Raw genomic sequence first — 121,896 nt, forward strand, 5'->3', positions numbered from 1 at the left:
ATTGCTCCCCCCTCCCGGAAGGCGCGTCTCATGCCGTAGCATATCCACCTGGGAGGGGGGGTGGGCACAGGGCAGACACAGGACGGGGAGAAGGAAGGCCTCCAGGGTGGATCAGTGAGCTCAGGGAGCCATGGCAGAGCAGACAGTTCAAAGAGCCATGGCGGATCAGGGAGCTCGGGGGGGCCATGGCAGAGCACACAGTCTGGGAAGCCATGGCGGATCAGGGAGCTCAGGGAGCCATGGCAGAGCAGACAGTTCAAAGAGCCATGGCAGAGCAGGGAGTTCGGGAAGCCAGGACGGATTAGGGAGCTCGGGGAGCCATGGCAGAGCAGACAGTTCAAAGAGCCATGGCGGACCAGGGAGTTCGGGAAGCCATGGCGGAGCACACAGTCCGGGAAGCCATGGCAGATCAGGGAGTTCGGGGAGCCATGGCAGAGCAGACAGTCCGGGAAGCCATGGCGGATCAGGGAGCTCGGGGAGCCATGGCGGAGCAGACAGTTCAAAGAGCCATGGTGGATCAGGGAGCTCGGGGAGCCATGGCGGAGCAGACAGTTCGGGAAGCCATGGCGGATCAGGGAGCTTGGGGAGCCACTACGGAGCACACAGTCCAGGAAACCATGGCGGATCAGGGAGCTCGGGGAGCCATGGCGGAGCAGACAGTTCAAAGAGCCATGGCAGTGCACACAGTCCGGAAAAGCCATTACGGATAGGCATTACGGAGGAGCGGGCACTGGAGGGCGGCGCCGGCGGGCTGGAGCGAACTGCAGCCGGAGGTTCCAGGCTGAGGAAGCCGACTGAGCTTTGGAGGAGGCGGGGTTCTTTAGGGCTGGGCCGGCGGTCCGAACCGTTGGTGCAGTATGTGGGGTTCCCCCGCGAGGAGCTGGCATGCTGTGGCGTGTTCTAGAGGGGGCTGGACGACAAAACTTATAATCTTCCTTTATTTCTTCGACTTCGAAATTAGAACCATTTAAATAAAGGACAAGGTTAATCAGTTCGATCAGGGGACACTCACACACAGGAAGATCCCAACGGATAGTCTTGTGGTCCAGCCCCAGCTGAAAACACGCACCTAGGCCAGCGTTGTGCCAGCTCAGCTGGTTGGTAAGCTTGAGGAATTCCTCCACATACTGCTCCAACCTCCATGGCGGATTAGGCAGCTCAGGGAGCCATGGCAGAGCAGACAGTTCAAAGAGCCATGGCGGACCAGGGAGTTTGGGAAGCCATGGCGGAGCACACAGTCCGGGAAGCCATGGCGGATCAGGGAGGTCAGGGAGCCATGGCGGAGCAGACAGTCCAGGAAGCCATGGCGGATCAGGGAGCTCGGGGAGCCATAGAGGGGGCTGGACGACAGTTCAAAGAGCCATGGTGGATCAGGGAGCTCGGGGAGCCATGGCAAAGCAAACAGTTCAAAGAGCTATGGCGGATCAGAGAGCTCGGGAAGCCATGGCAGAGCAGACAGTTCAAAGAGCCAGGGCAGAGCACATAGTCCGGAAAAGCCATGACGGATAGGCATTCTGGAGGAGCTGGCACTGGAGGGCAGCGCAGTCAGGCTGGAGCGAGCTGCGGCCGGAGTTCTTGAGCGGGCCGCGGCCGGAGGTTCCAGGCTAAGGAAACCGACGGAGCTTTGGAGGACGTGGGGTTGTTTGGGGCTGGGCAGGCGGTCCGAACCATTGGTGCAGTATGTGGGGGTCCCCGGCGAGGAGTGAGCTGACATGCTGCGGCGTATTCTAGAGGGGGCTGGACGACGAGTCTTATAATCTTCCTTTATTTCTTCGACTTCGAAATTAGAACCGTTTAAATAAAGGACAAGGTTAATCAGTTCGATCAGGGGATACTCACACACAGGAAGATCGCAACGGATAGTCTTGTTGTCCAGGCCCAGCTGAAAACACGCACCTAGGCCAGCGTCGTGCCAGCTCAGCTGGTTGACAAGCTCAAGGAATTCCTCCACATACTGCTCCAACCTCCGACCACCTTGCCGCAAACCCCAAAGCGATTCCTCAGCCGTCATTTTTAACCCTTTCACTGGTGAGTTTAAAATATTCTATCTGACCCCCCAGAGTGAGTTTTTTTTTAGGCGACCGTTATTTTAGAACGTTCTTTATTGTTTTCATGGCGACGCATCATTGTCATGATTGACACCGCAGCCACTATAGCGCTGTATGACAGACGTATCGCTTTTATTTCGTTTTTCCTTTTTTATTCAAAATATTCACACACTTGCTTACCATGTCTTCAACTATCTGATATTCCGATTCACGAATACGTGTAAGTGAGTGTATTTTGCCGTTTTAAAACCTTTATAAATGATCTGGATCGTGATCTATAATGTGAGATGGGCGCCGCCATGTTTGTTCGTGCTGCCGTTCAGAGACTCCTGTCAGCCGAATTTACAGCACGTAAATTCACCAGTTTCTCCCGAAATACATGCAAGTAAGTAGCTGGTGAAGTGGGAAAGGAATGGAGTAAATTATTTCATTACTTACATTATGTGTATCTGATATAAATCAAACACGTCGGCAAATTATACTAGAATGGATTGTTATTGCTGCTTCCATAGACATCCGTGTGTATTTTACAAACTGTAAATGTATTGTTTTACTAGTAATTATGTGTATTTAAATTCCTGAAACCTAAAATAAACGTTAAGTCGTTGAAAACACTGCTCAATTGTGATTATATGACAAGCGCAGCAATTATCTCTCTCTGGCTCAGCGCCAGCCAACGCACGAAAACGCAGTTTGAATTTGGCAGTTGCGTGATGTCACCGAACGTTCTAAATCCCATATGTGGGACCGTACTCCCAGGGGCACAGAAAATAGAATCCCATATGTGGGACCGTACCGCTCAAAGGGTTAATGGTCTGCTCTTCTGTCACGTATCGTGTGAGGAAGGGGCAAATGAAGACAAAGGTCAAAGATAAAGTCTTCATTATATTCCACAGGTAAATCCCAAACAGGTAAATCCACAGCAGGAGGGTAAAACCACACATACATAGACGTTAAAGTTGACAAGACCGGACGACAAACACTGAACTCAATGCAACTTATAAAGACAGGTGATAACAATGAAGGAACAACAGGAAACAGGAACAACCAAATATGGGCACAAGAGGGAGAAACCAACATAAACAATCCACAGGGGTGTGACAGTCGGTGAACATGTCAAACCAGCGATCAAAGACCACAGATTTTAGCCCAGGATTACAGGAATCCTTTAGGATTTTTAAGATTTGTCTCAGACGGCCAAATCGTGGCCAAAATCGTAGTGTGCGCTGGGCTTAAGGTTTGATAACTTCACCAGGGAAACATTTTCAGTGAATAATGACTTAAAGGGACATTTTACCAAAAACTGACAATTCTCTCATCATTTACTTACTCATCATCATGTGGAAGCATATCCGCCACATGAAAACAAAAAATGCTTTAGGTAAATAATTTAGACTTTTTGTCTCTACTTCATCATAACTTTTAAACGTAATCTCATAACTGTAACATTATATCTTAATCTCATATGTTTATCATAACTTTGACTTTTTTGTGAACTATACTTTTGATTAATGTATTTTTTTTTCTCATAGGTTTGACTTTAAATCATAAATTTTACTTTTTATTTCACATTTTATATAATATTTTCATGTTTTAATTCATATTTATCTCATATTTTACATTTGTATGTTATAATTTCATGTTTGTAGTCTAAATAAGTATGACTGTTGACTGTATGACTGAAAAAAAATGATACTTCCCTAAAGGCACAGCAACCCCTCCATCTCTTTCTTTTACACGCCCCGTCAGGTTGGGAGAGGTAGGGATCCTGGTCTTCTCATCTCCAAAAGCTAGAAATTCCTTGCATCCTCTTTTAACTTTAATAATACTTCTTTTTTAATTTTATGCTGTTATAGTCACACTGTAAAACTCCACATTGTAAGTTATTTATCACCCTCCAGGTCAGATGGGAAACTTTCTAGAAAAATTGGATATGCTGCTGTTTCCTCATTCCCTGAGGATGGCAGCTCTGTGGTACTTTTCATGGACTTCAACATCCACCCTGAGAAGCCACATGCTGCTGACTTCCACTGACTTTCTCTTTCGATAGCTCAACACCACAGGTACTCTTAAATTAGGTAACCAGCTTGACCTCATCTTTGTACACAATTGTATCACAGATAACATCTGGGTTCAATATTTGTACATTTCACGTCATTTCATTATCACTTTTAATCTGTATGTACCTTACTTCACACCACCACACCCTTTGCGAGATCTTTATCCTTCTCGACTTTCCTCTGGTATCATCTTCTTTTCCCACACCCACTCATTTCTCATCATTAGATGTTAACTGTGCCACAGATATGTTATTTTCTACCCTAACTATCTGTCTAGACAATATTTGTCCTCTTTCCTCCAAACCAGCGTGTGCTACTCCCCCAACCCCTGGTTATCCGATTTCCTCCGCAAGCACTGGACTAAACTCAGGGCAGTGGAGAGAAAATGATTTAGCTGATCTCAGTAGGTATCAGTAACTGCTATCGTCATTTTCCACCAAGGTTCACGCTTCCCAATCTGCCTTTTTCATAATAAGATCAACAGTGCATCAGTTACACGCAAACTCTTTAAAGCATTCAATTCTCTCCTCTGTCCACCACCTCTTTAACAGCTGATGATTTTGCTAATTACTTCACAAACAAAACCACTTCCATCAGCAGTCAGTTCTCAGCTCCACACACCCAGGAACTCACATCAAACACTCACACAGCTAACCATTTTCTCTCCTCCTTCTCCCCTCTTGCAAAGGAAGTATCTAAACTTGTCCTTTCCAACCACCTGCCCTCTAAACCTCATCCCCTCACATCTCCTTCAAGCTATTTCTCCTGCACTTCTGCCATTACTCACACACATTAACACATCTCTTCTCACAGGCGTTTTTTCCCTACTGCATTCGATTAGGTCAGGTAGCCAGCGCAATAGCCTTGTGGGCGCATATGGCAACGTATGGCGCAGATGCACTTCGGGTGTCCCGAGTTTGAATCCCACCTCGTGGACCTTTCCTGATCCTGTCCCCCTCTCTCTCCCACTCCCTTCCTGACATATCTCCACTCTCCTATAAAGAAAAATACAAAACTGGCAAAAAAAAAAATGCATGCTTTACGTAACCCAACTGCTCAAAAAACATACACTAGACACCTCACTTGTTGAAAACTACAAGTCTGTCTCTCTAATCCCTTTCATAGCAAAATCACTCAAACCCCTTGTCTACAAGTTTCTTTCTTCTTTTCACACAACAACCAGCTGGACAATAACCAAACTGGATTTAAAAGTGGCCATTCAACTGAATTCAGCCTTGCTGTCAGTCACTGAATTGCTATGGAGAGCATGAGCTGAGTCCAAATCATCAGTGCTCATTTTACTAGATTTATCTACTGGCTTTGACACAATTAAGATACTAAAAAAAAGCACAAATGTCAGGGCATGTCAAAACTTCTTCAGGGCCCCAAAACACCCTCAGACCCCAGAGGGTTAATCATCAAATCCTTCTGTCCACCCTCTCATCACTAGGCATCAACCAGTGTTCACTCCACTGGTTTGAGCCTTACTTCATAGGAAGGTCTTTCAAGGTTGGTTGGGGAGGAGAGGTATCCAAATCACATCAACTGGTCACTGGTGTTCCACAGGGTTCAGTTCTTGGACGCCTCCTCTTCTCTATATACACTACGTCACTGGGACCCATCATTCAGGCAAGTGGTTTTTCCCTGTCATTGCTATGCTGATGGCACTCAGCTCTACCTCTCATTTTAACCAGATGATCCAACTGAGCTGCATGGATCTCAGACTGCCTAACGGACATCTTACCATGAATGAAAGAACCTCACCTGGAGCTCAACCTGGCAAAGACTGAGCTACTCGTCTTCTTAGCCACTCTATCGGTTTACTATCCAGCTAGGTTCATCAATGATAATCCCATCAAGTTCGACTAGGAATCTTGGGGTGATCCTTGATGATCAGCTGACCTTGTCACACGCACCGGATCATGTGAGGTCACGAGGTCCCGGAAGTAATCTCCGTGGCTATATAAACAGGAAGTAAAGGTTGGTTTGGCACCAGACATTGAGTTCATGTGGGACTCTTTTGAAGGTCGTCTTCTCACCCATCGTCTCTACTCACGTGAGTACCGCTCTCCGGAGCTTTTGTGTGTTTGTCTGTGTGCGTGTGAGAACGCGGATTTCCTGGTGGGAATCTCAACTCCTTTGTCGGAGCGTTCTCAGATAAACTGCGTGGTTAACCTGCTTGTTCGTGTACATCCGCGTTCGAGCTCTCCGCCACGCTACACAGGGACCTTTCCTCGATCTTTCATTTCCTGTCTTGCCTCCGTGACAGACCTTTAAAGATCATATTGCTAAAACAGCACAATCTTGCTTTGCACTACACAACATTTGAAAGATCAGGCCCTTCCTAATAGAACATGCAACACAGCTTCTCGTCCAGGCCCTTGTCATTTCTAGAGTGAATTATTGCAATGATCTTCTGGCTAGACATCCAACATCTGCAATCAGACCTCTGCAAATGATTTATAATGCAGTAGCACTTCTTGTTTTCAGTGAGCCCAAGAGAGCCCATGTCACACAGCTTCTCATCTCTCTACACTGGCTTTCAGTCATGGCCTGCATCAAGTTCAAGACATTTTGTGCTGGCCTACAGAACAGCCATGGGCTCTGCACCCTCCTACCTTTGCACACTCTTACAAGTCTACATCCCTTTCAGAAGCCTGCGGTCGATAAATGAGCAACACTTCGTGGTCCAATCGCAGACAGGCTCAAAATCTCTCTGAAGGACATTATCTTTCACCATTCATTGCTAGTGGAATGACCTACCTAACTCCACTGGGACAGCCAAATCCCTCTCAATTTTCAAGAAACAACTGAAAACTCATTTCTTCTGTAATAACCTAACTGCATCCTCATTGAAAAGAAAAGTCCATGCTTTTACTCTATGCTTTTATTCCAGGGGTGTTCAAACTCTGTCCTGGACGGCCGGTGTCCTGCAGAGTTTAGCTCCAACCCTAATTAAACACACCTGAACAGCTAAACAAGGTCTTATTAGGCATGCTGGAAACTTTCAGACAGGTCTGTTGAGGCAAGTTGGAGCTATGCAGGACACTGGCCATCCAGGACCGAGTTTGGACACCCCTGCCTTATTCCCTTCCTGTCCTAGCTTTTACTACTGAGTGATGACGGAAACCTTGTGTAACTGAAATTTCTCTTGTTTGTTGCCATCCTCTGCTGAATCGCTTGTTGTATTCTTCAACTGTAAGTCACTTTGGATAAAAGCATCTGCCATGTGAATTAATGTAAACATACTTTTTTTCTATTGTTTTGTCTATATAATTGACCTTGATCATTAAAACGATTTGGTTACCAGTGTTTTACATTCTTCAAAATATCCTTTTTTGTGTTTCACAGAAGAGTGTAAGTAAATACAATTGTCATTGATTTCCTCATTCATTTTTACAGTGCAAATAAATAACCATATAGATTCAGAACAAAATGAGAAGAAGTAAATGACAGAATCTTCGTTTTTCGGTGAACTAAACATTTAAGGTCATTCTTAACAGCCTTCCCATTTATATTATAAATACTCATTTTAATCCCTGATTCAGTCCATCCGGAATAAAACATGACAGCAGCCAGTGAATTATCTCATTACTGGTGTGTCCTTAGTGGGATGGAGGTCTTTCTTTGAGAGTGTGTAACATAATGGCCGGACTCAATCAAGTGCCTATAGACTCAGGTGCACTGAGTCAGCACTTCACAAGGAGAGCTCTTCATGATGAAGCCAACCATTCGCCTTTGATACAACTGCACTCTCGGAGTGTGATAACCGCTCAGACGGAGAGTTTAAAGGATGCTCCTTTAAGTACGTGCGAAATAAATATCCAATAGAGTAAGGGGAGTGAGGTGGGGAGTGAGGTGGAACATGAGAGGGGACCAGAAAAGCTGCATGTTTGCTGCCTAAGGACAGGCAGGTGCCAGAATGCATAGATCGATTTCATTAACATGATATATCTTCATGAAGTTTCGCCGTTTCGCATTAAATGACAGCTCTGATTATATGCGAAAGGGATTACGCAAGATAAAGGCTCTCAAAATCAAATAGCACCTGAAAGAAGGGCACTGACCCTAATCTCATCTGTTATAACATCCACTTACCGCTCAGTATGCACAGTCACACTACGCGGATTCTGTCACACAGTGAACAAGCATAAGAGATTTTCAAAAGAAAAGGTTAGAACTGTTACGCCAATCTGCATAATGATAAAATTACCGTTATTCTTGGCTTGACACATTAGTGTGGCTGCTGAAGGACTGATTTCAAATGTGACCATAATAGTGTAACAATAAGGGTAGCCATAGCCTGTGCATTAGCAGTAGGGGTTTTTCAGTAAATCTTTTTGCAGTTTAAACCGTTATGCCTGTAGGTGGCAACAGAGAAGTTCCTGCACCCGAAATCACCCCCTATACCCTCATTCACTATTCCCTACATTAGGCCACTAATACAGTTCACTTGAAGGAGTAAATTCGGACACTGAGTGCACCAGAAGGACTGCAGCTTTTGCGTAGTTTGTGCTTGCTGTATAATAATCATTTGGAACTTGCAAACTGGCAGCTCCAGTAGTAATGTTAAAGGATTTATCTTGAACTCTGTCATGGAAATTATGTATAAACCATAGTTAAATCAATTAATAATCGATTTACAATTAATTTGTACCTGTATTGTATTACACTGTATTACGCCGTGGACGAGCACAAGCACTACTATAAAAAGTATTAATGGATGGATGGAGGAATGATTCAGCTACAGGCGCCATCTTCTGGCGAAATTCATTTGGCATGCAACTCTCACAGTGCATTATGGGTACAACTAGCCCGGTTGTACATTAATTTTTGTGGTGCATTGTAGGATTGAATGAGCGCACTCAAGGACGTCCACTATGGTTTCGGACACCACTAAAAATGGCTGTCTGGTATAGTGGGCATTTTCAGATACAGCCAGTGTTTCAATTATGATTCAGTGATTCATCTTAACATGTACGACAGTTAGCGGAATCTAGAGACTATAGTTTATAGAATTTTTAAACATTTAATTTTTTTTTTTTTTTGGCCTATGGCCTTATATGATGGATGGATGCAATTTATTTTGCTTAAAAATGTTGACCACCATTCACTGCCATTATAAAGTTTGGAACAGCAGGACATTTTTTAATATAACTCCAATTGTATTCATCTGAAAGAAGAAAGTCATTTAGACCTAGGATGGCTTGAGGGTGAGTAAATCATGAGGTAATTTTCTTTTGTAGTTGAACTATCCCTTTAATGAGTGAGTCATTGAATTATTCATTCTACTGATTTGTTCAAAGCAGGATATGTGAATGACAGTGAAGCGGCACAACTGACACTGGTAGATCATGTGACAATGACAAAATGGCAGATGTAGGCCATAGTCTGTTCGTATTACATGCATACTAGATACATTCTTACCATATCAGCCTAGGCTTATTGGAAATACGTGCCTATATCCAGCTTTTTGAACTTGCAAATATTTATATTTAGTTAAACTTCAAAACAATTTTAACATCCTGCGTGGTTTGTAAACTGATACATGCATGTACCTGAATACATGCATGTACCAACGTAATGAAGATGTGCCACGGCCATGTATTAAACGTGTGTTTGAGCACCACCCGCTGGTCATTTCACTTTAAACTTGCCGCAAAAGGTGCAGTAAGGTACGTAATTACATGTTGCAGAAATGTATAGAAGCATGTATTCTCATATAGTACACTATACTATATAGTACATACTTTTTACTGGTTGCAAGGGGTGTAAGAAAATATCAATATACGTGTGTATCGCGATATTTTGTTTGGCGATACTGTATCGATTCTCAAAAATGGAATATTGATATTTAAAAAAAAATAAATAAATCACACAAGATTCATGACAGTTGCTTCGTTTTGAGCGTATATCCAGCGGAACCGCCGTGCGGCCGCCAGCCGTCTGTGCAGCAGAAGCGCCCCATGCAGCCAAGGCGGCGCCCATGCCGCTGTTCTGCTGCATGCCGCATCCCACAAAAGGGCGGTAGCCGTGTAGCTGCCATCCGCTTTCTTTCGTGGTGGGGCTGTTTTGTGCAGTTGTGAGGTGGTGCTCGCGTCACGGTCTCGGCTGTTCCACGCGGAGCATAATTACAAACTGAAAAACTTGCGAAATTCTCAGAACAGAAAGGTTCTCAGAATGTCCAATATCTGTATTTAACAGATAAAACTTTTGTTTTCTTTAGGAATCCTGCAAGCACTTTATTTTTTATTGATAGTACATGTAATTTTTAAGTTCAGATCAAAATGATCTGACATGGTTACAATTATAAACTTAAATTGTAAAGCAGGGTCTAAAAATATATATGGTCTGTTTATAAAAGCTTACATTTTGTACATTTAATAACTAAAGAATCTTGCAATCTTTATTTTCCCCCTTTACTCGTACTGCACAAAAAGTGATTCAATAACATTGAATGGTTTGCATATGGTTGTGTGTTCTTAATTACAGCTTTCCTAAAATTATGTCCTATTCATAAAATAAGAAATATCGCCTTGTTTACAGTATCGCAATGTATCGCAACATATCATATCGCAACCCCTGTATTATATCAGATTCTTGGCAATACACAGCCCTATTGTTCAAACTTTTTTCAGTGAATCAGTTCAGTGAATTATTCATTAAATCATCTTAATGAGTGAATCATTGAATCATTCATTCTACTGATTTGTTCAAAAACAAAATGACTGCATCTGAAATTGCATACTTCCATCATGGGATGGACAATTTACTATCCCATGAGGCCACAGGAGAAAAGTTGTGAATAGCAGTGAAGTGATGCTACTGACCCTGGCAGGTCACATGACAATAACAATATGGCAAATGTAGTACTCAGAGAGTACTCCATACTCCATAGTACTCCATAGTTTGGTCACACCCTCATTCATTCAGGGACAAAACAAGTGACTGCTTTGAGTGAATCGTTGAATCATTCACTAAAATTATTTAAGAAACATCATATGTTATGCTATCAGTGTAGCTGTGATTTTGAACAAATTAGTTGAAATGACTGATTCGGTGACTCACTCATAAAGGCGAGACATTCATTCAATTGCATTCACTGAAAACACTCATTAACACTCATACATTCATTCACAAACTCCTCTACTGTGTGTTTCTCGAAGATAAAACACTTCCTGCTTTGGCTTTGTTTGGAAACATATTCATTGGCAAATCAAAAGCACACTTAAAAACAGGAAACATTGTGTCTGATGCACATTAATCAATATTAAGTGCTTTTTTTTTTACTAAAATTTTGTTATACCGTATTGTCTGTTTAAGTGTCATCATTGTGACTGTTGACCAGCGCTGACAATAATTGGAACAATTCTGAATATCAGCATCTGCGAATACATAATTGCCAGTACATGACGTTAAGTGATGTGTTGAGTGAGTGATGATTTTTTTTCTTTGATGACATGCCTGAATGTTTCATGAAACACACAAAAGACTTTTGTTTTCATATGTGGAGTGCTAGAAATAACCTTCTATGTATTACAAGCACATAAAGCCTTCTCTCTGCCTTTTCCCCAAGACAGTGCACAATCACAATCCCTTTAGATTGTTTTCACACGGTATCACCACCTTTATCCATACTGTTATGTCTGTGCATCTACCATGACTGTGCAACGTCTGTGCATCTGCCGTGACTTGTAACTTTTAAGATACCACAGAGATCTCCTTACAGGCACTCCACGCTCCATCAGCAGAGCAAATATGCCATGATATTCATTGAATATTCATCTAACCCCACCGCTGTCACTGAAGATTCACTAACAAAAGCGCACTTGTGAAATGCAGGTTTTCACCTTGCGTATATATTTATGTGAATACACCATGAGGGGTGGGGTGTGCAAGCAATTTTTAAGTGGAAAAGGTCAACAGGCCACAGACAAAAGGAAGAATTTGCGTGCGTGAAGTGACTCAACATAATGACATGCAGAGGAGAATAGTAAAGTAAACTAGGTTCTTTTTTCCTATCTTCAATTTTTCATTCTGGTTCTCTCAGTTCTGTCATGCTTGCACAAACACAGGTGCTGCTTAAATAATATGCAGAGAGCAAATGCCAAGGTGCACGTGGCATTCACCGGAGCTCAGCCGTTAGCGAACAAAATGATGCAGGGTGTTTCTGTTAATGAGGCAATAAATAAACAGGGAAATAATCACAATTTTTGATGTTTTGCAAAATGGTATTTTTATAGGCGGGAGGGAGAACCAACTCCAGGGTAAGGCTAAAAGTAGCCTAATGTTGCGTTCAAGTCCTCTTGGGAAGTTCAAAAGTACATTTACGATGCAGGTGCATTCAAGTCATTTTTCGTCAGAGCAAGATAGCAGTGTACTTTCTATTAAATAACTACACAAAAATACAGGTTTTTAAACTCTTCTTCTAGAAGATTAAGAACAAAGAATGTGCACAAGGTGTGTTTTGCTTTTGTTATTTATAATTCAAATATACTTTATTGTTACATATTTTATTGTTGTAGTGCAGTGCTATTATATGTTGTTGGGGAAAAAAACCCTGACAAGGTCACGGCTAGAAACCTGTAAGTATTGTGATAATCCGCCAGGTTTTTCACTGACACGCCTCAACTGGTTAAGATCAGGGCTTAAAGAAAATCCAGAGCTACCTACTGCTATTGAGAACTTTGTGGTGGCCTTTATGTGCGTTGAGCTCGTAAATACGATGTTTCCAAAGTGACTTGAATGCACTATTAATGTAATCTATTAACAACGCACATCATAAAGCATCATAAATGTCATAAGACATTTTTAATATGACTGGATTTGTATTTACCTTGATCATAATGTAATAAAAACATTGTGGGTTAGTAATTGCAATGCTTTGTTAGTAATTATAACACTTTCACTTTCACAGTAAGAGAACACAAGCAAAGAACATTTATATTATGAACAGTATGAAGAGTTTAATCAAAAAACAAGCTTCCAATATAATCAGTGAAGCTCTCTATTTGGGTCATTCTACAGAATGGGTCCAAAGTCAGAGTTGGGAAATGTCTTGAATAAAATGTGTGCTAATATCCAAGGTACACATTTCTATATTGTGCAGTTAAATCTCATATAGTATTTTCAGAAAGTTTTGGAATATTTGTCCTTCCCCCAAATTTGTGACTACTAAAACAGTAATAATGTAATTAGAAGGGTTATATTGACCTATTAAGATTTTGCTTACATCTAGATTGCAAATATATATATATATATATATATTTAATTGTATTTTATTATTATTATTATTATTATTATTTATTTATTTTTTTATTTGTTTGCTATTTTATTACATTTTTCTCAGAGGTAAATCCTTAACAATTACATTTTTAACAATATTTCAAGTGTAATTTATTAGATTTGTTGTATTTTTAATCCAGTTTTTCTTTGTAAAAGGCTAAAGTTGATTATACTGCTTTCAAAGTTAAGGATTCATTAGTTTGAATTTATATTGAACCAAAAACATAATCATAACATTTTAGTTGATAATTCAGTGTAATTTATTTTTGACAAAACATCCTGTTTCAGTAGTGACAGCACATTTAGTAAAAGCAATGTTTTGGTAGTGACCACATACAGAATTTTAACTCAAAACACCACTAAAACATACTAAAATTCAAAAACAAAAAATTGCATAGCTGTACTAAAATTTTGTTTATTTGCCCAAATATGAGGATTATGTGTTCCCTTTTGTCACTACCGAAACAGTGATGACATGTTTCGGTCGTGATTGTTACGGTAGTGTCAATTTTTTGGGAATAACACCCAAAAAAGTTGTCACTACTGAAACTCCACCAAATGTTTGGGTAGTGACAATTTTAGATACTTTTGAAGCTAGCTCAGAGATGCTAATCAGCACATAGTTAGCCAGCACAGTTCTGAACAGTTGCACATATAAAAACTAAATGTTATAACTAAAACTAAATTACTTCTAAATATATTGTAAAAACTTTAATTTGGTGTAAAGTTGGTTTGCAACAATATGTATCGTGAAAAGCACTAAAAAAAAAAAAAAAACGTTGATGTTCGGTAGTGAAGTTTCACACTGATTTTTCAGACTTTTGAACACATTCACCTCAAAATGATAGGACATATCTACTCACTATGTAGCTATGAGTGAGAGGGACACAGGAATATTTCCTGATTATAAATATAGAGATGTCTCAACCAATGGACTAAAATTTGCACCGTTTCAGCGGTGACGTGATAATGAGGGACACTTTTTATTTTTTTTATTTTAAATAAAGTTTCATAATTTTCAAAGAGAATATAAAATAAATATATATATTATTTTTAACTCTGATTTAAAAGAATCAAAAATATACTTTTAAAAACAACAGTGGAAAAAATACAAAAATTATTTCAATGTCATTTTCATAAATTGAAATTTAGAGCTTAGATGTTTGGGACAGCCACCTCCCAATTAAAAGTACCCAGTAAATGATGATTTTAAATATATATATTAAGCTTACTGATGAAAACATTGGCGTTTCAGCCATGACTCATCTGAACACTTCTGATTGGTCGTTGCATTCATAAACTCAACAGAGTAGTGTGTGATTGGTTACAGTGTGCAACGCTGTGAAAATAAAAACATGTAAATTAGATTTATTTAGAATAATGGTGCAACATGAACAGATTTTAAATTTAATGCTGTAATTAAAACTTTTAATTTCATTTTCTTTTATAATTGCAACAGCCGTAATGTATTTAGTTGAACTGACTGAGCAATGGCATTATGTTCAAAGGGTAAGCCATCACCAGGCTTACATAAACTCAGGCTGTGGGCATTTTTATCTGCCTGGGAGGATATATTTATTTATATAATAAAAAATATATATATATTAAAAATTACATTTTACAGTTAAATTATATTACTGTTAATTACATTACATGTATTATAATTTCTTGTTAATTATGTATTACAAAAACATAACCAAAAAAAGAATAATTTCAGTATTTTTATGACAAGGTGAGATTGTGTCATGTCATATGATGCAACTTCCCTGAAACTCACCAAATATTTGTTGATTAATAATTCAGGACTTTTGTTTTGTTTTTTTGTTTTTTTGTTTTTTAAAAAGGGTACCTTGAAAAATATATGTAAATGTTCTATGAAACTCGGAATGAAAAAGTGTGAATATTCATTAAATATCTCCTTTAGTGGTCCAGTCTGAAACAGCATGGGGAGTAAAATTCTATTTTCAGGTGAACTGAATTGTCCTTTTAAGGACAAGTAGAAGACAGTCTCAAAGTGGTCCTGTTAGAGTGACTGAAATGTGTGTTTTATGAATCTTGGATCTAATTCATTTATTAAGTCCATTAGAGTTTATGGGGCTGTGGACTGTAACTTACAGTTTATTACTTTCCAATCCCGTATAATAAAAATGCCATATTCAGTTACAGTGCATTTCGGATAACTTAATGGCAGAAAACTGGAACATAAATCTAGAAAAAAAGAAGTCTGAACTGTTTTATTCTATATTTAATGCTTTATCAGAGCCTATATATTATTTAATAGCGGACACCTGCTGTCAATCATACTCTCAAATACTGGAGAACTAAAAAGAGCAGAACTCCGACCTGTAAGAAATGCTTCCAAATGCCTCTATAACAAGACTATTGTGAGAAGAAAAAAAAGTGAAGCAGATCCTTTACAGTCTCGCCCTAGAGTGAAAGCAGACGTCCTTGGTTTAACTGTCCATTCAGCCTTAAACGCTTCTCCAGATGCCCATTTATAGCGTTATGCTTTTCACAACCTTGTTCTAGATGTGTCTTAAGCCCATTTAGAAGTGTATAATCATATTCCAGTGCTTTCAAATGAAAATTCACCACCATTACATGCTGCTTGGCGTTCATTTTCACTGGCTTTTACATTCCCGTGGCTCGGCCTGCTGCTGGTTTTCCCACCCCAGTTGCACTGAGAGAGTGATTCGAGAGAATAGGGAGTCTAATACTAATGTGTTAAATCCTTCGCTTCAGCCGAGCCTGGACTCACGACGACCACGGCGTCCTGACACAAGTCGGATTAGGCCCGGGGATTAAGACAATATAAGTCTTGAAGAAAAAGCATCCCCTCTGTGGCAGACCGCTCTTGAGGAGATGAAAAGACGCTCTGCTGTAGCGTTAACCATTAAGCACTCACAGTCTCTTTGAATAAGGGATAATGTACGTGTTCACACAAGGTCACACAGCCCTGCAGGCAGGGCCAGATGTGCTCTGCTGAGCTTTTTTTCACCATTTCCAACATTAAATTAGATAATATATTTCATATTTAAATGTACATGGAAGTGGCAGGTGATATTTAGAACTCAAGAGTTCAGATCTCATCCTAGTGTCTGTGCAGACAAGTCAATAATATTGCCAAATATTAAGCATCCCCAACTATGCATCCCTAAAGGCGTTATACACATTTTCAAAAAAAAAAAAAACTAAATGCACACAAATACGAACAATGCACTATTTAAATCCATCTAAACCATAATCAAAAACAGACTGTCACATTTAAGCAATGATATGAGTAAGAGTTCTGAATGGCATGCTGATATTTACAGGTGTGAAACTGTTTTTACACCTTTACACTTCTGTTCGAAAGTCAGTAGGATCATTTCATTTAACAAAGATGTATTAATTTGATCAAAAGTGACTGTAAAGACATTTATAATGTTACAAAAGATTTCTATTTCAAATAAATGCTCTTATTTTAAACTTTTTGTTCAAAAATGCATCTCTGTTTCCCCAAAAATGTTAAGCATATAAGAATAAATGTTTCGTGAGCAGCAAATCAGCATATTAGGATGATTTCTGAAAGATCATGTGACATTGGAGCATTTTCAAATATATTCAGTTATTTTAAATTGTAAAAATATTTCCTAATATTACTGTTTTGACTGTATTTTGAACAAATATATATAGTTTTGGTCTTTACAGAAGGTTCAAACGCTCATTTATGCTCCAGAAGGAAACACAATGCATTAAGAGGCAGGGGTGAAAACTTTTGAACAGAATGAAGATGTGTACATTTTTCATATTTTGCCTAGATATCATATTTTTTTTCATTTATTACAGCCCTTTAGAAGCTACAGAAGATACTTACATGTTTCCCAGGAGACAAAATAAGTTAAAATTAACCTGATCTTCAAATTCCAAAAGTTTTCACCTCCTGGCTCTTAATGCATTGTGTTTCCTTCTGGAGCATCAGTGAGTGTTTGAACCTACTGTAATAGTTGCATATGAGTCCCTCAGTTGTCCTCAGTGTGAAAAGTTGGATCTCAAAATCATACAGTCATTGTTAGAAAGGGTTTAAATACACAAAAATGCTGAAAAACCAAAGAATTTGTGGGAACTGGTTAAAGCAGTTTAACTTTTCAGGACAAACAAGGGACTCATGAACAACTATCACTAAACAAACAAACAAAAAAAAAAAAAAAACACTGTGGATCATTCAGGTAACAACACAGTATTAAGAATCAAGGGTCGTTTTTATAAATTCAACTATTATTTTATATTTTAGACTATATGTAAGCATCTTTTATGTGAAATATCTTATTCAGGTCAGTACTAAATAAAAAATAACATTCATTTTGTATGATCCCTCTTAATTTGGTGAAATAATTAACATTTTGCACATTCTGCAAGGTGTATGTAAACTTTTGACTTCAACTGTATACGGTCTAAAACGCCACAAACACTGACAAGCGAAGGGATACAACCAGTAAAATATCCCTGCGCTCTTGAACTGTATGTTAGCGTGCTTGGAACGCCTTGCAGTCAAACAAGTTTGAAAGCAAAAATAACCTTTGAATAATTCATATCAAAGTAAACATGGAATGATGGATTACAGCCTATTTTGTATCTGTAATATGACACATATCCAGGTGAAACAGCTTATGCAACAAATAAAAAAAAACTATTCAAAAAAACAATCAAAACAATTTGATTGGATGGAGCAACTGGTTGGAAGGGAGAGGTTAAAAACAAAACAGGCTTGGTGATGTTAGCTGAGAATAGGACTCGTATTGAAAGGTATTGTATTGAACAACAAAAAAAAAGCTTGGAACTATAGGTGTATTCAAATAATGTAAATTTTGATTCCAATTAATGAACGAGGAAGGATGGATAAGGGTGTCATTAAGAGCTCTGCTTAAAACATGTTACTGCATCACCTAGATGAGCAGCCATCTCTAAATCTGCTTTGGACAAGTGAGAACAAGCAAGGGAAATTAGGCCTCTCTGTGACTCACTCTTCCCTCGAGCTCCTCTCACCACCCTACCTAAACACTCACAAGGCGCCGCCACATCCAGCTCGCTGCTGATGGAGGGAGAGACAGAACAGAGGTGCTTATAACACATCCAGTGATGAGAGACAGACAAAGGGGGGAGGCCTAGAGAGAGAACGAGCTGAGAAAGAGAGAGAGAGGCTCATTAAAAACACGTGTTGCTGGGGTGTGCAGCGGGGCCCAGAACAGAATCCAATTATCACCTGCCTTTTTCTCAGCACCACTGCATCAATACTTCATTACAAAAGAAGCATCCACAGAGATTCACACTCTAACAGAACCGAGTCTCCAGCCCTGCAGCACACCTACCTGTTCAACTCCAGTGCCTGGATGCGACCCTCCGATCAGCCCATGTGAAAGAGCCACTCACAACTGCCATTCTCTTTTTAATGGTTGAAGGACTCTGATTATTGACATTTTCTTTTTTTAAAAAAAAGCTAGCTAATAAGGACAGTCAGAGTTGAGGAAACTGCCTTTACAGTGCAATAGGGCTAAAACTGCCTCTCCTATATGCTAAAACTATAATCTGTGCTGCTTAATTACACAGATTTTCTCCTGACATGTACAAACAGTATATACTTAAAAAATACTTTTAAATAAACCTTATTTTTTCCCATTCCACTTCTCTGTCTCACGTTTTTAAATTATGTGAATCTCTAAAGGACTATTTTGACAGTGCTACAGATATGACCCTGTAGACCTACTTGACAAACAGCATGAAGTATTGCTTTCTCAAGAGGTAAATTAAAACCTGACAAGATTATTGTGTCATATTTCTGGTACTGACAAGTATTATCATTGACAAGTGATAATTACCATGTGGTGCAAATATTTTCCTGGCCATATTTTTTCAAATTACTATGCTTGACTTGCTCAAATTGGAGTCTATATGTGACCCTGGACCACAAAACCAGTCATAAGTAGCACATGTATATTTGTAGCAATAGCGTACAATACATTGTATGGGTCAAAATTATCTACTTTTCTTTTATGCCAAAAATCATTAGGATATTAAGTAAAGATCATGTTCCATGAAGATATTTTGTAAATTTCCTACCGTAAATATATAGAAACTTAATTTTTGATTAGTAATGTGCATTGCTAATAACTTCATTTTATAAAGGCGATTTTCTCAATATTTAGATTTTTTTTGATTTTCAGATAGTTGTATCTCGGCCGTACCATACATTAATGGAAAGCTTATTTATTCAGCTTTCAGATGATGTATAAATCTCAGTTTTGAAAAATTGACCGTTATGACTGGTTTTGTGGTCCAGGGTCACATATATTATATACACGGCTCTCAGGAACACTTGAACCTGACTGGCCAGTCACATCATACTGCAGTCTTGAGTGCTAAACTACATATCCAAGTGAAGAAAACATATTCAGAATTCAGAAAGAAAAAAAAAACTGCACCATTAAAAAGGTTGGAAGTTTTTTTTACTGTTTTTGAAAAAAGTTTCTTATGTTTACCAAGACTGCATTTATTTGATCAAAAATACAGTAAAACAGTAACATTGTGAATATGTACACAAATGTACCTGTATTCTATTTGAATATATTTTAAAATGTAATTTATTCCTGTGATGAAAAGCTGACAGAAATTTTGTCAGTGTCGCATGACCCTTCATAAATTATTCTAATATGCTGATTTGCTGCTCAAAAAACATTTCTTATTATTATCAATGTTGAAAACAGTTGTGCTGCCTAATATTTTTGTGGAAACTGTAAAACAAAACTGTTCCTTGATAAAAAAAAAAAAAAATAATGCATTACAATTTTGCATTATTCCCTGAAAAAGTAACTAATTACATTACTTTTTATGGAAAGTAATGCATTACGTTATTTTTGCGTTACTTTTTAAATATGGGCAGGGCTTGCTTCTTTGTTGTTAATATATAACAATTCTAATAAGTGAAATGAATTCACCTCAGGCTGAAAGAAAAGAATATTTATGCAGGAGATCACTCTTCAGCTATAAAAAAGCACAAATGTTAGTTTATCTAAAGTAATTTTTGCTTCTTAGTACGGTTGAATTGCATCATCGAAGGTCAGCAGCAAAGACACTAGTTAATAAAATGGGATTAAATACATAAAGGATATTTGTTTTATTTAACATATTTAATTATTGCAGAGTTGCATCATATTCTGAGTTTGCAATTCACTGTTTTTATTGATTTTGAGGAATACTGAATCTGTTTTTTTGTGAGTGAGATGAATTAATGCATGTTCACATTTAGTCTAGAATACAGTAACATCATGTTTACTCCCAATTTCCCCACAGGAGACTTGTCAATCAATAAATGGGGAAAAAAGTAACTGGCGTTACTTATTTGAAAAAGTAACTCAGATATTTTCTTAGAAATTCTAAAGTAATGTGTTACTTTACTAGTTACTTGAAAAAAGTAATATTATTACGTAATTTGCGTTACTTGTAATGCGTTACGCCCAACACTGATGATAATACTAATGTGAACTAATGTAAGGGCTGAAATTGACTCAACTGAATTTGAAATTGGCTGAAATATGCTAAAACTGTAGTCTGTGCTGTTTTTTTGCACAGTTTTTCTGCTGACATGTATTCCAATTTCTCTGGCTCACGTATTTAAATTCAAAAATGCACTCTGTTGCCCTTATAAAGCCAGTTTACAAAAAGACAACTGTATTAGCATTCAAAGCAATGCACAATAATCTTCTGTTTATTATAAATGTGCTGCCATTTTGTGATTTGCCACTTTAAATGCTTAAGCTCTTTAATGTTGGTTTAAAAAAAAAAAAAAAACTGTCATTAATTACTCAGCCTCATGTCATTCCAAAGCTGACCTGTAAAGGCGGGCGTACACGGTGCGATTTTTGAGGTCGTACAAGCTCGCATGCGATTTTTTTGGTTATCGGAGGAAATCGTCTCTTCTCGTATGGTCGGGGCTCGTATGGTGTGTGAGAAATTACGAGACGAGCAGAGTGCCTTACGAGCACTTCACGACCTTACGATCATTTTTAAACATGTCAAAAAACTTCGGGTGCTGTCGGATTGAAAGCGTGACGTGTGCTGTTGAACGAGCCGATTTGTTGAGCAAACTGGAAATGACCAATCAGAAGCTAAGAAAAGAAAACCATATAGCAAAAGTCCTGAAGGCAGTTTTATGATTCTGCAGTACTGTTCTTCCACAACAATACAACATGTAAGTTACAGTATGTATACAATAATACCTGAACTATCCAGCATTTTAACATGTATAAAAACAACGTCACAAAGTGCAGAAACTTGCATGACACGCAATGATTGTGTAATTTACATCTTCCACGACGACGATTAAGAAAAGAAAGTCCATGTTGTTCTCTGCCCTTCAGCCAAACTCTTTGCCATGCCCTTCGTTTTCTTTTCTTTTTTGTTTTTTCGCAAGCCATTGCTGCCACAAAGGAAAGGATCTCTTCCTCGGAGTCCATGTTTTTGGCGTGGAACTTCGTGAATGTGATTGCCTCCGAAATCGCCAGGTTTTAAAATCGTGCCGTCTACCACTGCGTCCGTAAACAAAGACACTCGTGACATGTGCGTGGCCATACGGTCTTCCGACTGTCCGAATTCGCACCGTGTGCGGCCGCCCTAAGACCTTTGTTCATCTTTGGAACACAAATTAAGATATTTTTGATGAGCTTACACTGCATAGACAACAATGCAACTAACACGTTCAAGGCTCAGAAAGGTAGGAAGGACATCGCTAAAATAGTCCATGTGACATCAGCGGTTCAACTGTAATATTATGAAGCTATTATGAAAATACTTTTTGTGTGCAAAGAAAACACAATTAACAGCTTTACTCAACAATTTCTTCTCTTCTGTGTCAGTCTTTAATGTGCATTCGCATGCATGTGGTGCTGCTGTTTATGCAGGGTCAGAAAGCTCTCCAATTTCATCAAAAATATCTTAATTTGTGTTCTGAAGATGAACAAAGGTCTTACGCGTTTGGAACGACACAAGGGTGAGTAATTGATGACACATTTTTCATTTTTGGGTGAACTATTCCTTTAAAGTATATATAGACCAGCATCACCAAGAAGCAAGATGGCTTATACGCAGTGCTAAGTCAAAGTGAGAAAGCCCACATTGTTGTTAGCTGTGCTAATTGGCTGCAAAATAATACATTTCATTTAATACTAAAATATCTATTCTTATATTACAGCAGACTGCCTGTGAAACACTAGATTCAGAAGAGCAGCTGTGCTTGTAACAGAATTGCATCACCTGGCATCTCAATATTTAAGCTACACACAGATGAATTCAAGCTTTCAGTGCTTCTTAAAAATAACCTAAAGCATCCAATAAAAAGCAATAGAAAATGTCAGAGTTCAAAGGTCAAAAGCGAATGCATCAACCGTGAGGTCAAGCAGAACCGCTCACAAATTGGATGTTTGCTTTTCAAAACATACACGCTGCATAATTGAGGGGTAGCAATTTCAAACTGATCAATTGTGCAAGCAGCTGCTAAAAGGTGGAGGGAGAGAGAGCGAGAAAAATCTAGCTTTTTTCTTTCCCAAGCCTATATTCAAGAGTTTATATCATTTTCTATATAAAATGTGCACTGCGCTTGAAATGATGAAAACAGTGTGATAGCATTGATTTCTTACAAAGTAAGCTGGTGCGTTCATAAAATGACAAGCTGTGAATCTCTAAAGGACTATTTTGACAGTGCTTTAGACTTGACCCTGTAGACCTACTCGACAAACACCACGGAGCATTGCTTTCTCCAGAGGTAAATTGAAACCTGACAAGATTATTGTGTCATATTTCTGGTACTGACAAGTACTGTCATTGACAAGTGATAATTATCATGAGGTGCAAACATTTTCTTGGCAATATTTGTCAAATTAGTAGGGTCTATAATGGAGAGTAAACAATGCTTGACTTGCTCAAAGTGGAATCTATATAATATCATATACACGGCTTTCAGGAATGCTTGAACCTGATTGGTCAGTCACAGCATAGTGCAGTCATGAGTGCTAAACCAACTTTACACTTAGAAATCAAACTATAAAAACAAGTCTATAATATCTAGAATATATACATTTACATTTACAGTCAAAAGTTTACATACACCTTGCAGAATTTGCGAAATGTTAATCACTTTACCAAAATAAGAGGGATCATACAAAATACATGTTATTGTTTGTTTAGTACTGACTTGAATAAGATTTCACATAAAAGACATTTACATATAGTCCACAAGAGAAAATAATAGTTGAATTTATAAAAATTACCCTATTCAAAAGTTTACATACACTTGGTTCTTAATACTGTGTTGTTACCTGAAGGTTTTTATATATATATATATATATATTTTTTTTTTTTTTTTTTTTTTTTTTTTCATTTGTACTGCCATTCAGAAGCTACAGAAGATACTTACATGTTTCCCAGTAGCCAAAATAAGTAAAATTTAACCTGATCTTCGAATTCAAAAAGTTTTCACACCCCACCTCTAAATGCATCGTGTTTCCTTCTAGAGCATCAGTGAGTGTTTGAACCTTCTGTAATAGTTGCATATGAGTCAGTCCTCAGTTGCCCTCAGTGTGAAAAGATGAATCTCAGAATTATACAGTCACTGTTGGAAAGGGTTCAAATACACAAAAATACCAAAAGACCAAAGAATTTGTGGGGTCTGAAGGATTTTTCTAAAGAACAGCGGGCAGCTTAACTATTCAGGACAAACGGGATTCATGAACAACTATCACTAAAAAAAGAAAAAAAAGAATCAAGTGTATGTAAACTTTTGAACAGGGTACTTTTTTTTAAATTCAACTATTATTTTCTCTTGTGGACTATATGTAAATGTCTTTTATGTGAAATATCCTATTCAGGTCAGTACCAAATAAAAAATAACATGCATTTTGTATGGTCCCTCTTATTTTGGTAAAATAATTAACATTTTGCAGATTATGCAAGTTGTATGTAAACTTTTGACTTCAACTGTATTTAACCATCTCATTTTAAGGTAATCGTTTTGTTCACTTATGTCCAATAAACAATACTGGCACTGTGTTCAAGATTTTTACAAATTTGAAAATTGAAATGAAGCCAGTAGAAGCTAATTAGTTAACCAACGAAATGGGAGTGTATTCTGTTTGTGACAGTGAAATATTTTGCACACCCAATTCCAGAAACTCCACAAACAGCCCAGTGGAGTACATAACAGAGGTAAAACTGATGCCAAGATTCCTATACAAAAGATTAAAACCAAGCCTGCAGCACTTAAAAGGGAGGGACACAAGAGAGACAGGAAGAACCATCTCATTAGTAGGCAAGTACGCCAAGACCTCCACCCTTAGTGTGGCGCATCATCTTGTCATCCTGTCAGGCAGTCTGAAAGAGAAAAAAAAACAAGAAGAAACAAAACACACAGACATCTAGAGAACAATGTATGTGTTTATTTCCATGGTTGGTCTTGTCAGGAGTATGAGTGTAAAGTGCCAGCTGTGCTAGTGCTGGTGCAGAGTGTGTGTTCAGCGCAGCGGGAGTGTTAATGCCACTATGGGCCACAGAACAGACTCAGCCTGAGGCCCACACAGACAGTGACGCTGGAAGACATAGCACGACAGCATGCTGCTGCACTATTTATGGAGGACAGGGAAAGTAGGGGAAACGAGCAAAGAGACATAGAAAAAGTGAAAGGAGAGAGATAAGTCAAGTACTCGAGAGTGAATCTCATAAACACTATCAAAGTAATAAAAAACAATAGGAACCATAACTGAATTTGTAATGGATTTACTGGTTATAATGGGAGTTGAACTGGTTTTAATGTAATCTGTAATGGTGCCTATTGGCCCTTACTGATAATTGTTCGCCTTCTATTGGTAGCTTGTTAAAACCACTAAATCCCAATGTCCCACACTTCAGAAAACCATTTTTTAATGGTTAAGAGTTGATAGTTTGTAATGGTATTTTTACTGGAAATTCTATTTCTAAAGAACTAGAAAAATAAATTATATTTAGATTTTTTTTTTTAAGTTTCTGAAATCAGCTGTCAATTGTGTGCTATATATTCAAATTCTTTGGAAGCTAATGTTAAGTCATTATTCATAGGGCTGTTCAATTCCAAAATTTTTGGAATCGATTACGATTCCTGGTTCTGACATAGCGTGACATAGCACAAAAACAAGAATTGAAAAAGAATCAAAAACAGCAGCGAGGAATCATTGTTTTCAATTCTTTTTCGAGTCTTGTTTTTTAGATTGGAGGAACCTAATTTCGCAAAGACTGCAGGATATAAAGGTCATTAAAAAGTAGCCTTCTCATAATATGAAGCTTCATTTGTAAAAATTACAATACATTTCTGTAGCTCTGACTGATTTTAAATTGTAATTTTGTCTGCTTTGCCTTTGAAATTAGTCATAGCCCACAGCTCAGCAGTGGACATGCGTTCATTGCATGAATAAAACAAGACATGAAGTGTCTAAAATGCATGTGCACAGTTCAGCTGAATGATGTTTACTTTAACAGTATGCTTTGCACGAAATTAGCAAACTATACAATGAAACTAAATAACCAGAACATTAACAACAACACTGATATAAAAGCTTGTGGTTTATCTGCCAATCAGATGCGCTCTCGGCATTGCTCATTGGCTGATAGAAAGGTTAAAAAATAGCATTTATTTAAGATGGAAATAGAATCCAATAGAAGACCATTGATCATATCATGATCTGTTATGTTGTGCAGCACTCAAAACTGTGGACAACATGAGCCAGTTCCACTGTACAAAATAACTTCTGAATCGTTTTTTGAACTGGTTCATTAAAACGATCTATCCGAACTAAACTTTTTGTGGAAACGAATCAGACTTCTAATCACTATTAACAAGCAAGAGGAGAATTAATGGGTGCTTCTCAAATAGAATGCTACATCCTCAAACTCAGACAAGCTCAGTACCAACTGGTTTTCATTCAGTTTATTTTCATGAATCATCATTCAGTGACATTTGATAATTAGCAGCCGAGATAGGCAGCTTTCGTAGGATGCAGCCTTCCGTTAGACAAGACAAGCTTTGGCTCCATAGACAAGCTTTGTTGAACTGAAAACAGCTCTAAATGAGAAGATGATTCCTCTTGATGGGATCAATTCCAAACTTTGGAAGAAAGAATCGATTCCTTGATTCCAAGGCATTGGGAATCTCAGCCCTAATTATTCACTAAAAGTCTTGACATCTGTCCTAACTCTTATGTAGTTCATGAGGGAAGTAATGCTATTTCAATGAATTCGGATGATTCGGTTCATAAAACCAGTCTGAATGATTCATTCATGAATCAGACTGATCCAGTTCAATTCACTGACTCAGTGAGTCACCCAGATAGCACACATACGTGTGCAAGATGTCTGTTAAAGATTGCTTGATCTGGAAAGCATCTGCTGTGTACAAACATCTGACAGACGTCTGTAAGATGTCAGTTTTACATCCATTCTAAATCATAAACATCTTAAAGACATCTTACAGACGTCTATTTGATGTCTGATAGGAAACGTCCTATAGAGGTATTGCAGATGAGCAAACGCTCTAAAAAATAAGTCTTCCAGATGTAAATGCAGACCTCAAATAGATGTATGTGTGCTATCAGGGGGTGAATGCGCATCAAAGACGTAAGCAAAGAAACTGTTGAGTAGAGTCGTTATTTTTGTCTTCTTTGCACACAAAAAGTATTCTCGTAGCTTCATAACATTATGGTTTAATCACTGATGTCACATGGGCTATTTTAACAATATCCTTACTACCTTTCTTAACCTTGAACTTTTCACTTGCATTGTTGTCTATGCAGGGTCAGAAAGCTCTCAGATTTAATCAAAAATATCTTAATTTGTGTTCCGAAGATGAATAAAGGTCTTACGGATTTGGAACAACATGAGGGTGAGTATTAATGCCAGAATTTTTATTTTTGGGTGAACTATCCCTTTAATCCATTATGCATTTATTATATTGTCATGAAAATGTCGATGCAAATAAAAAATGGCTTAATTTTGTACGTGCTAAGGGTTTTTCATTTACATTCTGGAGTGTAATATGACACTCGTTGTGAGCTTCACCCTTCTAATACTTTTATTCAGACAGGGAATAAGAGTGAATTCAAAGTCCAGCTCTGCGCAAAATAGCGATGCTCTTCCCCTTTTGAATCGCACCCTCCATTCAGGTCACTGCACAATCGTGGCGGACCTCCCTCCGGTCAAGCCCGTTTCAGACACATGACCCGTGGAACGTGTGGCAGACTCCCTACAGAGGCAAAAGCCTGGCCTTCTGCTCACAAGCCCGGCAGCCATTTTATCATCAAAGGAGCTTTATCTTCCACAATAGCCCACTTTATCTGACAAACCGGCTGTTACGCAAGCAAGAGAAACAGCGAACGGTTTTAATTCTACAACGTCTCTGCACCGGAATCTTGAATGGAACCCTTGGGCAGGGGTACCAACTCATTGAACGCCGACAGAAGCGCTGAGATCATCAATCACGACTCGGACTGGATTCTCAACCAGTCAACAGCAAAAGAGAAGCCTGCAGTACTACAGCATCGAGCCCCCGACCGGCTCTCTCTCACTAACGAGGACAGAAAAGACTTGAGAGAGATCAATAAAATGAGCGGGCCCACAGGAGCGTGAGCCTGGCCATGCTGCGACTCAGAAATAGGCAGCCTGTCAGACAGAGCGCAGCACAAAGAGAGATAGAGAGGGCTAAATGGAGACAAAACAGATAGAGACAGCAGAGCCAGCAAAAGAGCTTAAAACCAAGAGCGGGACGCCGAGAATGATGGGTCAGGTATCCACGCTGAGCTAGATGGGTGAGGGACGCTACGAATGGAGGCTGAGATGCAGACAGGATTGTCTAGTCTGTGGCTAATGACATCCCTCGTGACAGGTGCTGGCTTTCCCTGCAGGCAGCTGGCTGATTTGCCAAACTCATCTCTTCGTCTTCAAAGGAATGAAGAGAGCAGATGTGACTCAATTCAGTTTGACAGCTCGAGAGGGTGGGAGAAAGCCAGGCAGCAACAGTCGACACATTCTATTACCTAAAGTAGGAATATTTCCAAGAGTACATTCTTCAACCCTCTTTCTCGCTGGCCTTGGCGGTGGAGGAGGACGACATTTTGAGGTGTCTTAGCACGCTCCAAGCATTGATTAAAAGGGTCGCCGCAGCCAAGTCATGTGAAAGCAGGGCACTGTTTCCATGCGCAGTCTTCATGGGGAATGTTATTTTGTTAAATGAAGGTGAAAAAACCCATTAGTCTTGTTTCAAAGTACTGTAGTCCATATAGGTTCTTATCGTGAATGGTAAAGCATATGTAATTAAACTGAAGGCTTTCAGTTTTCATCCTGGCTTCAAAGGGAGAGTTCACTCAAAAACAATTTGTACAAATTATATCCTTCTGTGGAATAAAAAAAGTGATTTTGCAGAAACTTCATACAGATCTTGTACATATAATGACATTCCAAATAAGTCGCTGCTGCTGTTGGGGAGTAAGGGAGCGTGGGGCACAACCTAACACTTTTTGACTTTCGCAGTTTGTGTAAATCCATGTGGAGTATAATTTTTTTTTATCTACATTAATTTCACACGTCTATTACACATTGTATCATAATTAGAGTGTATGCGTATTACATTATTTACCTCAAAAGAATGGAAGTGAAATGTGACAACATGCCCCGTAGGTGGGGTACATTGTAATATCCATGTTGTAACATAACCATATGACAGCTTAAAATGTTATCTGATCTAATTAAAAAAATATACAAGACAAACTAAAATATTTTGTCAATAAAACAAAATTATTAACTTTTTCAAATAAAATAATGGCCATTTTTGGGAATTAAAAATAATCTAATTTTGGAGTTTGACAGTGATCACATTGCAACCATGCTTGGGACAGCCCTGATTGCAAAACACAGATGTACAGTATAGTTCAAATCAGTGCGCGCGAATAAAGAAACACATTCAGAAAAACACAAAGATGCAATCCACATATAAATGAGCCAAAATGCTTTACATTTCTTGAAATAATCATTTCTGAGCATTAAACATCGATTGTTAGTCTTCATTCACCTTTTTCGTGAGGTTTCTCATTAATTCTCAATGGTTGTGTAAAACAACACCCTTTTTACCTTGCCAAAATCATCTCTGCAAAAATCATCTCATTCTAGTCGAGGCTGCTTTAAATGCAAATGAGCTCTGCTCGCCCCACCCCTCTCTTCTCTCTGTGGAGTGACGAGCCTGTTTACATTAGCCGCATTTAGCCGCGTTTAGCCGCTAAACTTGCTAACTAGCACTTTATTAGGAAAGGCAATCGCAAAGATTAATACAAAAAAAACCTTATACTCACTTCTGCTGTAAGTGAAGCTGGATCATGAATGATTCGCGCGAACATAGACGGATATATGTAGATCGGGAGGCGCATTCCCTTCACAAACAAATGTAATCCACTGCATCTTCAGCAGCTCAGATGTCAGGAGTAAATGACAACCACTACATTCATTATTACATCCAGCAACACAATACCTCAATCGCTCAATTCTTGCTCCAGCATCAAAACATGGAGGTCAGACTGTAACAACTGATCTGATGTAAGACGCTCATGTCAATCAACTATCGTGGGAGCGGCCTCTGTGGGTGATGCAACAACGACAGGCATCTGAGAACGGCTCGATTTGAAAAAGGGGATATTATTTTTACAGATTAATTAAAAACCACTGCATGGATTTTTACCATTCCAGGGTAGATTTGTACATACACTGCCAACGCACATTAATGTTCAAACAACACGTAAAAGTGAACTTAGCATCTGATGATCCCTTTAAATGAATACTAAAAACGGAGATGAAAAATGTACTTCAGCCAGAAATTTACTTTTACCATGGTAAAACATTCAGCTATATCTTCAAAAAACATTTTAATTTTGGCACACTTTTTTCCGATATAGTGTTAATATGACAACTAGCAAATACCATGGTTATGCTAGCATGTGTGGAAATATTTAAACCACGTGTTACAACTTACCTCTGCTATAGTTTGTGCCCCACATTCCCCCACCTAACCAACCACAAGTACTTAACAACATGTTTCACTAGGGTAACAGCGGTTCAGCTATTCTCATATTAGTCTAGCATTTTCAGTACTAATGGTCCATTCTTATGGTGCGTATAGATGCGAATTTGCGGTGGACGATGCGAATGACGCGAATCGGGTGAACGCTCCATATTCGCCTCAATCGAGTCTACTGTCCAAGTTGAAAAATTTCAACTCAAGCAGGAAATTCATATGATGTGTTGTTGTGCAGGCCAATCAGCAAAGAGCTTATTGACATGTCCGATAGTATAAGAAAATGGAGAAGAGCATTATTATGGTTTTATTCGCACGAGTGATGAGAAAAACATCTGCCTTGCTCTACTTGTCTGACGTGACTCATCAGTTTGCGTCCTTAGGTGCGTCCAGAATTGCATGCTGAGTAAGTACACCAGCAGTATGAATTACATCTGGTATGTTGGTTTGTAATGTTACCTACTTCATGGGATAGTAATGCTGTGTTCCAGACAGATTTAGGATATTTCCCACTTCAACCCGGAAATAATTTATGGAACAGCACTCTTTTAATGTTAACAGATACATGTAATGTTTTAAAGCTAATAAATCATTAGTAACATTAATGTTTAATGTTTCCAAATACTTTTAATGTTACATAATCCAAAATTACTTCCGGATTTGCGGTGGGAAATATCCTACGTCCGAGTTGTCGGGAACATAGCATAAGTGTCCATCAGATGCACACTTCAGAATCTCGCCAGAAGTAGTAGATCATCTGGATACTTTTCAAATACTATGAATTTCCATATAATATTCATTTCACATACTGTTTTTCACCTGTTACAGAGGGAAAGTAGACACTCAACCCATGTAAATTGTTATTGCTGTATTTAGTATAAATGTATCAAACACTAGATTTAACTACTTGGCTAACTACTTTTCTAAAACCATTCCGGTCAAAATATTTTACACTACAAACCTGAATATAGGTCTAGATAATGCAGACACACCAGCACTTTACTCAGATCACGTTCTTCTCAAACATAGCGATCACTGATGTGAAAGAGCACAAATTTGTTCATTTCTCTATTAATCTGGTCTGCAAGTGGAAAATTGGGGATAAAATAGTGTGAGTGTTTGAGCCTCGCCAAGTCTCAAGGTTGCGGATAAAAGTGAAAAACTTCTTTGTAATACTTTTTGGCTCAAACCCCAAACTCTAAGTATGAGCAACACTGATGCATGTCTTAGAAGGCAACATTAAAAAGCAGACTGCGGATGATTCCAGAATGAAATGAATCTCAGTTGCAGCTACTTACCGTATAAATGCAAATGACTCAAATTAGCAGCTCTCTTATCAGTTTTGAACTCAAAGCCCGCAGACATAAACCGTTTAACCACTAGTTCTGCTCATCTAGATTAGCGGGAATGATAAATTCTGTATTCCAAAAGCTTATTGCAATATCCTGATACTCCTTGGGCGAGAGGAAAAATAAGACTCAAATTGCTAGGTCAATACTCTCCCTGATGACTGAATATAATGTGGGATAAGGTTTAGTGACTGACTGATATACTGACCATTGCTTGCTTAATCAGCTGTTTAAATCTAATGTTAATTTTTTTTTTTTTTTTTTTTATCTACTACTGCATTCAAGCTATACATATATTTAAATCTAACCCATTACCTTGGTTTTCCTGGCACCATTCTGTACTGTTTGAGCCACAGCTATGTAACTTTGCTGCATCAGCCATAGGTCACTATTACATGTCGCCTCAAATTGGCAACTCTTATTGGAATGTATTATCAGTCACTACAAATTTCCGTCATTGTGATGCCAATTATGCATATGGATCACTGTTCTCTTAAATGCATCTAAAATATCTATTCATTTTATTCCTTTCTATTAGTCTCCTTTTAAATTTTTAATGGGTGTGCAATAAAATATCCATCATACCTCCAATTTACCCGAATTATGTTCTCAACTGACATTCCAATACCAAAATGGCAATTGCACTGGGATCAGACCCTTACTCTCAGTGAAAAGCTCTGATCTATGGAGAGGTGACTGAGTCACCGCTGCGTCCTCCGGCTGGGTTTGCTGCAGGGAGGCTGATACTGAGGTAACAGGATGGGTAATTAGGTTGGAAGTCTGAGTCTCGCAGAAAGACCCCTCGCCCTTCCCCTGCTAGACTTTCTTCAATCCTACTAAAATTAGAGCTGAGCCAAAGGCAAGGCACAACAACCGCAGAGGGTCAAACTTGAGACCAGAGAGAGGAAGAGGAAGAAAACTGCAGGTTGGCAGGAGAGAATGAGCAAGCGAGGTGAATTACTAAGACCTGTAGAGAGCTAGAGAGAGGAAGGCAGAGACAGCCTGCGGTGGTCAGCGTTGTGACTAAAGCACAAGGGACGTGTGGGAAGCCTACGGCTCGGTAAAGCGCACACTTCCCCACCCCCACACCTCCTTTCGAGGCAACTATTTAACATAAAATTGATTTATATCAAGCCCTAAATTGCTTCCGAGGGATTCGCTCCCGTGGAAGCGCAGACAGGGGTCTGGAGTCAAGTGCGTGAGCTAATGAGGCCCAGGGTTTCCATGTGAACAGGAAAGAAGAGAAGCAGCGTGCGCGGACATGTCAACGTGGACCGCAGCGGTGACCTGTGACAGACCGTTGGGTTTAAACTACATTCTCAACAAGAAACGATCTTTAAAAGGTGATTCCGGGGTTAGCTTGAGGAGGCGGATTCGCTTGGAAACACTAATGATAAAAAACACAAACTGCATCAACTGCAGCTACTTTCCACATGAAACGCTCCTGAGGCTTTGCTGCCATTTCAGTCTCACTCAGAGCGAACATATTGGCAGCAGACCAGTGAAGAGGAAGGATGAGAGCGGGCGGATTTTTGTACCGTTGGCGTGGGTTGTAGGTCAAAATGAGAACAGTTTCCTTTTTAGTCATTTAACTTTGCCAAACTATGCTCTGAAAACACAAGGATGGAAGCAATTACTCATCTATAAATACATGAAGACTCAATGCAAAGGTTCTTCTCCAACACCATGATTTTATAACCAAATTTACATTGCAAATGTGGCAGAAGTGCTTCTGAAGTGGCATTTTGGTGTCTTTACACAGATTTAATGCTGCTCAGAGGTGGCATGAATGCATTTACAGAGCAATTACGACTTTGCCAGGGGTGGCAAACGTCGGCCCTGGTGAGCCGCAGCCCTGCAGAGTTTTGCTTCAACCCTAATCAAACACACCTGAACAAGCTAATCAAGTTCTAAAGGGTTACTACACTCATGCTGGGTTATTCTGACTCAGCTGGTTGGGTTAAATGGATTGTTTTAAGTCAACTACTGTTTAAAAATCTTTATATTGCTAGCTTAAAATGGGCTGGAAATTAAAAATCACACAGAATTATAGAGGCAATAGCAATAATCAAAAGATGAACATTTATAATTAAGCAAGAACATCCATGGACAAAAATACAAGACACATAGAATTTATTTTAGGAATACCCTGTTGAAAAAAAACAGCATATGCTGGTTAGGTAGGTTTTGATGCTGGGATGCTGGTTTATGCTGGTCCAGGGCCAGCTAAGGACCAGCAAAGAGCCAGCATAAACCAGCAAAGGACCAGCATAAACCAGCTAAGGACCAGCTAAAACCAGCATCCCAGCTTTAAAACCTACTTAATCAGCATACGCTGGTTTTGTCAATAGGGTACAGATTAGTTACAATATTATATACATTTAAACTTGTTTAACAAACATTTTAGAAGAAAAAAAAAACTTGTAACTTTTAAAAGTAGCATTTTAGTTTAAGTGTATTCAACCGTTCTCTGTAATCACTGTAATTTACCGAAATAGTGCCAATTCTCTGCAAAATCTAAGCCGTTAATGGGCTGCTGTTCACTTTTACTGTTGCTTTAGAGAAAGCAAAAAGCCTGCCCTCTGACTGTAACTCAGCAGCTGGGAAACAGGCCCAACCCAGCGGTCAGGCAAAAAAAAAAAAAAGTATCTAATAACCCAATAAAAATGACCCAGCAGCCTGGTTACAGAAAAACCACCCAACACCTGGGTAAAAAAATATTAAAAATAACCCAAAAAAAATGACCCAACAAGCTGATTCCCACATTTGGGTTAAAAAAATAATAACATAGGATTTGTTAGAGTGTAGAAAAACTCCAAAAGAACGTGGGTAAAAAAAAATATTAAAAAATAACCCAATAAAATGACCCAACAAGCTGAACCCAGCATTTGGGTTAAAAAAAAAATAATAATAAAAATAAAAAAACAGCATTTTATTGAGCTACAGACAGGTGAATTTTTATTAGCCAGGCTTTGCATCTTTATACTGAATTTTGAGCAGACATAGAGCAGCCTTAAATTGGCTGTGTGAAGTCACCTTAAGACATTATACTTTCTGTAAAACTTAATGCTTGTTGAGCACAGCCAAAGGGCAGACCGGCGCCCACTTCCCTTCAAGCTGTGTAGCGCCCTGCATGTCTCATTGATTATCGTCTGTTGCACCAGATACCTGAGCACACTCGCATTAAACACACATTCCATTAAAAACACCACAAGCGCTCAACAGACCCCGCTTACATCAAGGTTTGATCTAAACATAGTTTTCTAAGTGCCCGGCTCGTGAAAGCACATCCTTGTTGCGCATTAAAAGTATTCAAGGCTAAATGGGAGTATTCAATTATTCATGAGGGCCGCATGATGCACGTCTTACTCATCCTCATTGGTTTCAAAACATGTGCAGCACAGTAGCCAGCAGGACAAGTAGTTATTACACAGACTGTCTGAATGTTGCTTGCACTTACAATGGAAGTCTATGGGGAATCCATACAACAGCTGCCTCATGGACTTCCACTGCAAATGCATTTCTGCTGATTTTACAATCTGAGGTATAAGCCAGGATGATTTTTTTGTGGTAATCGACGTGCAACAGATGCTAAGAGTTTAACCATAAATGTTCCTTTAAATCAGAAGTCTTCAACCCTGCTGGAGACACAGGCTGTGTCTGAAATCACCACCATAAGCTTATATAGTGAATTATTTAATGGAAGAGTCATTTTGAGTCATAGTTTTGCCCAAATCCATTGTGGACATTATCGAGTGCACTCGTTAAGTCGCATAATGCACCTCATTTCTAAGAGTACAACCAGTGTACACTCTATGGCTGGACGACAGAGAACACTCATGAACTCTTATCGTATTACCAGAAAGCTCAATTGCCCAACACAATCGTTTTCATTCAAGAGGCTATATTAGTGGAGTAATCAAGGGCAGGGCTGGGAAACTTCAGCCCTAGAGGGGCACTGTCCTGTAGAGTTTAGCTCCAACCCTATCCAACATACCTTCCTGTAGCTTTCTTGTATCTTGAAGACATTGATTAGCTTGTTCAGGTGTGTTTGGTTAGGGTTGGAGTTAAACTCTGCAGGACAGTGGCCCTCCAGCACTTAAGTTGCCCAGCCCTGATCTAGGGGATTCTGAATGAGGGTATAGGACAGGGATCTCCAACCCTGATCCAACACATCTGTCCATAATTATCAAGCAGCACTGAATACCTTTATAAGCTGCTTCAGATGTGTTTGATTGGGTTAAAGCTGAACTCTCCAGGATCAGGGTTGGAGATCCTTGGTATAGGGTAGGGGTGTGCAAACTCAGTCCTGGGCTCCAGCTTGCCTCAACACACCTGCCTGGAAGTTTCCAGTTACAGTGGTCAACATTTGAAGTGGATCAAAAAAAGTTAATCAAAGTTGTACTAAGACAAGAACAGGTATTGTTTTGGTTTTAGGACAACTTTGATGAAAGGTTTTGATCCACTTCAAATGTTGACTAATGTAGATCAGGGGTGCCCAAACTCAGTCCTGCAGAGTTTAGCTCCAACCCTAATTAGACACACCTAAACCTAAAGCTAATCAAGCTCTTACTAGGCATACTAGAAGCTTCCCAGCAGGTGTGTTGAGGCAAGTTGGAGCGAAACTCTGCAGGACACCGGCCCTCCATAACTGAGTTTGGGCACCCCTGGCCTAGATACTAGGTACTATTAAGACCTTGGAGATGCCTTGGAACTGGAGCTAAACTTTGCAGGACAGTGGCCCTCCAGGAGCAAGACTGGATATCGCAAAGATCCTGCAAAGTTTATTTGTGACCTGCTTTAACGCACCTGCCTGAGATACTCAAGTGATCTTGACAACCTTGGTTAGCTGGTTCAGGTGTTTAATTGGGGTTGCCTTTCAGGAGCAAAACTGGGCACCCCTTGTATAAGCATGTGGTTTTGGATACAGCCCCACCAACCTGCAAAGCCTACGTCTACATTAATCCAGATACATTTGAAAACAGAGTTTTCATTTTAAAACGCTTTCAGTCCACACTAGCGTTTTCCAAAAGTTTTTCATCCACACTAAAACTTAGGAAAACGTAAAATTCACCATACTGCGCATGCGAAACAACTCACTGAGACAATACAGACGGAAGAGACATAATACGTTTCCACGCAACTCTTGGCAGGATCATTTTATTTACGGAAATTTCTCATCATTCACTAACGCGTCCATATCGCGCACTCTCATGTTTGATCTAAAAAGCAGCTGCCCTCACGTTTAGCTGCAGGAGTCTGTGAGTACATTTTCGGTCATCTTTTTAGGACTGTAATATGAAGAGTGTACAAATATATCAGCAGCATTGTTTTAAAAAAATAAATAAATAAATAAATAAAAAAAAAGAATAGCACATAACAGCCACAATTACCGGTATAAACATGGATATCTATAGGTACAGTATGAGTCACATGACTAAACATGCGTCATCGTTTTCAAAAGCCTCCATTTTCAGTCCACACTGCAACGCGAAAACAGCGTTTTCAAAATGCGTTTTCCTTTACCAAAAACACCATCTCAGTGTGGACAGAAGGCCAAAATGGAGAGAAAAAGATGCATTTTCAAATGAAAACGTATTAGTGTGGACATGGCCAGTCTACTTGCAACCTGCTTCAACACACCTCCCTGTGATTTGAGTGATCCTGAAGACCATGATTAGTCATTTCAGATGTATTTGAATAGGATTGAAGCTAAATTCTGCAGGCCAGTGGGTCTCCAGAAACAGGACTGGAGACCTTTGTTTGAAAGCACAAAAGTTTTATGGCTAAAAACAAAAGACAAGGGAGCCACCAACACCTAAAATGAAACATTTGTCAAATTACAGTACTCTTCAATAAAGACAGTGGCTGATTAAGTGCATTCATTCTTTAAACATTCAACAAGTTACTGCACTGTACATTATATACCAATTTATTTTACTGTGGAACATTGTATTTGAGTCCATTGTAGTCACATTCTGAAACCCTGAGGAGAACAAGCAATCAAGAGACATGAAGACATAAGCTTCGAAAGAGACACGTAGGAGCCACTTCTTGAATTTTTTTATTTTTATTTTTGACGTTACAAAAGTTAAAACATCTGTGAAGTTACGTATTCTCTTTGTAGTCATACGTAATATGCAGGCTTTGTGCGAGTGCTCTTGGATGCACAGACTTCCAAACAAGTTTGAATGACTTTCAAATGTAAAGAAAAATTCTGTCCGCTCTCCTAAGTCACAGAACGGTTTCTCTGACCCCAAAGGCTTTAGTTTGCTTCTACCAAGATAAGGCCAACAGCTATGCTGAAAGACAGGCACTTCAATAAGCTCAAATCAATCTCCTTAGGAAAACAAAATAATACAGACTCCTGGCGCTTGAATTTCATCACTAATCCCAAGCAATTCCCATGGTTTTCCGATATTGTGTCTGCTTATGTGGATGTTGGAAAACATGCAATGGAATGTTACTTCAACCACGGCCAAGGTGAAGGTGTCCAACTCTTAGTCCTGGAGGGCTACGGATTACTCAAGCCAGATTCCACATGGATGGATTCAATTCATTTTCATCACAGCACACTGAGAAAGACCTTTAGGAGGCTTAGTTATTACCAGCATTTCACACTGAAGGAGGTGGCCAGCGGCCACTGTTCTCCAGGATGTGAGCCAGAAACCGTTACAACTCCTCCCTGTGCACTCAAAACCCTGACTCCCTGGAGTGTGTGTACTGGTTAGGTGTGAAACTAGCAAAATAGCCATGCAGGAAGACAGACAGTCAGTGGTGCGAGTGTTTCATTTGCATTCGCAAAGCCATGCTTCCTGTTTTCAGCATGCACAATGAGCGTTAAAGGAGGAAAGAGCTGCCAAGCCACAATCCCCCGGTTTCAGACCGCCACGCATCCCTTGCACATTACCCCAGAGGCATTTCCCCAGCAGCTGTAGGCCACGCATGTCCGACGCAAACAGATATGACCGTGTAAACAAAGACCCATTAAGTGTACACAGTGGGTTTGAACAGTTCTTCCTCCTTGAGACTGGTTTTCTTTACCCCCCTAAGCATCTGTCTGGGAAATGAATTAAATATTTCCATTATCTGCTTTTGCAATTTCTCATTACATTGACGCCTGCACACGCATCGGTCAACCTCCTACCCACGCACACCCATTTCCAATTGTTCGATGGCACTTGAGTGGTGGCTGATGCTTATTAAAAATCTGTGCCGAAGACTGATTTGTCTCTAATGCAATAAGGCATTAGTCCTGTTAGAGAGTCGGCAACCAGTGGTGGCTCCGCGGGGGGACGAACACACTGTCAGCGGCGGTAATTGGTCAGAATGACGGGCTCAAGTCCTATGCGTGCTGGAGGGCGGGGGGAAATGAGCAAGAGATGGAAGATACTGACAGCTACACCTACACATGCACTGTGCCAAACACGGCAAGGATTAGAAAACAAAGCAGAATTATGGAAAGCTCTCAATTAGGGCAAGAAAGACCTTTATCCGGATGGTAAAAATGTTAGTATGATTTAGATCAACCGTTATGCTATGCTGCGAACCCCCGGAGCTTTTTGCGCTTGGTTCAACAGACGCATTTGTGATTCATACAAACTGCGAGAGCGCTCCGGCAGCATAAGCCCATTCAAACATATCTACTCAAGAGCACGATGGAAATTACCATGGCAATTAAAGGACAAAGTCTGTGCTAAGAGATAGGGGCCGGACAGCTCCAAATTAGCATGTACGTTCCTCCGAGCGAGGAACTGGGGAAGACATGCTTGTCTTGCAGAATAAAGCACTGGAGTATTGTCTGAGGTAGACGTCTGGAGAGCCTGGACAGAATTTTTCGAGCTTGTTAAAATGATTTCTTGGCCAACATGAGCAGAAGTAGTCAATTTAAGGATGAACATTTAAAGTAAAGTGTGCTTAGAAAGCACTTGATGAGGTGAACTGTAAAGGGAAACTTTCAGTACAGAGAAAATGACCTTGCATTACGACTAGAGAGCCAATATACACAGCACCAAGAACTTTCCGCTTTAACCCATTAAGAGGTTGCTGGTTCAAACTTTAACCGACAGGACCATCGATTTCCGCCATTCCACACAGTTCAGAAGCTGTTCAGTCAGACTGTCGACGGTTCCTTAAAGGCAGCTGGTGTTCAAAGGTAAGATTGCTCTTACGCTGCGAACACACACTTGTCTTTTCCTGTAGAAGAATTGCAAGTTGGTCAGCAAAGCAAGCAAGAGAGAGGAGCACACAAACACACACACGTCTGGTTTATTATCTTTGTGGGGACTCTCCATAGGTGCAATGGTTTTTATACTGTCCACACTGTATTTTCTATCCCCTTACCCTAACCCTACCCCTAAACCTAACCCTTACAGAAAACTTTCTGCATTTTTACTTTCTCAAAAAAACTCATTCTGTATGATTTATAAGCTTTTGTACCCATGGGGACCTCAAGCCAGTCCCCACAATGTCAAAAATTTCAGGTTTTACTATTCTTGTGGGGACATTTGGTCATTGTAGCAAAAACAAGTACACACACACACACACACACACACACACACTTTGAGACATCTGAATCATCTTCTGTGATAAATCCATTCATCACATTAAGCCAAAGGAGTTACCAGTAATTACAGAGCCGAGTATATAGTGGAAACCGGAAGCAAGCCCATTAGGGCAGTGCAACTTTATGCCATTTAGTGCTTCTTGCAGAACATGCACATTTGGAAAGCTTTGACTCATCAGAATTAAGATGGACTAAAACTACAGCGAACAAACCATTAAAAGTAACGTAACTTTTTCTTAATGGACGAGCATTGATGCATGTTTGCAGTTTCAGTGGAAAAGATAACTGACCTGTGGAGAGGTCTGACAATCTCGATTAAACGTTCCATTTCCAGGAATTGCTAGGCATCACAACCTAGGGAAGAGAGAACGCTATGAGCGGACAACCAAACATTGCTATGATAAACTATATTGTATTGAGGAAGCTCATGCAATCTGCCAAGTTTGAGTCATGCAACTCAAGCTTTTCCAGGTAACTTTGTCAGGTAGGACATTTGAGTTTTCCAATACATTAAACAATCAAATCGCAAAAAAAAAAAAAAAAAAACAGGAGCAGCATTACAAACATAGATGGATCTAGATTTGACACTGAGCACTTTTAGCATGAGTTGCATTATAATTCTGCTCTACAATGTTAGTACAGAAATATTATTATAAGCAAAATCTATTACTGCGTGTTTGTACATTTTTTTCTTCCACTTTTATATTTTTAAACGATTGAATCTTTTAAATCATTGCACGCTGTTACCAAACAGTTTTAAGTATATAAATGTAACACTAGTCACTTACAAATTTAGGGTTAGGGTTACCTTTACAATGCTGCACTTAAAGTTTAACAGTCCTCTCCTGTCCTCTTTACTAAAAGCAGCCAACTTGTCTTTGCATCAGTCTTGACAAATGTGGCCCCTGCATAACGTAACTTTTAAATTCAAATTATTTCAGGCTGTAATACATTTCCCATTCTGAGTGAGACCAAAAATAAAATGTCATTCAAGAAAAGTTTAATACATACCCAAGCATCGAATGCTTTAGTTCTCTCTATAGACATTAGGAAGCTATCCAGGTTATTTTAAAGAGCACAGGTCTTACCTCTAGGGTCCTTTTTAAGTATAAAAAGAGAGAGAAACATTAAAGGTGTGCTTTTAATTGTCAAATCAAACACTTTAAACAGACTCCTTTAGTGTAGTTTACGTCTTCAGACTACATGCATTGTTTTAAATTTAAAATCTGTTTTTGAAGAGGAAGAAAGGTTGGAACCGAAGGTTAGGAGTTATTTAAAAGGCCATTTCAGATTTTATGAAGACAAAGAAAAATAAACCAGGTTAAAGTTTCATAAAAAACAAACTAGGCTTTATTGACATCTGCTGCAAAACATGTTTTGGACAGATTTAGTTACCTATTTAGGCAAGCTTACACATGTCATTCTGCATTTTATGGAGAGGATACAAATACTAAATGGCAGTAAAGTACAGTTTGGATGAGGGCTGTTTTTTTCCTCTTTTTCCTTTTTTAAAATTATGTACAATAGAGTCGGTTTTAGCTGCAGTATCCCTTTACATAAGAAAGAGATGACCCTTGTGGAGATTGTTGTCCAAATCCTTTAAAGCAGTTTGTGCATGCAGTTTATATAGCATGGTGTCATCCATGATAATCTGACTTTTTTTTTTTCTTTTAAACATAAGTAGCCAAACATGGGTTATTCTACAGAACAGTTTTGAAGAGTAACATCTTATTTTAACAAATTAAGGATTTGAGGACATTCCATCTCAACAGCGTCTAATTGGGCTATATTTCAAAACTCTAAAGGTACAAGGAAAAATATTGAGGCCTAAATCTACATTTACAGCTTTTAAGACTATTTAAATCAAATGAGGAATAACCAATAGCTGTTGGAAATACCATTAAAGACATTTTGCATTTCAGTAATTTATACTCCTTATTACAAAACAAACATTACGTTTAGGGTCCTTTTGATATGCTAGTATTAAACAGAATTTTGAAATGTAGCCTACATGGGAATCTGCAACTGCACCTCAGCAGAGTTTTTAAGGTAACACAAATTAAAGTGGCGTCCTGAGACACATAAAAAGTGGCTGTACAGTTGTTAGGCTTTACCTTTCAGCTAAATACTTTTTCCAATCATTGGAACAAAACGTTTACCATCGACAAATGCAAAAAAGCAAGGGTAGGTATGAGCAGAGGAAGAGATATTGGCAAAAACAAAAAACAGAAATAAATCAAACCAAAAAAACACAGCCATGTTTAAACTCTAATCCTCCTAAAGGTTATGTGGATTCTTGAGGCATTCAAATGCCGTTCTGTCGAGTTTCTTTAAAAAAGTCCGGAGTAAAAAACACGAAACCAAAAACAAAAACAAAAACAAACGGACAATTACTTTTGTCGGGTAGCTTAAAGCGTGAGCTGCCATGGGAGACAGTTGTCATGGCGACGCGTTGGGTGACGTTCCACTAATCAGACTTAGTATCGTCCATAGGGGTGTTCCCTTAACCCAGGCTTAGTCTGTCTCTGAGCGGGAGCTTTTCCACCGCCAGCAGGGCGCTGTGTCCCGTTCCAGTCATCTTGCGCTGTGGGAGCAAACACAGTGCAAGTCGGTAAAACAACAGCAAGCACCAAGAGCTACAGTATTAATAAATGAGCTTCACTAAGCCCCACCTTAAAAACCCTACTGACCAAATCTACCTTGGCAAGCGCTCAAGGAAAGCCTGTATTAGAATGGTTATAAACAATGTACAAGAACGATCCAAAAATTACTGGAGTTTCAAAACTACGTGCTGCATCCAAGTACATACATTTCATACTACCCATATTCACACTAAATAAAATGCACTTCTTTAACAGTAACAAAGTCTGAAAACAATGCAATTTTGGACACAGCTTTTGTGTCAGGCCTTATTTCCAAATATACAAGTATAACATTAGTCAAGACCGACAGGTAGCAATACTTCCATAACCATCTTGAAAAACAGGAACTGTTCTGTTCAGTTACACCAGCGTTATCAAATGGACCAAGTCCACACTCAAAGTAACTACAGTAAATGTTCAAAACCATCAGTAAAAGCAGATGAAAGATTGGGGATTAAATAACCCTGCGTCAGACCAGAAAGCTAAACTTACCGTAGTTTTCATAGCCCTCCTGTGTCTCTCCATGTCCATAGTCATAGTACTCTGGTTCCCTGAAAAAAATAAAAAATAAAATACAAGTACAAACACTGTTCAAACGAGCAACTCTTACACAAGAGAACCTGGCCTGAATTTCCTAATATGACATACTAGGCCAAGAACATTGCGCTTTTAGGACACGGGGTGTTTCCAAAAAGCCTCCATAAACCACAGTAATTATAAGCAAAGTTGATCTTTTTAAGGAAACTTGGACTTAAGTTCCAAACCAACAGTAACAATATGTACTATCAACTTACGCTTGTGGTTGACTGTAGTAGCTGTCATAGGATTCATAGCCTGGCTCTGTGTAGCTCTCATCGTAAGACTGAAAAAATAAAGAAATGAATCAATCCACAAAAGCAGAAACTTTGAAGATACTAGTGCATTAGTAATATCGGTCCCACTTTATATTAAGTGGCCTTAACTACTAAATACTTACATTGAAATTAATCATTTGATACAGTGCACTTAATGTGTACATACATGTATTCACATTGTACATAGATTTTTAAAATACCTGCATGTAATTAAATCTGTAATTACATTTTTAAAATACCAGCATGTAATTACATCTGTAATTACATTTAATTACACTGTTGACCCATCCCTTACACCTTAACCCACCCTTAAACCTACCCATACCACCAAACCTCTCCCTAATTTTACCCATATCCCACCTCAAGAGCATCAAAAGTGTTTTGCAATACACTATGACCACATTAAGTACATTGTACTTATTTTTTTGAAGCAAGTACATAGTAGTTAAGGCCACTTAATATAATGTGGGACCATAGTATCTAATAAAGAAACATACATATTCTTCATATGATTCTTGGGTCGGAGCGTGCGGGGGTGGTGGAGGAGGCATCCGCTGAGATGCAGGGGCTGGTGGACGTGCGCGGTTGGAGGCTGCTCCTCTGGGCGGCTGGGCAGCTGGTCCACCTCTGCCTGCAGGAGCTCCCCTTGTGGCACCACCTCGAGGAGGTCCACCACGACCACCACGTGGGGGCATACCACGACCCCTGCAAAGATAAAAAGTCTGCATTAATACCAGTTTTAAAAGCACATTCTAAGAAAAAGTCACAATTAATCGATTAAAAAGGTGCATGCATTAGTGTGGGTACCTGGGTACTCCAGGAGGAGGAAGACCTCCACGGCCTCTGATGGGTGGCCCTCCTCGGCCTCTGCCTGCATGTTCCTGACCACCGTTTAGGAACTTCATCTCCATGAACTGCTCCTGGCAAATTTCATCCATCATGTCCTGTGAGACAAGCACATAGCTGTGAGAAACCTAGATTTGCATAGCTCACATATGAGGCACAGTACATAAAGGTTAAAGTCATTTAGAGAGGAAACACACTGTGTTGTGAAACCTTTCAGTCACAGAGTTTAGACACAGGAGTGAGCTTGAAAACAACCGATTTATCAGATTAAATATTAATCTGCTGCCACAGGCAGAGCAAGTGGAGTTACAATCCAACAACGCAGGCGGTTTGGACTTAAACAATAGCCCATTTGGAATTCATAAATCACAGCACTATAAACAGAAAAGGCTTAGACAAAACACAATATCAGCATTTGACTGCAATGAACATGATCTCTGGGCTGCCCTTTTTGAATCTACAGCAGATTTCTGAATACTTACAGGGAACAAGAACTTTTTGATCTCCTCCATGGCATGAGCCATGCGCACATACGCCTCAGGAACGGGAGCAAACACCTCGATAAACACATGAAGCTCCATGGACAAGTGTGCATACTTTGGCTCTCCACTTTTCCTCAAGCCTTCCTCCTGAAAAACACAAAGCAGTTTAGCAGATCTAGCTTAGCCTTAGTTTGTCATTTAACCTTCATTCACACAGCAAGACATCCTAGAGTCATCTTTTTATTCCTTTTGAGCAATCTTAGAAATCCAGCAACAGAAGTGAGGTGCCCCTGGTATTAGTCATTCTTATAACAATCACTCAAACTTTTTATAAAAGAACCTCAATAACACTTTACCTTGGTTTTGTCCCTCATGGATCCTTTCCCCAGCACGGAGATCTTAGCGCCAGTCTCCTCCTGCAGTCTCTTGATGGTGTTCCCCTGCGGTCCAAGGATCTTCCCAACAAAGTTAAACTGCACAAAGCAACAGAAAAATTAAATATTAAACTCACAGCGTTTGAAGAAATCTACAGCACCTCACTTAGCCTGAGTGAACTTGATTTCAAGGACTAAAAACTCAATAGTTTTGATCTTCCTGAACAGGACCAGATTAAATGGAATGCAAAAAGATCAAAGGCCAGAGTTGTGCACCGCTCGACACCAAAGCGAGGGGTAACATTAGGCAGTCTGGGAACACACGCATGAGGACACTCGGCTAAAATGGGAGGAAAATAACACTCAGGAGACAACAAAACATCTGTTCCTTTGCACAAAACCAAAGAAGTGGCACTCTGGAAAAAGTGCAAAGAGGTAAAGTCCAATATTTAAACAAAGTAACAGCAGGGAGAATCTACGATTCTGCTATGGAATACATTTGTGTGCAGCTGACAGGTGTGAATCAAGTCATAAGCAAAGATCTAACATAATTTGCTGCCTCTAAGACATAGTATTCACACAAAGATAAAACTTAAGATGCACATCCTCATTTTTAATCAAAAGCCTAATATAACAAGCCGTTCTAAAGAGAAACAGCACTTTAAATTGGGCTTGAGCAGCATAATCGCTCATGCAAAACTCGCATACCAATCGGATATCCATCTAATACTTTCTGGGAAGAGGAAGCAAAACAAAATGTTAAGTTCAGCTAGTCTCAACTGATCTGGCAAGCAAACTTTAAAAAATAAACACGTAAGGTCAAAGAAAAACACAGCTATGCTCCGTAAAACAATAGAAGACTCAAACAAATGGTCGGATCATCTCTGGCATGTAAGCTACCACGAAGCACAAAAAAAAAAAAAAAAAAAAAAAAAAAAAAAAAAAAAAAATTAGAAAACATCTTAAGCTTCTTCATGACAGATTACAGGCTTTTCGCAGGTTTTAACAATCAAAAGTTTGCTAAATTGTCAAAATATGCCTTTGGTGAGTCGAGACCTACCATTTTTGCTCTTTAATAGTTCTTTCCAAAACAAATACAATTCTTGCCCTAAAATAAGTTCTACTTTTCTTTACAATTTTTTGTTCCTCCCAAGAATCCTCGGGTGACCTTTGCTTCCATTGAGGTGTTACACATTCATTCAACACCAGATCTGAAGCAGCGCACATGTAATCGGGGAAACCGGCACAGCATGCATGTTCCTGAATACCACAGTGACGCTCACCTTAGGGTACTGTTTGACTGGAATGAGAACCCTTTCCTTCAGTTTGATGTTTTTCTGGGTAAAGAGGTCCAGGTAGCTTTCTGTATCCTTATCAGTCTCTCCCTTCTCAACCTTCTCGATTTCTAAAAGGCACAAAAGATAGCATCAGATTTGAACACTTAAAACAAAAATTAGAGATACTTAACCAGCTATTACATGCATTACAAAACTCAATTACCAGAAACATTTGCACACATTTGAGACAAGTGTTAAGAATCAAGGCTGAAACCTTAAAAATGAGTAGCACATGGTTACATTTCCCTCCTTGACAATCAGGATTAGAAATTTATGTTTACAGGCCTGGAATTTTCCCAGGTCACTTTACATCAACTGCACATGTACTTCAGAGATTTAAGTGTTTGCTTCAGGTTGCAAAGAAAAGTGCTTGCCTCAAAGACACTGGCAGGAAACGCCAATCAATCAATAGACCTGGCTTTTTAAAACACTTTTCACTGCAAGTCTGATGCTAAACAACGAACATTTACATGCCTCTGCAATGGCAACTTAAGGAACTGATCTGCTAATAAAAACCACAAGATACAGTTAAACTCCCACTAGGCTGATGATATAAGACGTGGTGAAACGAGGCCAAGAAAAGACATTTCCTACACCAAAAAACCCATTTAATCTCCAGATGCAACACTTCCCACACTGAAGGCACATATGGTCCGGAACATGGTTTTTATTACTACGACAAATCTCAAACTTAAGACATTCACCCGTCTTCAATTTCATTCGATCAGACTTGGACGGTTTCATCCGAAGCTTTCCAGATCTTTCAGTCTAGACTAACACGATAAGTGCATGTAGGCTGAGACTCGCGTACAAAGAAACGCCACGTTGTACCCCTTAGATACAGAGCCATTCTTACAAACAAACACAAACGGGCGGTAAATTTTTGTTTTTTAAAAAATATTAATTCACAATAAATTCTAACACGACTCGGTCTTTTTGGTATCTTACTGCAATTTTATTTCATTTTAAAACATTAAAAGACTAATTTGCTTTCTTGAAGTTGTATAAAACACATAATCTGCTCCAAAAGTTTCCACTTCGATGAACGCCCGGCGGTTAAACCCAATCCAGCACGCTGCTCAAACGCGGTACTGGAGCGGAAATGGGACTGCTGCCCGGGGGGTGATGGGGGTAAAACTCTACAGCACTACGGGTTTCAAGCGCACACAGTGGAAAAGGGTGCAAACAAACGATATCATCCAGTTAAAGTGGAGTTCACCCCTCCGAAAAAGCATTAAGTACATAGGGAAAATGGCTTCGGTAACACGTGCCTGGCTCGAGCTAAGTACACGAACCCCCTAGCGCGCTGAAACGACACTTTGTAACGGTCGCCCTGCGTCCCGCGTACGACTACAGTCGATTCCCAACCCTTCCTGTAAGTAAAACTACGATTTATCTACACCACAAAAGTTCCCAGGTTACATTTTCACGACTCTTCTCCTTCGTTTTCAGAAAAAGAACTGCAATTACCTGCTGAGAGAAGTTTCATGGCGTGCGTGAACGACGCGTCCAGGCTGTCGCGTTCCGCCAGCAGCTGCGGGAGGTATTTGTTCTCATTCTCCATGTTGAGTTTGTAAGTTAAAGAAGATTTGAACACCAATCGTCCGACGGCGAAACTATTTCAGTATCCACTTCCCGCAAGAGGTAATACGAGGCACGAACACAAGAGTGACTGCTGCTGAACACCGCGCTGTGTTGAGTCGCAATGGCTCCTGTTCTCCGGCGTTCGGTTGGAAACAGATGAACAAAAGCTTGAGACGAGCGCAAATGACTTGAGCGAGCGGATATTACGTCACGAAACTAGATGTATGGGACCGCCCACTTTGATGTGAAAGTTTTTTTTTTGGTTGCAGAGTCTGTACAAAATTTTATTTGCTTTGGAAAGAGGCTGCCAGTCCCATTCAGTTATTCGTATATATGTATATATATACATTTATAAATACATATAGCTATATTTTTTCAGATGGCACATATGCATCAGTTTACACGTGATTCTGATACACAATATTAGTGCTGCACTGGTCATATAAAAATGATCTGTGTTCTTCCATGTAAATTTAAAATCTGTTGTGCATGAATTAATATGCTGTTATAATGTCTGGTTCTAGGAGACATCCACAAACGTTTGCATAAGCTCCTGGGCTCATCTAAGTGGTAAATTATGAAGAAATGGAGCGCACTACATTATATAATGTTTGCTGCCCCCCTCTGGATGAAAATGGAAAATGAATTCGTTTCAGGGGTTGGCGGTGAAACATTAATATGGCCAAATACTAATAAAATTGTCACGTAAACTTGATCAGTTAAACATCCTTTGATCATAATATGTGACTCTGGACCGCAAAAGCATTTATAAGCGTCAATTTTTACTGAATAAATAAGTTTTTGTTAGGATAGGGCAATATTTGGCCGAGATACAACTATTGAAATGTGAAATCTGAGGGTTCAGAAATAAAACTATTGATAAAATCGCCTTTAGTTGTTCAAATGAAGTTCTAAGCAATGCATGTTATTAATCAAAAATTATATTTTGATATATTTACAGTAAGAAAATGTACAAAACATCTTCATGGAGCGTGGTCTTCACTTAATATCTCTAAAATAGAAAAATCAATAATTTGGACCCATACAATGTATTGTTAGCTATTGATACAAATATACAGTAACTGTGCTGTGACTGTTTTTGTGGTCCAGGTTCACATATAGTAGATTTAAATGTTTATATATTAATTACAGGTGCACAATAATCCTGACATCTGAATCTCAGATATCAGATCTGTTAGTCTGTTTTGAATTAGAGAACATGCTACACTTTTGTTATTTTATCCACTTTTTCTTGTAAGAGCGGGTGCGGCGTTTGTAAATTGAATGTGTCTGGTTTCCGGTGTCATCCGCTTCTAGCTGTACAAAATAGCTTGTTTTGCTGCTGGTGTTTCTTACCACATTATTTTAATGTATTATCTTAATTATGAACACACTGGTTTGCACTGCAAACACTTTTACCGTTTACTGCACTTCGTTATTCTTCTCGTTATTTCCCTACGGCGGGTTACATGAACTGGAAGTCTAAAACATTACCAGAAAACAGCTTACTTCTGCATTGAAAAATAAGGTAGAGAGGCATCCTTCATATAAACACAAACCCAAACCTGCTTGTTTTCCTTCATCTCTCATGCTTCCCTTCTACTATAAACACAGATTTTCTCTGCCAGCGCTGGCGAGCTGTGAGGTCACCCGTGGCTCAGCATTGCTAGGAGGCCAGTGAAACCTTTTTGTCCGGTGAAAGCTTTCAGAACTGTCACACCTGCTTAGGCCTTTAGCACCACTACCACCCCCTCTGCTCCCCTTTTCCCCTCAGCCTCGCTCAAGGTTAACACACTCTGTTTGTGCATGTCACACTATTCAAACTCATAACGAACTGGCTGCTGACCGCTGTGGCCTTTGAGCTTGGCTTGGCTAGCATATATTCCACTTTTTCTTCCCTGCTGCTTGTGCTTTGCCTCTCCCCCTCCTTCTTTTAGCTTTACCAGGGCCCAGGACAAATATTTATAGTAGGCTATACTGTAAAAGACTTCAGAGGGTTAATATGGTGTGGTGTAATGCTATTTGCTAGCTAAAACTGTAATTTGTCTTGGTATCTAAAAATAAACATCATAGGCTATTATTATTTTAATTGCTTTGTAATGTTATATGTTTGTTTATTCACATCTTATCATTTAAAAAAAACCTTTGAATATAATCAGGTGAGTTGTTTCATATCTCATTTTGCTCCCTTACATTTCTTTCTCATCTTCTCAGTGTTTGCTAGCAGGAAACTTGTGATAAAACATCTTGTGTCCTGAGGCAAACACCTCAAATTTCTTTCCAAAGCTAGTGTAACAACAAGTTTAACAAATCCCTTCTATTTTGTTGATAACTGACAAATGGCAAAAGTTCAAAAGTTTGAGAGCGGTATAATGTTTTTTTTTAAATCTTATGCTCATCAAAGTTCCATTTATTTGTTCAAAAAATACAGAGAAAAGATATTTTGAAATATTATTGCAATTTAAAAATAACACTTTTCTATTTTAATATACTTTAAAATATATATTTCTGTGATGCAAAGCTTTTCATTAGCCTTCAGTCTTCAGTGTCACACGATTCTTCAGAAATCATTCTAATATGCTGATTTATTATCAGTGTTGGAAACTGTTGTGCTGCTTAATATTTTTTTGGAACCTGATATGCTTTTTTCAGGATTCTTTGATGAATGAAAAGTTAAAAAAAACAGCATTTATTCATAATAGAAATCTTTTCTAACAATATAAGTCTTTACTATCACTTTTTATCAATTTAACACATCCTTGCTGAATAAAAGTATTAATTTCTTTCAAACAAAGAAAGAAAAAAAAAAAAAACTGACCCCAAACTTTAAAAGGTAGTGTATATTGTTACAAAAGATTTCTATTTTAAATAAATCCTGTTCTTTTTAACATTCAGAACAACTGTTTCCAATACTGATAATTAATCGGCATTTTAGAATGATTTCTGAAGGATCATGTGACACTGAAGACTGGAGTAATGATGCTGAAAATTCAGCTTTGCATCACAGAAATAAATTCTATTTTAAAGTATATAAAAATAGAAAAGCACTATTGAAAATGACAATAATATTTCGCAATATTACTGTTTTTTCTGTATTTTTAATCAAATAACCACAGCCTTGATGAGCAAAAAAGTCTTCTTTAAAAGACATTAAAAATCATACTGATCCCAAACTTTTGAACGGCAGTGTACATAAACAAGTTTTAATTTTAGATACTGAAATCTATACGAGAACACAGCATACAGTGAATTATTTGCAAATGTATTATAAAGTGGAAAACATGACAACTCTCTAGTAATGACTGAAGTCATTGTAAGCGTTTGAGGTTTTTGTAAGGTTTTGGATTGTAATTCATTCTGACAGATTTGACACACTTTAGAATAATGCTCCAAATGGCAAGTAGCAACACTTGGTTCAGTGGGCTGCCATCATTATTTAAATAGGTTTTAGTGAAACCTTAAGTATAAAGTCATATTGGTTCTGTATGAGGTAGGAGATATAAATATAGAACCATATATTTCTGTGAGGTACAGTAAATAAGTAGTATGGCTGATGACCTGAAATATTCCAGTAGACTCTCTACACTGTAAAAAAACAATTTGTTGAGTCAACTTAAAATAATTTGTTACCCGGCTGCCTTAAAATTTTAAGTTCAGTCAACTCAAAAAAAGTTTATTCAACTTGAAATGTTAAGTTATACTAAGTGACAACTTAGATATTTGAGTTGATTTACTTAAAATCTTAAGGCAGCTGGGTTGCTTACCCAGCTTTTAAGTTTAACAAACACAAATATCTAAGTTGTCACTTAATACATCTTAACATTTCAAGTTGACTAAACTTATTTGAGTTGACTGAACTTAAAATGTTAAGGCAGCAGGGTAACAAATTATTTTAAGCTGACTCAACAAATTGTGTTTTTTGTTTTTTACAGTGTAGTGATTCAGTGAGGAATTTGGGCCTAAGCTCTAATAATAATGTGGAAAAAAAAGAATACAAATAAGTGTGTGCAAGGCATGCAAAAATATAGTTATTGTTTAGCTAGTGTGCTGTTAGTAATTCATCAGTCAACGTTTTTTTGTAAGTTAATAGTAGTTGCTAAAATGTTAACAGTGCGTATTCTTTTGTTCAGATAGTTATTCATTAGTGATATACAGTTATCTTAAGTGTTAGTTGCATATCATAAACTCACTCAGCAAGTAAATCCAGCAAGACAAGAAAAGCTCCCATGGTTTTTTTAAGTGCTGGTGTATTGTTTTCCTGGAAGAACTGCACATCAGGCTCTGACTTCACATTGTGAAGCCAATGAATAGTGAAGCAAATTTAGAAGGCAGAATTGTTGGACTTGTTTCTCCCAAGGACTTGACATCCCAAACGCAGGTCGTTCGTCATCTTAATCTCTCTTTTTTGCTTTCTTAAAATGAATTGCATAGATAAAACCGAGAGCTTCGCAAGGATTTCATAAGGTAAAAATCAAGATTTAAAAAATAACTTCAAACCAAGCAATCAATTCAACCCAAAGGGAAGCTGAATAATGGATTATTTTAAAGAAAATAAGATAAAATTAGCCCTGCCAGTGTGTTTGATGTGAAATAACTACAGCGCTACTTTTAGAAGGGCCTGTAATGGCATACTTTTCCACATGTCACAGCTTCACAGGAGCTCAGATAATTAATCAGCACAGGGTTTGATTCCCTTTAACCTGCTTAAGGGCCTCAGGCTAGATCTGTTTCCTGAGAGACCCCCAAAAAAAGGCTAAGATACACTAATGATGCTGGAATAATCACTTCAAGCAAACAACATTTTCAAAGCATTTCCAAGCAAGCACACAAACACGTACACTCCGGCTGAGAGTGAAATGCCATGTGTAATGTGCTTTTCCCGCTCCCTCTTTGATCAGTTTCGATATAGACGGTGTGCCAGTGTGGGTCTGGAGTCTTTATCCGCTGCACATTTGAGCTCTGGTTTCACCAGTAGACCTGTAATGATATAGAGAGGTTGGGAAAAGATGTACGCTGCAGGTTCAGAGTCTGAATTGCCAGTTTCCTTATAATGATCCTGACTCTGAGAATGTCTCGCTAATGGTTTGCGATTCCTCAGTTTGGTCACTGCGGTACATGAGGTTAAAGTGCAACGAACACTGGATGTACCAAGCTGAACTTGTGTGCAGGTTATTTGAAGTTCAGGAAAATAAAGGGCTGGTTTTAAAAAAGAAAGCTGCTAGAGATGATGAGCACTAAATTATAAAAGATGGTGCCATGAAATTATAATGAGCAAATAGAGAGTAGTGATAAATGGCATCTGCAAGAGCCTCATAATGATTTCAAATCACTATAGTTTGCAAGTTCACTTCTTGTTCAAGGAATTTCAAGGATATCCAAGCAATGCAAAGAAAAAAAAAAACATGCACGTTCTTGACTATTTTTCATATACAACAATGGGGCATGACATGGAAAATTAGATAGATAGATAGATAGATAGATAGAAAGTACAACAAAAACAGTACAATTTTTAAATATTTTTACTGCTTAAAACAACTGTTTTCATTTGAATATATTTTAAAATGTAATTTATTCCTGTGATTTAAAAGCTGATTTTTTAGCATCATTACTCCAATCACACGATCCTTCAGAAATCATTCTAATATTCTGATTTGCTGCTCAAAAAACATTTATTATTATTAATATGTTGAAAACAGCTGAGTAGAATTTTTCAGGTTTCTTAGATGAATAGAAAGTTCAGAAGAACAGCATTTATCTGAAATAGAAATCTTTTGTAACATTATAAATGTCTTTATCAACACTTTTGATCAATTTAAAGCATCCTTGCTAATAAAAGTATTCATTTCTGTCATTTCTTTCCCCCCAAAATGGTATAATGTATAATGTTACAAAAGCTTTTTATTTCAGATAAATGCTGATCTTTTGATCCTTCTATTCATCAAAGAATCCTGAAAAAATTTATTCAACTGTTTTAAATATTGATAATAGTGATAAAAATGTTTCTTGAACAGACAATCAGCATATTAGGATGAATTCTGAAGGATCATGTGACTGGAGTAATGATGCTGAAAATTCAGCTTTGATCACAGGAATAAATAACATTTTAAAATATATTCAATTAGAAAGCAGTTAGTAAAAATAGTAAAAATATTTCAAAATTTTACTGCTTTTGCTATACTTCAGATCAAATAAATGCAGTCTTGGTGAGCAGAAGAGAAAAAAAATCTGAAAAAAATCGTATTGTTCAAAAAACTTTTGACTAGTGTAGACCCCCCCCCCAAAAAAAGGCTATTGCAATTTGTTATTTCACAATTCTAACTTTTTTTCTCAGAACTGCATGATACAAACTCGCAATTCTGACTTTTTTTCTTAGAATTGTGAGATATAAATAAAGTCGCAATTGCATGGTATAAAGTGAGTTATAAAGTCAGAATTCTGAGATATAAAGTCGCAATTCTGAGAAATGAAGTCAGAATTGTGTGATATAAACTGGCAAATGCAAGTTATTAAGTCAGAATTGTGAGATATAATAACTGGACTTTATAACTCGCAATTGTGAGTTTGTGTCTCACAATTCTGAGAAAAACAGTCAGAATTGCGAGACACAAACTCACAACTGCGAGAAAAAAGTCAGAATTGCGAGATACAAATGAGATACAAAGAGATACAAGTTTATATCTCACAATTCTGACTTTATTTCTCACAATTGTGAGTTTATATCCCACAGTTCTGACTTTATAGTAGTTCTGACTTTATAACTCACAGTTATATTTCACAGTTCTGAGAAAAAAAGTCAGAATTGCGATTTGTAAACTCGAAATTGCGAAAAAATCAGAATTGTGAGATAAAAAGTCGCAACTACCTTTTTAAATTTTTTATTCAGTGGCAGAAACGGCCTTCCATACTAGAGGGATGTGTGTGTACATAATTAAATAAGTAAATAAATAATCTATAATTAATTTACTAAATAATTTAATATATTTATTTTATTTTTTATTAAAATACCATTCATATTTGATCAAAAATACAGTAAAAACAGTATATAATAGTGAAATAGTGAATTACAATTGATGAGTTCAGATGCAAAAGCCTCTAAATCCATCTGACCTATTTCTTTAAAATTAGCATTTCTTTCTGGCTACTTTGTATAGGTTTCTATGTATTTACTGGTACTTCTGATTGGGCTGAGGCTGGAATTTAGTGAGTTTGAAGCAAACGTATTTAATGGACGTATACTATGTGTCAGTATCATTATCTCATTTTTGACCAAGATGGCTTTAAGCTGGTTTTGCATCTGAACTCTTCAATGCTGATTTGCTGCTAAAGAAACATTGTGTGCATTACATTTTTAATGTATTATGGTTACATAATACATTTTCTAATAAAAATGAAAAAGAAGTCTTACATTATAAACATCACTACTGTCACTTGGGATCAGTTTAATTGCTCAATAAAAGTTTTCATTAAATTCAAACAATTCAAGTTATGTTACACACACACTTGTTTAATAGCTATATACTACTGTATGTCAAAAATGGTCTCATTTGTGTGTATTTCATTTCAGATAATCATCTGAGACAATGTTGAAATTTAAATGAAGCATACCTAAGAGCAACCTACTGAGGCATTGTATTGTTTTAATCTCGTCTTCTCTGCTTTTATATGACTGCTTTGTTAATGTGTGAAGGTTTAATTGTTTAGCCTTCTCTTCATCTAAAAGTATTCACGCACCCTTCCTCCGTAATGACTTTGAATGCCTCAATTGCTTCTTTCAGTGCTTGAAACAAAAGCTTTTACTTTTGAGGGCATGACATTACTTTTAGTTATTTGATTGGCTACTGTATTCATGAAGCATTATTTTAAGTCTACTTAGGTGACTTTGACTGTCTAAATGGATCTGTCACGCTTGGCCTTTTGTTTGGGTGAACGCTTGTCTTTCTCTTGTCCACTCAAAACACACGTTGTAGACAAGCAGTTCGAGGGAGCCTCAGGCACAGTTCGCAGTAAACGGCGAACTGCCAACTTTACTTTGCGCTTCACACGTAAACCCAGCCATATATACCTCAAGCAGTGATCCCAGAAGCTCTGAAATCACACGTCCTCATATGAACCAACCAAATTAGGGTTAATAGCCAGTAATTTCCCTTTTTTCTTAGTTAAAATGTGATCTGTCCTTTATGTGGCCTCCATGTGGTGTTTGTCATTCATGTCACTCACTGAAGGCCTTCGTTGGGCAGCGTGCCAACGCATTAAAAGACTTTATAATTACTCGTGCATCAAGATTAGCCTCTCGCATGCCCATCTGAACAGATTTCTCTTCTCCCCGCTGACTCTAGTCAATCTATATGTATTGAAACCAAGTAGACATTTAAGTATCTGCAAGGTCAGTGACATTATAGTTGCGTAGTTCCCTTGAGGGAACCTCTGTGGCTCCAACGCTAAAGGTACTAATTACCGCTCACACGCGGCGCATTTTCAAAGAGTAGACGCCGACGAGATGCGAGCGGGCAACGGAGCGTGGTGTGTGAGTGTATGCATAATTCAAAAGCTAGGCTGAATATGAGCCTAATGTAAATCATCATGGCCTACAGTGGAGATTAACCAGAACAGAAAGGAAAGAGAGTGCCATGAGTAAACTATGCCACACGTACCAGGCCAGACTGTGTCTGATCCTAATCGCCTGTCAACGAATTAACAAGAGCCCTCAGCACTTGACAGCCAAGACCTTGAGTACGGTTATCACCCTCGAGTCCCGTCTCAATGTCAGGCCGACCGTGTTCACGAGCACATATGCGCACCCCCGCATTCACGGCCTGCCAAAGACACAAACACTCGGAGGACAGAGGGTGTAAATGACCTTTTAGAGCAGAGGGCTGAAAGACAGCAAAGAGCCAAGCGGAATATCAAATCATGTACTCATTTCACATTCATTGTCCTTATAATATGTGTATATTCCAAATAAACATTTCTTGATAAGTTCATATATTTGTTGGCCATTTTAAATCATTTAAACATAAGTATTCTACCATTCAAAGGTTTGATTTGTATTTAATTAATACTTCAGTAAGGATACATAAAATACTTTTTTTTGATAAGCTCATATATTTGTTTGGCCATTTAAAATATTTTAATATTAATATGCTACCATTTAAAGGTTTGATTTTTATTTAATTAATATTTCAGCAAATGTTGCGGTGTGTTGTAGGGAGGACACGGGAGACAAAGGAAAATAAACTTCAACAGACTTTAATAAAATAAACAATGGGGGAACAAACTAAGGAGCAGGCAAACACAAGAACAACTGAGTAACAAAGTAGACAGGACCATGAACACGTAGGAAACGGGAACTTAAATTCACTTGATAATTAATAACAGGTGGAGGAGTAATCAATTATCTAAACAAGAACAGAAAAATGACCAAATAAGGAAACAGGAACTGAGGCCCAATCCCAATCCTTACCCCTACACTTTCCCCTACTCCTCCGTTTGGTGTGTTCACGTGTAGGGTAGGGGTGTCTCAATTCTCTTTTGGTTGGAGGGGTAGGGGTAGGGGTAGGGGTAGGGGTAGGGGGAGGGGGGTAGGGGTAGGGGTAGGGGGTAGGGGGAGGGGGGGGGAAGGGGAGGGGGAGGGGGAAGGGGGAAGGGGAAGGGGAAGGGGGAAGGGGGGGGGGGAGGGGGGGGGGGGAGGGGGGGGGAGGGGGAAGGGGAAGGGGGAGGGGGAGGGGGGGGGGGGGGGGAGGGGAGGGGGAGGGGGAAGGAAGGGGGAGGGGGGGGGGAAGGGGAAGGGGAAGGGGAAGGGGAAGGGGAAGGGGAGAAGGGAAGGGGAGGGGGAAGGGGGAAGGGGAAGGGGAAGGGGAAGGGGAAGGGGAAGGGGAAGGGGGAAGGGGAAGGTGGAAGGGGGAAGGGGAAGGGCTAGATAACCCTCCAAACGAAGATTTTTCGGGACCTCACTTCAAACTAAGGGCTAAGAGAAATTTCCAACATGGCTGCTCACTTGAGCAAGCAGACCCATAAATGTAAGTAAGTTTTGCTATTAATAAGGATTTTATGACAATTTTTCATTATATGTATATTACCTTCAATCTTGTGTTTGTGTTTACGGTGCTGTTCTGTAAAGAAACGTTTGTTAGCAGATAGCACTGATCGCACGATATTATAAAATATATTTTTATGTCATATACCCGGTGACTTGACTGCATGTTAGAAACAAATATAAAAGTCCAGTGGCAAGGCAATTTACTTTAACCATGCATGTGGTAAAGCATTGTTTTGTTTTGCTTATGGCCATATGTGTACATTTAAATGAACGGTGCTTACATTATTCATACTTTTTGCAACATGACAACATTTTTGTAACTTATATTCTGTATAGGGACGGTGCATGTCCTCTGACGTAACATTAGGAGCTAGCTACAACGTATGATGACGTATGACAGTGTACTAGTGGTGTCCCATTTCTTAGGGGAAAATTTTTTAACCCTTCCCCTTTCCACTTCGTTTCAAGGGGCAAGGGGAAGGGGCAAAGGGGTAGAAAATAGAATTGGGACTGGGCCTAAGGCTGGGGGGGGAACATGGAAAACAATGTCTAAACCCTGACAACAAGGATACATAAAATACTTTTTTTTGTGGATAATTTCATATATTTGTTTGGCCAGCTTAAATATTTTAATATAAATATACTACCATTCAAAGGTTTGATTTTTATTTAATTAATACTTCGGCAAGGATACATAAAATAGTTCAGCAAGGATATATCAAATCCTTTTTTTTTTTTTTTTTTTTTTTTGATAAGTTCATATTTTTTTGGCCATTTTAAATATATATGGCTGTTCAAAGTTTTTTTTTTTTTTTATTTAATTGATACTTCAGCAAGAATAAATAAAATACATTATTGATTACTCCATTTTTTTTTTTGGCGATTTTAAATATTGTAATATAAAAATGCTACCATTCAAAATTTTGATTTTTTTTTTAATACTTCAGCAAGGATAGCAAGCAACAATAAAGACATTTTATGTTGTTACAAAAGGTTTCTGTTTAAAAAATTGATTGATTGATTGATTGATTGACCTTTCTATTCATCAAAGAAACCTAAAAAAAATCCCAGTTTCCACCGAAAAATATTAATCAGCACAACACTGACAATAATAATAACAAATGTTTCTTGAGCAGCAATTCAGCACAGGAATAAATTACTTTTTAAAATACGTATATGACCCTGGATCACAAAATCCAACAATACAACAATTTAAAAATCTGGAATCTGAGGGTGCAAAAAAAAAATCTAAATATTAAGAAAAAAGCCTTTAAAGTTGCCCAAATGAAGTTCTTAGCAATGCGTATTACTAAACAAATTAAGTTTTGATATATTTACGTTAGGAAATTTACAAAATATCTCCATGGAACATGATCTTTACTTAATATCCTAATGATTTTTGGCATAAAAGAAAAATTGATCATTTTGACCCATACAATGGTTGGCTATTGCTACAAATATACCTGTGCTACTTACGACTGATTTTGTGATCCAGGTCACATAGAAAACTTTTAAATTATAGTAATATTAAGTAAATAATAGTAATATATTTGGTAAATATATTGCCATCTAAAATAAAAAAAAAGTCATAATTTATATTTTTCTATTTCATAAGATAATATATCATATAAGATACATTTTTATATTGTGGTTGCCTATGCAAAATTTATGATTATGATGGTAAAATCCTCCAGATAAAGTGCAATCCAGGTAAAATACTTTGAAAGAAGTACACGCCTCTCAACAAAACACAGTATATGATTTTAGCAGTGTTATCCTGATTTGCTGACCTCTCGGTTAAGTTTTTAATTTAATTTTATTTTATTTTATATATTTTTAATTACTTTAAATGTATTTATTTATTTGTTGTAATACAATCATTTAAATATGTAATGTGTGTTTGTGAGAAATTGAAAATGGAAGTGTTTTATAATGAAAAAAAAAACATTTTCATTACATCAAATATAAACATTAATGGAAATAAAATATACAAAATAATAAAAAGTAATAAAATATATATTAAATAATAAAAAAAATGGCAAAACACACAATAAAATTACTAAAAATTGATTATGATATAATTGCCAAAAGTGAAATCCAAGTAAAATGCTTTGAAAGAAGTACATGCCTCTCAACAAAATACAGTATATGATTTATGATCGACACATAATTTCAGCCACGCCCACAAAATCCTGAACGCAAAAATTATGAAAAACTGTTTAACGGTCTACTTTAGCACTACATAGTTCAGTCTTTGCAGTGTGTTTTCAGCAATACATTTCCTTTACACAGACCAGGTAGGAGGTTTATCCAAATCGCTCTAAGCTTTAGCAAGCACCTTAATATTGTTTATCAATACATTTTTCAACTATTACTGGCGGTAATATTGATATGAATCTATTCTAACTCCTCCTGCACTCTAGTGGGCCCAAGTCAAAAGCTATGTTGGCGCAGAGGAGGCAAAGAGAGGTCGAGGGTGAGCTTTTAAGACTCCAGACTGTGTTGCTCATTGTAAATGGATGGTGTCTTGCCTTCTGAAAGCTTTTGAAGTCCTCTCTTGATATAACAGGTCTGTAAAAATCTGTGTGGCCGTGACATAACTGAAAGAATGTGCCGTCAGGGGACTTCAGAGAGTGTTAATGTACCATTACCAGATAAAAAAAGCCTACAGGACCCCGGAGAGACGGAGCGGGGCACATCCCATAGATTTCGCACTCATTCAGTAGTAATAGAAGGTTTATTTCAAATGTGCTTGCAGTGCATGTCATCAAAAAAGCATGAATAAAGTGCACAGAAAGCATCCTTTATCTTCATCAGGGGCTCAGATCTGTCAGCAGGGTCTTATTTCAGGAGACTCGGGAGTTGTGATTTTTAAAATGCTCCTGAAATTGCTTTATTGGCGTAGAGTTTGTTCTGTTCATTTATGCACTTTAATGTAGGTACACTGGGTTACTGTAGGTATGTGGTCTTGGATGACGACACTATTGAGTTTTTTTGCTTATTCAATTTGAAATTTCTAAATGTCTTTACTATCGCTTTTGATTAATTTAATATATCCAAGCTGAACAGAAGTAATAATTTCTTTAAAAAGTCTATGTTTATATACATAATTAAAGTGGTCGATCAAAGAGACGTAAAATTGTGTTTTGTTTAAGTATGTGCTTTCCATGAAAGACATGATTTTATATGTTGTGAGACAGGCAAAATAACTCTTAGGCTTTAATCTCGCCTAGTTGCTGAACAAGCTCTCTTCCTCTGTTGCCTTGAAGGCAATAAAATAGTGGCCATTTCCAAGGATTATGCTATGATTTTCTGTTAGAGGCAGCAGTGTGGACAAGATTTTGACAGATTCAGGGCGGTTAGTGTGATTTCTTTTTACTGCACCCCTTTATAGTGGCTAAAATAGGACACGCTGAATAAGTACGGGTGCCAAATCTAGAACTTATCACCCTCTCAAGGGCAAACCAGCAACTAATGTTCTCTGCAATCGTCGCACTTTAATATTGAGATCAGAAAACAGGGCCATTTTATCACTTTTTTTTTCCTCTCCGTGATCAACTGTGAGACGCATATATCAGCGAAACTGAAGAAATAAAAAGGTGATAATGAGTTCACAACAGCAGCATCACAATCAGGCAGCTGAGATATTGTGACATTGCAGTGTCTGGTGAATCTTAAGGCGAAAAAACAGTCTGACTATTTTTCCGCTGCTTTTAACACTATTAAAAACATTTATATTTGTCACCTTTTAGATATGTTAGATATTATTTTACTTTACTTATTTTATTTATTTTAACACTTTTTCATACTAATTCTAATATATTAAAAAAAGCATCACCAGTGACCTTTATTTTTATTTTATTTTATTTTATTTTATTTTATTATTTCTACCACTTTTCTGTACTGATTCTGTTAAAGCAAAAAGCATCACCAGTAACCTTTTTTAATAATATTTCAATTATTTTATTTTATTTTATTTTACTTTACTTATTTTATTTCTTTTAACACTTTTCCATACTAATTCTAATATAGGAAAAGCATCACCAGTGACCTTTTATTTTATTTTTATTTTATTTTATTTTATTTTATTATTTCTACCACTTTTCTGTACTGATTCTGTTAAAGGAAAAGCATCACCAGTAACCTTTTTTAATATTTCAATTATTTTATTTTATCTTATTTTACTTTACTTATTTTATTTCTTTTAACACTTTTCCATACTAATTCTAATATAGGGAAAGCATCACCAGTGACCTTTAATTTAATTTAATTTAATTTAATTTTATTTTATTTTATTTTATTTTATTTTATTTTATTTTATTTTATTATTTTATTTTATTACTGCTACCGCTTTTCTTTACTGGTGATGCTTTTTAACCTTTTTTTTTTTTTTTAAATAATATTTCAATTATTTTATTTTATTTTATTTTTTATTTATATTTTATTTTATTACTCCTACCACTTTTCTGTACTGATTCTGTTAAAGGAAAAGCATCACCAGTAACCTTTTTTTAAATAATATTTCAATTATTTTATTTTATTTTACTTTACTTATTTTACTTCTTTTAACACTTTTCCATACTAATTCTAATTTAGAAAAAAACATCACCAGTGACCTTTAATTTAATTTAATTTAATTTAATTTAATTTAATTTAATTTAATTTTATTTTATTTTATTTTATTTTATTTTATTACTGCTACCACTTTTCTGTAATGATTCTGTTAAAGGAAAAGCATCACCTGTAACCCTTTTTTTGAAATAATATTTCAATTCATTTTATTTTATTTCTTCTACCACATTTCCATATTAATTCTAAAGCATCACATTTTATTTTATTGTATTATTTTATTTTATTTCATTTTATGCTTCTTTTCTTTCTTTTTCTTTTTCTTCCTTTCTTTATTTATTTTTTGACTGTAATACAAACAATTAAATATGTAATGTGTATTTGTGAGAAATTGAAAATGAAAGTGGTACTCATGGTTTTATAAAAAAAAAAAAAAAAAAAAACATTTTCATTACATCAAATATTACCATTAATGGAAATAAAATACACTTAAAATTTTATTAAAGATATTTATCAAAGCAACATGTATCATTTTTATTTAGTTTAATTTGATAGACTGAAATAACAAAAACTAAAACTGGGGGAAAAAAAATAAAAACTACATTATTACAACAAAATTACTAAAATTGGAAAAAATCAAATAAAAAAATTAAAAACAAATGATAACAGTAAATATAAAAATAAATACGAATTCAAAATATTAATATAATAAAACCTATGATGGCATCTTGGTGATACTAAAGTAGCACTGCTGAGACTATCTTCAAAAACAGATAAGGACTTTGCTGCCACCTAGTGGCAAATAGAATAAAAAGCTGTTAAAAACATGGCCGATAAATTCCAATTAGTTTGCATTGCAGATGTTGTGCAGTTTGTTTGTTTTCTGTTATTACATATTGACTATGATGACTAAAAACATGACTGGAACACGAGTGGAGCCTATAATCAAAGAGCCATAAACCATCTTAAGAAACTAGTTCACAGACCTTTTACTTTATCAGCTTAAATCCCACAACTTAATTCTTTCATTTCAGCTAAACCAAGCACTTCAAAAGGCCTTTCTCATCCCATAGACTTTGACTGTGTAAGTGCCCCAGGGGCCCTTGAGATTTGAACACAGCCCGTTTCTGTTCTCTCACTGGCAGGTCAGCTTTACTCTGATCTTGTTATCTCTGCGCCTCAGGAAAAGTTGTGCATCTCGACTGGAGCAGACGTGTGCCCTCTAGTGACTGCATCAGCAAATCTATTCAAGAGGAATTTACACTCAGGTAACACGTTTCACATCACAGATCACTGAAGATTTAGTCAAAAAAAAAAAAAAGTAAACATTCAAATGTCTCATTTTATATAGTGAATCACTTAATTATCTAAGAACCCTCACCCTCAAGTTGTTACATACCTGTATGAGTTTTTTTCTTCCGTTGAGAACAAACAAAGATATTTTGATGGTAGCTTACATAGTATTTTTTTCTTTCCATACTACATTAGTCAGTAGCCACCATCAACCGTTTGGTTACTAGCATTCTTCAAAATACCTTTTTTATGTTCAACAGAAGAAAGGAACATTTTTTTTTTGCTATCCCTTTAATTATAGTGAAAACGTCTATAATATATAGATGCTGATGCAAAAATTTCCAAATTAAGAGTAAAATATTTATGCATTTGCCCCTGGGATGTGATTATGCATTTATATTATGCATTGTATTACTTTAAGTCATCTATAATACATGCTACATTATTTATCCCTAAAATATGTTATGCTAGTTGTCACATGAGAATGGTATCTCAATTACTATAAGGCTTTTAGTCAAAAATCCAAATACACAAATGTAACCCTGGACCACAAAACCAAGTAGCACAGATATATTTTAGCAATAGCCAAGAATGCATTGTATGGGTCAAAATCACTATTTTTTAAATGCCAAAAATCATAGGATATTATGTTATTATGTTCCATTAAGATATTTTGTAAATTTCCTACCGTAAATATACCAAACTTGTTTGATAAGCAATATGCATTGCTAAGAACTTAATTTGGACAACTTTAAAGGTGATTTTCTTAATATTTGGATTTTTTTGCACCCTCAGATTACAGATTTTCAAGCTGTATCTTGGCCAAATATTGTAATATCCTAACAAACCATACATGGAAAGCTTATTTATTCAGCTTGATGTTAAAAAACTGACTTTTACGACTGGTTTTGTGGTCCAGGGTCACAAATATATTTTTATGGTGGATTTTGTATGAATGCATAAAGTTTAAAACCTTTCAATTCCTGAAATTAAAATTACATTTTAGATGTGTGATTAACTATGAAATCACACTAGCATATCTTCAGACAAGAATCTTACCTTTTATTTTTTGTTGTTTACACTTGTTGTGTTTCATAAATATTTCACTAACTAATAATTTATTAGTAGTTTCCATTGTGACAAATTATCTCAGAGGCATAACCTGGAAGATCACGGATTATTTGCTGACTCCTTTAATCGTTAAACTACATTTATAGACATAATATCATCAACATTTTTCATCTTTGACTTCGTAGCCATTATTGTTGTCTCGAATAAATGCTTGTCCTCGCAACTGTTACTAAGGGGAGGCGGGAATACGTGCAACCACGTCCTGTCGTTGAGCCTGTGCGATCATTATTCAATGGAAAACTGACCAATCAATTTTACCGCGCACGGCCAGTCCCGCCTCCTTACATGGTTGCCATGTCGGAGTAAATCCTTTCTTGGAATATTGTAGTGTACTATGGCACATAAAGTGTGCATACATTTTTAATGTGAGTAAAAATATAACTTGGTGTTGGTACAACGTGTTATTGTATCTGACTCATTGGTAAATCATTGTTTTTAGTATGTCAAGCTTGTTATAAATTAATAAAATATGTAAATAAGTAGTTTTTTAACTAATGAATTAGCTCCTCTAGTTATTAGAAAGGAGCCCATCTATTAAGATCTATGCTGCATATTCATATTATAATAAAGAAATTAAAAAGTACAAAATAAAATAGTTCATCATATTAATTAAAATAATATCAGAATGAGTTATGTTTACACATACAAGGAATTTGTTTTAGTGAGAAAAGCGCCACAGTGCAACAGAAAGACAGTGACAAGACAAGACACATATGTGACCCTGGACCACAAAACCAGTCTTAAGTCGCTGGGGTTTATTTGTAGCAATAGCCAAAAATACATTGTATGGGTCAAAATTACTGATTTTTCTTTTATGGCAAAAATCACTAGGAAATTAAGATCATGTTTCATTAAGATATTTTGTAAAATTCCTACTGTAAATGTATGAAAACTTAATTTTTGATTAGTAATATACATTGTTAAGAACATTATTTGAAGAACTTTAAAGGTAATTTTCTCAACATTTTGATTTTTTTGCACCCTCAGATTCATGATTTTTAAATAGTTTTATCTCGGCCAAATATTGTCCTATCCAAACAAACTATATATCAATAAAAAGCTTATTTATTCAGCTTTCATATGATGTATAAATCTCAATTTTGAAAAAATGACCCTTACGACTGGTTTTGTGATCCAGGGTCACATATAATAAAAAGAACAATATACACACATACAAAACAGACAATGTGCAAAACAGCAAAGACGCGGTATACAAACTAAAAAATGTAAACAATTTTATAATGTACAGGTATGAAACATATATAATGTATTATAGAAATTATAATTACACAAAATATATAAGTTACATCATATAAGTATAATTTGTTAATCCAATAGCAGACATGTGTTTTCATTTACAGTCCAAGGGGGGAGAAAGCCAAGAATCACTATAGCATCACTATTGTACTTCTGTTTTGTACAATACTGTATTCTGTATATGCAGAAGCAAACAACTTGGATAATTTGCATAATAATTCATTTGGTGGTATTATATTATATTATATTATATAATATTATATTATATTATATTATATGTTATGTTATATTATTACATTTGTAGTCAAAATCTGTTTCTGGGCTTAAAACCCATTCGTAAGCATCCCACCTTCATTTTAAAAAAAGGAACGGTATTTTGTTGGGGATCTGGCAACCTCTCATGCATCAGCGTTCACTGTGAATTGGGTCTGAACCACACGCGTCTTATTATCTCGTTGCTCAACTACAATTTCGGCTTTTAAATTGTTCGATTTGCATGTCATGTAACTGACATTTCCAAAGACAAAAAATTAACACAGGTGAAAGCTTTTGTCCGGGAGAAAAAAAAACAGCATTCAAGATGGGTTGCGCTGGATTCACCTGCTCCAAGAATTCCCTGTGCGCGCTCAACATCCTCTATGTTGTGAGTAACCAATGCGAGAATGGAAGCAACCATATGGAACATCTTTAGCAGCCTTTATCATAACATTAGCACATCTGCTTTTGAAATACTCATGCAAGAGGTGTTTCTGTGTGCCTGTATTGCAGCCCTCGGTGTCTCAGGATTCATGTGAATTATTTAGAGAGATTCTTTGTGTGGAATGAGGCCGATGAGCGGTTCTGGTTTCACACGCAGCCTGTAGAATAACATCACGGTTTCCTCGCAACTCGTCTGTTTTGCCAAAGTCACATCCTGCTTTTGTTCTACTTATACAGATATCCTGCTTCATTAGGCTCGAGCTGATACTGTGGTGCTGATTACGCATGTCTGCACTCACCATTTACATTACAGTAGAAAGAAAACATTATTATCAGCTGGGATCATTCACTTGTTACTCAACAGAAGGAAGCAGTAGCTCAGGGCTCATTTCTTTTTGTTGGTCAGTATGGACTTACCTCTAAATACTCATTTCTGCTTTAAGGAATGAACAGGCTTGTTTTATTGCTCGAGTGACATCACAGCTGTTGCTGGGCCATTCTCAGAAAACGGTGCCATTTGCGTTCCCATGAATCACCACTGACAGGATTAACAGGAACTTGAACCTAGTCACATTATCTGATAGATTTAAACTTTGTTTGGTTTTCCATCTAATTGCGTTTTATTTCAGATAGTTTACTTAACACTAACGACGCTGCTCCTCCCTGTTTTCAGATGGTGAGTTTGCTTATGATCGGCATCGCCGCCTGGGGCAAGTGTTTTGGGTTGGTGTCGAGCTTCCAGGTGGTGGGTGGCATCATCGGAGTGGGGGTCTTCCTCTTCTTCGTTGCCCTCGCTGGACTTATTGGTGCCATGAAGCACCACCAGGTTCTGCTGTTCTTTGTATCCTTTACTGTGATCCATCAGTGCTCCACAAATAATTTGTTTGTTTAGAGTTTAGACGCCGCGATTTGGTCAGTTAACAACGGATGTAAACAACAGCATGGATTGCACGGTTAATGTGCTACTAAATATGTTGTTCTGCTCATTTATGCTGTCTAAACCACAGAAAAAACATGTGGAAGCTGCTAAATCATATAGAGAAGTACTTAGTATGCAGGAAAGAGCACAATAGTTTGACAAACTAAAGTTAATAGGTGGTAAAGATACGTACAAGCAGTATTAATTAAGATTTTAGCCTAATATTTCACCTACCCCTGGTGAAAAAAACAGCATATGCTGGTAGGTAGGTTTTTATGCTGGAATGCTGGTTAGGTAGGTTTTGATGCTGGTTTATGCTGGTCCTTTGCTGGTTCATGCTGGTCCTTGACCAGCAACATGACCATCTTAAACCAGCAAAGGACCAGCAAAAACCAGCAAAGGACCAGCTTAAACCAGCAAAGGACCATCTTAAACCAGCTAAGGACCAGCAAAAACCAGCAAAGGACCAGCTTAAACCAGCTAAGGACCAGCATAAACCAGCTAAGGACCAGCTTAAACCAGCTAAGGACCAGCTTAAACCAGCTAAGGACCAGCATAGGACCAGCATAAACCAGCTAAGGACCAGCATAAACCAGCTAAGGACCAGCTTAAACCAGCAAAGGACCATCTTAAACCAGCTAAGGACCAGCATAAACCAGCAAAGGACCAGCTTAAACCAGCATCAAAACATACCTACCAGCATATGCTAGTTTTTTCACCAGGGACCTGACTGGAAATGATAAGAACAAACTTAAATGTTGTCAGGATTCTTGTTCTGGAAATCCTGGTTAGTTTGGCCAACCACAAACGCCTTTTGTTCCTCAGACCGTTTTTACACTCTTCTTGATTTGTTATAACTTTTGGCAGTTTATAGCAGTGTTGGTGGTAACGCATTACAAGTAACGCGAGTTACGTAATAATATTACTTTTTTCAAGTAACTAGTAAAGTAACACATTACTTTTGAATTTCTAAGAAAATATCTGAGTTACTTTTTCAAATAAGTAACGCCAGTTACTTTTTTCCCCATTTATTGAATGACAAGTCTCCTGTCTGGAAATTGACATGATAAACATAATGTTACTGTATTCTAGACTAAATGTGAACATGCATTAATTCATCTCACTCACAAAAACAGATTCAGTATTCCTCAAAATGAATAAAAACAGTGAAACTCAGAATATGACGCAACCCTTCAATAATTAAATATGTTAAATAAAACAAATATCATTTATGTGTTTAATTCCATTTTATTAACCAGTGTCTTTGCTGCTGACCTTTGATGATGCAATTCAACCATACTAATAAGCAAAAATTACTTTAGATAAACATTTGTGCTTCACTTTTTTTTTTTATAGCTGAAGAGTGATCTCCTGCATAAATGTACTTTTCTTTCAGCCTGAGGTGAATTCATTTCACTTTTGGTGGAAAAGGGCTTTTACATTAGAATTGTTTTATATTAAAAACAAAAAAGCAAGCCCTGCCCAGATTTAAAAACGCAAAAATAATGTAGTGCATTACTTTCCATAAAATGTAACTAAGTAACGCAATTAGTTACTTTTTCAGGGAGTAGCGCAAAATTGTAATGCATTACTTTTAAAAGTAACTTTCCCCAACACTGGTCTATATTACTCCAGATGTTTTTCCCGGTCCGACCGATTAGTACAGCCCACAACATGACAATAATTGATCATTTTCAGCAGCAATAATCAGCCAAATTTGCGAGTTTGGTTCAGTTCTGTGGTGTTGTTTGCGTTCAGTGCCGCCGGCATGGCCGATTGATGATGTGTCATGAAAACACTCTATTTACGTTAGGCAGAATTAATAAATAATTCAAACTGTACTTTTGCAATATTTTTGTCAGGGTCTGAAAGTTAGAAAAGTTTGCACGAATCCTTATTTTCTTGGTGTATCCATGCTTGCAGTGTCTAGTTTCTTACAGTAAACTGTACACCACTGGATACACACTGTGTATCAGTCAAAAAATGATTAACTGAAACAAAATAGCTAGGTAATTGTATTGATTTTTTTTAAAATGCTTTTCTTTTTAATAAATCAAACTGTTTATAAATGTTAATACATGTATTTTAAATAGCCTCATGCAAACAAAACACTGTGTCAGTTGAGTAATGTGAGTCAGGGCTTTGCATTTCACTGCGTGATATGCTCTGTGTTTTTCTTCATTGCATTTTGAAATGAGACAGGATTATGATCTGTTCATGTAATGCATTTCACTCTGTGACCATAGAGTGGTGCAGTTAACATGACAAATGAGAGTGCACATCAGTGTACTACATGTAATGTTTAAAAAAAACGGCTCTGAAATGAAATGAACTAATCCCAAGATGAATTTGGGTCATTACTAAAAATGTCCTGGAAGAAGCTTATATATGATTACACTCTGTTACTCAGGGAGAAATTATTGCATAGTTATTCTGGTAGTCTGTTAAAGGATAGGAAACTACTGCAGTATATTACGTTTCATACTCAATAACACGTAAAATAAATCATGTTTGTATTTTAAGCATAGCTTTCAGTGTAATACAATGTCATTGCCATATATTATTGGATTTCAAAAGAAAAACCAAAAACAACCACTAAATGTACCTTAATTTACATTATGCCTTGTTGAATCTAATTTTGTTTTATTTAAAGTTCTGATATTTATTACATATCTACATATATCTACATATATATACTACTGAAGATAGTGGTAGACTTGGTGTTATTGGTGCATTTCTGCATTGCATTTTTGTGTTTTAATCCTTAATTCATTGACAATAGTACATGATCATCCTGTTCCTGGTGTTTGTAGTTCAGTTTTCGGTGTCCAGTGCGTGTCTGGCTATCAATGAGGAGCAACAGGTAAGATTGATCACTATGATATTCTCATATAAATCCACTCTGGTCATCTTTTGCCTTAGAAATGTGCTCCAAATATAGCACCATTAAAACATTGGGGTCAGTAAGATTTTTTTTTTTTAAGGATATTAAAAATATCAAGCAGCACAACTGTTTTCCATATTAATAATAATAAATGTTTTAGAAGCAGCAAATCAGCATACTAGAATGATTTGTGAAGGACCATGTGACACTGAAGACTGGATTAATGATGCTGAAAATTCAGCTTTGCATCACAGAAATAAATTACATTTTAAAATGTATTCAAAATACATTTGAAATGCATTTTACCATTTCAAACAGTTATTTGAAATGGTAAAATATTTTGAAGTATTACTGTTTTACTGTATTTTTAAACAAACAAATGCAGGCTTGGTGAGCATAAGAAACTCAAAAACTAGAGATGCACGATATTGGATTTTTGCCGATATCCGATATGCCGATATTTTTTCATCTCATTTTGGCCGATACCGATACCGATATATATCATTTTATTTGGAAAGTTAGTTTTTAACAATAACTTATTTGTTAGGATTAAATAAATAGTAATGAGTGGTTTACATTCAGTCCCTTCTTTTTCATCAGTAGACTAGCATTATTTATGATCTGAATTTTGTGAATTAAGTTCACTTTTGCTATGTTATAAGCCGAATTTCGGATGCTTTCACTTTAGATTTTGCAATCTGAATACAACATTTCAAAACGAAAACAGAAAAGTAGAACTAAACTGGGTGACTGTGAGGGTGCTTTGCGGGACATGAACAGGACATAATTCATTGCTACAATTTCTTAATTCGTTCCTATGATTTATTAATTTATTAATTTGTAAAATGAGGGAACGAATTAATATGTAGCATTAACGAATTGTTAATTTATTCCCACGAAATATTTTATTTCCCACCCGCAATTTATCACAGTAAGAGATACGAAAACATGGATTCAAAGTGAATGACAAGAAAATAAACCTAAGAAATTAAAGGGTGAGACGGTGAGGATTTGGGAAAATAAAAATATTAAGTTATGTGGCAATTCGTGACCAACTGGCAAAACAGTACACTTTTTCTGCACAAGAATACCAACATGTTTACCTTCTCTGGTTTAACAAGCGGTCTTTTACCCTACTCGAAAACCAAATCCTCCGTCCGTCATCGTTTCCAGAATAGTCGCGTCCTTATTGCCGTCACCACCTGGCTCGTGCTGACACTACAAATACAAACCAGGCTCTACACCCGAAGCGCTCACAACGAAAACTACTCTTCGCGTGATCAGTGAAATCCTGAATATGCCACGGCTTTGTAACTCTGTAACCCGCGCTGTATGGAGCAGTGCGACCACGTCAAATTTTAACTTGCACATTTAAAAAAAAAAAAAAAAAAATGTGACAGTTTTGCTCAGTCTAGAGCCCTGCAATACAAAGGCATTCAACATGGAAAGAAAGTAATAGAAATGTAGTCACTAAGTCATGTTTAATTATAATTTCTAATTATTTTATACCGTGCACTGCGCTCTGACAGGGCTGCGGAACACGAACATAATTATTTCCTACAACTTATTAATTCGTTCCTACGTTTTATTAATTTATTAATTTGTAAAATAAGGGAACGAATTAGAAAGTCGTAGTAACGAATTCTTAATTTATTGCCACGAAATCTTTTATTTCCCACACGCAGTTTACCCGCATAAATGATACGACAACATGGATTAAAAGTAAATGACAAGAAAACAAACCTGCGAAATTAAAGGGTGAGACGGTGATGATTTGTGAAAAGAAACTATAAATATTATTAAGTTTGTGGCAATTCGTGACCAACCGGGAAAACAGGACACACAACCGCTTATGGCTTTAAATGTATTGGCTCGAACGGCATGAATCCAAAAGTATGGTCGCTACTAACATTTGCCTGCTAACCAATTATTTAACTTATAAAGAATGCTTTATACCTCACTTGTGTCATATTCACGAAAAATGTTTCATATGAGCAACAGTGTGTTTTGCCGTTGCGCCGCCGAAGAAAGAGAATTCACTGACCGCGCGCCGTAATTACTTTTTATTTTAAATGCAGATCATGTCATGTGCAAACACAGCCATTGGGTTTCAAAATACAACAAAGAGCACCATAAAACCATTTAAAATGTGCATTTAGCGATCTAGTGACTGGATATGAAACAGGCAACAGTAAATTATCCCAAATGGAACAACGGAGCGTTTTCTCCTACAGCCACTGCTGCCACTGCACGTGCTATTGCTTATGCATCATTCTGTATGTGTATTCTCAGTTTAAATGCAGCGATCCAAAACAGTGAATCTTCTCCTCATTCAGTCAAAACTTTGCTTCAAGAATGAGCCGCACTGCTGACATGATCTAATCCCTAGCACACCCTTAGCACATGTGAGTTAACATATTCATCTTATCGGCAAAACCTATCGGCATAATTTTTCATATCGGGCCGATGCCGATATTTACATTTGAAGTCATTATCGGCCGATTCCGATATCAGTCCGATAATATCGTGCATCCCTATCAAAAACATTAAAAATCTTACTGTGACAAAAGATTTATATTTCAATTATTTATATTTGTTCTTATTCATCAAAGAATCCTGAAAAAAGTGTCACTGTTTATACAAAAATATCAAGCAGCAACTGTTTTCCACATTAATAATAATAAGAAATAAGAAACGTAAATAAGAAACTTAAAAACATTAAAAATTATAGTGTTCCTAAACATTTGAATGGTGTATATATAAACGTTTGGTGACATTTGGTGACAAAAAAAACACACCTGCCTATAGACTCCTGCAAACTTAGATCTGTATAAATAGTCTTTGTTTTTTTTTGTTTTTTTATTGTCCCATATTGTGTTTTTTCATGTGTTTTCATCTTGTGTGTAGAATCACCTGTTGGAGGTGGGCTGGAATAACTCTCTGACCACTCAGAGAGACGTGGAGAAGAGTCTGAACTGCTGTGGTTTCTCTCACATGGATGTCAATGGAAGCTGCGCTGCTGTAATTTCCCCAATACACAAGCTTCATTGTTCTTTTGTTATGTACCTGTAGCATTGCATGTGCTGAGCAATATAAATGATACCTGTGTGGGTGATAATGGTTGTGCTACTCATTTGCATGCTGATGATAGCATAATGAACTGCAAGTGTGTGACAAGTTAAGCAATCACATTATTTGTTACATTATAATAACTCTGTGCTCTTGTCAATGTCTTTTTTCACCCTTGCGCAGCCCTGCTTTCATTACAGCACTTGCACCACGTGTGCAGCAAAGATCCAGGAGCACGCCGGCGAGGTGCTGCGCTTTGTCGGAGGGATTGGCCTCTTCTTCAGCTTCACCGAGGTCAGCCTGCTAAATGAACTTGTGCTTTCACTTCTTTTAGATTCTTCACTGAATTTCACAGATGGAAGGATTTATGGTTTTATGTTTTTTTTGCTCATTGTCAGGCATTTGTATGTAGGAATAGTTCACTCAAAAACTAAAATTTGCTGAAAAGTAGTCACACTCAGGCCATCCCAGATGTAGATGAGTTTGTTTCTTCATCAGAACAGATTTGGGGAAATTTAGCATTACATCATTACAGCATTACATTGCTCACCAATGCACACCGCTCCAGTCCATCAGTTAACATCTTGTAAAGTTAAAAGCTGCTTTTTTGTAACAAACAAATCAATCATTAACACATTTACACTAACTTAAAATCATTGCTTTCAGCTAAAACACATCCTCTATGAATATTATTGCTTTGTCCAGTGAGAAAGTCAACTTGTCTGAGTCAGGAGAGAAATATGCACAGATTTCTCAAGCACCATTTACGTGCAAAAACAGCTGTAAACAAATATGTTGGTGGATTTCGTTTTAAGAGGACAACTGGAGATGCAATTTTTCACTGAATTATTGAAATCATTATTATAAATGAATTAATTATTGAAAAAAGTTAAGAAGTTAAAACGCCTTGATGGATTTGTTTGTTACAAACACACAGCTTTTCGCTTCACATGATGTTATTTGATGGACTGGAGTCGTGTGGATTATTGTTATGTTTTTATCAGCTGTTTGGACTCTCATTCTGATGGCACCCATTCACTGCAGAGAATCCATTGGTAAGCAAGTAATGTAATGCTAAATTCCAGATAAGGACACAACCTCATCTACATGTGTTTTTTTTTTTTTTAAAGAAGTCTCTTCTGCTCAACAAGCCTGCAGTTATTTGATTCAAAGTACAGCAAAAACAGTAAAATTTTGAAATATTTTTACTATTTAGTTTTTACTGTTTTCTATTTGAATCCATTTTAAAAATGTAATTTATTCCTGTGATTTTAAAGCTGAAATTTTAGCTTCATTGCTCCAGTCACATGATCCTTCAGAAATCATTTTGATATTTTGATTTGCTGCTCAAAACAGTTATTATTATTATGTTAAACAGCTAAGCAGAATTTTTTCAGGTTTCTTTGATGAATAGAAAGTTCAGAAGAACAGCATTTATCTGAAATACAATCTCTTGTAACATTATAAATGTCTTTATCATTATTTTTGATCAATTTAAAGAATCTTTGCTAAATAAAAGTATTCATTTCTATCATTTCTTTCCCAAAAAAATAAAAATAAATTATACTGACTCCAAGCTTTCGAATGGTATAGTTTATAATGTTACAAAAGCTTTTTATTTCAGTTAAATGCTGATGTTTGGATCTTAATATTCATCAAAAAATCCTGAAAAAAGCATACTCAACTGTTTTAAATATTGATAATAATAATAAAAATGTTTTGTGAACAACAAATCAGCATATTAGAATGATTTCTGAAGGATTCTGTGACACTGAAGACTGGAGTAATGATGCTGAAAATTTAGTTTTGATCACAGGAATAAATCACATTTTAAAATATATTCAAATAGAAAACAGTTATTTTAAATAGTAAAAATATTTTTCTGTGTTTGCTGTACTTTGGATCAAATAAATGCAGGCTTGGTGAGCAGAAGAGAATTCTTTAAAAACATTAAATATTTGTACTGTTCAAAAACTTTTTACTGGCAGTGTATGCTTTTAAATGGTTAACTTTAAGTTTCCTCCTGACGTTCTTCTTGTTTCAGATCCTGGGAGTTTGGCTGACATACAGGTACAGAAACCAAAAAGACCCACGGGCAAATCCCAGCGCCTTCCTGTAGGTTCGATTCTTATGATGAATTCGTCGTCTGACCACTGAATTTCTCACTGGAGCTGTTAAAGAGAGTGTGCGTTTGCTTTTACTGAAGAGGAGACCAGCCTGCGTGTTCTTGCTGCTATATATTAATATGTGCTTGATTTTTCAAGAGTACAGTGTGACAGCACTGTACTGTATGTTATGAGGCTGTACTCATGCTTGAAGAATTCCTCTCGATGAAAGAACAGAACACCAAATGTCAGTATGCAGTACTTACACTAATGGGCTAAACAACAAAGACCACTCCATTTTATGTTACCGATTTTATTTTACAGGTGAGGTCAAAATTGTACATACAGCTTTCAGAATCTGCAAAATGTTAATTGTTTTACCAAAATAAGAGGAATTGTGTATGTTTTTTTTTTTATTTAGTACTGACCTGAAGAAAATATTTCACATAAGATGCTTACATATAGTCCACAAGAGAAAATAATAGTTGAATTTATAAAAATGACCCGAACATGTCCTGAACAGTTTAACTGTCCGCTGTTCTTCAGAAAAGTCCTTCAGGTCCTACAAATTCTTTGCTTTTTCAGCATTTTTGTGTATTTGAACCCTTTCCAGCAATGACTGTATGATTTTGAGATCCATCTTTTCACACTGAGGACAACTGAGGGACTCATATGCAACTATTACAGAAGGTTCAAACGCTCAGTGATGATTCAGAAGGGAAAACAATGCATTAAAAGCCAGGGGGTGAAAACTTTTGAACAGAATGAAGATTTGTACATTTTTCTTATTTTGCCTAAATATCATATATTTTTTCATTTAGTACTGTCTTTCAGAAGCTACAGAAGATACTTACATGTTTCCCAGAAGACAAAATAAGTTAAAAGAATTCAAGAAGTTTTCACCGCCTGCTCTTAATGCATCGTGTTTCCTTCAGGAGCATCAGTGAGTGTTTGAACTTTCTGTAATAGTTGCATGTGAGTCCCTCAGTTGTCTTCAGTGTGAAAAGATAGATTTCAAAATCTTGCAGTCATGGTAGGAAACTTGTGGGACTTAAAGGATTTTTCTAAAGAACAGCGGGCAATTTATACAACACAGTATTAAGAATCAAGCATATGTAAACTTTTGAACAGGGTCATTATTATAAATTCAACAATTATTTTCTCTTGTGGACTATATGTAAACATCTTTTATGTGACTTATTTATCTTATTCAGCTTAGTGCTAAATAAAAAACATTTTGTATGATCACTCCTATTTTGGAGAAATAATTAACATTTTCCAGATTCTGCAAGGTGTATGTAAACTTTTGACCTCAACTGTATGTGGTAGAAAACATTAACAGAAAATGAGCTGCTGTGATCAAAACAGTGTGCAGTGTGTGAGCATGACACTATTTATGTTGACAGTTTGTATATGCTGACAATATCAAAATGCATCCATATCGATTTCACTTCAGTTTCTTATATTAAATGCACATGTTATCATTTAGCACAAAGGATTAAAACTAGAAATGCTCAGAATGCAATAAAGTTGGACTTTACTAATTAGTATGAAAATGCAATTAAGTAAAAAATGTTTTCTTGAGCACTGATCTCAGATTTCACATTACATATTTATCTGCTTGTTTTATTTTCCATTACGTGTGTTAGTTTACTGACTTGATTTTGTGTATCCTTTTGGCTTCTTGCATGAATTCCTCATTGAAATGTACATCTATATCCACTGGTTCTGTGAACTACGCTCTCAAGCATTTGAAATCAGAAAAAAATAATAAAGACTCTGAGGACACAATAGTACTTTGAGCTGTTTTGTCTTTGTATAAACTAATTATTAGGTTTCCACAATAGTGGCTAATGCTTTTATTGTCTGAAATGCTATTTCTTGTCATTGGAGTATTTCAAGACAGCAACTTCCTCTAACCTCAAACCAATCAGAGACTGACACGCTCATGCCTAGAGCTCAGTGTGTAACAAAGGCAGCTAGTAACCAGGCAACAATATGACTCAGGAAAACACGCTGCCAGTTACTCTGACTCCTCCCACCAGGATACTAGCCGGAGGAGACTCTGTTAAAGTGACAGGTAGACAAACCATCCAACGGTAGCCATTGACTTCCATAGTATTTTTCTCCTAGCTAGTTTGCCAATGGCAAACAGTTTTCAAAACATCCTTATTTGTGCTTAGCAGAAGAAATAAATCAAACAGGCTTTGAGCAACCTAGGTGAGCAGGCCTAATGACAGAATTTTCATTTTTGAGTGTACTGTTCCTTTAAGTGGAAAACCCACATGGCATCTGCTTTGAATAAACGGTGCAGACATAACTGCATAAACAAATTACCAGGAGAAACGAATTTTCGAACAACTTCATTTATTGAAAAAAACATGAAAAGAAAGCCTGAAGTTCACCGTAACAATCTACTCAAACAACATATTTCACTTTTATACAGGTCTTTACAGTGCGTTTCATGCCGTCAGTAAACAAGTGACAGTAGAATAGTGACCCTCAGGGAAGTGATATCCTTCTGGCGGTCAAAAAGATTAGGCTTTTGTGTTCACAGCTCTGACTTCAGAAACTTCATGGCTCTTTGCATGTTGCTCAACACTGTGGAAACAAAACCAAACAAATGTTGCTGTCAGTTTGATGACGTGGAATAACTCATTTGGCCATGAATTGAAACAGCTTTCAGACTTACAGAGTTTCATGTCGCTGGGTTCATAGGCGTACATGCGGTTGGAATAGCGGCCAGTGATGTCTGCACGAACGGTCATGGAGGGATCTGGAGTACGGGAAGGGTTTAAATCATTTATGCGGAGTACTTCATAACGTGTAGTGGTATTTATGTATCCATCATGAGTAAATCAACTCACCAACAAAGAGGATTCTGGGAACGTACTGACCGTCAGGAGACAAGTGCTTGTCTGTGGTCTCGTACTGTAAAAGTTCAATTTACACATATTTATAGCCCTTCACATACTGGACTAGAATCATTAAATACATTCAACGATGAGCTGTACATTTGTTGCAGTGTTTATAAATCTTTATTAACGTTAGATAATAAAAATACCGTTTATTCATGTTAGCTACTGAGTAATATTAACATATACACTGTTTAATTTAAAACTAAACGCTTTAGAAATGTTTTAACTAGCGTAATAACTAATGTTAACAAATGTTACTCACCACCAAGTTCAAGATCACGAATTCCTCATCGGTCAACTTCTGGATTTCTTTATCCTCAGCGAAAGCTTTCTTCAAAGCTGATAAAATAATACAAACCCATTAAATTAAATAAACTGGTATTTTTAAACTAACCAACAGTGAGTTTGTTAAAGTCAAGCCTTACCCTGGCTGTGTGGACAGTCCTCCAGATGAAAGATGACCATGAGGGGCTTGTTCCTAATTAAGCAGATTGTTAAAAATAAATATATATCAAAAATTATCAGCAGACCTTCTATACACACCAAATTACTGATTATTGAACACATTTATAAGCATTTCTCACTTGGATCGTGACCAAAACAGGGCTTCCTCATATGTCTGTGCCCAAATCAGCTGATCACCCCATCCTGAAAGGAAAAGAACACCGAATATGAATCTTAAAAACTAACATCCACTTAGCCGATGTGGATGATGGCTTCCGTTACATCAGTATTGCACAAAGTGAGGTATGAGATGGCATTTCACACAGTGAACAGCTAGAATCTTTTCTAAATGCAAGCTTTCTGCATATGCAGCTTCGGTTATGCTATTTTAACAGCACTCTGCATAGCCGTAGTTTTACAAAAGCTGCTAAAACAATAACATTTTGTACGTTTTCATGAAGCTCACCTCTGGAGAGAGTCTGAGGAATCCTCTTCTCTTTCTTGGGAGTGGTCTTGTCTGGCTTTCCCATGACGGAAGACAAGGTCACCAGGACCAAGAGCACTGAGAGTATTCCTTTAAGCATCTTCACAAGCTGAAAGAATGAAACATTTCGATATACAGCTGTTAGGAAATGACAAAGCATGGTTTAAACTTCAGTCTTAGCAGTTATGGTGTTGCAAGCTTGAAAGTAACCAGTAGCAAAGCCTTCTGAGAAATACACAAGCCGAAATGTCGGGTCCTCACCTGTTCTTGGTTTCCCTGCTGAGTATGTTCGGACACAGACTCCTGGCTTCTCTCGGTCTCACCTGTGCAGCTCTTATAGCTGTTCACCTGAGGCTCCGCCCACCCCTCTTCTGTTCTGGAATGCAATTCTATTTAGCCATTCAGCCTTATTTTGCAAGCAAACTTTGCATTAACTTTTCTATTTGGCTTGGCGCCAAGTACAGGTCAGCAGATAGTCTCGATAAGCTGTTGAAGACTGGTATGATTGGGCTTTTTAGGATTGGCTGAGCTCTGAAACGTGATGTCAGAGTGCATTAATGGGCTTTTGTAATTTAAGGCATGACGTGGTGTTAGAATGAGAGACTTGTTTATTATGAATGAATATCTTAAAGCGTATATGTGTCATATTATCATTGAATCAATAGGTATTGAGTGATCTGATTGTATGGTTTGTTATTGAGCTGTTTGTAATTGCATCTGAAGGAAATCTCCATCTGCATGTAGGAATATTTGGATGTTATAACTGACTAGTGTATTATAATCTGTTGTCTGTAATATAATAGGGTGTGTATTGTATACAGGATTCTTAATAGTCTACATACAATGTGTAGTTTGCTGGTGAAATCCTGCCCTTCAAACATTTGCTTAATGAAGCGCTCAAAAGGAAGTTTCTTGAACACCGTTCCTTCGAAAGGACTGACGTGTCCTTAAGACGACTGGTTCTATGTGAAAAAGAAAAGTTGTAACTTTTTTCTCTGTAACCTTTTATTATGATTATTTTCAGTAATAATTAGAATTAATGTAAACTAAAATTAATATTATTATTAATATTTTAATTCTTTTCTTTTCCTTTTCTTTTGTTATTTCTACCACTTTTCTGTACTAATTCTAATAAAGGAAAAGCATCACCAATTACCTTTTATTTTAATATTTCTTTTCTTTTCTTTTGTTTTTTATTTTATTTCTTCCACCACTTTTTTATACTAATTCTAATAAAGAAAAAGCATCACCAGTTACATTTTATTTTAATAATATTTCAATTATTTTATTTTATTTTTGATTAATTTATTTTATTTTATTATTTTTACCACTTTTCCGTTCTAATTGTAATAAAGGAAAAGCATCACCAGTGACCTTTTATTTGAATAATATTTCAGTTTTTATTTTATTTTATTTTATTTTATTTGTTACTTTTACCATTTTTCTGATGTAATTGTAATAAAGGAAAAGCATCACCAGTGACATTTTATTAGAATAATATTTCAGTTATTCTATTTTCTTTTATTTTCTTTTATTTCTTTTCTTTTATTTTATTACTTTACTACTTCTCTGTACTAATTCTAATGAAAGAAAGTATTACTAATGGCCTATTATTTTAATAATATTTCTTTTCTTTTCTTTTATTATTTTATTGTATTACCTCTATCACTTTTCTGTACTAATTCTAATAAAGGAAAAGCACCACAAGTGACCTTTTATTTTAATTATTTTACTTTATTTTATTTTATTACTTTTAACAATTTTCCATACTAATTCTAATAAAGCAAAAGCATCACCAGTGGTATTTCATTTTAATAACATTTTATTTTATTATATTTTATTTCTTCCACCATTTTTCTGTACTAATTCTAATAAAGGAAAAGCTTCATCGTTAACATTTTATTTTAATATTATTTTAATTATTTTATTATTTTTTTATTATTACTTCTACCACTTTTCCATACTAATTCCAATAAAGGAAAAGCATCACCACTGACCTTTTTTTCAATAATATTTTAATTTTTTAAATTTTATTTTATTTTATTACTTCTACCCCTTTTCCATACTAATTCCAATAAAGGAAAAGCATCACCACTGACCTTTTTTTCAATAATATTTTAATTTTTTAAATTTTATTTTATTTTATTACTTCTACCCCTTTTCCATACTAATTCCAATAAAGGAAAAGCATCACCACTGACCTTTTTTTCAATAATATTTTAATTTTTTTAATTTTATTTTATTTTATTACTTCTACCCCTTTTCCATACTAATTCTAATAAAGGAAAAGCATGACCAGTGACCTTTTATTTTAATACTTTTTTAATTATTTTATTTTATTTTATTACTTCTACCACTTTTCCATAATTCTAATGTAGAAAAGCATCACCAGTGACCTTTTATTTTAATAATATTTATTTTATTTTCTGTTTTCATTTTATTTCTACCACTAATACTAATAGTAATATTAATACTAACACTAATAAATAAATATGTACTAATTCTAATGAAGGAAAAGGATCACAAGTGACCTTTTAGTTGAATGATTGGAAATGATGCTGATATCTTTATTACGTGACAGTTATAGACGTTATTGTGTAACATCCTCTGTCAAGTTGCTCAAACGTACAATGTGAATCTTTCCGGAGCAAGTCATTGCTGATGAGTTGGAGAGGTGTGTGTTTATAGCTGATTTCATCTTCTCTGAAAATTACTTTCTGAAACTAGGGCCTGACAAAGCCTCTTTCCACTAGCAGCTATGGGATAATGTGACCGGCGGAGGATCAATGGCCTCTTTGTGTCGAGTGGAATGGAGTCAGGGCCTCCACGACAACCAACACCACTCCGACTCAATGAATCCAGTCTTTTTATGACTTCACTCTCTGTGTCCTTCAGCTGGACATTTCACTGCCCCTATTTTGTGCTGAAAATGACAGGTACGACTTACTCAGACTGTTTGTCACAAACAAAACAGCCAAGGATGTGCTCTTCAACAAAGTCAATTCTGACCCTTCAAAAGTTAAAGGTGCTTAACCTTCAAAAAATTTTAATAATAATACAATTAAAATATATGTATATATTAACTAAATAATAATGGTATTTAGAAAAATAATAATAATATGTATGTTAATAATTTAATAATATTTTTGCTTCCAAAATAAGTTAATTATTATTTAAAATAAATGTTTTTCTATTTTAAAATATTTTAGAATATAATTTGTTCCTGTGATCGATTCTTAGATTAAAAACAAAAGCATTTATACAGCATTTATATGAAATAAAATATTTTGTGTAAGTATATATATATATATATATATATATATGTGTGTGTGTGTGTGTGTGTATGTGTCTGTGTATATAGAGTAGCAAAAAAGAATTGTGTTTTTTATATAGAAATATATTTTGCATAAATATTTTGTATTTTTATATTCTGTAATAACACATTATATATTTTTATATAAATAGATTTTGTATCATATAACTATAACTATGTATTATTAGTAGTAAAACTGATTGTACATTTAATATATTTTGTATTTTTTTATTTTGTATACAAAATAAAAGTATTTTGTATTTCAATATTTTAGTGATGTAGTAGTCTCTACTGTCACTTTTGATCAATTTAATATTCTTGCTGAACATTTTTATTTTAATAATATTTTATTTTATTTTATTTTATTTTATTTTATTACTTCTACCACATTTCCATGCTAAAACTACTTTTATTTGATCACATTCCCATTCTAATTTCAATAAAGGAAAAGCATCACCAGTGACTTTTTATTTTAATAATAATAATAATAATAATATATATATATATATATATATATATATTATTATTATTATTATTATTATTATTATTATTATTATTATTATTATTATTATTGTTTCTACCACTTTTCCATGCTAAAACTACATTTTATTGTATCATGTTTCCATTCTAATTTCAATAAAGGAAAAGCATCACCAATGACTTTTTATTTTAGTAATATTTCAATTATTTTATTTTATTTTATTTTCTTCTATTTTCTTCTTTTTAGTCTAATTCCAATAAGAAAAAACCATCACCAGTGACCTTTTATTTTACTGTTATTTCAGTTATTTTATTTTAATACTTCTACTACTTTTCCATACTAATTTAAATAACCAAAAAGCATCACCAGTGACCTTTTGGTTTAATAATTTGAAAATTATGCTGATATCTAATTTAATGTGTCCTTGGTGAAAAGAAAATCTCACTGACCCCAAAATACAGTCTGTGCTTTTTTTTTTTTTCTTTTTTTTTCTTTTTTTTTTTTTTTTTTTTTTTTTTGAACATTTTGCAGTCCTGTTACAAAATGTGGTATTTTTTCTTGTTTGATTACTATTTAACCTTAACCTTATTTGATTATTATTTCCTAGATTAATTCCTTGAAAATAAAAGGATGTAAAAGAACATTTATCAACAGCAGACTAGATTAGCATCAGGATCACAAAACTGCTTGGATGTTTTTTATGCACAGCAAAGAACTAGTTTTTTTTTTTTTTTTAAATCATTTTCCTGCGTATTGGCTGAGGACACACCGAAAGCTTGTAAAAAAATAGAAGGAATATTAGCCTACATCGGATGAATGAATTGCTGAGGTGTCCTTAACTCTTAATTTATTCTTCATACACCTTGCATGCAGGCAGAAATTCTATGAAGCAGAAGTCAATATTTATCCTTGAGGGCTGGGTGCGCAGGCCACTCCTTATCACACACTCCAGCGGCCATCTGCACCCGACTCCGCCCTGAGAACACGGATCTGACAGACAGGAAGACAAACGCACCAGCACAGGACTGTTACTGATTTGACCGGACTCCCGTAAGAGGGGGAGGAAAATTCAGTGGGATTGCGTAGAATACTACCGTAACTCTGTTTGACATAATCAAACAATAGAGCACTTAGAGGTTAATAAGGCAAACAGGCCCTGAAAGAGAAAGAGAGAGAGTGGTCGTTATACCCCATCAAGGCTCTACAGTGCGACCATTTCATTTAAAAACGTCTATGAAAAAACTATTAAGGAGATCAGCATATTTGTTTGCGATCGAAGGTTTGTACTTACAATGTGTTTGAGCGTTGAGTCTAATGTATTACTGACAAATTGATTCCTTGAACACAATGTTAATCAGAATCCCCTCACTCCTCAAAACACCGCATTTTGTTCAATGATGTCCTGCAAGCTCACGAATCCTCTCATTATAAAAAAGTGCACAGGGTGTAAATAAGAGATTCCTTGTACAGTGTAGAGAGCTTCATTGATTATAATGGAATTTCGTGAGATCATGATGAAGATGGGTGACAGCTTTTAATGATTTTGCAAGGAGTTTGCAAATGTGATTGCTTTAATTTAACAGTAGCAATATACAAGTTAATATTAAGTGACTTACATTGCCTAACTATAATGCTATTGTCTGATTTCGCTGTATTTTGTCAACGAAAATAGTTTCCAAGAAAGTCACAGCTGAAAGTTTTTGGTTACACTTTATTTTGATAGTCTACTTTAGATACTAACTATTAAGTATTTTGCAACTACATGTCAACTAATTCTCATTAATTTGTCACCTACTGGCAGTTTTAGTTTCATTTTTAAAGTATAATTTAAGTTAAAGGGGTCATCGGATGCCCATTTTCCACAAGTTGATATGATTCTTTAGGGTCTTAATGAAAAGTCTATAATATACTTTGGTTAAAAATTCTCAATAGTTGTGTAAAATAACACCCTTTTTACCTTACCAAAATCAGCTCTGCAAAAATCATCTCATTCTGGTCGAGGCTGCTTTAAATGCAAATGAGCTCTGTTCGCCCCGCCCCTCTCTTCTCTCTGTGGAGTGACGAGCCTGTTTATTTTAGCTACATTTAGCTGCGTTTAGGCGCTAAACTTGCTAACTAGCACATTATTAGGAAATGTGATTGCAAAGATTCATAAAAAAAACCCTTATACTGTAGTTTTAGCATGAAAAAGTGGTAGTAGGTTGGACTGTTAGAACTGATCTGAGGTAAGACGCTCATGTCAATCAACTATCGTAGGAGCGGCCTCGGTTTGACGCCACAATGACAGGCATCTGAGAATGGCTTGATTTGAAAAAGGGGATATTATTTTTACAGATTAATTAAAAACCACTGCATGGATTTTTATCATTATAGGGTAGATTTGTACATACACTGCCAACACACATTAACGTTCAAACAACATGTAAAAGTGAACTTAGCATCCGATGACCCCTTTAAGGCAAGACACTGCAGGTAAATAGGGTAAAAAAAAAATTAACTAATAGTTAATCACCTTATTTACCAGGTTGATTGATTACATTGATAATTTCAAACATTTTTTTGTATTACTTTTCTAAAATGTTAGGTTTAAATATGCCAATGATGCATATTTAATGAAATATGCACTCATTTGCATACATTTCTAGTACAAAAAAGTCAAATGTTTCTACAGAGGGAATTTTGGGTATCTCATTTTGTCACTACATAATTCAGAAAAAACTTCAACAGAGAGAAAACAATAGATGTTTTGTAATTTTTGGAGGAATAAAATGTTATATAAAATCAAGCAAATGATATGTGAACAAATCCCTCTGTAAAAACCTTATGGATAGGAATAAAAATGTAAGGTTTGGTGTGTGTAAGCGCTACTGAAGTGGAGATTTATGGCTCAGTGTAGGAGAAAAAAAAAGTCATTTTTGAGAAAACGGCTTTTAAAAATATGTATTGTAATTGACAGAATTTGTGTAAGTGTAACTGACACTTAACAGTGTCTTTTTTCTTCACTAGTCTGAAAAAACACTTTTTGAAAAATCTCAAACTTGACAGGTGCATGAAAAAACTGTTTTAAACTGCTTAAACTATTTAATGTCTATTAATGTGTTAAATTTTAATATTTAACACATTAATCTCAACATGAATTTATTCATTTTATCACGCTCATGCCGCCTCTGAGCCTCATTAAACACCTGAAAATACACCCAGCCACTTTTTGTTCTAATGTGTCACCATTAATTTTAATATTGATTCATATGACTGGTATGCCTGAGCAGAGGGGAAAACAGAGAAGTTGTTTTTTCTTATAATTGTGCAATTTAACCTAGGAATTGCAAGAATAAAGTCAGAATATTGAAATATAAACTCTATCATTGTTTTATTATTATTCTTTTATTCCATGGGTTCATAGACTGCTACTTGAAAACTGCTATTACAAGTGGAAAAAAATGCCACTGTAAATCAATTTGAGTCAAACATCTAATATTTTGATCAAAAGGTTACCTATGCAACTCTTTTTATTTATTTATTTATTTATTTTAAATAACTAAAATTATATTTTAAAAACGAAACTACAGCTTCTAGTAGGTGGCAGCAAGTCACTGATTTGATCACCGAATCATTCATTCAACTGATTTGTTTTAATGGCTGATTCATTCATGAAGTAAGTGGAATGCTGCGTCCCAATGTGCCTACTTATACTACGCCCTTAAGTTATGTACTCTTTTGGTGAAGAAAAAGTACACACTTTTGAGTGTGTAGTAGAAACGTAGGCAAGCTTTGGCACATACTATCAGGTCACACAACTGTGTCTTTAACCTGTAAAACTGGCAACAGTAAACAGTAAAACTTGTTACAGTTAACATCCTCCACACAGAAAAGAAGTAGCACGTTGATCTGCCAGTCGTGGCTCTTTCATGAGTTCAAAGTTAATGACCAAACGGTTGTTTAGAAAACATCACATTGCTGTTGCAGATGAAATATAACACAGACAACATTAAATAAACATTTTTTTACCAGGTTAAATGTTGATTATTAGTAACTCAAACCCTTTTTTCTAAACTTCTCTACCTAACAAAGACTATAGAACACCCAAGACTTTTCACTCGTACCTTATTTACGTTATTTATCGTACTTATCGTACGTACTTATTGTACGTTTTTTTTTTTAATGAAAATCCAAAACTATTATCTGTTGAATATGTTGTTAATTTTCTTATATTGAATAAAAAATTCTTCATTCATAAGCAAAAATGGCTTAATTCTCCTGTCTTTTCTCCTTTTTCTTGCTAAACTTGATTCTCTTGTTTCATCTACTTACAAATACCAAAAGGAGTGGCAGATTTTTGTTGCATTATGACAACTTTTCTAAAAGGATGTAATTTATTTTTATACTGTTTTTTTAATTTCTGTATGGATAATGCCAATTTGATGTACGCAAATCCAGAATATTAATTTTCTGTCTTTTTGTCTATGATTGTTCCTTGTGGGAATTTATCAAAGTCTAATTTCCTTGTTTGTGTACGTTTCTTTGTTTTTTACAAGTTCTGCAATAAAAATAAACAATAAAAAGTTTTGAATAGGGAAAAACTGCAACGCTCATTATGGCCACAAAGCCCCGCCTTCTTAATGAAAGAGCCAATCAATAATTAGTCAAAGCGTCACTGCAGCTGCCGTTAGAAGTCCCCGTTGCTATAGAAACAGTCAGGCGTTCAGTACTGCGCATGCGCACTAGCCCTAAATATATTAACACTTGCTCTGAAAATAAAAGTTAATTTGAGAAAACACTACACGTTCCAGTGAATTTGGTAACGTTTATTAATTTACATGTAGAAAAACACCTTACATTTCTGAATGTGCCTTTTATTGTGTTTATGCGGCGCTCTGACACATAGACATCTCTCCGACAATCATAGAAAAAAAAAAAACATTAGACTTGTATCAAAATAAAATCATGGGAAAATAGTGAATCCAACAAAAGAAAAAGAAAATCGAGTCCCACAAGAGACAATGGCCACTGTTTTCACAGAAAACACCTGAATACGTTTGGCCTTGATAGTGGTTTGTAGCCCAGGTTAGGCTCAGTTGAACACTGATAGAGCAGGACAGACCCACACGAGTCAGCATGAGAACATGAACGCACAGCAAATCAAACCAGAGCATCAACATCAAGTAGCAAATCATCACTAAATCTCCTGATTGTCACACTACACAGAACGACAGCTGATATTTCTTTAAGCAGGCTAGGATCACTTTCCATCACAACGTGTCAATTCAAGTATTCAAACGGGACTTCAAAAATGCTGTATTTTGTGCCCAGATGCAAAAGGTAATAGCTCTGAGGGGCATAAAGTGAACATAATGCCAATTCATGGATACGTTTCAGGATTTCTGAAACTAAAACTCGTGGACTGAAAAAAGAAGGACCATGTGTGAGGCACTTTTCATGCCAACTGACCGAAAACTTGGAAATTTGAAAGCATCTACACATTTCATTGAAGTATGGTTTCTCCCTCTTCAATAGAAACCTGAAAATAAAACATTAGACAGTACGGCAACTTCAGAGGGACTGAATTCAACCTTAAAATAAAATTTCTGTGCTGTAAGTATCCATTTCATTATGCAACTGATGTGCAAATTATAATTTAGAAAACTGCACATCCAGTATCTTTTGGCCATCAGGAAGGAGAAGCTTAAGTAACTGTAGACCACTGGCTGAAGACCATTATTTACACCAAGTCCTAGTGGTTATGTAGTACAATCTTTAGCAGTCAGATCAGTGGTACACAGAATCACAATAAAAAATATACACATCTCAGTCACCATCTCCAGGAATCGCTATTTACACCGCAAAGTCAAGTAATGGGTTTAGTCACTGTTTGACTTCTCATGGAGGATCTCGGATCTTCTCACAGCTTTCCAGATGTGTAAAATGGAGAAGAAACTAATGTTCAGATCCTGATGAAGCAGCTGTACAGTCGGAGAAAGCAGGTGGGATTGTGCGGTCACAGACGCAAACATCCCCTGATTCAGTCACTGTACACGGGGCTCGTTTTGAGCCCTGTTGCCCACTAGTGGAGAGTTTGTGGAACAGCAGTTTTCAGTGCGTTAGTGTCCGTGCTGGGGAGGAAGTGGTGGTCCGTTTACACCGGGGTGGTAAAACGCACAGTTGTTTTCATACCGACAATTTCCCTTCATCATGAAATGGCGACACACTGGTCTCTTCGACATGTCTGAAATGAAACAAGAAGTTATTTACATGCTCATTTACAAGCTTATTTTAATAGAAAGTTAAATCTGTTTTTGAATTAAAACTTACCGCCCATGTTGTTATGTCCCCCACGTGGTCCTCCGCGTCCCCCTCGTCCTCTGAAGCCCGGATCTCCTCCTCTTCCTCTCCCCCGGTGGAAGTGTCCTCCTCGGTGTGGGCCTCCTCTCATGGAGTCGTCGCCCCAGTAGTTGCCGTTGTCCGCTCCGCGGCCCTGTGGACCGGGCGGGGGGCCCATCATGCGCGGGCCGCCGGCGTTGAAGGGTGGGCCGTGGCCGTGAGGAGGAGGAGGATGGTTGAAATGTGGTCCAGGCGGCTTGTTTGGAGGGAAACCTCCATTCATGGGCATCGGCATGTTGTTCATGTTCATGCCGGGGCCGGGGCCGTGGCCAAGCAGACCCGTGTTCACTACGAAGTGAAAGACCAAGAGAACATTAAATATGCTGCTTAACCTTCGGGGAGTTTTTCCTCAACATTGCAGTGTTATGGTCAACTAACACTAATAATTAAAGGCTTTAGTTTATCGAAATAAATCAGAAATAAAATATTTAATATTTATATATATTAAATAACACGCAAACATACGAAAGCTAATAAAAAAAACAACAACAAAACAAGCACATTACAAAATTACAAACACAAAAAAAAAAGCTGAGAATAAAATGTAAAATATTAAATGATAAACAAACAAAAGCTTAATTAGAAACACTGATTGGCAACGAACTGAAAGTACCAAAATGACAAACTAAAACTGAAATAAAATAATTTAAAGCTAAATAAAAAGCTAATTAAACTAATAAACCAAAATAGAAAGAAAAATAAATAAAATCACAATAAATCAAATATCACAAAACAACTTCATAACATTAATATGTTAATGTTAAATGAATTAAATTATATATAAATAAAAATGAGAATAAAAATAATAAACTAAATATAAAGTACTAAATTATTTAAACTAAAACTGAATTAAAAATAAATTACACCTAAACAAAAACTAGTTAAAGTACTAAAATTATTTCAGCTAAAACTAAAATGAAAATAAATTAAAGATAAATTTAAAAAAACTAATACAATTAATAAACCAAAAAAAAAAAAATTAGTTTTGATAAAGTAGTACATAGTTTTGATTACCTGAATACAAAATAAAATAAAATAAAATAAAAACAACTATTGGAATAGTAAACTAAGTTTAAGTACTAAAATTATTTATAAAAATAAGTAAATAAATAAAATCATAAGTAAAATAAAACCAAAATAGAACATAAAGAACATAAAATTACTAAAAATAATTAGTTTTAATAAAATAATAAATAGTTTTGAGTAGCTGAAATAAATAAAAATAAACAAAACTGAGAATAGGAATAATAAACTAAAGTTGAAGTACTAAAATTATTTAAACTAAAACTGAAATTAAAAATAAATTAAAGCTAAATAAAAAATATATCTAAAAACTTAAAAACCTAATAAAATTACTAAAATAATTAGTTTTAATAAAATAATAAATAGTTTTGATTAGCTTAAATAAACAAAAATAAAATTGAGAACAGAAATAATAAACTAAGTTGAAGTCATAAAATTATTTAAACAAACTGAAATAAAAAAAAATATTAAAGCTAAATAAAAATATATCTAAAAAAAACATTAAAAAAATGAAAACTGAAAATAGAAAAAAAAAGCTAATCAAAAAAATTTATATTACAATTTTATATAAACAATACATATATAATTTTTATATAAAATAACACTGCAACAGCTGAAAGAGAGCAAACACGTACTTGGCGGAGCATTGGCAGGCTGGTTCTGATTCTGGTTCTGGTTTTGTTGCAGGGAGCCCAAAAGCTGCTTGATCTTATCTGAGAAATCAGGCTGTTTGATCAGGTCCTCTGGAGACTGGTTAGATCCCTGAGCACCCTGAAGACAAGACGAGATGCTTAAAAATCAAAGCCTTTGCACGTTCTCATGATAAATAACATGTGGAAATGTATTTTGTCTCACCATAATAGATGTGAGTAGTTCCTGCACATTAACAGCAGGGTTATTGCTGGTAGGTGGGGCGTTGCCTTGCGCCTGAGGGCTGCGGCCGCTGTTGCCCAGACTTCCCATGAGGTTAGCAAGAACAGGAGGCAGCTTGGAGCCTTCATTAGAGCCTGAAGGGCCACCAGAGGCAGCAGCATCAGCAGGCTCCATGTAATTCTCCTCCATACTGCAGTCCTACAACACCACATAATGACAAAGAGGTCAACGACATACCACATCTAATCTGGTAATTAAAGAAAAAAAATGTAAGGGGAAAGCATATAAAAAGGTAAATTGCTGTCTTACCTCATCTAGTGGGATGAGACGAGGAGGCATGGGCTCATACGGCTCAGGGTCTGGCTCATGAGGACTGTCTGGAACACTGCAGAGACAAAAACAAACCATATGTGTCCATTTAAAGCTCCTGAAGACCATATGACATTTACATTTCTAACAAAATTTACTGTGTTTAAAAAAATGTGGTTAATTAATTTGTTCCAGAGTTATTAACGTTAAGTAAACATTTTTTAAAAACATTACAATTTTTTTGTTAAAATAAAAAACTATAATAAATTGATATATTTAATTATATATTTACACCTGGTTTATACATTTACACCTAGTTTCAGAGTTCTTAATTATTAATTTTATTATAATTTTAGGTTTAGTAAATGTATTTATTTATTATTTTTTATCATTGTTTTTCCTTGTCAATGTATATATATATATATATATATATATATATATATATACTTATTTATTTATTTTTTCCTCAAGGATTCAAAGATTTTTAATGTAATATTTATGTTTTATTCTACTTCAGCTTTATTTCAGTTACTGATTTTTTTTTTATAAATACTGTTAGTCTAAAAATCATTTTTATATTTATGGTTATTTTACTTATTTTTTTATTTAAATAAATTAATTAATAGTAATTTATTTCTAGTAATTTAGTCTTGGCACTAAAATTACTGGAAATAAAAAAAAAAAAAAACTGACATATTAATAACATTTTGTTAATTAAAATAACCTTGCAAAAACAGATGATAATCTAGGAATGAACAAACGAATGAATGAATGAATAAATAAATACTAATTTATTTTTTTATTTAATTTAAATTTTATTTAATTTTCGTCTGGCCACTAAAATTACAAAAAAAAATTAAATTTAAATTTAAAAATTAAAAACAAAAACTGAAGTATTACAAACATTTTGTTAATTAAAATAAACCTGAAAGAACAGATAATAACCTAGGAATGAATGAATGAATGAATGAATAAATAAATAAATAAATAAATAAATAAATACTAATTTATTTCCAGTAATTTTAGTCTTGCCACTAAAATTACCGGAGATATTAAAAACATTTTGTTAATTAAAATAAATAAATAAATATAAATAAATAAATGCATGTCTTGGCTCTAAAATTACTGGAAATAAATAAAAACTAAAACTGAAATAGGAATCAATTAAACCTAAATAGTAATATTTAAAAAAATAAAAACTGACTAAAGAGCATAAAAGAATATAAAAAGAATATATATATATATATATATATATATATATATATATATATATATATATATATATATATATATATATATATATATATATATATATATATATATATCAACAAACAAAAAATATATATATATAAAAAACTACTTATTTTTATTTAAAAAAATGATAACAGCATACAAATAATACTAAAACACCAATAATTTGTGTATATTATTCTGAGTAGTAAACTATATCATGGCCCACTTTTAACAATCCATTCAAATCCAAATGGATTCCTAGCCTACATCATGTGGGGTTTTATATGCCATATTGTGGGCATTTAATACATTGCAATTGTTGTTTCATGCTTTTAACAATCACTAAACATGACACACTACAAGAGAAAATGCATCAAAGCATTGTCCTACCTCTCTTTGCTGAGGAAGATCTCCTGCAGGATGCCCATCTCTCGGTCTCTCTGGATCATCTTCTCTCTGCTGCTGGAACCAGGCATGACCAGGCTGCCTACGAGGGTCAAAGGTCGCGGAGGAGTCCAGGGCACCCTCTCCTCCATGGTGTCGTGAGAAAGACGGCGAGCCATCTCAAACGTCTGCCTGTCCATCATCAGCTCCCGTTTAGCCGCCTCACCAAAGTCCTTAATTTTATTAACGTTTACTGAAGGATAAAGAGAGATGATTATTACACAACACATTTTCATATATTCATCAAAAGATATCTTAAATTTTTAAATGGTAGTCTAAGTGAAGAAACCTCTCTTTACCTCTCTCAGTCTCATCCAGGTCAAAGTAGAAGTACTCTTTGAGATGATCCTCTTCCGCCCACCGAACACTTTTCTTCTTCTTTCCTTTCTTAGTCAGACTCTCCTCCTCACCACGAGGTTCAGACAGAGCATTGGGTTTATCACCTTAAAACACGAAATAAGGAGTTTTAAATTCAGCGCATTCTTTCACACCCTTCAGTGAGGTTGTGGCCAATTTTTATGCAACTGGACTCACCGGTTTCCATAGCTTCGGGGTCCTCGGTGGGCACGGGTGTGCCGGGTTGCTCCAGCTCTTGGTTCTCATGAGGAGGCGTCTGAGATGAGGGCGTCTCAGGGGACGACGGTTTGGCCTGTGTGCCAGAGTATGACTGCGGCCTGCTGTCAAACGGACAGGGCTGTGGAGCACAAGAGAATGAGTTAGGGGATTTGTGATTTTGGACATCTGGGGAAAATAAAGATCCATAGCATAAACACAAATGAGGGTAGCCTTATGTGGCATACCTTGTTAGTGGTTGGGGAAACTGCTTTTGGTTTCTTTTTCTTGATCTTGATGCCAGGCACTGGAGCGGAGTTGAGGGCATCCAAAAATCCAGTGGCTTCCATTGCTAAAAAGAAAGACAGACAGATGGATATTAAGCACCAGTTAAAGGAGAGCTGTTTCAAAGCTTTTTTGCAGATTATCATAATCATATTGCAGATGCTGAATGGGAATACTCACGCTGTGGGGGTATAAGTTTGACTTTGATCTCTTTGGCGGAGTTGGGGGTGGTGTTAAGGGGCTTGTACTTCTTCTCCACTGGTGGTGCATCAGTCGGAGATGTGCTGAATGAACAAAGTCAGAGTTTAATGATTCATTTCAAACTGCATTCAAATTCATTCAAATCATGAAGCAAATGAGGGGGGTTCCTGGATTACATTGTGACTGCTCATTATTTGCAAGAAGGAAGGGGAGCGTCCACTTACCTTGGTCTTTTAAGAACAGCTGGCTTGATGTTGTATTTGTCTCCAAGCTGGGGTGCAGTGGGAGGTTTCTTTACAGGAACTGGAGCTGGACTCTCCACCTCCAAACCTGAAGATACAATGTTTATAGTAGATTTAAAAATGTGTTGACAAGAACATTGAAACCAGGTGTAAATGTAATTGAGACTAAAAAATTAGTGTTTTAAAATAGCGAAAATGATTTAAAAATATGAAAAAAAAAATCAAATCAAATCAAAATAAAATAACCGTAAATGTAAAAGTAATTGTGTGACTAGCAGTGTTTATTTTTAAACAAAAATTTACGGTAAACTTTTATAACTTTTTTGTAACTGAAATAAAGTTGAAATAGAATGAAATAGAAATATAACATAAAAACCCCTAAAATTAAAAACTGAAACAAAAAATGTAAATGTTGCCTTTGCAACTAACTAAATAACAATAATAATAAAAAAAACTTAAATACATTTTAAAAAGTTGAACAGGAATACTAAAATCCCTACACATAAATAAATGAATAAATAAATAAATAAATATTAAAAACTTTAAAACAACATGTAAATGTTACTGAGAAAAAAGCATATATTTTATAAATTATACAGTCATTACTCATTTACAGTGTTCTAAAACAGCTAAAATACTTTAAAACTGTGACTAACAGTGTTTATTTTTTAAAACTAAAAAAGACTGTTTTTAGTAACTGAAATAAATCTGAAATACAATAAAACAAATATAATATAAAAAATTAAAATCCTAAACTAAATAAATTTTAAAAAGTTAAGTAGTAAAAAAAAAAAACCCACCAAAAAAATGATTAAAACTAAAATTACAAAAATGAAAATAAGAACTTTAAAACCATGTGTAAATGTTACTGAGACCAAAAGAATGATATTAATAATAATATAATAATAAATAATATAATAATTTTTAAATATAAACAATAACAATAATGTAATACAATTATATAATAAGTTATATAGTCATTAATCATTTACAGTGTTTTAATATAGCTAAAATATTTTTTATAAATTGAAAAACATTAAATAACCATAAATAAAAAACATGATTTTGTGACTAACAGTGTTTATTTTTAAAGCTAAAACTAATAAAATAGTTTTCGGTAACTGATATAAAGCTACAATAGAATACAACAAACATAACATTTAAAAAAAAAAAAAAAAACTTAAATTGAAAAAAAAATAAATGTTGCTTTTGCAACTAACTGAAATAAGTACTAATAAATAAATAAACAAATAGGAATACAAAAAAATAATAAAAAAGCAAAAATAAATGAATAAACCCTAAAACTAAAATTATATTAAATTGAAAATATAAAAAAAACAAAACCTAATTTAAAACATGAATAAACGCTACAATATTATATAACTACATTAAACTAACACTGGTGACTAACCTGTAGAACGGATCTTTGCGTGACTTGGCGCATAAGCTTTTGGTTTGTCTTTCTTCTTCTCCTCATCTGCTCCCTTTTCTTTGGGCTTCACCTCTGGACGCACTTTTCCATCCTCCTTTTTCCGTTTCTTGTCTAATGGAAAACAGAGTTGGGTTATTTGCCAATAATGGGAACTTCAATTGCCAATAACTCAAGTTAAAAGAGCATTAAGTCTACTTTAACAAAAACCAGAGCGACACCGAAGACAAAGTAAACTACAAAGCCTACCATTGGGAGACGCTCCACTGGAAACACTCTGAGAGCGAATAATAGCCATCCAGCCATCCACCAGCACAGACGCCAGCTTTCTCAGCTCTGAGAAAGAAAAAAAAAAAAAGAGAGTTCAAACAGAAGCCACAAAGTTCAAACCTGAGCTCCAGAAGACAGTGAGTAGACTGTCTGGCATTGATTGATGCAACACGTGCTTCTACCTTCTGTCTCGCCACTCTTGCTCAGATGTTTCACCAGCTTGGCTGTGTTGTTCTAGCAGGAGAGAAAAAGACAAAACAGGTGTTAGAAGACGATGGGAGCATGTGTGTGAGTTTTATAAGCCGAGATGTGGTGAAGTACCTGTTTGAGGTGGTCCACAGTCAGGGGGAGCTTCTGCAGGGTGAGCAGTATGAGCTGCAGCAAGGGGGTGTTGGTGGTGGTCTTTGAGTAGGTGAGCCAAGAGTTCAACAACTTGTAGCCTCCAACTCGAATAAACCTATGTGGAAGAAAATGAGTTAAGCATAACCTTAAAAAAAAATCCTCTTCAACTTTTTAAAAAAAAAAATGACTACTGCTCTTACCGATTAAGCACATCATGTGATTTCGTCTGTAGTAAGATGTTCAGATACATGCATCTGCTGACCATTTTATGCGAGGCCTTCATGAGACTGTTGGAACAAAAGAAAAACAAGTTAGAAAATACTATCAGTTAATGGAATTAACAGCTTTTTAGAAGGTGTACAGATATTAGCATCTCACCTGAAGACTTTAGCAACTCCCTCAAGGCTTCGTAGTTCTCCATCCTTCCCCAGCAGAGCTTCAACTCCTTTCAACACCTCTCTGGGGTCCACCGGGCCCACGGCCATAGCTGCTTACTGACAGAGGGAGAGAAAACTGGGGTTATTCATGTGCTTATGCCACTGGGGAGAAATACGGATGTGGCATGAAAACACCCAATCAATACTGAAATAAGAAGATCATGACACTTGGAGAGCTCACTGGAATAGTACAAGGACAATGTTGAATCTTTCAAAAGTTCCTAGTAATGTACATTTAGCATGGCGACTGTGGATCTGACATAACTTGGAAACAACAAATTGGGAACAAAAACTGATCACATGACTACCAAAGACTTCACAGCACAGCTGCTGTCAACACTTCATGTATGCACTCAAAGAATGAAGAGAAACTTCTAGATGTTTTTGTTTTTCATATTGTACCAAATCAGATGGACATCTTATCAGTTTTCTGGTTCACACTGGATGTGATCTGAACTCATGAATGCAATCATAAAATCAGAACAAGCTGTGCCCATTCTGTTCACAAGAGCAGAAAGTAAAAAGTAATGTCTTCATTAATAAACATATTACTTTAAACAACAGCTGGTTCTCAAACTCACGTTTCAACGTTTAGAAATCTGGCTAACAGATTCCAAAAACTGTTGGAATGCCAAAAACTTAAATATCATACTTTAACTGACTACAAAGAATTCTTCCTGGCAAATAAAATGTTTAATACATGATGCCTGTTTGGCTGTCAATCTTTTCTGGACTACTAGGAAGGGCAGCTGGTACAACTGTTATAGTTTAACAGACTGAATTATACAACGTTCATGTAACCAATCTTCCAGTTTCTAGTATAATTGAATAAGTCTGTCACTTATTTAATTATGAGAAACTCAACTGGAAGATTGGTTATATAAGCACTGTGTAATTCAGTTCATAATCTGAAATGACGAAAGATAAACATAAAAGTGTAATGTTATATTACATGCGTCATGTCACTATCATAAACCCACCTGCTTTTTATATATACACTGTACATTACACAAAGTAAACATCACAGGTACAAAAGGACTTGGTTATGGTACATATAAAATAATATAATTGTTGTGAAAGGTAATGTGCATTCAGATTATATCATTTAAATACAAAGAGTAGGAGTAGAAGAGGGGAAAAAGACAAATTTGTAAAAAGAAGTTTGAGAATGCACTTACAGATAAAAATAGTTTTTACAATTTTATTAGTAATTAAATATTTGTTTTTGTAATGATAACCCTTGTAATTCTTCAGAAGCTCAAATGTAGTACAACTAATATGAGAGGTATTTCAAGACAAACCAGAGAGGCAACAGTAAGAGTGTTCAAATGATGACTGGATTTTCTTGTTTATCAGTAAAGCGCTGTCACACTGGCAGCTGTGAGCACACAGGGACTCTGGCATTAATATAATTTCATCCTTCCTTGTTAGACACTGCTGTGATCCATCTGTCTATTACCTAACATCAATAGATCAAAGATCTTATAATAAAATGAGATGTTGGTAAACAGTTACAAACCAAAACCTTCACAATATAGTATGTATACAAGTTACACTTACATTAGAAAATCAGAAACATTAAAAAAAATTACAAAGACTTCACTCATATACACAATTGTCATTGCTATGGGGTTAATGGACCCCCCTTTAGCTTAAGTGTCTTTTAATTTAACACTTTGATATTTGATGCAATGCACTAATTGTGTACATGTTTTCACATTGTACTTATATTTTAAAATACCTGCATGGAATAATTTCTATAACTTCATCTGTACACCCTACCTACCTCAATCTAACCATATTACCAAACTGTCACTAACCTTATCCACCTTAATGCTGTGCAATACAACATGAATACAATAAGTACAATGCACCAAATAAATACATAATTAAAAATATGTATATACTTTGTTCTGTAAGTACATAATAGTTAAAGACACCTATATAAAGTAAGACAAATGTATTTACTAATTTTAAACAATAACAATGAAATAGTTTCCAAAATAGTTTTTAAAATCTCAGTACATTAACAGTACCTTTTTATTTATGTTTCTATGTTTAAAATATGTTTTATATTTTAGGTAGGTGGGGGAAAAAAATTCACAAAATGATTTTTTTTTAAGTGGCTTTGTGAGTCTATTCCCTCATTATAATTTTTAGTGTTTCACTAAATTTTTCTTTAATATGTAATAATACATATTAAATACATATAACCCCAATAATGTTGTAAATTTTGTCCATATTGTCATATTTATGGCCCAGAAAAAAAAAGTTAAATACATTTTTTAAAAAAATAAAGAATATATGGAGAGGGAAAAAACAGGAAATGAATATATAATGAAGGAAACAGACTCTGGAAGACTTAACTTTTTACCATTTTGTGGATCAGTTTCCAGTTGCAAGAAACTCCTTAAGTTATGTAAATACGTGTAGTATCACTAAGGCTGATGATACACCGGGCAACTTTTTGAGCAATGTTGCCAAACGATGTTGCTTGGGCACTTTCCCATTGAGAATGGGCAACAATACTTCAGATCAATCTTGGGCTCTTTGTCTCACCTGGTTGCCTGTTGACAGTATCACTGCTCAAAAAGTTGCCCCGTGTATCATCAGCCTAAGGCATGGGTGTCAAACTCCAGTCGTGGAGGGCCGCAGGCCTGCAGAGTTCAGATGCAACCCTAATAAAGCACACCTGATCCAACTAATCAAGTCCTTTGGGCTTAATTAAAAACTGCATAGTATGTGTGTTGGAGTAGGGTTGGAACAAAACTCTGCAGGGCTGCGGCCCTCCAGGAACTGAGTTTGACACCCCCGGCCTAAGGGTTAGCTTGTGGGTCTTGCTTAAGTTAGGACTGAGCACAAGACTTTCTAAGATGTATGTCGCCACCATGTGGTTATTTCTAAATATACACATACAGAAACTGTATTTGCCATATTAGTAAAATATGAAATGCAAGTACCAAATATGATCATAATAATAAAATACAGAATCAAGTAGAATATATGGAATAAAAACGATACATCTGAGGAAAAAAAAATGAGATGGACATATGCCAGTGATAATAACATCTGACGTAGTTTAGTCAATTTCAAAGAGACGGGTGAGGGCTAGGGCAGAGTTTTTCTGAGAGAGAGAGAGAGAGAGAGAGAGAGAGAGAGAGAGAGAGAGAGAGAGAGAGAGAGAGAGAGAGAGTCAATCACGTCATTTTTTTTGCCCTGCCCACGCGGAGCAACAGCCGAGTATTTCTCCCTTCAGTTCCTCTCACTACAGCACACTTGACTGGACACCGGCGGGACTAAACAACTAGCTACAGCAGAAAATGAACAACGGGGCGACATGAAATATAAAGATATATACACGGAATGTATATAGATTTTTACGACTGTTAAGCATGCAATTGTTCAGCAACGTTTGAATTCAGGTTCTACATAATTTCCAAGACAGTGATAAAAAGGTCTACTAATGGCTGAATCGAAAAAGTTAGAATTTACTCACTTTTGATCGTGTGAGAAATCAGGTTTTGTCTTACCCGTAACACTGTTGTTGAAGAACTTTTTATAGTCACGGAACACGGAACAATACACACAATTCCTGGAAACGTCACAGTTGTCATAACAAACAAGAAAAAGTCAACAAGATTGTACATTCCCTGGAAAGAATAGATTAACATTGTATCTGTCAAGGTTTTGGATGAAATGCAGATGTGAAGAAACACACTGTTGAACTTTTAAACGTACATTACAGCCTGTCCTGTATAAACACACTTCCTACAAGACCATGTAGCCTTACTTTCACTTTTTAATCGAGTGTAGCACAAAAACTGGCATCTTTAAGCAAACCGCCCAAAGGTTTAGTGTTAGAACTCGTCAACACAAAGCATCCAGTGTTGTTCTCACTAAAGGCCAGTAATATGAATTTATGGTCACGGGGGGATTTGATATGCCATCTGTCGAAGTCTCCCTCTCTCATATAAGCAGCTCGCCGTGAGCTGACAGTGGCTCCCCTGATTGGCTGAAGTCGGAGACAAGCCACGCCCACTATCTTTAACCACTTGTCTTCGTGTACGCGCTGCGCTAGATAGAACGGGTGCCCGGTCGCCATCTTTGAATTCCAACAAGTTTTTAAAAATACAACGGCTACGTCCCCCCGCCTGCCATTTGTCCTGCTCGTTTACAAAGTGCTACTATATTTACCCCGCTAGCGACTCACGGATATTAAGACGATACCTCGAGCTGTATATGGGGATGATGGCGACGCGAGACAGCCGTTCCGAACTACAGTATTTCCCGTAGATCCAGTGAGAAAAACAAAGCCACCATTGCCTCGAGTGATCCGAGCAAAGGACAACCCGTCCGCCATTTTAAAGCAAAATCGACAAGACAAATAATAGCCTATCTACGCACTCGTTAAGCACACAACACAAAAAATGCAATCTTTATAGGCAGACTGCTATGCATTTGTATAAATTATCATTGCCTAGGGAGGTTTATTTCACCAAGCTAGCTCAACGGCATCCAGTTCCGCCAACTAATAAGACCTAACGACATTATTATGAAGAAAATGTTGCTTTTCAGTCTGGTTCGGCTAAATCCACAGGCGCCACTTGGCAATCTTTATGTGTAGATTGCGTTGATTGTTCCAGTGAGCTCTCCTTTGAAAAGAATGCAGTTTATAAAAAGCCCCAATTGAATGCAGTCACTTCCTGGCTCTGCCTATGGCAATCTTTATGTACAGATTGCTTATGATCAGCGATGGCTAGCTTATTATTCGATGATTTATCGTTACTTTCCTAATCATTAGGATTGCTCCGTCTCACACACAAAGAGAAGCAGGGCGTTGAAGCCGCTGCTCTGGCTTTGCGGTGTGAGCTCATCATACACTAGCTAGCTCTGTCTCGCTTTATCTCAGCATGCTGTCTGCTTCTAGAAAGCGTGGCGCAGTTAGGTCGCCCCGCTCGATACAGCTAGGAACTTTTAGTCTCTATTTATATATCTGGAATCATTTTCAACACAGACAACTGGTTAACTGATATTACGTCGTTTCGATTCAAATTGGTTTGAAAGAACACTTACTATTAATACCTCTCCTCTGCGTCTCGGGTTGCTATTAATATATTGTGCTTAACAGCAACAATTTTCAGCTTTTTAACAGTTTAAGACAACGTAAACTGTCATGACTTTAGCATTATTGGCTGAAAAATGGCATAATGGGCGGGATTGTGGTGGCTGAAATTGAGCTTTTCCTTCTTGAACAATCTGGAGCAAAAAAGTAGTAAGCGAATGTCCGTTACTCGAGTAGAAAAATTGAGTTTTTTTGGGCTTTGATCTTCGCACACAGTTGAAAAATCCTCGACGCCAGATCTTCACTGAGACCGACTCAGACCTGAAACGAAACAACAGCACAAAGACACATTAGAGAAAGGCGAATATTTGGCGCCGGAAATCCAGAGAATCATCGAAAGTCGTTTTTGTTGACCAAAACTGATGTGGTAGCCGAACTCTGGGATAAAAATCGTCTTTTAAATCGCAAAAAAAAGCAGACAACCGTCCTCCGATATCACACTTACCTCAGACAAATCCAGGAATGATCTAGAAGGGTGGGACTCGGTATATATAGCTCTGACGTTTTTCGCGTCATCTGGGACTCGTGCGCGCGCTTTCGGGTGTTTCTTCCAACGCAAAATGGAGTTGATGATCACGCGGACTTTCGCGCGCACACTCTCGAAACGACCTTTTTTGTGTTCAAGGACGAGCCCATCCCCCACCCCACTCGGTTTTCCGGAATTTTGCGTGCTTTCTGTACAAAGATATTCATTAAGTAGTTGGAATTTTTTTAATAAAAATGCTGTACGAATTTACTGCACATCACTGTAGAATAAGAATAAGGCACATTCAAGAACTAGCTATTTTCAGAGCTGGGTAGTAACTGATTGCATAATCAAAAATTATGTAATTAGATTAAATTACGTTTTCAAATACTCAGACTACTTCTTATGGATTACATGATTACAAATTATTTACACAATAACAATAAATTATTCAAAATGTATTGATTCTCCCTAATTCCACTTTTTCACATTTTGTTCCTTTCTAAAATAGCCTTCTGCTTATATACGCTCAGAAAGTCTTTAAGTTTTGTAGATATTTACACAGAGATCAGTCATTAGTCAGGTGGCAACAGCAATTTTCTTTAAATTATTACCAGGTATATACAGTATTTCTGTCTTTGAAATGTTTTTGTCTTTCACACACATTAAAATGCACATTCACAAACTTTTTTTTCTCATCTGATCATCTTTCACCTAATATATTTACTTGAAGTACCCCAGAAATTTTCCAAATAATATTTTAATGAATTTTTACATTTGCTTGTTCATTGGTTCTCTGACATTGACATGACATGTAAGTAAACAAATAAAATGTTTCATTTTTTAGTGTTTTATTTTGATTGATTTTTTAAAATAATTTGTTTTAAAGTAACATTTTTACGTTTTACGTTTTTACCATTATTGTTTTTTAAATTATTAGCTTTTATTAAACTCATAAACCACCTGCAGTTTCTTTACAAACTTGACAATGTAATGTTTAACACACTATTTGTTGCTAGTAACAACGAATGGAATATATTTTCTTACTCATTTGCATTTTTCTATCAATATAGTACAAGATTATCCAATTTAAATCAATGTGATAACCGAGATGGGTCAAAAGTAATCTAAAAGTAATCTGAAAGTAGTCAGATTATACCTAAAATGTGTGATTATGTTACTACAATTTTTGTCATGTAATTTGGAATCAGTAACGGATTACAACTTGTAAGTAATCTTAAGGTACATTCAACCTTTTTGTAAGTAAATTACTCTAACGCCGTTATGTTCAAAGTGTGGGTTAAAATGACAAACAGAAAAAGTAAAGAAAGGAAAACACTTTCCCTGGTGAAAAAAAACAGCATATGCTGGTTGGGTAGGTTTTGATGCTGGTTTAAGATGGTCCTTTGCTGGTTCATGCTGGTTGACCAGCAACATGATTACATTGATTGAAATATTTGACTAGGCAAAATGTGTGAATTTATTTAAAATAAAACGTGTGACAACAAATAAACCCGAACTTCCGTCACAGTACACTTTAACCTCTCAACAACTTCCCTTGATACAAAGACAAAATGGCAGCCTCCTTGCAACGCATTGGAATAGTTATCTGCCGCACGTTTCCAGTCATTTTACAGCGAAATATTCAAACACAGGTAGGTTGGTTAAATATAATATATTTTTAACGAATACGTTTTATACAGGATGTATAAATACGTTTGTTGTGGTTACAGTCCAGTCATTAGCGTGCAAATACCTCAACCAACATAAAGGACAATTTTCGCGTTATGTATTGCAGATAATTCGTGATTGGAAAATCACTGCTCCAGTGCTGCGGCAGAATTTTCGTGCTTTATCATCATCATCATCATCATCTTCTTCTGATAACCCTGAATCAGCTGAGACACTGTCTAGATATTCAGACAGACCATGGGAATACTTAGAAAGTGAAGGTAAATATGATTAATTGGATGATTAAATTAAGTAACTGTGGTGAAACAGTGGTTAATGTTGATCAAACCTTTCTCTAGAGTACATTGAGCGCTATGGATCAAAGCCTGTGTGGTCTAACTACAGGAGGAACCATAAGGGGGGCGTCCCTCCTCAAAAGACAAGAAAGACATGCATTGTAAGTAAAACATTTGCTTTGGATTTTTTTTTCTTCAGTCCATTAAATTAATGAGGATGATTGTCTTGTCACAGAGAGGAGATAAGATATGTGGCAACCCTTGTCCCATCTGTCGTGATCCAAACATCATTGTCCATTACAAGGTTTGTTTTTCAATCCTGTCATGTTTTATTTCATGTGGACCATGTAAATATTACACTTTGTTTTAATATACACACTTTTTCTTTGCAGAATGTGAATCTGTTGCAGCAGTTCATCAGTCCTCAAACAGGAATTGTGTATGATCCCACTCGAACCGGTAATGAATTTCTCAGTACACTGAAGTGTCGTATTTCTGATATGCTCACGATCTGATCACCATTTTTCTTTTCATCTTTCTTCAGGTGTATGCATGAAACAACAGAAACTACTTAACAAAGCCATCGAAACAGCTAGAGATTGTGGTAAATTGACTTTTTTTTATTGTTATAAGTGTCAGTGTGCACAAACAAGTGATTTTTTTTTTTTTTAATAGATTTTTGTTTTCCATTGTATGATTTCTTAGGATAGGATGATATTTGGTCAAGATACAACTGTTTGAAAATCTGGAATATGAGGGTGCAAAAAAATCAAAATATTGAGAAAATCACCTTTAAAGTTGTCCAAATGAAGTTCTTAATGCATATTACTAATAAAAAATTAAGTTTTGATATTTACGGTAGGAAGTTTACAAAATATCTTCATGAAACATGATCTTTACTTGATATCCTAATGATTTTTGGCATATATTTGATAATTTTGGACCCATACACTGTATTTTTGGCTATTTCTACAAATATACCCGTGCTACTTATGACTGGTTTTGTGGTCCAGGGTCACAAATGATAAATCTCTCTCTTTTTTTTGTCCCCTCTCCATTTAAGGTTTGCTTTCTGCCCAGTTACCTCATGTTGATTACTCTAAAGAGGACTACTCAAACACTCATGGTGCTGTAGCACCAACCCCTGCCCCATTTTCTCTCAGCTCTGGAGAACTGTGGTACCCATGGTATGGTAGTATAAAACCAGATGAGCGAGAACTTGCAAGAGTGAAGCGGATATACAAAGACTACCTGAAATCAGATGTTTAAACCTTGTTGTAATAGACCTTAGTCAGAGCAGATAGCATTTATTTTACATGAATCAGTGAAGGATAGACTTACAGGCTTTACAGTCCTAGATTACAAGTCATTTTTAAAACTCTTACTGCATTTTGTCTAATATAAGATAGCTGATGAGCTGAAAAATAGGTATGTTGTTAAACAGCAGTACAACCCATTTAATGCACTGTACTTTTTGTTTTCATTCCTACCCTGACTAAGGTCTGTTGAAAGAGTGGTTGTAATTTCACATTTGGATGTTACATCCAAATTATGTATCTGTAACATTACCTAAAATAAGCAAGAAGAAAATGTACATTTTCTGTTTGTGTTGTTACATTTTGTCTGTGCAAGTCAAAGGTAATATAAAAAACCTGAAATAAAAGCTCTAAAAACTCAACTTTGTTGCAAAAAGTATTTATTTGCTTTTCCATCATATTTGGATGCATACTTTATATTCAAACCAAGTTAGTCAATAGTTTGTCATCATTCAAGACAGATGAGCTACAGGAAGCATCACTGCTTGAACATTTATATAGATTAAACAATTTGGAGCTGGTTTAAAACGCAAGCATAATAATGATTTAATGACCTCGATCTACAAAGGCAGTTTAATACTAAATATATGCATCAGCTGTCAGACGCCGTTATCAAACTGCACATTCCTAACCCCATCGGTTCACATTTGATAATGACATAGTATGTTTTATAGCATTGCATCACATGGATGAACAGAGCTGGTAGTGATATGGCCTGAATGTAAGTATAATACAAGAATGTCAGACATCATGACTAAAGAACAAGCACTGTATGTATAAATTGTCAGCAAGTAAAATACTGATCTGGAATCTTCACCTGTTTTAAAAGTAAAAGATGTGGAAAAACCCATCCTGGTACTGGATTTGTGTATACATATCACCCTATACACTTTGCATGCAGGTGCTCAGGATAATTTTTCAATTTAACCAGAAAACTTGCATTGAGGCTTTAAAAATGAGCAACTTAGATGCAACAAAAAGCCCTTCAGTGATGTAGTTTGACACTCTTGTTATTAATACCAGCCATCGTTCAATCTTTAGGCTTGTGGACCAGGGTTTCTCCAAGAGCCTCCAGCACTTCTCTCTTGTAGTCTTCAAAGTCTCCATCAATCTGGTTAATTGACTGGTCCTCAACTACCCACAGCTGGCACTGGGTCTCTGTGATCAGCCTGGCATCGTGGCTCACAATTATCACAGCTAAAAATATATTAAATGTTAATATTAAAACATTTTACCCCCTGGTTTCCACCTTCATTATATATACAGTTCAAGTCAAAAGTTTACATACACCTTGTAGAATCAGCAAAATGTTAATTATTTTACCAAAATAACAGGGATCATATAAAATGCATGTTATTTTTTATTTGGTACTGACCTGGATAAGATATTTCACATAAGACATTTACATATAGTCCACAAAAGAAAATAATAGTTGAATTTATAAAAATAAAACCCTGTTTAAAAGTTTACATACACTTGATTCTGAATACTGTGTTGTTACCTAAATGATGCACAGCTGTGTTTTTTTGTTTAGTGATAGTTGTTCATGAGTCCCTTGTTTATCCTGAACATTTAAACTGCCTGCTGTTCTTCAGAAAAATCCTTCAGGTCCCACAAATTCTTTGGGTTTTCAGATTTTTTTGTGTATTTGAACCCTTTCCAACATTGACTGTGATTTTGAGATCCATCTTTTCATACCGAGGACAACTGGGGGATTCATATGCAACTATTACAGAAGGTTCAAACACTCACTGATGCTCCAGAAGGAAAAAAAATCCATGCATTGTGTTTCCTTCTGAAGCATCAGTAATAGTTGGAAATGAGTCCCTCAGTTGTCCTCAGTATAAAAAGATGGATCTCAAAATCATACAGTCATTGTCATTTTGCAGATTCTGCAAGGTGTATGTAAACTTTTGACTTCAACTGTAGTTTATCAATCTTACAGAACATCTGAATGGGCTTACATGCACACAAGATTATTTGCCACAACAAATAAAATGAATGCCATTTGTGTTATACATAATACAACATACCTCCTTTGTATTCATTGATGGCTTCTGACAAGGCATCAATCGACTCAATGTCCAAGTTGTTTGTGGGCTCATCCTGTACATATGCATGGAAATAAAATGTTAAAGTACTCATTTTTAATTAAATTCTTGAGACATTTAAAACATTTACTCCTTACCAAGATGAGGACGTCAGGTTGCCGACAAGCAAGTTCAGCAAATACACATCTTGCTTTCTGACCACCTAAATACAAAACAAAACCGAAACAAAACAGGACAATTCAGAAATTTTTTTTTTTAATGATGGACAGATGAGTTTAAAAATCATAAATGAATGCATTCCCATAATGCTTACCAGACAGTTTGGAGATCTGAATGGTGTGTGCGTGGCTCTCTAACCCAAAGCGACCCAGGCACTTCCTGGCATCCTGGTATTGGAGGTTGAAGTTCCTCTGGAGGTACTCTGTGGGAGACTCCTCCATGTTCAACTGATCAGCATATTGCTGGTTGAAGAAACCTACTTTCTACAGGCACAGGCAGAAGAACAAACCAAGTCAAGAAAAGGTTAAACAACAATAATGATAAAAAGAATGATTTTAGACATCTGCCTTACCAATCGATGGTTCTTCCTCATCTCTCCTTTTGTCTACAATGAAAAAGCATCAATTATTTCCATGAAGGACACAAATTAACAAACAATGAGTACACGATGGTTTTTCTCAAAGTTTATTAAAGGATAAGTTCACGTCCAGATTAAAAATTTCCTAATAATTTACTCAACCCTATGTGATCCAAGATTCTTTGGTTCCAAGGTTCCAATTCAAGATTCCAAGGTTCATGTCTTTCTTTCTTTAGTCGCAAAGAAATTAAGGTTTTTGAGTAAAACATTCCAGGAACTTTCTCCAAATAGTGCACTTCAATGGGAGTCAACAAGCTGAAGTTCCAAATTGCAGTTTCAATGCACATTCAAAGGGGTCTAAACGAATAAGAGTCATGTCTAGCAAACTTATCAATTATTTTCTTAAAACAATAAAAATTTGTATACTTTTTAACCACAAATGCTCATCTTGCACCAGCCCGACTTCACGCATTACATAATCATGTCATAAAGGTCACGCGCAACGTAGACGGAAGAACCCAGTATTTACAAAGCGAACATGCAAAGAAAGTCAAACGCCCTTTACAAAAAAAAAAAGGTAAAAACAACAATGTCGGACGATTTTGAAATTGGAGGAGGTGTGACCTTTTCAACATAATTTACGTAATGCGAGCGTTTGTGGTTAAAATGTTTTTTAAGAGAATGACCGTTCGTTTCGCTACATAAGACCCTTATTTCCTCATGGGGAATCATGTAGAGCACCTTTGAAGCTGCACTGAAACGGCAATTTGGACCTATTGGCTATCCTATTATCCTATTGGCTCCCATTGAAGTCCACTATAATGGAGAAAAATACTAGAATGTTTTACTCAAAAACATTAAAAGGTTACTCCACCCCAAAATGAAAATGGTCATTAATCACTTACACCCATGTCGTTCCAAACCCGTAAAAGCTTTGTTTGTCTTTGGAACACAAATTAAGATATTTTTGATGCATTCTGACAGCTTTCTGACCCTCAAGTAGACATCAATGTAATTAACATGATCAATGTCCAGAAACGTAGGAAACGCAAACGGCGTATGCTGTTTTGTGTCAGCTGTGCCACGCAGATACTTATTCTACACTTATATACACTTTGATTTAAATGAAAACAACGTATTTAAACGCCGTTTGCGTTCAGGGGATACAGTCCAAAATGAACCTACAGTGATGCGGAGGAGACAAATTGTTAAATAAAGTCGTCTTTTTGTTTTCTTTGCGTACAAAAAGTATTCTCGTAAAATTATTTTACTGATCTTCTTGCTATGTTTCTGTTGATCGTGTTAATTACATTGCTGTCTACGGGAGGGTCCGAGAGCTGTCAGAATGCATCAAAAATATCTTAATTTGGGTTCTGAAGACAAACAAAGCTTTTATGGGTTAGGAATATAGAAAGACATGAACATCTTGGATCACTTGGAGGTGAGTAAATTACCAGGAATTTTTTGTTCTGGATGTAAACTTATCCTTTAATATAAAAGCATTTTTTTTAACAAATATGAATACTTTATAAAGATAACAGGTACTTACAGGATTTAATTTTCCGGTCAGAAGCAGGAGAAGTGTACTTTTCCCAACTCCATTGGGCCCAACAATACATACTGAAACAGAGAAAATGAACTTAAGCTTGTCGCAACATTCTCTTGTGAATATATTCTCCACTATAATTAACCTGGTAGTCATAATTTCTATAAACATCTGTGACTTACTTCTGGACTCCATATCTATACCGAAGTCCACATTCTTGAACAGAGGCTTCTGGCCTTCATAACCAAAGTCAACACCTGTGAGTAAAAGAGAAAATACATCAAACTGGTCATCAATACCCAACAAGTTACATAAAAACTACATGCTACAATGATTAAAAAAGTTAAGGACTCACTGTGCAGGCCGAGAATTGGTGGTGAGAGCGGAGGAGGATCGGGAAAGGTGAATTTGACGGTATATTCTCTCGGCCTCTTGAGAAGCTCCGTGGCCTCATGGCTCTCCTCCTCCGGCCCTTTCTTCTTCCCCTTCTGCTGTTTCCTCGTCAAAGCCTCCTTCGTCTGTTTCTCCTGAAAGTGAATGATGGAGAATGAGTGGAAGAGTTTAAGAACACTAGAACTGTGAAGAACTTGAGGAAAAAGTCAAGGACTTACAGCTTGTTTGGTGGACTTTCCTCCAGCCTTCAGATCTTTGAGCTTTTTCTCTTGTTTCTCGTACTGCTTCAGAAGTTCTTTCTGTTTCTGTATGTACATCTTCTTAAATGTCACTGGAGACATCAAGTAAACATAAAATACAGTAAGATAATTAAAATTCTTTTGGCAGATTTCATCTGTGTTGCTGTTCAGAAACAAAACTAAACTCACGGTAGTTGCCCCTATAGTAGTAGAGTTTCTGGTTGTCCAGGTGAATGATATCTGTACAGACATCATCTAAGAAACTCTGGTCGTGGGACACAATTAGAAGAGTTTTCTTCCAGCTCTGTAAGTAGCTAAAAGAGAAAATAGAAGTTATGAGCTGATTCCTCAGTAGAACATAGAGTGCAACTTATTTTTTACTGAACATTGCATTAAATATAAATACATCACCTAGACAGGTTTGTTTACTTAATAGCATCACTTAAAGCAAAAGTAAGTACTTGTTAAGCCAGATGACAGCGTTAAGGTCCAAGTGGTTAGTGGGCTCGTCCAGCATCAGCAGAGTGGGCTCCATGAACAGCGCTCTGGAGAGATAACAACAGAAAAACTATAATATCCAATTTCTCATGTCAGTGAGAGTGGATTTTAATTTAAATTCATAAAATTAATAAATTAATGCACTTGTGCTCACCTAGCCAGCGACACTCTCATTCTCCAACCACCAGAGAACTTCTTAGTGGGTCTGTTCTGCATCTCTGGAGTGAAAGACAGACCAGCCAAGATCCTACGAGCTTTAGCCTCCGCTGCCGCTGCTCCGATTGCCCTCAACTCCTCATAAACCTGCGAACAACACACACAAACACAGTTATCCTTCAATACTCCATGGATCAGTGTACTTAGAGAATCTTAGCGAGCTGCTCTCATCTGACCTTGTCGAGTCTCTCAGACACGCTGTCGTCTCCTTTCTCCAGCCGACTCTGTAGCTGTCGTTCCTCCTCTAGGAGTTTCAGTCTGCGCGTGTCGGCCTTCAGCACCGCCTGAACTGCAGGAGTGTCGTCCGCCACCACCTCTGAGGAACGACGAAGAGAAAGAAGTCAGGGATTGGTACAGCTGGATTCACCATATTATATCATGCACAAAATAGACAGCTCAAATAGTGGGGATAAAAAAATTGGGAATAGTTTACAGTTATTTACTATAACTAAAAACTAAATAAATATGAAAAAAAAGAAACTTATTTTAGCTACACAGAAGTTTTAGAATAGTAAGATTTTTATTTTTATTTATTATTTTTATTATTTTAAGTCTCTTCTGCTCACAAAGCTCACATTTATTTGATTCAACGTACAGCAAAAATAGCAAAATTCTGAAATATTTTTACTATTTAAAATAAATGTTTTCTATTTGAATATATTTTGAAATGTAATTTATTCCTGTGATCAAAACAAATTTTAGCATCATTACTCCAGTCTTCAATATTTAAAACCATTGAGTACAATTTTTTCAGGAGTCGGTATGTGGAATTATAATACTATTACATAATTATGGAATTATAATACTGTTACATAAATTGATACTATTATTTAGCAAGGACGCTTTAAATGTGATGATAAAGAAGTGATGATAAAGACATTTATAATGTTACAAAAGATTTCTATTTCAAATAAATGCTGTTCTTTTGAACATAATAATAACAATAATAAAAACAATAACAATAATAGCAGCTGATCAGAATATTACAATGATTTCTGTGGTAATGGTTCTGAGGTTTCTAAGGTAATGATGCTTAAAATTCAGCTTTAAAAAAAAACAAACAAAAAAACAACAACACAGGAATAAGTTACATTTTTAAATATATTTAAATAGAAATCGGTTATTTTAAATAGTAAAAATATTTCTGTACAGTTATTTATTGTACTGTTTTTGTTGTACTTTGGATCAAACAAATGCAGGATTGGTCAGCAGAAGAGACGTTTTTAAAAAAAAAACATGAATAACCTTACTGTTCAAAAATGTTGACTGGTAGTGGAGTTTAGATTATGATAACTAAAAATGTAATAAAAATGAATAAAACATCTCAAAATATATTAAAAAAATAAAAGTGATAAAAACACAACAAAATTAGTTAAATATAAACTAAAATTAACACGAAAAAAAAAACTATAATAGCATTACAGTAGTATATAGTATAATAGTATAATTATACAAAAATAAATTTTATTTGATTATACTTTACCTTGCTCACAAAGCAGCACATCAATATTGGGAGGAATGCTAAGAGCTCTGTTAGCAATGTGCTTCAGTAGAGTGGTTTTCCCTTTCCTGATTCAAACAGAAAACAGGTTATACTATCATAACACTTCCAAATTGAACAAAATGCAAAAAAAGTGCAATGTAGTAATTCGCAATATTCAAACCATCAACCCACCCATTTGGTCCAACCAGACCGTATCGTCTCCCAGCAACAATCAGAAGGTCTGCGTTAACAAACAGCTCTTTACCGTGAGCTGAAATGCTGAATCTTTCCAGCTAAAACAGATAACAGAAATGAGTACATAGCAATAGGTGCTTTCAATATTCTCAGAGGAAATTTCCTGTTAGTCTAACCTTGATGTCTGAAGCATTTTCCAGCATGGCCTGTCGAGAGGACAGCTCAGCCTGAGAGACGGAGAAGTCTCCCTCAATGGCGTTCTGAGCTCGTACACTAGCTACCTGACGCTCATACTCCATCTGCACAACACAACAGGAAGTGTCTACAATCAGTGTTGTTACGGACAATGAAAACTAGAAAACTAAAACTATTATATAGTTATTTGAAAGCTGAAAAAAAAAATGAAATTGTTAGCTGAAATAAAATAGGTTTAAGAATATGTTGATACATATAAGTTAACAGTTAATAATACTATAATATTATATAAATAACACTTCTACAACACACATTTGAGTATTCAGAACATGCATACGGTACCATTTTCTTTTTCTTCTTCTTCTCTTTTTTACTCAAGTTAGCGAAGGGGTCATCCTCTTGTTTCTCTTTGGCCAGCTCAGCTGCGATTGCATCCTCTGCACTCTACAGGACAAGAAGCAGGACATCAAGGAAAATAAGGACAAAGACACTGAAAGTGAATGAATAAACACTTGGAAAATATGAATATTACAATACATAAAATGAGAATATTATTGTACCATCATTGTGTCATTTTCATCACTCTTTTCCTCCTCTTCTTCATCATCACTAGGAGGAGGGCGAGCAGGCTTCCCTTTCTAAAAATCACAAAAAAGACACACTATGGCAAAAGCATTTAACTTGGAACATTACACACAGTACACACACATATATTAGGCAAACTTAAACTTTTATTTTGTATGCAATTAATCGCAATTAATCGTTTGACAGCCCTATTTTTAATGTTTTTTCAGTCTTTCCTGCTCACCAAGCCTGCATTTATTTCATCCAAAAAACAGCAAAAGCAGTAATATTGTGAAATATTTGTACTATTTAAAAATCACTGTTTTCTATCTGAATACATTTTAAAATGTAATTTATTCCTGTGATCAAAACTAAATTTTCAGCATCATTACTCCAGTCTTCAGTGTCACAAGATCCTTCAGAAATCATTCTATGTTGATTTGCTATTCAAGATTTTTTTTATTATTTTTATTATTATTATCAATATGTAAAACAGTACTTTTTTTTTTTTTCAGGATTCTTTGATGAATAGAATGATTCAAAGATCACCATTTATCTGAAACAAAAACCTTGTAACAACAAAATATTATACAAATAAATAAATCATAAATGATTATACAAAAGATTTCTATTTCAGATAAATGCTGCTCTTCTCAACTTTCTATTCAAAGAAACCTGAAAAAGAATGATTTCTGAAGGACTGGAGTAATGATGCTAAAAATTCAGCTTTAAAAATCACAGGAATAAATTGCATTTTAAAATATATTCAAACAGAAAACAATTTTAAATAGTAAAAATATTTCAAAATGTTACCGTTTTTGCTGTACTTTGGATCAAATAAATGAAGGCTTTGTGAGCAGAAGAGGCTTCTTTATAAAAAAAAAAATCTTACTGTTCAAAAAAATTTGACTGGTAGTGTATAAAGATTTTTTTTATGAGTTAAGAAATTAAAACTTTTATTCAGCAAGGACGTAAAGATTTTTATAATGTTACAAAATTAACATTTCAAATAAATATTGTTCTTTTCAATTTTCTATTAATCAAAAAAATCCAGAAAAAATATCATGGAGTCATGTGACTGGAGTAATGATGCTAAAAATCATGAGATGCTAAAAACTGCTGAATTCAGCTTTGCCATCACAGAAATAAATTACATTTTAAAATATATTCAACTAGAAAAATTTTAACTGTAATAATATCATCTTAAGCGAGATTCCAAATCACATATGCACATTTTATACACACACAGAAGGGCTGGGCGATATGGGCAAAAAAATTATCACGATAATTTTTTTTAATCACAATAATTTTTTTCATATCAGTCGATATCGATAATTATCACAATAAATGTAAAATCTTTATTTCTTTCAAGTTTAAAGTCAGATTTTTGCTCCAAAGTGAAAGTTGCAGAAACCAGACCATTAATTTTCCTTAATAAATAAATAAATATCTAAATAGAAAAATACATTTCTGCATGTTCTAATTAGTTATATTGTTTCAAATCAAGAAACAGGTTTGGGTTGTCTAATAATGATATTGATATAATAATAATAATAATAATAATAATAATAATAATAATAATATCACTTTTTTGTCTCTGCAGAAGAAATGCACATTTGATAGTAGCTTAAGGATGCAGAGGTAAATTTTTGTTCATTATCAATCAGTAACATCTGTAAAAATTGTAGCAACCTCAGTTTTATATGGTTACATTTATTCTATAAATACATTTTTTTTAATTAAGCACTAGTCTCCCATAGTAGCAATCATACATTTTTAATCATGATAAACACAGTTAAAACCGCACATAATGGTATCTCAATAACATGGTAAAATATAACTACTTGGTTTAATAGGTAGCCTATTACATACATAGATACATATACAAAAGAGAGCTTAATCTGACCTTGGGCTGTTCCTTCTTGCCTTTCTTCTGAGTCTTCTCTTGTTCTTTCTCTTCTATTTCATCTTCCTCCTGTCAATATTAAGATTCCCTTTAGGTTGCACACACTTTCATTTTTTTTTTTTACTGGCTTTTCAAAAGAACTTGTATTCATCAAAACAAAAGTCACACACCTTAGATGGTTTAGCAGCAACCTTCTTGCCCTTTTTCCCTCCTTTCTTTTCATTCTCGTCTTTCTTCTCCATCTCTTCGTCTTTTTCATCCTCTGAGGCCTCCTGTGTTTGAGAGAAGAGAATCAACCAAAGACCCTGGAGTTAAAACCAGAGCACCGCTCACGGGTCAGACAAACAGTAGTGTCAGTAAGGCAGATTGGAATGTATAGAAAAGGGTTAGTTTCCATGATAAATGAAGCACCTCCGTCATGTAGCAAAAACGAATAAAAACCGCAAGGTAGAAGAAAGAGAGGAGATGTGAATTTTGAGGAAAGATAATAGTGAATAGGAACATAAAGAAACAATACCATGTACCTACCTTTATTATCTTAGGTTTAGCCTTATCTTTTTTCTTGCCCTTGGTTACCTTCTCAACTTCCTGAATCACATACATACACGTACAGAAACAGGCACATGTGCTTATAAATGTAGATGCATTTAAAATACAGCCCAATGTGTTCTTCCCTTCTGTATCCATCACAAACAATGCAATCTTCATTACTGGAATGATCTGAACTGACAATGATATGAATCAGCCTTGCAACAGCAAAAAAAAAACCTAAATCAAGACAGATGACATGGGTTACATAATATCCGAAACTTCAATGACTGAAACAATGAGTGCACTGGTACTGATCTGGAAAAGAAATGAATGAATGCAAATGAAATGAATTCCACTGGGAATGTTACAAGAGAGAGAGAGGACATGAGGGAGAGAAAACTGGAATAGGACTGAAAGAGCAATAAACACAATATTAGAGAGGATTAGTTATGTAGTGTGTGATGCATATGTACTATGATTAGGTACATTAAATATGATGACGCTGTAAAGATTATACATATAATGAACAGTGACAGTACAAAAGGTCACTGATAACTATTGAGACATTGTGCAAATATTAATTAAACACTATTCTCTTTATAAGAAAATGGATATGAGAAAAACTTTGTACACTACCAGTCAGAAAATTTTTGAACAGATTTTTCATTTTTAATGTTTTTAAAGAATTCTCTTCTGCTTTTGTAACATTATACACTATACCATTTAAAAGCTTGGAGTCAGTATACACTGCCCTCCAAAAGTTTGGAAACACCCCTGGCAAAGTGTGGTTTTGGACGATATCAGCATAAATCCTTATCATTTTTTTGGTGCAAATACATTAAAGTAAATTGACATTATCATTGAAGACCAGCAATAATAATTTTCATTTTGATTACATAATAATGCCAATATATACATGTCAAAGTCAGACATGCCCTTTTGCCAGCTGTGATGCCTGGTCACTGGTTTAAACTTGGCCCAGGTTTTTAAAAGATTTTTGGGTCAGCACACCTTAATAGCTTCAACAACTGATTGCCAATTAAGTTTAGAATACAATTAATTTATGCCCAGATTATGCAGAGCTGTAATAGCTGCTAATGGTGGATATTTTGATGAATCGAAAATGTACATTTTTTTCTACGTATAAACTGTTTGTGTAATAAAATATGTATTATCACAAATTAAAAAGGACTCATGCCAATATTGTCCAAAACCCCACTTTTCTAGGGCGTTTTCAAACTTTTGGTGGGCAGTATAATTATTTTTTTTGGGGGGGGGGGGGGGGAGCAATTACAGTAATTAATACTTTTATTTAGCAAGTATGTTTTAAATTGATCAAAAGTGACGATAAAAATGCTACAAAAAATTTTATTTTAGATAAATGCTGATCTTTGGATCTTTCTGTTCATCAAAGAAACCTGAAAAAAATTCTACTCAGCTGTTTTCAGCATAATAATAAATGTTTTCGAGCAGCAAATCAGCATATTAGAATGATTTCTGAAGGATCATGTGACACTGAAGACTGAAGTAATGATGCTGAAAATTTAGCTTTGAAATCACAGGAATAAATGACATTTCAAAATATATTCAAAGAGAAAGCAGCTATTTTAAATAGTAAAAATATTTCAAGATGTTACTGTTTTTGCTGTACTTTAGATAAAATAAACGCTCAAAATGTATTTGTACTTTCAAATAAAAAATTAGTTATTTTAAAACCAACTAATGTGGGTTAAAAATTAAAAATGGTAAAAAGAAAAAAAAAAAAAGCACAAAACTTAAACCTAAAAAAACCCCTCTGGATATGAAACTAAATGTGTGATGTTTACACTGCTTTTATGGAAATGCTGCTTTGAAGCAATCTGTATTATATAAAGAATTATATAAATAAAACTGACTTGCATTATACTTGTTCTATACTTATAAATACAACGAGTGACTCTGAAATGGGAAACACACACCTTTGAGCTCTTCTTGCTTTTGGGTTTATCATCATCATCATCATCATCATCATCATCATCACCTGCGTCCTCTTCATTATCATCATCATCATCACTCTGCCCCTGACTCAGAGCAGCAAATATGTTGCCACCCTGATAGAAAGAGTTAGACAAAAGTTAGATTGGATACCTTTTTTATACTTTTCTATACATTGTGCAGCTGAAGGTAAACTACTCTGAAGAGAAGTACTGCATAATATTTCAAAGAAACTCACTTTGTTTTTCTTTCCTCCTTTGACCGGAACAACAACTGCAAAAAAAATAAACCAAGATGTTAAATATGTGGCGCGATGTGTGACAATATGTGATACTGGCACAAACTAAGTTTGTCATTACCCTCTTCCTCTTCTTCATCTTCATCACTGGGCTGGACTGAGAGTTTCTTGAGACGCTGCGTGACCTCTGCATCATCATCATCCTCATCGTCTCCGGGTTTCCCTTTCCGTCTGTCTTTCTTTTTCTTCTGAGGCTAACGGCAAATGACAAGGCAATTCAAAAACATATTTAATCAAATATATTTTTATTTTATATAATGCATTTAAAATCACTGGAATTAATTAAAATAATGCACCTGTTTCCCTTGTGCCTCTTTCACTGGTGGCTGTTCTTCTTTTTCTGGTTTATTATCTGATGCCAGCTCCTCAAAAAACTGTAAGGATGAAATTAAAAATATAAAAATACAGAAATAATGTAATAATGTACACCACCAGTCAAACGTTTTTGAACAGTACAATTTTTAATGTTTTCTAAAGAAGTTTCATTTGCTCACCAAGGCTGCATTTATTATTAAAATACAGAAAAAGCAGTTATCTTTACTATTTAAAATAATTGCTTTTTATTTGAATAGATTTTTAAAAATGTAATTTATTTCTGTGATCAAAGCTAAATTTTCAGCATCATTACTCCAGTCTTCAGTGTCACATGATCATTTAGAAATCATTCTAATATGCTGTTCAAGAAACATCTTCTATTATTATTATTATTACATTAATATTTAAAACATTTGAGCACAGGTTTTTCAGGATTCTTTGATGAATAGAAAAAGCCAAAGATCAGCATTTATCAACATTTTTTATCAACATTTTGCTGTTTTTGCTTTACCTAGGATCAAATAAATGCAGGCTTGGTGAGCAAAAGAAAAAAAGCAATTCATATCTTACTGTTCAAAAACTTTTGACTGGTAGTGTAAAAATAATGTTGATTTTTAAACTTCTAAAAAAAAAAAAAAAAAAAAAAAATCAGTCATGAATCAACAAAACTGAAAACTTACACTTTTCTTCCCCTTTTTATCCTTCTTTCCTTTTTTGACATGTTTGTCTAAACAAAGAAAAATCATTGTTTTAAGCACAAACACAATGAAAAAACACTCAAATGAACATATGCTATTTGACAGCCCTATGACAATGCCACAGAAAGAATTGGCGTGTGTACAGGATTTAAAACAACAGCTCTCTCACAAAACCTAGTGAGCTGCCTACTTAGACAGCATTTTGGGCAGCACTGGCACGTTCTCAAAAAATGCTGTCTGGTTAGGCAACTCACTAGATTTTGAAACACAACCGCTATTTTAGCGTTTAAAGCTTGCGCATAGTTGAAACATGGAGCAAAACACGAATAGGGTCTTAAATTATGTCAGGCTGACAAAATGATGCAATGACAGTGAAATATCAAACTCCGCACCACCATAAACTCGCTTGTGTCGTAAGCTAATGGGCTAAGCACAATATATAGCAATTTAATACATTACAACCTCTATATCGCCACTATACCCAGTGAACTATATTTGTAATTAATAGCAGACCTGTCATCATATAAACTTTTTCAATATAGTTGCATCATATTGATGTCGTTATTATTATCAGATTGTGGTGTGATAGAAACGCATGATCTTACCTGTTTGTGGTTCATCATCACCCTCCCACTCAGCGACTTCTTTTGATTTCTTTGGCATTTTTCTGTTAAGCCTTTTCTGTCACAAGGAATGAAAGTACGGTATGTTAAATGAGACTCAGGGATGTATCACAGCTGACAATGCACACGAGCACACTGTAGCTCATATCACATGCGGCCTATCCGCGCACTGCTACAGACATTCAAACGCCGGGACCTCGGTTTGCGACAGCGCCACACCCTCGTTTAGGCCGCCCAAGGTATTGCACTAGCGTTGACTGAAACGAGTGATTTCAAAGAAAAAGTTGCTACCGTGGATAATATAATGTAATATAATATAATGTAATATAATATAATATAATATAATATAATAATATAATATAATATAATATAATATAATATAATATAATATAATATAATATAATATAATATAATATAATATAAAGGTAATACTTTAATTTAGTGTCCATGTTACATGTGCTTAATATAGTAGCAATAAAAAAACTTCTGTAAACTGATTTTAAAGAAAATGTTATTTCCTATAATATGATATAATAATATAATATAATATAATATAATATAATATAATA

At 36.0% G+C, this 121,896-nt stretch overlaps 6 protein-coding genes across 10 annotated transcripts; 2 read left to right on the plus strand and 4 right to left on the minus strand.

The window, feature by feature from the left end:
- Positions 1–37,897: 37,897 nt before the first annotated feature.
- Positions 37,898–48,724, minus strand: khdrbs1b (KH domain containing, RNA binding, signal transduction associated 1b). 2 transcript variants are annotated; one of them, XR_007829794.1, is made up of 11 exons: positions 48,421–48,724; positions 46,897–47,018; positions 45,596–45,712; positions 45,240–45,386; positions 44,719–44,855; positions 44,409–44,616; positions 43,852–43,919; positions 43,550–43,608; positions 42,810–42,999; positions 40,706–40,769; positions 37,898–40,045 (listed from the first exon to the last, which is right to left on the minus strand). XR_007829794.1 is itself a non-coding variant. In XM_051136505.1 (9 exons), exons 1-9 carry the CDS (start codon positions 48,512–48,514, stop codon positions 42,893–42,895), a joined length of 1,059 nt encoding a protein of 352 aa, XP_050992462.1. In that variant the 5' UTR covers positions 48,515–48,724; the 3' UTR covers positions 41,737–42,892. The 2 variants fall into 2 exon arrangements, 1 of the variants encoding a protein (XP_050992462.1); XM_051136505.1 differs by lacking the exons at positions 37,898–40,045; positions 40,706–40,769 and having other exon boundaries at positions 41,737–42,999.
- An 18,500-nt stretch (positions 48,725–67,224) lies between these two features.
- On the plus strand, positions 67,225–78,289 carry tspan13b (tetraspanin 13b). 2 transcript variants are annotated; one of them, XM_051136511.1, is made up of 6 exons: positions 67,225–67,463; positions 68,193–68,360; positions 71,221–71,301; positions 74,230–74,343; positions 74,575–74,685; positions 76,436–78,289. In XM_051136511.1, exons 1-6 carry the CDS (start codon positions 67,401–67,403, stop codon positions 76,508–76,510), a joined length of 612 nt encoding a protein of 203 aa, XP_050992468.1. In that variant the 5' UTR covers positions 67,225–67,400; the 3' UTR covers positions 76,511–78,289. The 2 variants fall into 2 exon arrangements, with proteins under 2 accessions (XP_050992468.1, XP_050992469.1); XM_051136512.1 differs by lacking the exon at positions 67,225–67,463 and adding an exon at positions 67,538–67,920.
- A 557-nt stretch (positions 78,290–78,846) lies between these two features.
- Positions 78,847–80,753, minus strand: agr2 (anterior gradient 2). Its single transcript, XM_051136515.1, has 8 exons — positions 80,604–80,753; positions 80,325–80,451; positions 79,999–80,062; positions 79,840–79,892; positions 79,677–79,753; positions 79,364–79,427; positions 79,189–79,272; positions 78,847–79,097 (listed from the first exon to the last, which is right to left on the minus strand). Exons 2-8 carry the CDS (start codon positions 80,440–80,442, stop codon positions 79,048–79,050), a joined length of 510 nt encoding a protein of 169 aa, XP_050992472.1. The 5' UTR covers positions 80,443–80,451; positions 80,604–80,753; the 3' UTR covers positions 78,847–79,047.
- Positions 80,754–88,926: 8,173 nt separating this feature from the next.
- Positions 88,927–103,744, minus strand: ppp1r10 (protein phosphatase 1, regulatory subunit 10). Of its 2 annotated transcripts, none has more exons than XM_051136502.1 (18): positions 103,228–103,744; positions 98,096–98,211; positions 97,918–98,004; positions 97,697–97,832; positions 97,558–97,609; positions 97,355–97,441; positions 97,088–97,219; positions 95,659–95,764; positions 95,414–95,517; positions 95,197–95,300; positions 94,931–95,090; positions 94,696–94,839; positions 94,343–94,589; positions 92,720–92,795; positions 92,393–92,608; positions 92,173–92,308; positions 90,446–90,802; positions 88,927–90,359 (listed from the first exon to the last, which is right to left on the minus strand). In XM_051136502.1, the coding sequence occupies exons 2-18, from the start codon at positions 98,200–98,202 to the stop codon at positions 90,235–90,237; spliced, it is 2,376 nt and encodes a 791-aa protein (XP_050992459.1). In that variant the 5' UTR covers positions 98,203–98,211; positions 103,228–103,744; the 3' UTR covers positions 88,927–90,234. The 2 variants fall into 2 exon arrangements, with proteins under 2 accessions (XP_050992459.1, XP_050992460.1); XM_051136503.1 differs by having other exon boundaries at positions 101,685–103,744.
- A 1,533-nt stretch (positions 103,745–105,277) lies between these two features.
- On the plus strand, positions 105,278–107,171 carry mrps18b (mitochondrial ribosomal protein S18B). The gene is made up of 7 exons (XM_051136510.1): positions 105,278–105,397; positions 105,541–105,694; positions 105,773–105,870; positions 105,945–106,013; positions 106,102–106,168; positions 106,254–106,313; positions 106,773–107,171. The coding sequence occupies exons 1-7, from the start codon at positions 105,317–105,319 to the stop codon at positions 106,976–106,978; spliced, it is 735 nt and encodes a 244-aa protein (XP_050992467.1). The 5' UTR covers positions 105,278–105,316; the 3' UTR covers positions 106,979–107,171.
- A 390-nt stretch (positions 107,172–107,561) lies between these two features.
- abcf1 (ATP-binding cassette, sub-family F (GCN20), member 1) lies at positions 107,562–121,519 on the minus strand. 2 transcript variants are annotated; one of them, XM_051136500.1, is made up of 27 exons: positions 121,310–121,518; positions 120,687–120,733; positions 119,988–120,065; positions 119,753–119,885; positions 119,632–119,666; positions 119,378–119,509; positions 117,417–117,476; positions 117,059–117,160; positions 116,889–116,957; positions 114,979–115,056; positions 114,761–114,862; positions 114,400–114,522; positions 114,221–114,321; positions 114,029–114,114; positions 112,722–112,861; positions 112,484–112,632; positions 112,293–112,376; positions 112,021–112,145; positions 111,811–111,923; positions 111,555–111,726; positions 111,382–111,456; positions 111,203–111,273; positions 109,648–109,680; positions 109,390–109,558; positions 109,214–109,278; positions 109,059–109,131; positions 107,562–108,222 (listed from the first exon to the last, which is right to left on the minus strand). In XM_051136500.1, the coding sequence occupies exons 1-27, from the start codon at positions 121,365–121,367 to the stop codon at positions 108,056–108,058; spliced, it is 2,640 nt and encodes an 879-aa protein (XP_050992457.1). In that variant the 5' UTR covers positions 121,368–121,518; the 3' UTR covers positions 107,562–108,055. The 2 variants fall into 2 exon arrangements, with proteins under 2 accessions (XP_050992457.1, XP_050992458.1); XM_051136501.1 differs by lacking the exon at positions 117,417–117,476 and having other exon boundaries at positions 121,310–121,519.
- Positions 121,520–121,896: the final 377 nt, after the last annotated feature.

This window comes from Labeo rohita, chromosome 19, assembly GCF_022985175.1.
Source record: "Labeo rohita strain BAU-BD-2019 chromosome 19, IGBB_LRoh.1.0, whole genome shotgun sequence".
NCBI lineage: Eukaryota > Metazoa > Chordata > Actinopteri > Cypriniformes > Cyprinidae > Labeo > Labeo rohita.

What these genes read in the sequence shown, in the direction of transcription:
- abcf1 (XM_051136500.1), bottom strand. Translation starts at nt 121,367, where the DNA reads ATGCCAAAGAAATCAAAAGAAGTCGCTGAGTGGGAGGGTGATGATGAA. An exon ending in TGTGCTGCTTTGTGAGCAAG is followed by an intron (nt 112,862 to 114,028) that starts GTAAAGTATAAT and finishes GTCGTTCCTCAG; the next exon opens with AGGTGGTGGCGGACGACACT. An exon ending in TGACCGGAAAATTAAATCCT is followed by an intron (nt 109,681 to 111,202) that starts GTAAGTACCTGT and finishes TTTTCATTGTAG; the next exon opens with ACAAAAGGAGAGATGAGGAA.
- mrps18b (XM_051136510.1), top strand. Translation starts at nt 105,317, where the DNA reads ATGGCAGCCTCCTTGCAACGCATTGGAATAGTTATCTGCCGCACGTTT. An exon ending in ACATCATTGTCCATTACAAG is followed by an intron (nt 106,014 to 106,101) that starts GTTTGTTTTTCA and finishes TTTTCTTTGCAG; the next exon opens with AATGTGAATCTGTTGCAGCA. An exon ending in CGAAACAGCTAGAGATTGTG is followed by an intron (nt 106,314 to 106,772) that starts GTAAATTGACTT and finishes TCTCCATTTAAG; the next exon opens with GTTTGCTTTCTGCCCAGTTA.
- khdrbs1b (XM_051136505.1), bottom strand. Translation starts at nt 48,514, where the DNA reads ATGGAGAATGAGAACAAATACCTCCCGCAGCTGCTGGCGGAACGCGAC. An exon ending in CAGTCAAACAGTACCCTAAG is followed by an intron (nt 45,713 to 46,896) that starts GTGAGCGTCACT and finishes TGCTTTGTGCAG; the next exon opens with TTTAACTTTGTTGGGAAGAT. An exon ending in AAGAATCATATGAAGAATAT is followed by an intron (nt 43,920 to 44,408) that starts GTATGTTTCTTT and finishes TTATTTTTTCAG; the next exon opens with TCTTACGATGAGAGCTACAC.
- agr2 (XM_051136515.1), bottom strand. Translation starts at nt 80,442, where the DNA reads ATGCTTAAAGGAATACTCTCAGTGCTCTTGGTCCTGGTGACCTTGTCT. An exon ending in GGACTGTCCACACAGCCAGG is followed by an intron (nt 79,754 to 79,839) that starts GTAAGGCTTGAC and finishes TTATTTTATCAG; the next exon opens with CTTTGAAGAAAGCTTTCGCT. An exon ending in TCCCAGAATCCTCTTTGTTG is followed by an intron (nt 79,273 to 79,363) that starts GTGAGTTGATTT and finishes CCCGTACTCCAG; the next exon opens with ATCCCTCCATGACCGTTCGT.
- ppp1r10 (XM_051136502.1), bottom strand. Translation starts at nt 98,202, where the DNA reads ATGGCCGTGGGCCCGGTGGACCCCAGAGAGGTGTTGAAAGGAGTTGAA. An exon ending in TTTCCCCAACCACTAACAAG is followed by an intron (nt 95,091 to 95,196) that starts GTATGCCACATA and finishes TGTGCTCCACAG; the next exon opens with CCCTGTCCGTTTGACAGCAG. An exon ending in GCCTGCCAATGCTCCGCCAA is followed by an intron (nt 90,803 to 92,172) that starts GTACGTGTTTGC and finishes TTCACTTCGTAG; the next exon opens with TGAACACGGGTCTGCTTGGC.
- tspan13b (XM_051136511.1), top strand. Translation starts at nt 67,401, where the DNA reads ATGGGTTGCGCTGGATTCACCTGCTCCAAGAATTCCCTGTGCGCGCTC. An exon ending in ACCAGGTTCTGCTGTTCTTT is followed by an intron (nt 68,361 to 71,220) that starts GTATCCTTTACT and finishes CATTGACAATAG; the next exon opens with TACATGATCATCCTGTTCCT. An exon ending in TCTTCTTCAGCTTCACCGAG is followed by an intron (nt 74,686 to 76,435) that starts GTCAGCCTGCTA and finishes TTCTTGTTTCAG; the next exon opens with ATCCTGGGAGTTTGGCTGAC.